The 144,179-nt window shown below is 48.1% G+C and overlaps 1 protein-coding gene, 1 long non-coding RNA gene and 1 pseudogene across 3 annotated transcripts; 1 reads left to right on the top strand and 2 right to left on the bottom strand.

Moving 5' to 3' along the window:
- Nucleotides 1-45,570: 45,570 nt before the first annotated feature.
- On the bottom strand, nt 45,571-103,973 carry LVRN (laeverin). Of its 2 annotated transcripts, none has more exons than XM_053911641.2 (20): nt 102,601-103,973; nt 89,844-89,986; nt 87,253-87,392; nt 83,689-83,815; nt 79,892-80,046; nt 78,245-78,358; nt 74,240-74,383; nt 73,633-73,698; nt 73,476-73,541; nt 72,906-73,078; nt 70,980-71,056; nt 70,514-70,653; nt 68,464-68,519; nt 65,477-65,630; nt 63,496-63,590; nt 60,673-60,780; nt 59,324-59,437; nt 58,757-58,894; nt 52,607-52,682; nt 45,571-49,066 (listed from the first exon to the last, which is right to left on the bottom strand). In XM_053911641.2, the coding sequence occupies exons 1-20, from the start codon at nt 103,293-103,295 to the stop codon at nt 48,926-48,928; spliced, it is 2,922 nt and encodes a 973-aa protein (XP_053767616.1). In that variant the 5' UTR covers nt 103,296-103,973; the 3' UTR covers nt 45,571-48,925. The 2 variants fall into 2 exon arrangements, with proteins under 2 accessions (XP_053767616.1, XP_024419104.2); XM_024563336.3 differs by having other exon boundaries at nt 45,572-49,066; nt 59,324-59,491; nt 102,601-103,972.
- Nucleotides 103,974-110,326: 6,353 nt separating this feature from the next.
- On the top strand, nt 110,327-111,728 carry LOC112307168 (small ribosomal subunit protein eS1-like; annotated as a pseudogene).
- Nucleotides 111,729-121,809: 10,081 nt separating this feature from the next.
- On the bottom strand, nt 121,810-133,064 carry LOC123480046 (uncharacterized). Its single transcript, XR_006655913.2, has 4 exons — nt 132,992-133,064; nt 132,548-132,698; nt 126,780-126,915; nt 121,810-122,059 (listed from the first exon to the last, which is right to left on the bottom strand). It is a non-coding gene; the product is annotated as an uncharacterized lncRNA (long non-coding RNA).
- Between the last annotated feature and the right edge of the window lie 11,115 nt (nt 133,065-144,179).

Raw genomic sequence — 144,179 nt, 5'->3', positions numbered from 1 at the left:
TGGCAGTCGCCAGGTCCACGTTTGCCTCCTGGGGGCAGGGGGGGGCAGTTTGAGCCAGGGCAGGACTCTTAACCGCCAGGCTGGGCTCAGGCCTGAGTCCCCCCGGGAGAACCCCTCGGTGGGTGTGGGTTCCGCCCACATGGCCCACTCCATCTGGAGCTGTACAGCGGCCGGCCCCCCTCCCCGGCCCTAGGTCCCCAGGTCTTCCCTGGGCACTCTGCCTCTGCCGGGGTTGGAGAGCTGCTGGCCAGTGGGGTCCAAGAGAAAACGCGGGGTCCTCTGGGTGGCAGGGAGGACTTCCGTTTCCCCGGACACGACCCCAGGTACCCTGTGAACCTGGCAAGATATCACAAGGGCGGGGCCCGTTGCCCGCAGACGGGCTTGTGGTGAGGGGGCCTTCCTGCGCTTGCACGCCCCGCTTCTGGGACAAAAACTAAGCAGCCGCGGCTCGGAGGAAAGCCGTCTCCTGGGGGCCTCCCCCCTGTTCTTCCATCCGTAAAGGGGGACCCCTTTACGGATGGAAGAACAGGGGGATCTTCGCAGTGGTGGGGACGTGACGGAGGGGTCTGCGGGTTTGCCGCCACGTAGGCCAGTTGCTCGCACCCCGGCCCCTTGTTTCCGAGCCCCATGGAGGCAGAGGGCCGCTTATCGCTGGATGCAGGTGTCCTGCGGGGGTCAAGGGACGGCGTGGGCACTCCCCGGGCGAGAGAGGACGCCTGGGCCCCGAGAGAACCCCGGCAAAATCCCCAGCCCTGGCCCCCGTGGCTCCAGTGGCCTCCCAGGCTCCTGCCATGGGGCATGATCTTGCTCACGGGGGCCCAGGTTAGCCGCAGGTGAATGCCTTTTGCAGACACCAAGTACCGGAGGCCAGGGATGCCTTCAAGGAGAGGGGGGTTGGTCTCTGGGGGACCGAGATCTCAGCGGTCACAGTCGCTTCTTGCGTGGTTTAGACCAGACTTTAGAGAGTGGCAGTCGCCAGGTCCAAGTTTGCCTCCTGGGGGCAGGGGGGGGCAGTTTGAGCCAGGGCAGGACTCTTAACCGCCCAGGCAGGGCTCAGGCCTGAGTCCCCCCGGGAGAACCCCTCGGTGGGTGTGGGTTCCGCCCACATGGCCCACTCCATCTGGAGCTGAACAGCGGCCGGCCCCCATCCCCGGCCCTAGGTCCCCAGGTCTTCCCTGGGCACTCTGCCTCTGCCGGGGTTGGAGAGCTGCTGGCAAGTGGGGTCCAAGAGAAAACGCGGGGTCCTCTGGGTGGCAGGGAGGACTTCCGTTTCCCCGGACACGACCCCAGGGACCCTGTGAACCTGGCAAGATATCTCAAGAGCGGGGCCCGTTGCCCACAGACAGGCTTGTGGTGAGGGGGCCTGCCTGCGCATGCGCGCCCGTCTTCTGGGCCCGAAACTAAGCAGCCGCGGCTCGGAGGAAAGCCATCTCCTGGGGGCCTCCCCCCTGTTCTTCCATCCGTAAAGGGGGACCCCTTTACGGATGGAAGAACAGGGGGATCTTCGCAGTGGTGGGGACGTGACGGAGGGGTCTGCGGGTTTGCCGCCACGTAGGCCAGTTGCTCGCACCCCGGCCCCTTGTTTACGAGCCCCATGGAGGCAGAGGGCCACTTATCGCTGGATGCAGGTGTCCTGCGGGGGTCAAGGGACGGCGTGGGCACTCCCCGGGCGAGAGAGGACGCCTGGGCCCCGAGAGAACCCCGGCAAAATCCCCAGCCCTGGCCCCAGTGCCTCCAGTGGCCTCCCCAGGCTCCAGCCATGGGGCATGGTCTTGCTCACGGGGGCCCAGGTTAGCCGCAGGTGAATGCCTTTTGCAGACACCAAGTACCGGAGGCCGGGGATGCCTTCACGGAGAGGGGGTTTGGTCTCCGGGGGACCAAGGTCTCCGCGGTAACAGTCGCTTCTTGCGTAGTTTAGACCAGACTTTAGAGGGTGGCAGTCGCCAGGTCCAAGTTTGCCTCCTCGGGGCAGGGGGGGGCAGTTTGAGCCAGGGCAGGACTCTCAACCGCCCAGGCAGGGCTCAGGCCTGAGTCCCCCCGGGAGAACCCCTCGGTGGGTGTGGGTTCCGCCCACATGGCCCACTCCATCTGGAGCTGAACAGCGGCCGGCCCCCCTCCCCGGCCCTAGGTCCCCAGGTCTTCCCTGGGCACTCTGCCTCTGCCGGGGTTGGAGAGCTGCTGGCAAGTGGGGTCCAAGAGAAAACGCGGGGTCCTCTGGGTGGCAGGGAGGACTTCCGTTTCCCCGGACACGACCCCAGGGACCCTGTGAACCTGGCAAGATATCTCAAGGGCGGGGCCCGTTGCCCGCAGACAGGCTTGTGGTGAGGGGGCCTGCCCGCGCATGCGCGCCCCGCTTCTGGGCCCCAAACTCAGCAGCCGCGGCTTGGAGGAAAGCCATCACCTGGGGGCCTCCCCCCTGTTCTTCCATCCGTAAAGGGGGACCCCTTTACGGATGGAAGAACAGGGGGATCTTCGCAGTGGTGGGGACGTGACGGAGGGGTCTGCGGGTTTGCCGCCACGTAGGCCAGTTGCTCGCACCCCGGCCCCTTGTTTCCGAGCCCCATGGAGGCAGAGGGCCGCTTATCGCTGGATGCAGGTGTCCTGCGGGGGTCAAGGGACGGCGTGGGCACTCCCCGGGCGAGAGAGGACGCCTGGGCCCCGAGAGAACCCCGGCAAAATCCCCAGCCCTGGCCCCCGTGACTCCAGTGGCCTCCCAGGCTCCTGCCATGGGGCATGGTCTTGCTCACGGGGGCCCAGGTTAGCCGCAGGTGAATGCCTTTTGCAGACACCAAGTACCGGAGGCCGGGGATGCCTTCAAGGAGAGGGGGGTTGGTCTCTGGGGGACCGAGATCTCAGCGGTCACAGTCGCTTCTTGCGTGGTTTAGACCAGACTTTAGAGAGTGGCAGTCGCCAGGTCCAAGTTTGCCTCCTGGGGGCAGGGGGGGGCAGTTTGAGCCAGGGCAGGACTCTTAACCGCCCAGGCAGGGCTCAGGCCTGAGTCCCCCCGGGAGAACCCCTCGGTGGGTGTGGGTTCCGCCCACATGGCCCACTCCATCTGGAGCTGAACAGCGGCCGGCCCCCCTCCCCGGCCCTAGGTCCCCAGGTCTTCCCTGGGCACTCTGCCTCTGCCGTGGTTGGAGAGCTGCTGGCAAGTGGGTTCCAAGAGAAAACGCGGGGTCCTCTGGGTGGCAGGGAGGAGTTCCGTTTCCCCGGACAGGACCCCAGGAACCCTGTGAACCTGGCAAGATATCTCAAGGGCGGGGCCGTTGCCCGCAGACGGGCTTGTGGTGAAGGGGCCTGCCCGCGCATGCGCGGCCCCGCTTCTGGGCCCCAAACTAAGCAGCCGCAGCTCGGAGGGAAGCCATCTCCTGGGGGCCTCCCCCCTGTTCTTCCATCCGTAAAGGGGGACCCCTTTACGGATGGAAGAACAGGGGGATCTTCGCAGTGGTGGCGACGTGACGGAGGGGTCTGCGGGTTTGCCGCCACGTAGGCCAGTTCCTCGCACCCCGGCCCCTTGTTTCCGAGCCCAATGGAGGCAGAGGGCCGCTTATCGCTGGATGCAGGTGTCCTGCGGGGGTCAAGGGACGGCGTGGGCACTCCCCGGGCGAGAGAGGACGCCTGGGCCCCGAGAGAACCCCGGCAAAATCGCCAGCCCTGGCCCCCGTGGCTCCAGTGGCCTCCCCAGGCTCCTGCCATGGGGCATGGTCTTGCTCACGGGGGCCCAGGTTGGCCACAGGTGAATGCCTTTTGCAGACACCAAGTACCGGAGGCCGGGGATGCCTTCACGGAGAGGGGGGTTGGTCTCCAAGGGACCGAGGTCTCAGCGGTCACAGTCGCTTCTTGCGTAGTTTAGACCAGACTTTAGAGGGTGGCAGTCGCCAGGTCCACGTTTGCCTCCTGGGGGCAGGGGGGGGCAGTTTGAGCCAGGGCCGGACTCTTAACCGCCAGGCTGGGCTCAGGCCTGAGTCCCCCCGGGAGAACCCCTCGGTGGGTGTGGGTTCCGCCCACATGGCCCACTCCATCTGGAGCTGAACAGCGGCCGGCCCCCCTCCCCGGCCCTAGGTCCCCAGGTCTTCCCTGGGCACTCTGCCTCTGCCCGGGTTGGAGAGCTGCTGGCCAGTGGGGTCCAAGAGAAAACGCGGGGTCCTCTGGGTAGCAGGGAGGACTTCCGTTTCCCCGGACACGACCCCAGGGACCCTGTGAACCTGGCAAGATATCTCAAGGGCGGGGCCCGTTGCCCGCAGACAGGCTTGTGGCGAGGGGGCCTGCCTGCGCATGCGCACCCGTCTTCTGGGCCCCAAACTAAGCAGCCGCGGCTCGGAGGAAAGCCATCTCCTGGGGGCCTCCCCCCTGTTCTTCCATCCGTAACGGGGGACCCCTTTACAGATGGAAGAACAGGGGGATCTTCGCAGTGGTGGGGACGTGACGGAGGGGTCTGCGTGTTTGCCGCCACGTAGGCCAGTTGCTCGCACCCCGGCCCCTTGTTTCCGAGCCCCATGGAGGCAGAGGGCCGCTTATCGCTGGATGCAGGTGTCCTGCGGGGTTCAAGGGACGGCGTGGGCACTCCCCGGGCGAGAGAGGACGCCTGGGCCCCGAGAGAACCCCGGCAAAATCCCCAGTCCTGGCCCCCGTGGCTCCAGTGGCCTCCCCAGGCTCCTGCCATGGGGCATGGTCTTCCTCAGGAGGGCCCAGGTTGGCCGCAGGTGAATGCCTTTTGCAGACACCAAGTACCGGAGGCCGGGGATGCCTTCACGGAGAGGGGGGTTGGTCTCTGGGGGACCGAGGTCTCAGTCGTCACAGTCGCTTCTTGCGTAGTTTAGACCAGACTTTAGAGAGTGGCAGTGGCCAGGTCCACGTTTGCCTCCTGGGGGCGGGGGGGGGGGCAGTTTGAGCCAGGGCAGTACTCTTAACCGCCCAGGCAGGGCTCAGGCCTGAGTCCCCCCGGGAGAACCCCTCGGTGGGTGTGGGTTCCGACCACATGGCCCACTCCATCTGGAGCTGAACAGCGGCCGGTCCCCCTCCCCGGCCCTAGGTCCCCAGGTCTTCCCTGGGCACTCTGCCTCTGCCGGGGTTGGAGAGCTGCTGGCAAGTGGGTTCCAAGAGAAAACGCGGGGTCCTCTGGGTGGCAGGGAGGACTTCCGTTTCCCCGGACACGACCCCAGGGACCCTGTGAACCTGGCAAGATATCTCAAGGGCGGGGCCCGTTGCTTGCAGACAGGCTTGTGGTGAGGGGGCCTTCCTGCGCATGCGCGCCCCGCTTCTGGGCCCCAAACTAAGCAGCCGCGGCTCAGAGGAAAGCCGTCTCCTGGGGGCCTCCCCCCTGTTCTTCCATCCGTAAAGGGGGACCCCTTTACGGATGGAAGAACAGGGGGATCTTCGCAGTGGTGGGGACGTGACGGAGGGGTCTGCGGGTTTGCCGCCACGTAGGCCAGTTGCTCGCACCCCGGCCCCTTGTTTCCGAGCCCCATGGAGGCAGAGGGCCGCTTATCGCTGGATGCAGGTGTCCTGCGGGGGTCAAGGGACGGCGTGGGCACTCCCCGGGCGAGAGAGGACGCCTGGGCCCCGAGAGAACCCCGGCAAAATCCCCAGCCCTGGCCCCCGTGGCTCCAGTGGCCTCCCAGGCTCCTGCCATGGGGCATGGTCTTGCTCACGGGGGCCCAGGTTAGCCGCAGGTGAATGCCTTTTGCAGACACCAAGAACCGGAGGCCGGGGATGCCTTCACGGAGAGGGGGGTTGGTCTCTGGGGGACCGAGATCTCAGCGGTCACAGTCGCTTCTTGCGTGGTTTAGACCAGACTTTAGAGAGTGGCAGTCGCCAGGTCCAAGTTTGCCTCCTGGGGGCAGGGGGGGGCAGTTTGAGCCAGGGCAGGACTCTTAACCGCCCAGGCAGGGCTCAGGCCTGAGTCCCCCCGGGAGAACCCCTCGGTGGGTGTGTGTCCCGCCCACATGGCCCACTCCATCTGGAGCTGTACAGCGGCCGGCCCCCCTCCCCGGCCCTAGGTCCCCAGGTCTTCCCTGGGCACTCTGCCTCTGCCGGGGTTGGAGAGCTGCTGGCAAGTGTGGTCCAAGAGAAAACGCGGGGTCGTCTGGGTGGCAGGGAGGACTTCCGTTTCCCCGGACACGACCCCAGGGACCCTGTGAACCTGGCAAGATATCTCAAGGGCGGGGCCCGTTGCCCGCAGACAGGCTTGTGGTGAGGGGGCCTGCCTGCGCATGCGCGCCCCGCTTCTGGGCCCCAAACTAAGCAGCCGCGGCTCGGAGGAAAGCCGTCTCCTGGGGGCCTCCCCCCTGTTCTTCCATCCGTAAAGGGGGACCCCTTTACCGATGGAAGAACAGGGGGATCTTCGCAGTGGTGGGGACGTGACGGAGGGGTCTGCGGATTTGCCGCCACGTAGGCCAGTTGCTCGCACCCCGGCCCCTTGTTTCCGAGCCCCATGGAGGCAGAGGGCCGCTTATCGCTGGATGCAGGTGTCTTGCGGGGGTCAAGGGACGGCGTGGGCACTCCCCGGGCGAGAGAGGACGCCTGGGCCCCGAGAGAACCCCGGCAAAATCCCCAGCCCTGCCCCCGTGGCTCCAGTGGCCTCCCCAGGCTCCTGCCATGGGGCATGGTCTTGCTCACGGGGGCCCAGGTTAGCCGCAGGTGAATGCCTTTTGCAGACACCAAGTACCGGAGGCTGGGGATGCCTTCACGGAGAGGAGGGTTGGTCTCCGGGGGACCGAGGTCTCAGCGGTCACAGTCGCTTCTTGCGTAGTTTAGACCAGACTTTAGAGGGTGGCAGTCGCCAGGTCCACGTTTGCCTCCTGGGGGCAGGGGGGGGCAGTTTGAGCCAGGGCAGGACTCTAAACCGCCAGGCTGGGCTCAGGCCTGAGTCCCACCGGGAGAACCCCTCGGTGGGTGTGGGTTCCGACCACATGGCCCACTCCATCTGGAGCTGAACAGCGGCCGGCACCCCTCCCCGGTCCTAGGTCCCCAGGTCTTCCCTGGGCACTCTGCCTCTGCCGGGGTTGGAGAGCTGCTGGCAAGTGGGTTCCAAGAGAAAACGCGGGGTCCTCTGGGTGGCAGGGAGGACTTCCGTTTCCCCGGACACGACCCCAGGGATTCTGTGAACCTGGCAAGATATCTCAAGGGCGGGGCCCGTTGCCAGCAGACAGGCTTGTGGTGAGTGGGCCTGCCCGCGCATGCGCGGCCCTGCTTCTGGGCCCCAAACTAAGCAGCCGCGGCTCGGAGGAAAGCCATCTCCTGGGGGCCTCCCCCCTGTTCTTCCATCCGTAAAGGGGGACCCCTTTAGGGATGGAAGAACAGGGGGATCTTCGCAGTGGTGGGGACGTGACGGAGGGGTCTGCGGGATTGCCGCCACGTAGGCCAGTTGCTCGCACCCCGGCCCCTTGTTTCCGAGCCCCATGGAGGCAGAGGGCCGCTTATCGCTGGATGCAGGTGTCCTGCGGGGGTCAAGGGACGGCGTGGGCACTCCCCGGGCGAGAGAGGACGCCTGGGCCCCGAGAGAACACCGGCAAAATCCCCAGGCCTGGCCCACGTGGCTCCAGTGGCCTCCCCAGGCTCCTGCCATGGGGCATGGTCTTGCTCACGGGGGCCCAGGTTAGCCGCAGGTGAATGCCTTTTGCAGACACCAAGTACCGGAGGCCGGGGATGCCTTCACGGAGAGGGGGGTTGGTCTCCGGGGGACCGAGGTCTCAGCGGTCACAGTCGCTTCTTGCGTAGTTTAGACCAGACTTTAGAGGGTGGCAGTCGCCAGGTCCAAGTTTGCCTCCTGGGGGCAGGGGGGGGCAGTTTGAGCCAGGGCAGGACTCTTAACCGCCCAGGCAGGGCTCAGGCCTGAGTCCCCCCGGGAGAACCCCTCGGTGGGTGTGGGTTCCGCCCACATGGCCCACTCCATCTGGAGCTGAACAGCGGCCGGCCCCCCTCCCCGGCCCTAGGTCCCCAGGTCTTCCCTGGGCACTCTGCCTCTGCCGGGGTTGGAGAGCTGCTGGCCAGTGGGGTCCAAGAGAAAACGCGGGGTCCTCTGGGTAGCAGGGAGGACTTCCGTTTCCCCGGACACGACCCCAGGGACCCTGTGAACCTGGCAAGATATCTCAAGGGCGGGGCCCGTTGCCCGCAGACAGGCTTGTGGTGAGGGGGCCTGCCTGCGCATGCGCGCCCGTCTTCTGGGCCCCAAACTAAGCAGCCGCGGCTCGGAGGAAAGCCATCTCCTGGGGGCCTCCCCCCTGTTCTTCCATCGGTAACGGGGGACCCCTTTACGGATGGAAGAACAGGGGGATCTTCGCAGTGGTGGGGACGTGACGGAGGGGTCTGCGTGTTTGCCGCCACGTAGGCCAGTTGCTCGCACCCCGGCCCCTTGTTTCCGAGCCCCATGGAGGCAGAGGGCCGCTTATCGCTGGATGCAGGTGTCCTGCGGGGTTCAAGGGACGGCGTGGGCACTCCCCGGGCGAGAGAGGACGCCTGGGCCCCGAGAGAACCCCGGCAAAATCCCCAGGCTTGGCCCCCGTGGCTCCAGTGGCCTCCCCAGGCTCCTGCCATGGGGCATGGTCTTGCTCACGGGGGCCCAGGTTAGCCGCAGGTGAATGCCTTTTGCAGACACCAAGTACCGGAGGCCGGGGATGCCTTCACGGAGAGGGGGGTTGGTCTCCGGGGACCAAGGTCTCAGCGGTCACAGTCGCTTCTTGCGTAGTTTAGACCAGACTTTAGAGGGTGGCAGTCGCCAGGTCCACGTTTGCCTCCTGGGGGCGGGGGGGTGCAGTTTGAGCCAGGGCAGGACTCTTAACCGCCCAGGCAGGGCTCAGGCCTGAGTCCCCCGGGAGAACCCCTCGGTGGGTGTGGGTTCCGCCCACATGGCCCACTCCATCTGGAGCTGAACAGCGGCCGGCCCCCCTCCCCGGCCCTAGGTCCCCAGGTCTTCCCTGGGCACTCTGCCTCTGCCGGGGTTGGAGAGCTGCTGGCAAGTGGGGTCCAAGAGAAAACGCGGGGTCCTCTGGGTGGCAGGGAGGACTTCAGTTTCCCCGGACACGACCCCAGGGACCCTGTGAACCTGGCAAGATATCTCAAGGGCGGGGCCCGTTGCCCGCAGACAGGTTTGTGGTGAGGGGGCGTGCCCGCGCAAGCGCGGCCCCGCTTCTGGGCCCCAAACTAAGCAGCCGCGGCTCGGAGGAAAGCCATCTCCTGGGGGCCTCCCCCCTGTTCTTCCATCCGTAAAGGGGGACCCCTTTACGGATGGAAGAACAGGGGGATCTTCGCAGTGGTGGGGACGTGACGGAGGGGTCTGCGGGTTTGCCGCCACGTAGGCCAGTTGCTCGCACCCGGGCCCCTTGTTTCCGAGCCCCATGGAGGCAGAGGGCCGCTTATCGCTGGATGCAGGTGTCCTGCGGGGGTCAAGGGACGGCGTGGGCACTCCCCGGGCAAGAGAGGACGCCTGGGCCCCGAGAGAACCCCGGCAAAATCCCCAGCCCTGGCCCCCGTGGCTCCAGTGGCCTCCCAGGCTCCTGCCATGGGGCATGGTCTTGCTCACGGGGGCCCAGGTTAGCCGCAGGTGAATGCCTTTTGCAGACACCAAGTACCGGAGGCCGGGTATGCCTTCACGGAGAGGGGGGTTGGTCTCCAAGGGACCGAGGTCTCAGCGGTCACAGTCGCTTCTTGCGTAGTTTAGACCAGACTTTAGAGGGTGGCAGTCGCCAGGTCCACGTTTGCCTCCTGGGGGCAGGGGGGGGCAGTTTGAGCCAGGGCCGGACTCTTAACCGCCAGGCTGGGCTCAGGCCTGAGTCCCCCCGGGAGAACCCCTCGGTGGGTGTGGGTTCCGCCCACATGGCCCACTCCATCTGGAGCTGAACAGCGGCCGGCCCCCCTCCCCGGCCCTAGGTCCCCAGGTCTTCCCTGGGCACTCTGCCTCTGCCGGGGTTGGAGAGCTGCTGGCCAGTGGGGTCCAAGGGAAAACGCGGGGTCCTCTGGGTAGCAGGGAGGACTTCCGTTTCCCCGGACACGACCCCAGGGACCCTGTGAACCTGGCAAGATATCTCAAGGGCGGGGCCCGTTGCCTGCAGACAGGCTTGTGGCGAGGGGGCCTGCCTGCGCATGCGCACCCGTCTTCTGGGCCCCAAACTAAGCAGCCGCGGCTCAGAGGAAAGCCATCTCCTGGGGGCCTCCCCCCTGTTCTTCCATCCGTAAAGGGGGACCCCTTTACGGATGGAAGAACAGGGGGATCTTCGCAGTGGTGGGGACGTGACGGAGGGGTCTGCGGGTTTGCCGCCACGTAGGCCAGTTGCTCGCACCCCGGCCCCTTGTTTCCGAGCCCCATGGAGGCAGAGGGCCGCTTATCGCTGGATGCAGGTGTCCTGCGGGGGTCAAGGGACGGCGTGGGCACTCCCCGGGCGAGAGAGGACGCCTGGGCCCCGAGAGAACCCCGGCAAAATCCCCAGCCCTGGCCCCCGTGGCTCCAGTGGCCTCCCAGGCTCCTGCCATGGGGCATGGTCTTGCTCACGGGGGCCCAGGTTAGCCGCAGGTGAATGCCTTTTGCAGACACCAAGAACCGGAGGCCGGGGATGCCTTCACGGAGAGGGGGGTTGGTCTCTGGGGGACCGAGATCTCAGCGGTCACAGTCGCTTCTTGCGTGGTTTAGACCAGACTTTAGAGAGTGGCAGTCGCCAGGTCCAAGTTTGCCTCCTGGGGGCAGGGGGGGGCAGTTTGAGCCAGGGCAGGACTCTTAACCGCCCAGGCAGGGCTCAGGCCTGAGTCCCCCCGGGAGAACCCCTCGGTGGGTGTGTGTCCCGCCCACATGGCCCACTCCATCTGGAGCTGTACAGCGGCCGGCCCCCCTCCCCGGCCCTAGGTCCCCAGGTCTTCCCTGGGCACTCTGCCTCTGCCGGGGTTGGAGAGCTGCTGGCAAGTGTGGTCCAAGAGAAAACGCGGGGTCGTCTGGGTGGCAGGGAGGACTTCCGTTTCCCCGGACACGACCCCAGGGACCCTGTGAACCTGGCAAGATATCTCAAGGGCGGGGCCCGTTGCCCGCAGACAGGCTTGTGGTGAGGGGGCCTGCCTGCGCATGCGCGCCCCGCTTCTGGGCCCCAAACTAAGCAGCCGCGGCTCGGAGGAAAGCCGTCTCCTGGGGGCCTCCCCCCTGTTCTTCCATCCGTAAAGGGGGACCCCTTTACCGATGGAAGAACAGGGGGATCTTCGCAGTGGTGGGGACGTGACGGAGGGGTCTGCGGATTTGCCGCCACGTAGGCCAGTTGCTCGCACCCCGGCCCCTTGTTTCCGAGCCCCATGGAGGCAGAGGGCCGCTTATCGCTGGATGCAGGTGTCTTGCGGGGGTCAAGGGACGGCGTGGGCACTCCCCGGGCGAGAGAGGACGCCTGGGCCCCGAGAGAACCCCGGCAAAATCCCCAGCCCTGCCCCCGTGGCTCCAGTGGCCTCCCCAGGCTCCTGCCATGGGGCATGGTCTTGCTCACGGGGGCCCAGGTTAGCCGCAGGTGAATGCCTTTTGCAGACACCAAGTACCGGAGGCTGGGGATGCCTTCACGGAGAGGAGGGTTGGTCTCCGGGGGACCGAGGTCTCAGCGGTCACAGTCGCTTCTTGCGTAGTTTAGACCAGACTTTAGAGGGTGGCAGTCGCCAGGTCCACGTTTGCCTCCTGGGGGCAGGGGGGGGCAGTTTGAGCCAGGGCAGGACTCTAAACCGCCAGGCTGGGCTCAGGCCTGAGTCCCACCGGGAGAACCCCTCGGTGGGTGTGGGTTCCGACCACATGGCCCACTCCATCTGGAGCTGAACAGCGGCCGGCACCCCTCCCCGGTCCTAGGTCCCCAGGTCTTCCCTGGGCACTCTGCCTCTGCCGGGGTTGGAGAGCTGCTGGCAAGTGGGTTCCAAGAGAAAACGCGGGGTCCTCTGGGTGGCAGGGAGGACTTCCGTTTCCCCGGACACGACCCCAGGGATTCTGTGAACCTGGCAAGATATCTCAAGGGCGGGGCCCGTTGCCAGCAGACAGGCTTGTGGTGAGTGGGCCTGCCCGCGCATGCGCGGCCCTGCTTCTGGGCCCCAAACTAAGCAGCCGCGGCTCGGAGGAAAGCCATCTCCTGGGGGCCTCCCCCCTGTTCTTCCATCCGTAAAGGGGGACCCCTTTAGGGATGGAAGAACAGGGGGATCTTCGCAGTGGTGGGGACGTGACGGAGGGGTCTGCGGGATTGCCGCCACGTAGGCCAGTTGCTCGCACCCCGGCCCCTTGTTTCCGAGCCCCATGGAGGCAGAGGGCCGCTTATCGCTGGATGCAGGTGTCCTGCGGGGGTCAAGGGACGGCGTGGGCACTCCCCGGGCGAGAGAGGACGCCTGGGCCCCGAGAGAACACCGGCAAAATCCCCAGGCCTGGCCCACGTGGCTCCAGTGGCCTCCCCAGGCTCCTGCCATGGGGCATGGTCTTGCTCACGGGGGCCCAGGTTAGCCGCAGGTGAATGCCTTTTGCAGACACCAAGTACCGGAGGCCGGGGATGCCTTCACGGAGAGGGGGGTTGGTCTCCGGGGGACCGAGGTCTCAGCGGTCACAGTCGCTTCTTGCGTAGTTTAGACCAGACTTTAGAGGGTGGCAGTCGCCAGGTCCAAGTTTGCCTCCTGGGGGCAGGGGGGGGCAGTTTGAGCCAGGGCAGGACTCTTAACCGCCCAGGCAGGGCTCAGGCCTGAGTCCCCCCGGGAGAACCCCTCGGTGGGTGTGGGTTCCGCCCACATGGCCCACTCCATCTGGAGCTGAACAGCGGCCGGCCCCCCTCCCCGGCCCTAGGTCCCCAGGTCTTCCCTGGGCACTCTGCCTCTGCCGGGGTTGGAGAGCTGCTGGCCAGTGGGGTCCAAGAGAAAACGCGGGGTCCTCTGGGTAGCAGGGAGGACTTCCGTTTCCCCGGACACGACCCCAGGGACCCTGTGAACCTGGCAAGATATCTCAAGGGCGGGGCCCGTTGCCCGCAGACAGGCTTGTGGTGAGGGGGCCTGCCTGCGCATGCGCGCCCGTCTTCTGGGCCCCAAACTAAGCAGCCGCGGCTCGGAGGAAAGCCATCTCCTGGGGGCCTCCCCCCTGTTCTTCCATCGGTAACGGGGGACCCCTTTACGGATGGAAGAACAGGGGGATCTTCGCAGTGGTGGGGACGTGACGGAGGGGTCTGCGTGTTTGCCGCCACGTAGGCCAGTTGCTCGCACCCCGGCCCCTTGTTTCCGAGCCCCATGGAGGCAGAGGGCCGCTTATCGCTGGATGCAGGTGTCCTGCGGGGTTCAAGGGACGGCGTGGGCACTCCCCGGGCGAGAGAGGACGCCTGGGCCCCGAGAGAACCCCGGCAAAATCCCCAGGCTTGGCCCCCGTGGCTCCAGTGGCCTCCCCAGGCTCCTGCCATGGGGCATGGTCTTGCTCACGGGGGCCCAGGTTAGCCGCAGGTGAATGCCTTTTGCAGACACCAAGTACCGGAGGCCGGGGATGCCTTCACGGAGAGGGGGGTTGGTCTCCGGGGACCAAGGTCTCAGCGGTCACAGTCGCTTCTTGCGTAGTTTAGACCAGACTTTAGAGGGTGGCAGTCGCCAGGTCCACGTTTGCCTCCTGGGGGCGGGGGGGTGCAGTTTGAGCCAGGGCAGGACTCTTAACCGCCCAGGCAGGGCTCAGGCCTGAGTCCCCCGGGAGAACCCCTCGGTGGGTGTGGGTTCCGCCCACATGGCCCACTCCATCTGGAGCTGAACAGCGGCCGGCCCCCCTCCCCGGCCCTAGGTCCCCAGGTCTTCCCTGGGCACTCTGCCTCTGCCGGGGTTGGAGAGCTGCTGGCAAGTGGGGTCCAAGAGAAAACGCGGGGTCCTCTGGGTGGCAGGGAGGACTTCAGTTTCCCCGGACACGACCCCAGGGACCCTGTGAACCTGGCAAGATATCTCAAGGGCGGGGCCCGTTGCCCGCAGACAGGTTTGTGGTGAGGGGGCGTGCCCGCGCAAGCGCGGCCCCGCTTCTGGGCCCCAAACTAAGCAGCCGCAGCTCGGAGGAAAGCCATCTCCTGGGGGCCTCCCCCCTGTTCTTCCATCCGTAAAGGGGGACCCCTTTACGGATGGAAGAACAGGGGGATCTTCGCAGTGGTGGGGACGTGACGGAGGGGTCTGCGGGTTTGCCGCCACGTAGGCCAGTTGCTCGCACCCGGGCCCCTTGTTTCCGAGCCCCATGGAGGCAGAGGGCCGCTTATCGCTGGATGCAGGTGTCCTGCGGGGGTCAAGGGACGGCGTGGGCACTCCCCGGGCAAGAGAGGACGCCTGGGCCCCGAGAGAACCCCGGCAAAATCCCCAGCCCTGGCCCCCGTGGCTCCAGTGGCCTCCCAGGCTCCTGCCATGGGGCATGGTCTTGCTCACGGGGGCCCAGGTTAGCCGCAGGTGAATGCCTTTTGCAGACACCAAGTACCGGAGGCCGGGTATGCCTTCACGGAGAGGGGGGTTGGTCTCCAAGGGACCGAGGTCTCAGCGGTCACAGTCGCTTCTTGCGTAGTTTAGACCAGACTTTAGAGGGTGGCAGTCGCCAGGTCCACGTTTGCCTCCTGGGGGCAGGGGGGGGCAGTTTGAGCCAGGGCCGGACTCTTAACCGCCAGGCTGGGCTCAGGCCTGAGTCCCCCCGGGAGAACCCCTCGGTGGGTGTGGGTTCCGCCCACATGGCCCACTCCATCTGGAGCTGAACAGCGGCCGGCCCCCCTCCCCGGCCCTAGGTCCCCAGGTCTTCCCTGGGCACTCTGCCTCTGCCGGGGTTGGAGAGCTGCTGGCCAGTGGGGTCCAAGGGAAAACGCGGGGTCCTCTGGGTAGCAGGGAGGACTTCCGTTTCCCCGGACACGACCCCAGGGACCCTGTGAACCTGGCAAGATATCTCAAGGGCGGGGCCCGTTGCCTGCAGACAGGCTTGTGGCGAGGGGGCCTGCCTGCGCATGCGCACCCGTCTTCTGGGCCCCAAACTAAGCAGCCGCGGCTCAGAGGAAAGCCATCTCCTGGGGGCCTCCCCCCTGTTCTTCCATCCGTAACGGGGGACCCCTTTACGGATGGAAGAACAGGGGGATCTTCGCAGTGGTTGGGACGTGACGGAGGGGTCTGCGTGTTTGCCGCCACGTAGGCCAGTTGCTCGCACCCCGGCCCCTTGTTTCCGAGCCCCATGGAGGCAGAGGGCCGCTTATCGCTGGATGCAGGTGTCCTGCGGGGTTCAAGGGACGGCGTGGGCACTCCCCGGGCGAGAGAGGACGCCTGGGCCCCGAGAGAACCCCGGCAAAATCCCCAGGCCTGGCCCCCGTGGCTCCAGTGGCCTCCCCAGGCTCCTGCCATGGGGCATGGTCTTGCTCACGGGGGCCCAGGTTAGCCGCAGGTGAATGCCTTTTGCAGACACCAAGTACCGGAGGCCGGGGATGCCTTCACGGAGAGGGGGGTTGGTCTCCGGGGGACCGAGGTCTCAGCGGTCACAGTCGCTTCTTGCGTAGTTTAGACCAGACTTTAGAGGGTGGCAGTCGCCAGGTCCAAGTTTGCCTCCTGGGGGCAGGGGGGGGCAGTTTGAGCCAGGGCAGGACTCTTAACCGCCCAGGCAGGGCTCAGGCCTGAGTCCCCCCGGGAGAACCCCTCGGTGGGTGTGGGTTCCGCCCACATGGCCCACTCCATCTGGAGCTGAACAGCGGCCGGCCCCCCTCCCCGGCCCTAGGTCCCCAGGTCTTCCCTGGGCACTCTGCCTCTGCCGGGGTTGGAGAGCTGCTGGCCAGTGGGTTCCAAGAGAAAACGCGGGGTCCTCTGGGTGGCAGGGAGGAGTTCCGTTTCCCCGGACAGGACCCCAGGAACCCTGTGAACCTGGCAAGATATCTCAAGGGCGGGGCCGTTGCCCGCAGACGGGCTTGTGGTGAGGGGGCCTGCGCGCGCATGCGCGGCCCCGCTTCTGGGCCCCAAACTAAGCAGCCGCAGCTCGGAGGGAAGCCATCTCCTGGGGGCCTCCCCCCTGTTCTTCCATCCGTAAAGGGGGACCCCTTTACGGATGGAAGAACAGGGGGATCTTCGCAGTGGTGGGGACGTGACGGAGGGGTCTGCGGGTTTGCCGCCACGTAGGCCAGTTGCTCGAACCCCGGCCCCTTGTTTCCGAGCCCAATGGAGGCAGAGGGCCGCTTATCGCTGGATGCAGGTGTCCTGCGGGGGTCAAGGGACGGCGTGGGCACTCCCCGGGCGAGAGAGGACGCCTGGGCCCCGAGAGAACCCCGGCAAAATCGCCAGCCCTGGCCCCCGTGGCTCCAGTGGCCTCCCCAGGCTCCTGCCATGGGGCATGGTCTTGCTCACGGGGGCCCAGGTTGGCCACAGGTGAATGCCTTTTGCAGACACCAAGTACCGGAGGCCGGGGATGCCTTCACGGAGAGGGGGGTTGGTCTCCAAGGGACCGAGGTCTCAGCGGTCACAGTCGCTTCTTGCGTAGTTTAGACCAGACTTTAGAGGGTGGCAGTCGCCAGGTCCACGTTTGCCTCCTGGGGGCAGGGGGGGGCAGTTTGAGCCAGGGCCGGACTCTTAACCGCCAGGCTGGGCTGAGGCCTGAGTCCCCCCGGGAGAACCCCTCGGTGGGTGTGGGTTCCGCCCACATGGCCCACTCCATCTGGAGCTGAACAGCGGCCGGCCCCCCTCCCCGGCCCTAGGTCCCCAGGTCTTCCCTGGGCACTCTGCCTCTGCCGGGGTTGGAGAGCTGCTGGCCAGTGGGGTCCAAGAGAAAACGCGGGGTCCTCTGGGTAGCAGGGAGGACTTCCGTTTCCCCGGACACGACCCCAGGGACCCTGTGAACCTGGCAAGATATCTCAAGGGCGGGGCCCGTTGCCCGCAGACAGGCTTGTGGCGAGGGGGCCTGCCTGCGCATGCGCGCCCGTCTTCTGGGCCCCAAACTAAGCAGCCGCGGCTCGGAGGAAAGCCATCTCCTGGGGGCCTCCCCCCTGTTCTTCCATCCGTAACGGGGGACCCCTTTACGGATGGAAGAACAGGGGGATCTTCGCAGTGGTGGGGACGTGACGGAGGGGTCTGCGTGTTTGCCGCCACGTAGGCCAGTTGCTCGCACCCCGGACCCTTGTTTCCGAGCCCCATGGAGGCAGAGGGCCGCTTATCGCTGGATGCAGGTGTCCTGCGGGGTTCAAGGGACGGCGTGGGCACTCCCCGGGCGAGAGAGGACGCCTGGGCCCCGAGAGAACCCCGGCAAAATCCCCAGGCCTGGCCCCCGTGGCTCCAGTGGCCTCCCCAGGCTCCTGCCATGGGGCATGGTCTTGCTCACGGGGGCCCAGGTTAGCCGCAGGTGAATGCCTTTTGCAGACACCAAGTACCGGAGGCCGGGGATGCCTTCACGGAGAGGGGGGTTGGTCTCTGGGGGACCGAGATCTCAGCGGTCACAGTCGCTTCTTGCGTAGTTTAGACCAGACTTTAGAGGGTGGCAGTCGCCAGGTCCACGTTTGCCTCCTGGGGGCGGGGGGGTGCAGTTTGAGCCAGGGCAGGACTCTTAACCGCCCAGGCAGGGCTCAGGCCTGAGTCCCCCGGGAGAACCCCTCCGTGGGTGTGGGTTCCGCCCACATGGCCCACTCCATCTGGAGCTGAACAGCGGCCGGCCCCCCTCCCCGGCCCTAGGTCCCCAGGTCTTCCCTGGGCACTCTGCCTCTGCCGGGGTTGGAGAGCTGCTGGCAAGTGGGTTCCAAGAGAAAACGCGGGGTCCTCTGGGTGGCAGGGAGGACTTCCGTTTCCCCGGACACGACCCCAGGGACCCTGTGAACCTGGCAAGATATCTCAAGGGCGGGGCCCGTTGCCCGCAGACAGGCTTGTGGTGAGGGGGCCTGCCCGCGCATGCGCGCCCCGCTTCTGGGCCCCAAACTCAGCAGCCGCGGCTTGGAGGAAAGCCATCTCCTGGGGGCCTCCCCCCTGTTCTTCCATCCGTAAAGGGGGACCCCTTTACGGATGGAAGAACAGGGGGATCTTCGCAGTGGTGGGGACGTGACGGAGGGGTCTGCGGGTTTGCCGCCACGTAGGCCAGTTGCTCGCACCCCGGCCCCTTGTTTCCGAGCCCCATGGAGGCAGAGGGCCGCTTATCGCTGGATGCAGGTGTCCTGCGGGGTTCAAGGGACGGCGTGGGCACTCCCCGGGCGAGAGAGGACGCCTGGGCCCCGAGAGAACCCCGGCAAAATCCCCAGTCCTGGCCCCCGTGGCTCCAGTGGCCTCCCCAGGCTCCTGCCATGGGGCATGGTCTTCCTCAGGAGGGCCCAGGTTGGCCGCAGGTGAATGCCTTTTGCAGACACCAAGTACCGGAGGCCGGGGATGCCTTCACGGAGAGGGGGGTTGGTCTCTGGGGGACCGAGGTCTCAGTGGTCACAGTCGCTTCTTGCGTAGTTTAGACCAGACTTTAGAGAGTGGCAGTGGCCAGGTCCACGTTTGCCTCCTGGGGGCGGGGGGGGGGGGCAGTTTGAGCCAGGGCAGTACTCTTAACCGCCCAGGCAGGGCTCAGGCCTGAGTCCCCCCGGGAGAACCCCTCGGTGGGTGTGGGTTCCGACCACATGGCCCACTCCATCTGGAGCTGAACAGCGGCCGGTCCCCCTCCCCGGCCCTAGGTCCCCAGGTCTTCCCTGGGCACTCTGCCTCTGCCGGGGTTGGAGAGCTGCTGGCAAGTGGGTTCCAAGAGAAAACGCGGGGTCCTCTGGGTGGCAGGGAGGACTTCCGTTTCCCCGGACACGACCCCAGGGACCCTGTGAACCTGGCAAGATATCTCAAGGGCGGGGCCCGTTGCCTGCAGACAGGCTTGTGGTGAGGGGGCCTTCCTGCGCATGCGCGCCCCGCTTCTGGGCCCCAAACTAAGCAGCCGCGGCTCAGAGGAAAGCCGTCTCCTGGGGGCCTCCCCCCTGTTCTTCCATCCGTAAAGGGGGACCCCTTTACGGATGGAAGAACAGGGGGATCTTCGCAGTGGTGGGGACGTGACGGAGGGGTCTGCGGGTTTGCCGCCACGTAGGCCAGTTGCTCGCACCCCGGCCCCTTGTTTCCGAGCCCCATGGAGGCAGAGGGCCGCTTATCGCTGGATGCAGGTGTCCTGCGGGGGTCAAGGGACGGCGTGGGCACTCCCCGGGCGAGAGAGGACGCCTGGGCCCCGAGAGAACCCCGGCAAAATCCCCAGCCCTGGCCCCCGTGGCTCCAGTGGCCTCCCAGGCTCCTGCCATGGGGCATGGTCTTGCTCACGGGGGCCCAGGTTAGCCGCAGGTGAATGCCTTTTGCAGACACCAAGAACCGGAGGCCGGGGATGCCTTCACGGAGAGGGGGGTTGGTCTCTGGGGGACCGAGATCTCAGCGGTCACAGTCGCTTCTTGCGTGGTTTAGACCAGACTTTAGAGAGTGGCAGTCGCCAGGTCCAAGTTTGCCTCCTGGGGGCAGGGGGGGGCAGTTTGAGCCAGGGCAGGACTCTTAACCGCCCAGGCAGGGCTCAGGCCTGAGTCCCCCCGGGAGAACCCCTCGGTGGGTGTGTGTCCCGCCCACATGGCCCACTCCATCTGGAGCTGTACAGCGGCCGGCCCCCCTCCCCGGCCCTAGGTCCCCAGGTCTTCCCTGGGCACTCTGCCTCTGCCGGGGTTGGAGAGCTGCTGGCAAGTGTGGTCCAAGAGAAAACGCGGGGTCGTCTGGGTGGCAGGGAGGACTTCCGTTTCCCCGGACACGACCCCAGGGACCCTGTGAACCTGGCAAGATATCTCAAGGGCGGGGCCCGTTGCCCGCAGACAGGCTTGTGGTGAGGGGGCCTGCCTGCGCATGCGCGCCCCGCTTCTGGGCCCCAAACTAAGCAGCCGCGGCTCGGAGGAAAGCCGTCTCCTGGGGGCCTCCCCCCTGTTCTTCCATCCGTAAAGGGGGACCCCTTTACCGATGGAAGAACAGGGGGATCTTCGCAGTGGTGGGGACGTGACGGAGGGGTCTGCGGATTTGCCGCCACGTAGGCCAGTTGCTCGCACCCCGGCCCCTTGTTTCCGAGCCCCATGGAGGCAGAGGGCCGCTTATCGCTGGATGCAGGTGTCTTGCGGGGGTCAAGGGACGGCGTGGGCACTCCCCGGGCGAGAGAGGACGCCTGGGCCCCGAGAGAACCCCGGCAAAATCCCCAGCCCTGCCCCCGTGGCTCCAGTGGCCTCCCCAGGCTCCTGCCATGGGGCATGGTCTTGCTCACGGGGGCCCAGGTTAGCCGCAGGTGAATGCCTTTTGCAGACACCAAGTACCGGAGGCTGGGGATGCCTTCACGGAGAGGAGGGTTGGTCTCCGGGGGACCGAGGTCTCAGCGGTCACAGTCGCTTCTTGCGTAGTTTAGACCAGACTTTAGAGGGTGGCAGTCGCCAGGTCCACGTTTGCCTCCTGGGGGCAGGGGGGGGCAGTTTGAGCCAGGGCAGGACTCTTAACCGCCAGGCTGGGCTCAGGCCTGAGTCCCACCGGGAGAACCCCTCGGTGGGTGTGGGTTCCGACCACATGGCCCACTCCATCTGGAGCTGAACAGCGGCCGGCACCCCTCCCCGGTCCTAGGTCCCCAGGTCTTCCCTGGGCACTCTGCCTCTGCCGGGGTTGGAGAGCTGCTGGCAAGTGGGTTCCAAGAGAAAACGCGGGGTCCTCTGGGTGGCAGGGAGGACTTCCGTTTCCCCGGACACGACCCCAGGGACTCTGTGAACCTGGCAAGATATCTCAAGGGCGGGGCCCGTTGCCAGCAGACAGGCTTGTGGTGAGTGGGCCTGCCCGCGCATGCGCGGCCCTGCTTCTGGGCCCCAAACTAAGCAGCCGCGGCTCGGAGGAAAGCCATCTCCTGGGGGCCTCCCCCCTGTTCTTCCATCCGTAAAGGGGGACCCCTTTAGGGATGGAAGAACAGGGGGATCTTCGCAGTGGTGGGGACGTGACGGAGGGGTCTGCGGGATTGCCGCCACGTAGGCCAGTTGCTCGCACCCCGGCCCCTTGTTTCCGAGCCCCATGGAGGCAGAGGGCCGCTTATCGCTGGATGCAGGTGTCCTGCGGGGGTCAAGGGACGGCGTGGGCACTCCCCGGGCGAGAGAGGACGCCTGGGCCCCGAAAGAACCCCGGCAAAATCCCCAGCCCTGGCCCCCGTGGCTCCAGTGGCCTCCCCAGACTCCTGCCATGGGCCATGGTCTTGCTCACGGGGGTCCAGGTTGGCCACAGGTGAATGCCTTTTGCAGACACCAAGTACCGGAGGCCAGGGATGCCTTCACGGAGAGGGGGGTTGGTCTCCAAGGGACCGAGGTCTCAGCGGTCACAGTCGCTTCTTGCGTAGTTTAGACCAGACTTCAGAGGGTGGCAGTCGCCAGGTCCATGTTTGCCTCCTGGGGGCAGGGGGGGGCAGTTTGAGCCAGGGCCGGACTCTTAAACGCCAGGCTGGGCTCAGGCCTGAGTCCCCCCTGGAGAACCCCTCGGTGGGTGTGGGTTCCGCCCACATGGCCCACTCCATCTGGAGCTGTACAGCGGCCGGCCCCCCTCCCCGGCCCTAGGTCCCCAGGTCTTCCCTGGGCACTCTGCCTCTGCCGGGGTTGGAGAGCTGCTGGCAAGTGGGGTCCAAGAGAAAACGCGGGGTCCTCTGGGTGGCAGGGAGGACTTCCGTTTCCCCGGACACGACCCCAGGGACCCTGTGAACCTGGCAAGATATCTCAAGGGCGGGGCCCGTTGCCCACAGACAGGCTTGTGGTGAGGGGGCCTGCCTGCGCATGCGCGCCCGTCTTCTGGGCCCCAAACTAAGCAGCCGCGGCTCGGAGGAAAGCCATCTCCTGGGGGCCTCCCCCCTGTTCTTCCATCCGTAAAGGGGGACCCCTTTACGGATGGAAGAACAGGGGGATCTTCGCAGTGGTGGGGACGTGACGGAGGGGTCTGCGGGTTTGCCGCCACGTAGGCCAGTTGCTCGCACCCCGGCCCCTTGTTTACGAGCCCCATGGAGGCAGAGGGCCGCTTATCGCTGGATGCAGGTGTCCTGCGTGGGTCAAGGGACGGCGTGGGCACTCCACGGGCGAGAGAGGACGCCTGGGCCCCGAGAGAACCCCGGCAAAATCCCCAGCCCTGGCCCCCGTGGCTCCAGTGGCCTCCCCAGGCTCCTGCCAAGGGGCATGGTCTTGCTCACGGGGTCCCAGGTTGGCCACAGGTGAATGCCTTTTACAGACACCAAGTACCGGAGGCCGGGTATGCCTTCACGGAGAGGGGGGTTGGTCTCCGGGGGACCGAGGTCTCAGCGGTCACAGTCGCTTCTTGCGTAGTTTAGACCAGACTTTAGAGGGTGGCAGTCGCCAGGTCCAAGTTTGCCTCCTGGGGGCAGGGGGGGGCAGTTTGAGCCAGGGCAGGACTCTTAACCGCCCAGGCAGGGCTCAGGCCTGAGTCCCCCCGGGAGAACCCCTCGGTGGGTGTGGGTTCCGCCCACATGGCCCACTCCATCTGGAGCTGAACAGCGGCCGGCCCCCCTCCCCGGCCCTAGGTCCCCAGGTCTTCCCTGGGCACTCTGCCTCTGCCGGGGTTGGAGAGCTGCTGGCCAGTGGGGTCCAAGAGAAAACGCGGGGTCCTCTGGGTAGCAGGGAGGACTTCCGTTTCCCCGGACACGACCCCAGGGACCCTGTGAACCTGGCAAGATATCTCAAGGGCGGGGCCCGTTGACCGCAGACAGGCTTGTGGTGAGGGGGCCTGCCTGCGCATGCGCGCCCGTCTTCTGGGCCCCAAACTAAGCAGCCGCGGCTCGGAGGAAAGCCATCTCCTGGGGGCCGCCCCCCTGTTCTTCCATCCGTAACGGGGGACCCCTTTACGGATGGAAGAACAGGGGGATCTTCGCAGTGGTGGGGACGTGACGGAGGGGTCTGCGTGTTTGCCGCCACGTAGGCCAGTTGCTCGCACCCCGGCCCCTTGTTTCCGAGCCCCATGGAGGCAGAGGGCCGCTTATCGCTAGATGCAGGTGTCCTGCGGGGTTCAAGGGACGGCGTGGGCACTCCCCGGGCGAGAGAAGACGCCTGGGCCCCGAGAGAACCCCGGCAAAATCCCCAGGCCTGGCCCCCGTGGCTCCAGTGGCCTCCCCAGGCTCCTGCCATGGGGTATGGTCTTGCTCACGGGGGCCCAGGTTAGCCGCAGGTGAATGCCTTTTGCAGACACCAAGTACCGGAGGCCGGGGATGCCTTCACGGAGAGGGGGGTTGGTCTCCGGGGACCAAGGTCTCAGCGGTCACAGTCGCTTCTTGCGTAGTTTAGACCAGACTTTAGAGGGTGGCAGTCGCCAGGTCCACGTTTGCCTCCTGGGGGCGGGGGGGTGCAGTTTGAGCCAGGGCAGGACTCTTAACCGCCCAGGCAGGGCTCAGGCCTGAGTCCCCCGGGAGAACCCCTCGGTGGGTGTGGGTTCCGCCCACATGGCCCACTCCATCTGGAGCTGAACAGCGGCCGGCCCCCCTCCCCGGCCCTAGGTCCCCAGGTCTTCCCTGGGCACTCTGCCTCTGCCGGGGTTGGAGAGCTGCTGGCAAGTGGGGTCCAAGAGAAAACGCGGGGTCCTCTGGGTGGCAGGGAGGACTTCAGTTTCCCCGGACACGACCCCAGGGACCCTGTGAACCTGGCAAGGTATCTCAAGGGCGGGGCCCGTTGCCCGCAGACAGGTTTGTGGTGAGGGGGCGTGCCCGCGCAAGCGCGGCCCCGCTTCTGGGCCCCAAACTAAGCAGCCGCGGCTCGGAGGAAAGCCATCTCCTGGGGGCCTCCCCCCTGTTCTTCCATCCTTAAAGGGGGACCCCTTTACGGATGGAAGAACAGGGGGATCTTCGCAGTGGTGGGGACGTGACGGAGGGGTCTGCGGGTTTGCCGCCACGTAGGCCAGTTGCTCGCACCCCGGCCCCTTGTTTCCGAGACCCATGGAGGCAGAGGGCCACTTATCGCTGGATGCAGGTGTCCTGCGGGGGTCAAGGGACGGCGTGGGCACTCCCCGGGCGAGAGAGGACGCCTGGGCCCCGAGAGAACCCCGGCAAAATCCCCAGCCCTGGCCCCCGTGCCTCCAGTGGCCTCCCCAGGCTCCAGCCATGGGGCATGGTCTTGCTCACGGGGGCCCAGGTTAGCCGCAGGTGAATGCCTTTTGCAGACACCAAGTACCGGAGGCCGGGGATGCCTTCACGGAGAGGGGGGTTGGTCTCCGGGGGACCAAGGTCTCCGCGGTAACAGTCGCTTCTTGCGTAGTTTAGACCAGACTTTAGAGGGTGGCAGTCGCCAGGTCCAAGTTTGCCTCCTCGGGGCAGGGGGGGGCAGTTTGAGCCAGGGCAGGACTCTCAACCGCCCAGGCAGGGCTCAGGCCTGAGTCCCCCCGGGAGAACCCCTCGGTGGGTGTGGGTTCCGCCCACATGGCCCACTCCATCTGGAGCTGAACAGCGGCCGGCCCCCCTCCCCGGCCCTAGGTCCCCAGGTCTTCCCTGGGCACTCTGCCTCTGCCGGGGTTGGAGAGCTGCTGGCAAGTGGGGTCCAAGAGAAAACGCGGGGTCCTCTGGGTGGCAGGGAGGACTTCCGTTTCCCCGGACACGACCCCAGGGACCCTGTGAACCTGGCAAGATATCTCAAGGGCGGGGCCCGTTGCCCGCAGACAGGCTTGTGGTGAGGGGGCCTGCCCGCGCATGCGCGCCCCGCTTCTGGGCCCCAAACTCAGCAGCCGCGGCTTGGAGGAAAGCCATCACCTGGGGGCCTCCCCCCTGTTCTTCCATCCGTAAAGGGGGACCCCTTTACGGATGGAAGAAGAGGGGGATCTTCGCAGTGGTGGCGACGTGACGGAGGGGTCTGCGGGTTTGCCGCCACGTAGGCCAGTTGCTCGCACCCCGGCCCCTTGTTTCCGAGCCCCATGGAGGCAGAGGGCCGCTTATCGCTGGATGCAGGTGTCCTGCGGGGGTCAAGGGACGGCGTGGGCACTCCCCGGGCGAGAGAGGACGCCTGGGCCCCGAGAGAACCCCGGCAAAATCCCCAGCCCTGGCCCCCGTGGCTCCAGTGGCCTCCCAGGCTCCTGCCATGGGGCATGGTCTTGCTCACGGGGGCCCAGGTTAGCCGCAGGTGAATGCCTTTTGCAGACACCAAGTACCGGAGGCCGGGGATGCCTTCACGGAGAGGGGGGTTGGTCTCCGGGGGACCGAGGTCTCAGCGGTCACAGTCGCTTCTTGCGTAGTTTAGACCAGACTTTAGAGGGTGGCAGTCGCCAGGTCCACGTTTGCCTCCTGGGGGCAGGGGGGGGCAGTTTGAGCCAGGGCCGGACTCTTAACCGCCAGGCTGGGCTCAGGCCTGAGTCCCCCCGGGAGAACCCCTCGGTGGGTGTGGGTTCCGCCCACATGGCCCACTCCATCTGGAGCTGAACAGCGGCCGGCCCCCCTCCCCGGCCCTAGGTCCCCAGGTCTTCCCTGGGCACTCTGCCTCTGCCGGGGTTGGAGAGCTGCTGGCCAGTGGGGTCCAAGGGAAAACGCGGGGTCCTCTGGGTAGCAGGGAGGACTTCCGTTTCCCCGGACACGACCCCAGGGACCCTGTGAACCTGGCAAGATATCTCAAGGGCGGGGCCCGTTGCCCGCAGACAGGCTTGTGGCGAGGGGGCCTGCCTGCGCATGCGCACCCGTCTTCTGGGCCCCAAACTAAGCAGCCGCGGCTCGGAGGAAAGCCATCTCCTGGGGGCCTCCCCCCTGTTCTTCCATCCGTAACGGGGGACCCCTTTACGGATGGAAGAACAGGGGGATCTTCGCAGTGGTTGGGACGTGACGGAGGGGTCTGCGTGTTTGCCGCCACGTAGGCCAGTTGCTCGCACCCCGGCCCCTTGTTTCCGAGCCCCATGGAGGCAGAGGGCCGCTTATCGCTGGATGCAGGTGTCCTGCGGGGTTCAAGGGACGGCGTGGGCACTCCCCGGGCGAGAGAGGACGCCTGGGCCCCGAGAGAACCCCGGCAAAATCCCCAGGCCTGGCCCCCGTGGCTCCAGTGGCCTCCCCAGGCTGCTGCCATGGGGCATGGTCTTGCTCACGGGGGCCCAGGTTAGCCGCAGGTGAATGCCTTTTGCAGACACCAAGTACCGGAGGCCGGGGATGCCTTCACGGAGAGGGGGGTTGGTCTCCGGAGGACCGAGGTCTCAGCGGTCACAGTCGCTTCTTGCGTAGTTTAGACCAGACTTTAGAGGGTGGCAGTCGCCAGGTCCAAGTTTGCCTCCTGGGGGCAGGGGGGGGCAGTTTGAGCCAGGGCAGGACTCTTAACCGCCCAGGCAGGGCTCAGGCCTGAGTCCCCCCGGGAGAACCCCTCGGTGGGTGTGGGTTCCGCCCACATGGCCCACTCCATCTGGAGCTGAACAGCGGCCGGCCCCCCTCCCCGGCCCTAGGTCCCCAGGTCTTCCCTGGGCACTCTGCCTCTGCCGGGGTTGGAGAGCTGCTGGCCAGTGGGTTCCAAGAGAAAACACGGGGTCCTCTGGGTGGCAGGGAGGAGTTCCGTTTCCCCGGACAGGACCCCAGGAACCCTGTGAACCTGGCAAGATATCTCAAGGGCGGGGCCGTTGCCCGCAGACGGGCTTGTGGTGAGGGGGCCTGCGCGCGCATGCGCGGCCCCGCTTCTGGGCCCCAAACTAAGCAGCCGCAGCTCGGAGGGAAGCCATCTCCTGGGGGCCTCCCCCCTGTTCTTCCATCCGTAAAGGGGGACCCCTTTACGGATGGAAGAACAGGGGGATCTTCGCAGTGGTGGCGACGTGACGGAGGGGTCTGCAGGTTTGCCGCCACGTAGGCCAGTTGCTCGCACCCCGGCCCCTTGTTTCCGAGCCCAATGGAGGCAGAGGGCCGCTTATCGCTGGATGCAGGTGTCCTGCGGGGGTCAAGGGACGGCGTGGGCACTCCCCGGGCGAGAGAGGACGCCTGGGCCCCGAGAGAACCCCGGCAAAATCGCCATCCCTGGCCCCCGTGGCTCCAGTCGCCTCCCCAGGCTCCTGCCATGGGGCATGGTCTTGCTCACGGGGGCCCAGGTTGGCCACAGGTGAATGCCTTTTGCAGACACCAACAACCGGAGGCCGGGGATGCCTTCACGGAGAGGGGGGTTGGTCTCCAAGGGACCGAGGTCTCAGCGGTCACAGTCGCTTCTTGCGTAGTTTAGACCAGACTTTAGAGGGTGGCAGTTGCCAGGTCCACGTTTGCCTCCTGGGGGCAGGGGGGGGCAGTTTGAGCCAGGGCGGGACTCTTAACCGCCAGGCTGGGCTCAGGCCTGAGTCCCCCCGGGAGAACCCCTCGGTGGGTGTGGGTTCCGCCCACATGGCCCACTCCATCTGGAGCTGAACAGCGGCCGGCCCCCCTCCCCGGCCCTAGGTCCCCAGGTCTTCCCTGGGCACTCTGCCTCTGCCGGGGTTGGAGAGCTGCTGGCCAGTGGGGTCCAAGAGAAAACGCGGGGTCCTCTGGGTAGCAGGGAGGACTTCCGTTTCCCCGGACACGACCCCAGGGACCCTGTGAACCTGGCAAGATATCTCAAGGGCGGGGCCGTTGCCCGCAGACGGGCTTGTGGTGAGGGGGCCTGCGCGCGCATGCGCGGCCCCGCTTCTGGGCCCCAAACTAAGCAGCCGCAGCTCGGAGGGAAGCCATCTCCTGGGGGCCTCCCCCCTGTTCTTCCATCCGTAAAGGGGGACCCCTTTAGGGATGGAAGAACAGGGGGATCTTCGCAGTGGTGGGGACGTGACGGAGGGGTCTGCGGGATTGCCGCCACGTAGGCCAGTTGCTCGCACCCCGGCCCCTTGTTTCCGAGCCCCATGGAGGCAGAGGGCCGCTTATCGCTGGATGCAGGTGTCCTGCGGGGGTCAAGGGACGGCGTGGGCACTCCCCGGGCGAGAGAGGACGCCTGGGCCCCGAGAGAACACCGGCAAAATCCCCAGCCCTGCCCCAGTGGCTCCAGTGGCCTCCCCAGGCTCCTGCCATGGGGCATGGTCTTGCTCACGGGGGCCCAGGTAGGCCACAGGTGAATGCCTTTTGCAGACACCACGTACCGGAGGCTGGGGATGCCTTCACGGAGAGGGGGGTTGGTCTCCGGGGGACCGAGGTCTCAGCGGTCACAGTCGCTTCATCGTAGTTTAGACCAGAGTTTAGAGAGTGGCAGTGGCCAGGTCCACGTTTGCCTCCTGGGGGCGGGGGGGGGGGCAGTTTGAGCCAGGGCAGTACTCTTAACCGCCCAGGCAGGGCTCAGGCCTGAGTCCCCCCGGGAGAACCCCGCGGTGGGTGTGGGTTCCGCCCACATGGCCCACTCCATCTGGAGCTGAACAGCGGCCGGCCCCCCTCCCCGGCCCTAGGTCCCCAGGTCTACCCTGGGCACTCTGCCTCTGCCGGGGTTGGAGAGCTGCTGGCAAGTGGGTTCCAAGAGAAAACGCGGGGTCCTCTGGGTGGCAGGGAGGACTTCCGTTTCCCCGGACAGTACCCCAGGGACCCTGTGAACCTGGCAAGATATCTCAAGGGCGGGGCCCGTTGACCGCAGACAGGCTTGTGGTGAGGGGGCCTGCCTGCGCATGCGCGCCCGTCTTCGGGGCCCCAAACTAAGCAGCCGCGGCTCGGAGGAAAGCCATCTCCTGGGGGCCGCCCCCCTGTTCTTCCATCCGTAACGGGGGACCCCTTTACGGATGGAAGAACAGGGGGATCTTCGCAGTGGTGGGGACGTGACGGAGGGGTCTGCGTGTTTGCCGCCACGTAGGCCAGTTGCTCGCACCCCGGCCCCTTGTTTCCGAGCCCCATGGAGGCAGAGGGCCGCTTATCGCTGGATGCAGGTGTCCTGCGGGGTTCAAGGGACGGCGTGGGCACTCCCCGGGCGAGAGAAGACGCCTGGGCCCCGAGAGAACCCCGGCAAAATCCCCAGGCCTGGCCCCCGTGGCTCCAGTGGCCTCCCCAGGCTCCTGCCATGGGGCATGGTCTTGCTCACGGGGGCCCAGGTTAGCCGCAGGTGAATGCCTTTTGCAGACACCAAGTACCGGAGGCCGGGGATGCCTTCACGGAGAGGGGGGTTGGTCTCCGGGGACCAAGGTCTCAGCGGTCACAGTCGCTTCTTGCGTAGTTTAGACCAGACTTTAGAGGGTGGCAGTCGCCAGGTCCACGTTTGCCTCCTGGGGGCGGGGGGGTGCAGTTTGAGCCAGGGCAGGACTCTTAACCGCCCAGGCAGGGCTCAGGCCTGAGTCCCCCGGGAGAACCCCTCGGTGGGTGTGGGTTCCGCCCACATGGCCCACTCCATCTGGAGCTGAACAGCGGCCGGCCCCCCTCCCCGGCCCTAGGTCCCCAGGTCTTCCCTGGGCACTCTGCCTCTGCCGGGGTTGGAGAGCTGCTGGCAAGTGGGGTCCAAGAGAAAACGCGGGGTCCTCTGGGTGGCAGGGAGGACTTCAGTTTCCCCGGACACGACCCCAGGGACCCTGTGAACCTGGCAAGATATCTCAAGGGCGGGGCCCGTTGCCCGCAGACAGGTTTGTGGTGAGGGGGCGTGCCCGCGCAAGCGCGGCCCCGCTTCTGGGCCCCAAACTAAGCAGCCGCGGCTCGGAGGAAAGCCATCTCCTGGGGGCCTCCCCCCTGTTCTTCCATCCTTAAAGGGGGACCCCTTTACGGATGGAAGAACAGGGGGATCTTCGCAGTGGTGGGGACGTGACGGAGGGGTCTGCGGGTTTGCCGCCACGTAGGCCAGTTGCTCGCACCCCGGCCCCTTGTTTCCGAGCCCCATGGAGGCAGAGGGCCGCTTATCGCTGGATGCAGGTGTCCTGCGGGGGTCAAGGGACGGCGTGGGCACTCCCCGGGCGAGAGAGGACGCCTGGGCCCCGAGAGAACCCCGGCAAAATCCCCAGCCCTGGCCCCCGTGGCTCCAGTGGCCTCCCAGGCTCCTGCCATGGGGCATGGTCTTGCTCACGGGGGCCCAGGTTAGCCGCAGGTGAATGCCTTTTGCAGACACCAAGTACCGGAGGCCGGGGATGCCTTCACGGAGAGGGGGGTTGGTCTCCGGGGGACCGAGGTCTCAGCGGTCACAGTCGCTTCTTGCGTAGTTTAGACCAGACTTTAGAGGGTGGCAGTCGCCAGGTCCACGTTTGCCTCCTGGGGGCAGGGGGGGGCAGGTTGAGCCAGGGCCGGACTCTTAACCGCCAGGCTGGGCTCAGGCCTGAGTCCCCCCGGGAGAACCCCTCGGTGGGTGTGGGTTCCGCCCACATGGCCCACTCCATCTGGAGCTGAACAGCGGCCGGCCCCCCTCCCCGGCCCTAGGTCCCCAGGTCTTCCCTGGGCACTCTGCCTCTGCCGGGGTTGGAGAGCTGCTGGCCAGTGGGGTCCAAGGGAAAACGCGGGGTCCTCTGGGTAGCAGGGAGGACTTCCGTTTCCCCGGACACGACCCCAGGGACCCTGTGAACCTGGCAAGATATCTCAAGGGCGGGGCCCGTTGCCCGCAGACAGGCTTGTGGCGAGGGGGCCTGCCTGCGCATGCGCACCCGTCTTCTGGGCCCCAAACTAAGCAGCCTCGGCTCGGAGGAAAGCCATCTCCTGGGGGCCTCCCCCCTGTTCTTCCATCCGTAACGGGGGACCCCTTTACGGATGGAAGAACAGGGGGATCTTCGCAGTGGTTGGGACGTGACGGAGGGGTCTGCGTGTTTGCCGCCACGTAGGCCAGTTGCTCGCACCCCGGCCCCTTGTTTCCGAGCCCCATGGAGGCAGAGGGCCGCTTATCGCTGGATGCAGGTGTCCTGCGGGGTTCAAGGGACGGCGTGGGCACTCCCCGGGCGAGAGAGGACGCCTGGGCCCCGAGAGAACCCCGGCAAAATCCCCAGGCCTGGCCCCCGTGGCTCCAGTGGCCTCCCCAGGCTCCTGCCATGGGGCATGGTCTTGCTCACGGGGGCCCAGGTTAGCCGCAGGTGAATGCCTTTTGCAGACACCAAGTACCGGAGGCCGGGGATGCCTTCACGGAGAGGGGGGTTGGTCTCCGGGGGACCGAGGTCTCAGCGGTCACAGTCGCTTCTTGCGTAGTTTAGACCAGACTTTAGAGGGTGGCAGTCGCCAGGTCCAAGTTTGCCTCCTGGGGGCAGGGGGGGGCAGTTTGAGCCAGGGCAGGACTCTTAACCGCCCAGGCAGGGCTCAGGCCTGAGTCCCCCCGGGAGAACCCCTCGGTGGGTGTGGGTTCCGCCCACATGGCCCACTCCATCTGGAGCTGAACAGCGGCCGGCCCCCCTCCCCGGCCCTAGGTCCCCAGGTCTTCCCTGGGCACTCTGCCTCTGCCGGGGTTGGAGAGCTGCTGGCCAGTGGGTTCCAAGAGAAAACACGGGGTCCTCTGGGTGGCAGGGAGGAGTTCCGTTTCCCCGGACAGGACCCCAGGAACCCTGTGAACCTGGCAAGATATCTCAAGGGCGGGGCCGTTGCCCGCAGACGGGCTTGTGGTGAGGGGGCCTGCGCGCGCATGCGCGGCCCCGCTTCTGGGCCCCAAACTAAGCAGCCGCAGCTCGGAGGGAAGCCATCTCCTGGGGGCCTCCCCCCTGTTCTTCCATCCGTAAAGGGGGACCCCTTTACGGATGGAAGAACAGGGGGATCTTCGCAGTGGTGGCGACGTGACGGAGGGGTCTGCGGGTTTGCCGCCACGTAGGCCAGTTGCTCGCACCCCGGCCCCTTGTTTCCGAGCCCAATGGAGGCAGAGGGCCGCTTATCGCTGGATGCAGGTGTCCTGCGGGGGTCAAGGGACGGCGTGGGCACTCCCCGGGCGAGAGAGGACGCCTGGGCCCCGAGAGAACCCCGGCAAAATCGCCATCCCTGGCCCCCGTGGCTCCAGTGGCCTCCCCAGGCTCCTGCCATGGGGCATGGTCTTGCTCACGGGGGCCCAGGTTGGCCACAGGTGAATGCCTTTTGCAGACACCAACAACCGGAGGCCGGGGATGCCTTCACGGAGAGGGGGGTTGGTCTCCAAGGGACCGAGGTCTCAGCGGTCACAGTCGCTTCTTGCGTAGTTTAGACCAGACTTTAGAGGGTGGCAGTTGCCAGGTCCACGTTTGCCTCCTGGGGGCAGGGGGGGGCAGTTTGAGCCAGGGCCAGACTCTTAACCGCCAGGCTGGGCTCAGGCCTGAGTCCCCCCGGGAGAACCCCTCGGTGGGTGTGGGTTCCGCCCACATGGCCCACTCCATCTGGAGCTGAACAGCGGCCGGCCCCCCTCCCCGGCCCTAGGTCCCCAGGTCTTCCCTGGGCACTCTGCCTCTGCCGGGGTTGGAGAGCTGCTGGCCAGTGGGGTCCAAGGGAAAACGCGGGGTCCTCTGGGTAGCAGGGAGGACTTCCGTTTCCCCGGACACGACCCCAGGGACCCTGTGAACCTGGCAAGATATCTCAAGGGCGGGGCCCGTTGCCCGCAGACAGGCTTGTGGCGAGGGGGCCTGCCTGCGCATGCGCACCCGTCTTCTGGGCCCCAAACTAAGCAGCCGCGGCTCGGAGGAAAGCCATCTCCTGGGGCCTCCCCCCTGTTCTTCCATCCGTAATGGGGGACCCCTTTACGGATGGAAGAACAGGGGGATCTTCGCAGTGGTTGGGACGTGACGGAGGGGTCTGCGTGTTTGCCGCCACGTAGGCCAGTTGCTCGCACCCCGGCCCCTTGTTTCCGAGCCCCATGGAGGCAGAGGGCCGCTTATCGCTGGATGCAGGTGTCCTGCGGGGTTCAAGGGACGGCGTGGGCACTCCCCGGGCGAGAGAGGACGCCTGGGCCCCGAGAGAACCCCGGCAAAATCCCCAGGCCTGGCCCACGTGGCTCCAGTGGCCTCCCCAGGCTCCTGCCATGGGGCATGGTCTTGCTCACGGGGGCCCAGGTTAGCCGCAGGTGAATGCCTTTTGCAGACACCAAGTACCGGAGGCCGGGGATGCCTTCACGGAGAGGGGGGTTGGTCTCCGGGGGACCGAGGTCTCAGCGGTCACAGTCGCTTCTTGCGTAGTTTAGACCAGACTTTAGAGGGTGGCAGTCGCCAGGTCCAAGTTTGCCTCCTGGGGGCAGGGGGGGGCAGTTTGAGCCAGGGCAGGACTCTTAACCGCCCAGGCAGGGCTCAGGCCTGAGTCCCCCCGGGAGAACCCCTCGGTGGGTGTGGGTTCCGCCCACATGGCCCACTCCATCTGGAGCTGAACAGCGGCCGGCCCCCCTCCCCGGCCCTAGGTCCCCAGGTCTTCCCTGGGCACTCTGCCTCTGCCGGGGTTGGAGAGCTGCTGGCCAGTGGGGTCCAAGAGAAAACGCGGGGTCCTCTGGGTAGCAGGGAGGACTTCCGTTTCCCCGGACACGACCCCAGGGACCCTGTGAACCTGGCAAGATATCTCAAGGGCGGGGCCCGTTGCCCGCAGACAGGCTTGTGGTGAGGGGGCCTGCCTGCGCATGCGCGCCCGTCTTCTGGGCCCCAAACTAAGCAGCCGCGGCTCGGAGGAAAGCCATCTCCTGGGGGCCTCCCCCCTGTTCTTCCATCCGTAACGGGGGACCCCTTTACGGATGGAAGAACAGGGGGATCTTCGCAGTGGTGGGGACGTGACGGAGGGGTCTGCGTGTTTGCCGCCACGTAGGCCAGTTGCTCGCACCCCGGCCCCTTGTTTCCGAGCCCCATGGAGGCAGAGGGCCGCTTATCGCTGGATGCAGGTGTCCTGCGGGGTTCAAGGGACGGCGTGGGCACTCCCCGGGCGAGAGAGGACGCCTGGGCCCCGAGAGAACCCCGGCAAAATCCCCAGGCTTGGCCCCCGTGGCTCCAGTGGCCTCCCCAGGCTCCTGCCATGGGGCATGGTCTTGCTCACGGGGGCCCAGGTTAGCCGCAGGTGAATGCCTTTTGCAGACACCAAGTACCGGAGGCCGGGGATGCCTTCACGGAGAGGGGGGTTGGTCTCCGGGGACCAAGGTCTCAGCGGTCACAGTCGCTTCTTGCGTAGTTTAGACCAGACTTTAGAGGGTGGCAGTCGCCAGGTCCACGTTTGCCTCCTGGGGGCGGGGGGGTGCAGTTTGAGCCAGGGCAGGACTCTTAACCGCCCAGGCAGGGCTCAGGCCTGAGTCCCCCGGGAGAACCCCTCGGTGGGTGTGGGTTCCGCCCACATGGCCCACTCCATCTGGAGCTGAACAGCGGCCGGCCCCCCTCCCCGGCCCTAGGTCCCCAGGTCTTCCCTGGGCACTCTGCCTCTGCCGGGGTTGGAGAGCTGCTGGCAAGTGGGGTCCAAGAGAAAACGCGGGGTCCTCTGGGTGGCAGGGAGGACTTCAGTTTCCCCGGACACGACCCCAGGGACCCTGTGAACCTGGCAAGATATCTCAAGGGCGGGGCCCGTTGCCCGCAGACAGGTTTGTGGTGAGGGGGCGTGCCCGCGCAAGCGCGGCCCCGCTTCTGGGCCCCAAACTAAGCAGCCGCGGCTCGGAGGAAAGCCATCTCCTGGGGGCCTCCCCCCTGTTCTTCCATCCGTAAAGGGGGACCCCTTTACGGATGGAAGAACAGGGGGATATTCGCAGTGGTGGGGACGTGACGGAGGGGTCTGCGGGTTTGCCGCCACGTAGGCCAGTTGCTCGCACCCCGGCCCCTTGTTTCCGAGCCCCATGGAGGCAGAGGGCCGCTTATCGCTGGATGCAGGTGTCCTGCGGGGTTCAAGGGACGGCGTGGGCACTCCCCGGGCGAGAGAGGACGCCTGGGCCCCGAGAGAACCCCGGCAAAATCCCCAGGCCTGGCCCCCGTGGCTCCAGTGGCCTCCCCAGGCTCCTGCCATGGGGCATGGTCTTGCTCACGGGGGCCCAGGTTAGCCGCAGGTGAATGCCTTTTGCAGACACCAAGTACCGGAGGCCGGGGATGCCTTCACGGAGAGGGGGGTTGGTCTCCGGGGGACCGAGGTCTCAGCGGTCACAGTCGCTTCTTGCGTAGTTTAGACCAGACTTTAGAGGGTGGCAGTCGCCAGGTCCACGTTTGCCTCCTGGGGGCGGGGGGGTGCAGTTTGAGCCAGGGCAGGACTCTTAACCGCCCAGGCAGGGCTCAGGCCTGAGTCCCCCGGGAGAACCCCTCGGTGGGTGTGGGTTCCGCCCACATGGCCCACTCCATCTGGAGCTGAACAGCGGCCGGCCCCCCTCCCCGGCCCTAGGTCCCCAGGTCTTCCCTGGGCACTCTGCCTCTGCCGGGGTTGGAGAGCTGCTGGCAAGTGGGGTCCAAGAGAAAACGCGGGGTCCTCTGGGTGGCAGGGAGGACTTCAGTTTCCCCGGACACGACCCCAGGGACCCTGTGAACCTGGCAAGATATCTCAAGGGCGGGGCCCGTTGCCCGCAGACAGGTTTGTGGTGAGGGGGCGTGCCCGCGCAAGCGCGGCCCCGCTTCTGGGCCCCAAACTAAGCAGCCGCGGCTCGGAGGAAAGCCATCTCCTGGGGGCCTCCCCCCTGTTCTTCCATCCGTAAAGGGGGACCCCTTTACGGATGGAAGAACAGGGGGATATTCGCAGTGGTGGGGACGTGACGGAGGGGTCTGCGGGTTTGCCGCCACGTAGGCCAGTTGCTCGCACCCCGGCCCCTTGTTTCCGAGCCCCATGGAGGCAGAGGGCCGCTTATCGCTGGATGCAGGTGTCCTGCGGGGTTCAAGGGACGGCGTGGGCACTCCCCGGGCGAGAGAGGACGCCTGGGCCCCGAGAGAACCCCGGCAAAATCCCCAGGCCTGGCCCCCGTGGCTCCAGTGGCCTCCCCAGGCTCCTGCCATGGGGCATGGTCTTGCTCACGGGGGCCCAGGTTAGCCGCAGGTGAATGCCTTTTGCAGACACCAAGTACCGGAGGCCGGGGATGCCTTCACGGAGAGGGGGGTTGGTCTCCGGGGGACCGAGGTCTCAGCGGTCACAGTCGCTTCTTGCGTAGTTTAGACCAGACTTTAGAGGGTGGCAGTCGCCAGGTCCAAGTTTGCCTCCTGGGGGCAGGGGGGGGCAGTTTGAGCCAGGGCAGGACTCTTAACCGCCCAGGCAGGGCTCAGGCCTGAGTCCCCCCGGGAGAACCCCTCGGTGGGTGTGGGTTCCGCCCACATGGCCCACTCCATCTGGAGCTGAACAGCGGCCGGCCCCCCTCCCCGGCCCTAGGTCCCCAGGTCTTCCCTGGGCACTCTGCCTCTGCCAGGGTTGGAGAGCTGCTGGCCAGTGGGTTCCAAGAGAAAACGCGGGGTCCTCTGGGTGGCAGGGAGGAGTTCCGTTTCCCCGGACAGGACCCCAGGAACCCTGTGAACCTGGCAAGATATCTCAAGGGCGGGGCCGTTGCCCGCAGACGGGCTTGTGGTGAGGGGGCCTGCGCGCGCATGCGCGGCCCCGCTTCTGGGCCCCAAACTAAGCAGCCGCAGCTCGGAGGGAAGCCATCTCCTGGGGGCCTCCCCCCTGTTCTTCCATCCGTAAAGGGGGACCCCTTTACGGATGGAAGAACAGGGGGATCTTCGCAGTGGTGGGGACGTGACGGAGGGGTCTGCGGGTTTGCCGCCACGTAGGCCAGTTGCTCGAACCCCGGCCCCTTGTTTCCGAGCCCAATGGAGGCAGAGGGCCGCTTATCGCTGGATGCAGGTGTCCTGCGGGGGTCAAGGGACGGCGTGGGCACTCCCCGGGCGAGAGAGGACGCCTGGGCCCCGAGAGAACCCCGGCAAAATCGCCAGCCCTGGCCCCCGTGGCTCCAGTGGCCTCCCCAGGCTCCTGCCATGGGGCATGGTCTTGCTCACGGGGGCCCAGGTTGGCCACAGGTGAATGCCTTTTGCAGACACCAAGTACCGGAGGCCGGGGATGCCTTCACGGAGAGGGGGGTTGGTCTCCAAGGGACCGAGGTCTCAGCGGTCACAGTCGCTTCTTGCGTAGTTTAGACCAGACTTTAGAGGGTGGCAGTCGCCAGGTCCACGTTTGCCTCCTGGGGGCAGGGGGGGGCAGTTTGAGCCAGGGCCGGACTCTTAACCGCCAGGCTGGGCTGAGGCCTGAATCCCCCCGGGAGAACCCCTCGGTGGGTGTGGGTTCCGCCCACATGGCCCACTCCATCTGGAGCTGAACAGCGGCCGGCCCCCCTCCCCGGCCCTAGGTCCCCAGGTCTTCCCTGGGCACTCTGCCTCTGCCGGGGTTGGAGAGCTGCTGGCCAGTGGGGTCCAAGAGAAAACGCGGGGTCCTCTGGGTAGCAGGGAGGACTTCCGTTTCCCCGGACACGACCCCAGGGACCCTGTGAACCTGGCAAGATATCTCAAGGGCGGGGCCCGTTGCCCGCAGACAGGCTTGTGGCGAGGGGGCCTGCCTGCGCATGCGCGCCCGTCTTCTGGGCCCCAAACTAAGCAGCCGCGGCTCGGAGGAAAGCCATCTCCTGGGGGCCTCCCCCCTGTTCTTCCATCCGTAACGGGGGACCCCTTTACGGATGGAAGAACAGGGGGATATTCGCAGTGGTGGGGACGTGACGGAGGGGTCTGCGTGTTTGCCGCCACGTAGGCCAGTTGCTCGCACCCCGGCCCCTTGTTTCCGAGCCCCATGGAGGCAGAGGGCCGCTTATCGCTGGATGCAGGTGTCCTGCGGGGTTCAAGGGACGGCGTGGGCACTCCCCGGGCGAGAGAGGACGCCTGGGCCCCGAGAGAACCCCGGCAAAATCCCCAGGCCTGGCCCCCGTGGCTCCAGTGGCCTCCCCAGGCTCCTGCCATGGGGCATGGTCTTGCTCACGGGGGCCCAGGTTAGCCGCAGGTGAATGCCTTTTGCAGACACCAAGTACCGGAGGCCGGGGATGCCTTCACGGAGAGGGGGGTTGGTCTCTGGGGGACCGAGATCTCAGCGGTCACAGTCGCTTCTTGCGTAGTTTAGACCAGACTTTAGAGGGTGGCAGTCGCCAGGTCCACGTTTGCCTCCTGGGGGCGGGGGGGTGCAGTTTGAGCCAGGGCAGGACTCTTAACCGCCCAGGCAGGGCTCAGGCCTGAGTCCCCCGGGAGAACCCCTCGGTGGGTGTGGGTTCCGCCCACATGGCCCACTCCATCTGGAGCTGAACAGCGGCCGGCCCCCCTCCCCGGCCCTAGGTCCCCAGGTCTTCCCTGGGCACTCTGCCTCTGCCGGGGTTGGAGAGCTGCTGGCAAGTGGGTTCCAAGAGAAAACGCGGGGTCCTCTGGGTGGCAGGGAGGACTTCCGTTTCCCCGGACACGACCCCAGGGACCCTGTGAACCTGGCAAGATATCTCAAGGGCGGGGCCCGTTGCCCGCAGACAGGCTTGTGGTGAGGGGGCCTGCCCGCGCATGCGCGCCCCGCTTCTGGGCCCCAAACTCAGCAGCCGCGGCTTGGAGGAAAGCCATCTCCTGGGGGCCTCCCCCCTGTTCTTCCATCCGTAAAGGGGGACCCCTTTACGGATGGAAGAACAGGGGGATCTTCGCAGTGGTGGGGACGTGACGGAGGGGTCTGCGGGTTTGCCGCCACGTAGGCCAGTTGCTCGCACCCCGGCCCCTCGTTTCCGAGCCCCATGGAGGCAGAGGGCCGCTTATCGCTGGATGCAGGTGTCCTGCGGGGTTCAAGGGACGGCGTGGGCACTCCCCGGGCGAGAGAGGACGCCTGGGCCCCGAGAGAACCCCGGCAAAATCCCCAGCCCTGGCCCCCCTGGCTCCAGTGGCCTCCCCAGGCTCCTGCCATGGGGCATGGTCTTGCTCACGGGGGCCCAGGTTAGCCGCAGGTGAATGCCTTTTGCAGACACCAAGTACCGGAGGCCGGGGATGCCTTCACGGAGAGGGGGTTTGGTCTCTGGGGGACCGAGGTCTCAGCGGTCACAGTCGCTTCTTGCGTAGTTTAGACCAGACTTTAGAGGGTGGCAGTCGCCAGGTCCAAGTTTGCCTCCTGGGGGCACGGGGGGGCAGTTTGAGCCAGGGCAGGACTCTTAACCGCCCAGGCAGGGCTCAGGCCTGAGTCCCCCCGGGAGAACCCCTCGGTGGGTGTGGGTTCCGCCCACATGGCCCACTCCATCTGGAGCTGAACAGCGGCCGGCCCCCCTCCCCGGCCCTAGGTCCCCAGGTCTTCCCTGGGCACTCTGCCTCTGCCGGGGTTGGAGAGCTGCTGGCAAGTGGGGTCCAAGAGAAAACGCGGGGTCCTCTGGGTGGCACTGAGGACTTCCGTTTCCCCGGACACGACCCCAGGGACCCTGTGAACCTGGCAAGATATCTCAAGGGCGGGGCCCGTTGCCCGCAGACAGGCTTGTGGTGAGGGGGCCTGCCTGCGCATGCGCGGCCCCGCTTCTGGGCCCCAAACTAAGCAGCCGCGGCTCGGAGGAAAGCCATCTCCTGGGGGTTTCCCCCCTGTTCTTCCATCCGTAAAGGGGGACCCCTTTATGGATGGAAGAACAGGGGGATCTTCGCAGTGGGGGAGACGGGACGGAAGCCTCTGCAGCTTTGGCGCCACCTGGGCCAGTTGCTGGCACCCCGGCACCATGTGTCCAAGCCCCAAGGTGGCAGAGGCCCGCTTATGACGGGACGCAGATGTCATGTGGGGGTCAAAGGACGTCGTAGGCACTGCCGGGCGAGAGAGGGCGCCTGGGCCCCGAGAGAGCCCACGGGAATATCCCCATCCCTGGCCCCCATGGCTCCAGTGACCCCCCCAGACTCCTCCCATGGGGCCTGGTCCCGCTCAGCCGAGCCCAGGTTCGCCGCAGGTGAATGCCTTTTGCGCACACCAAGGACGGGAGGCAGCCGATGCCTTCACGGAGAGGGGTGTTCGAGCTCTTGGGGACCAAGGTCGCAGGGGTCCCAGTCCCCTCTCACGTAGATTACCCAGACTTTAGAGAGTGGAAGCCGCTGGGTCCAAGTTTGCTGTCCCGGGGTTGGGTGAGGCACTTTGAGCCTAAGCCAGAGTCTTAGACGCCCACGCGGGACCCAGGTCCTAGTGCCCTCGGCAGAACCTGTCGTGGGCGTGGGTCGCACCCGCCCGGGCCTGCTCCACGTGGTGCTGGAACGTGTCCAGCCCCCGTCCAGGCCCCAGGTCCGCAGGTCTTCCCTGGGCACTCTGCCTGTGCGGGCGTTTGTGGGGAAGACCTGATGGGAAGTGTGGTCCACCGGAAAACTCGGGGTCCTCTGGGTGGCAGGCAGGGCTTCCAGTTCCCGGGAGACGAGCCTAGGGACCCTGTGAACCTGGCCTGAGATCTCAAGGGTGGGGCACGTTGCCTTTTGGGAGGCTTGGGGTGGGGGGGCCTGCCTGCGCCTGCGCGGCCATGCGTCTTGCCCCGAAACCAGCCAGCCGCGACTCGGACAAAAGCCGTCTCCTGGGGGCCTCCCCCCTGTTCTTCCATCCGTAAAGGGGGACTCCTTTACGGATGGAAGAACAGGGGGATCTTCGCAGTGGGGGCGACGGGACGGAGGGGCCTGCGGGTTTGCCGCAACGTGGACCAGTTGCTTGCACCCCGGCCCCTTGTGTCCGAGCCCCAAGGAGGCAGAGGCCCGCTTATTGCGCTATGCACATGTTATGTGGGGTCAAGGGACGGCGTGGGTACTGCCCGGGCGAGAAAGGGCGCCTGGGCCCCGAGAGAGCCCACGGGAATATCCCCATCCCTGGCCCCCGTGGCTCCAGTGGCCCCCCCAGACTCCTCCCATGGGGCCTGGTCCCGCTCAGCCGAGCCCAGGTTCGCCGCAGGTGAATGCCTTTTGCGCACACCAAGGACGGGAGGCAGCCGATGCCTTCACGGAGAGGGGTGTTCGGCTCTGGGGGAACGAGGTCGCAGGGGTCCCAGTCCCCTCTCGCGTAGATTACCCAGACTTTAGAGAGTGGAAGCCGCTGGGTCCACGTTTGCGGTCCCGGGTCAGGGTTGGGCAGTTTGAGCCAAAGCCAAAGTCTTACACGCCCACGCGGGACCCAGGCCGTAGGGCCCCCGGGCAGAACCCGTCGGTGGGCGTCGTCGCGCCCGCCCGTACCCGCTCCACCTGGCACCGGACTGTGTCCAGCCCCCTGTCCCAGCCCCAGGTCCCCAGGTCTTCCCTGGGCACTCTGCCTGTGCGGGCGTTTGTGGGGGGAGACCTGATGGGGAGTGTGGTCCACCGGAAAACTCGGGGTCCTCTGGGTGGCAGGCAGGGCTTCCAGTTCCCGGGAGACGAGCCCAGGGACCCTGTGAACCTGGCCTGAGATCTCAAAGGTGGGGCACGTTGCCTTTTGGGAGGCTTGGGGTGGGGGGGCCTGCCTGCGCCTGCGCGGCCATGCGTCTTGCCCCGAAACCAGCCAGCCTCGACTCGGACAAAAGCCGTCTCCTGGGGGCCTCCCCTCTATTCTTCTATCCATTAGGGGGGTTCTCCTTCCGGATGGAATAACATGGGTATATTTGCAGTGGGGAGGACGAGACGGAGCGATCTGCGGGTTTCCCGCAACTTAGGCCAGTGACTCGCACCCTGGTCCCAGGGGCCCGAGCTCCATGGAGGCAGAGGACTACTTTCTGTGGTGTTCTGGAGTTTTTCGGGGTTCCTGGGTTGTTGTGGACACTCTCTATGCCATAGAGCACCCCGGGCCTCAAGAGAGCCCGTGGGAAACCCGGAGCTATTGCTTCAGGGGCTCCTCTTTCCTCCTCAGGCTGCTACCGTGGGGCCTGGTCCTCCTTTGCTGTGGCCCAGTGTCACCACAGGTGAATCCCTTTGGCAGCCAACAAGGGCAGGAGGCAGCGATTTCTTCACGTAGATGGGGGTTCGATCTCTAGGGGGACCGAGGTTGAAGTGGTCACGCTCCCTGTTTAGCAGAGACTTTAAGGAGTTGAAGCCACTGGGCCAAAATTTGCCGCCTCTGGGTATGGTGGGGTAGTTTCAGCCAAAGCAAGACTCTTGTCCGCCCTGGCGGCCCGCAGTTGTGACTCCCCTGGCTTGAACCCATCCATGGGCATGGGTCCCGCCACCCTAGACCCGGGGAACGGTTCTCGGCATCCTGTCCCAGCCTCAGCTCCCTAGTTCTTATCTGGCACTCTGCCACTCCAGAGGTTGGAGAGGTGCTGGGAAGTGTGGTCTCAGGGAAAACACACGGTCCTCTGGATCGCAGGGAAATCATCCAGTTCCACGGACATGGTCCCAGGGACCCTGTGAACCTGGCCTGATATCTCAAGGGTGGGGCACGTTGCTTGGAAGGTGCCTTTTGGTTGCCGTACAGGCTCTGCTCCACATTCTGGCCCCAAGCGAGTTAGCTGTGGCTCTGAGGGAAGTAATCTTCTGGGGGCCTCCCCACTGTCTTTCCACTGTTAAGGAGGGGTCCCATGATGGATCCAAAGACAGGGGGATCTTTGCAGTGGGGATGCCAGGAGTGGAGGAGCCCACGCGTTTCCCGTAAATTTGGCGAGGTACGCTCATCTGGCCCCCAGGGTCCGAGCTCTGGGGAGGCTGAGGACTGTTCCCTGAGGTCTACAGGGGTCCTGCGGGTGATCAAGTGTTGGCCTGGGCACTCTCCAGGCGAGAGCGGGCACCAGGGCCCTGAGAGAGCCCACCAGGAAAGCTGAGCCCTGGCCACACAGGCTCCTGTTGCCTCTTCTGGCTGGTACCATGGGTTCTGGTCCTGCTCAACGTGGCCCAGGTTCACCGCAGGTGATTGGCTTTGGCCGACACTAAGGGGCAGGGGGCTGCCGATTCCTTCCCAGAGCAGGGTGTTAGAGCTCTCGGGGGGACCATGTTCTAAGTGGTTACAATCCCTTCTTGGGTGGTTTAGCACAGGCTTTAGGGAGTTCAGGATGCTGGATTGATGTTTTCCACCTCAGAGTATGGTTGGGGAGTTAGGGCCAAATCAAGACTCTTACCCGCCCAGGAGGAGCGCAGGCCTGACTCCCCACGGGAGAACTCGTCTGTGGGCTTGGTTCCTGTGGTCCTGTGCCCCATGGTCCAACCTGAGTAGACTGTTTTTTGGCTTGTCCCCATGGCCAAGTCTCAAAGACTACCATGCCCTCTCAGGGAGAATCTGCTTGTGAAGCGAATATGCAAGTAAGCTTTTGTAGTGCATTTTAATTTGTGGTTCCATTAAGTTATGGGAGGGGGAAACCTTAGATCCCATTGTCTTGAGCTCATATTACATATTTAAAGGCCTTTAGCTGGTGTATTCATCAGTCTTTATATTATCTCTCAAGGTAGTGTTACAGAGCAGAGGGGGATAAATTATTACAGAAAGGATTCCGCCTTTCTGTCTCTGGAGGTTCCTTCCCCCCACGCCCACCTGCTAGGTTCGCAATGCCCGCTGCCAGAGGAAAGACGTCTCTCAATGCCAGAGACTGGGGAAAAGGAAAGGAATTGTTTATTTAAAAGTTACACAAACTTAGAATAATGACCTAATGTCTTCAATAAGATACTAACGTCCTCTAGAATACCCACAGATGCACAGTCCTTCCCTCTCCCTGTGCCCAGTCTGGGGTACCGTGTCTCAGGAAAAGAAGTAGAAGTCCGTGATTCAGGCTCCCGGCACCATCAGCTGTGTAGCTGCTGCAATCTCCAGTTAATCCAAAGCCATGTGGCACCTTCTCATGGCCCAGCAGCAAGAGTCCTTTCTCCCCTTTTCTATGGCTGCAAAGTCTCTCCTGCTGCCTAAGCCGCGTGGCAAGAAGAAGCAGTCCAAAACCTCGTGGTCCTCTCTACTCTCCTTCAGAACCGCGTGGTCCTTTTCCCCACTTCAGAACCTCGTGGTTCTCCTCTACTACTATGGAGCCGCGTGATCTCTTCCTTCTCCCCCAAAACCTTGTGGTCCTCCCTACTACTTTGGAGCCGCGTGGTCTCTTCTTCCCTTCAGAGCCGCATGGTCTCTTCCCCATTTACTTTTGGAGCCGCGTGGTCTCCTCCTTCTTCCTGTTAATTTTGTGTTCAACACTGAGTATGTGGCTCCCGTATCTACAAGAAAGTCAATTGGCTTGTTCCCCACAGTCACTTGTACCCGGGGCTCCTGTGGGGAAATGGTAATAGGTCGGGAGATGTCCCATGGAGCCCCTGGGCCTCCTCATTCTTTATCATCCTCCGTTTTCTGCTTCACCATTACTCGGTATGGACTTTTACTCCTACTTTCCCTTTTGCGATTTGGGCACTCATTTCTCCAGTGACCCTCCTCCTTACAATGGGCACATTGATTGATGCCTAGTGGGCCTTTCTTCTTCTCCTTAGGGCCCCTTTTTCTACCAGCATGGTAGCGGGCACCTAAAGAGTTTCCTTTCTCTGCCCTAGGGTCCTGCTTCTTTTGGCTTCCCTGGGCCATTTCCAAAAACACTGTGGCCCGTTTTGCCTTTCCTGCTTCCCGGGCATTGTAGACTTTAAATGCTATGTCCACCATCTGGGAAGTGCTCATTCCCAGTACTCCATCTACACGCTGAAGTTTGTTCCTAATGTCCGGGGCACTCTGCCCAATAAAAGTCATGTTTACCATCCTCACGTTTTCTGGTGCCTCTGGGTCAGCATCAGTGTACTTCCTATAAGCCTGATAGATCCTTTCTAGAAATTCAGAAGGATCCTCATCTGCCTTCTGCTGGAGAGTCTGTATCAAATTCAGGCTCCTCTGTTTGGGCACTCCTTTCCTAAGCCCTTCCAATATGCACCTTCTGTAATGCTTCAAAGAGGCTAGGCCACCTCTACTATTCGGGTCCCACTTAGGGTCCACCCGAGGAATTGCCTCAGCTGGGTCAAGGATTCCCTGGGTGTCTTCATCGCGGAGACGCTGGGCCTCCTGATTAGCCCTATTTAGAACTAATCGTCTTTCGTCTGCTGTTAGCAAAATGTTCAGGAGGGCCTGTACGTCTGCCCAATTCGGGTGGTGAGTGGCAAAAATAGAGGCAATAAGATCCACCATTTTCTGAGGGTCATCTCTATATGAGGGGTTAAAATTCTTCCAATTTAGTAAGTCAGAAGTGGAGAACGGAGTATGGGCCCAGTAATAGCCAGCGGGCTGGCCTTCTTCATTTACTCCGCCTATCGGGTATTGCCTCAAAGGGTATTGGCTGGCTACACCTTTGGAGGTTCTCTGGTTGTATAAGGTGCCCTGGCGAGTTTCGGGGGGGTGAGAGATATTCCTCAACACATGGAGATGGAACAGTTGGTTTTGCAGTTCCCACTTCAAGGTCAGTTACAGGAGGAGACAGTACTGAAGTGGCTCCCGCCTGAGGAGGGGAATGTACCACTGCACTGGCAGTCCCCATCACCTCTGAGGCCAGAGGTGTAAAAACCTCCACTGACTGTGGGGGCGGGAGTGCCGCAGAAGCCCCTCCCGTCTGCAAGGGGTGAAGCACCATGGAGGTCCCTCCAGTCCGCAGAGGGAATGGGGCAGGGCTGGTCCCTCCCACCCGCGAGGGCGGAGGCACCACGGAGGCCCCTCCAGTCTGCAGAGGGAACTGAGGCAGTGTAGTCCTCTCCAGTCTGCAGAGGGAGCGAGGCAGCGCAGGCCCCTCCAGTCTGCGGAGGGAATGGGGCAGGGCCGGTCCCTCCCACCTGGGAGGGCAGCAAAGCAGCAGAGGCCCCTCCCATCTGCAAGGGGTGAGGCTCCATGGAGGCCCCTCCCGTCCGCAGAGGGGACGGAGCCAGGCCCGCCCCTCCCACCTGGGAGGGCAGCAAAGCAGCAGAGGCCCCTCCCAACTGCAGGGGATGAGGCACCACGGCGGTCCCTCCCGCCCGCGGAAAGAGCAAGGCACCGCCGCCAGCAGCTCTGGTCCACGGAGACAGCGAAGCCGAGCGCGAAGCCGAGCGCCGGCCCCTCCCACCGGCAGAGGGAATGGAGCCTCACCGGCCTCCCCCACCTGCGAGAATGGCAACTCCGTGGAGGCCCCCGCCACCCGCAGGGGGCGAGGATCAGTGCTGGAGACCTCTGTCACCTGCAGCGGGGAGGGAGCCGCGGCGGGCCCCACTCCCGGGGAAGGTAGCAACACCACCGATGTCCCTCCTCCTGGGGAGGGTTCATTCCCTGGGTTCAGAGCATTAATGAGGTTTATCTCCTCATTATCTTTCTCCTCCTGCATTCTACTATCAGGGAGGGGTTTCGAGACCACCTTCTCCTTCTGCACCATTACACGCTTCTCTGTCTCCGGCATAAGGCTATTGTGCAATATTATAAATGCATTAAGGTAGTGGAGTTCTTCTGAGAGTTCCCACCTTCGGCAGTACTGTTTCAACCTCATAATAATACAATAACTCAAGGAACCATTCACAGGCCACCTCATCTCATCACTCAAAACATAAGTAGGCCACACTGTGTTACAATAATAAATCAATAACTGCTTACTCAAGGGATTCTTAGATGTCGACTTAGAGCAGTAGTTCTCCCAATCCCTTAGAATTCTGCCCAGTGGGCTCCACTCAGGTACGGGCTCAGAACAACGTGTATAGTTCCAACAAAGCATGCAAAGATTCAAAGCAAGAAGAATACAGATGACATATAGACAGGGTATTTCCCCAGCTATTGTCCACAACTCCAACTCCATTATTCCAAAACAGTTACCAGGAAAGAAATTCTCAACCAAAACACTTTCGCGTCCCTGTTCCCTTCTCCGTTCCATTTCCTTTTCACCTTTCCGGACGTGATTAGGCGGCCGATGCCCTCAGGAGTGCAGAGAAACTCTCAGAGACTGGGAAAACTCCGAAGTCTCTCTCTCCCACACCTGAGGGGGTCGGTCTGCCACGGGCAATAAAGTCCCTTCGTGGTCGCCAAAAACTGTTACAGAGCAAGAGGGGGGGGGGTGGTTCCTTCACGATAAATTAGTACAGAAAGGATTCCCCCTTTCTGTCTCTGGAGGTTCCTTCCCCCACGCCCACCTGCTAGGTTCGCAATGCCCGCCGCCAGAGGAAAGACGTCTCTCAATGCCAGAGACTGGGGAAAAGGAAAGGAATTGTTTATTTGAAAGTTACACAAACTTAGAATAATGACCTAATGTCTTCAATAAGATACTAACGTCCTCTAGAATACCTACAGATGCACAGTCCTTCCCTCTCCCTGTGCCCAGTCCAGGGTACCGTGTCTCAGGAAAGGAAGTAGAAGTCCGTGATTCAGGCTCCCGGCACCATCAGCTGTGTGGCTGCTGCGATCTCCAGTTAATCCAAAGCCATGTGCACCTTCTCATGGCCCAGCAGCAAGAGTCCTCTCTCCCCTTTCTCTATGGCTGCAAAGTCTCTCCTGCTGCCTAAGCCGCGTGGCAAGAAGAAGCACTCCAAAACCTCGTGGTCCTCTCTACTCTCCTTCAGAACCGCGTGGTCCTTTTCCCCACTTCAGAACCACATGGACCTCTATCTATCTACTTGCTTCAGAGCCTCGTGGTTCCCCTTCCTTCAGAGCCGCATGGTCTCCTCCCTATTTACTTTGGAGCCGAGTGGTCTCTTCCTTCTCCCCCAAAACCTTGTGGTCCTCCCTACTACTTTGGAGCCGCGTGGTCTCTCCTTTACTTCAGAGCCGCATGGTCTCTTCCTTCTATGGCTGCCGGGCCTAGGTTTAAATCCCAGTTCCCATCTTCCTTTGCAGCCCCATTTCTGACTCCTCCTACAGTCAGCTACATCTGCCAGCATCCCCGTATTCTTCCAGCTTTACTGGGCTGCCATAGTAAGTCTGGGCAGGTGTGGCCCCATGGCATGGAGCCAATCATCTCCACGCTCTCACGCAGGCCCTGTAACCAGGGGGAGTTGCTTCCCAGACCCATCTTGGGTGGAAGTCACTCCCATCTCCCTGGCTCAAAGCAGGGCCACAGCTACTTAACATATCTATGAAACCAGTTAAAGGTTATAGATATGTTAAATGACTGTGCCAGGGGTTAGCTGCAAAGCTCTTGCTACCCAAAACAGCTCTGAATGGCCCTGTTCCATGTGTCCCATCCCCCTTGGCTCAGGCCTGTGGGGGTGAGGACATCCTATACACATTTTTCTAATATTTCCTGGACACCCCAAGTCCTGCACCCCATTACAAATCCCTTCTTGGGGCCCTCCTCTTGGCTGCACCCTGCTTCAGTAGGAGATCTGTAGTTTAATCCCCGTTCTACAAAAACAAATCAAAATTAAAACAAAGAATTAAATCATATATACACAAACTCTAGAGTAGAATGTTTTGCCTCAGCTGTCCTGATTGAATCACATGTGATAAGACTAAGCTAATTCTATATGTTGTGACTGACGAAAATGTTTAAAATTGTCCAAACTTACAAGTAAGTTCAATTTGGCCATATGCAACCTCATTTCAAACGTAATCCCCTGAGTGCAAAGCTGTAAAGATTATGCCTTTTAGTTCCATTTTTCTTTATTTGACCTCCTTTTATGCTGAACATTATTAGCCCATAATTGCTGCTGTCTGTTGACATTATTTTTGCTCATAAACTTTGGCCGAAAGAGTGTCCATTCCCACAGGTGAAGAGTCAAGAGCTGCAAGGCAGAGTCCCCCTCTCCAGTCTGGCGTCCACAACAGCAAGCCTAAAGGCATTTCGTGGACCCTGCACTCCTGGGTCATTTTGTGCCACCATAAATTCAGTCACCAGTCAAGTGTGGCACAAAGCCTGGGGCACTCCAGGGAGAGAGTAAGGGGCAGAAGACACACTTCTTGCCTTCAGGGCACTTCACATGGCTGATAAAATTGTCTGGTTTCTTCTTTTTAAAACTTGCTCTTCTTCAGCTTTCCTGTGGGAGTATTATTCTTCTGGTTTCTATTTCTTTTACACCAATGTGTTATCTTCTCATTATTATTTTAAATATTGAACTAAACAAACTCTAGAATATTGCAAATCTGCGCTTCCCTCAGAAAAGAATGTGCTTATTTAGCCCATGATTTACTATTCCACTGGCCTTCACAACAGAATAAGCAAGACAAGACTTTCTAAGGTAAAATTTTTACAAGGTATTTAAAGTAAATTCTGTGGTTTAATAGCCCAACTTGAAGCGAAATCTTCCACAGAAATACAGCAGTGTTGGCAAAATCCTCAGCAATCACTGAGCCTCAGAGCTACCATGACAACACGGGAGGAACAGGACTCTGAGTCATAAATGTGACTGAAACCCAAATAACAAAATATGTGGTTTTCTAGTCTCACACAGTACTGGAAGACAAAACTGTCAACAAACTACCTTATAGTACACAAGAGGAGTGCCAAAAGTGGCCACTAAATTATGTGTTTTTCCGTAGCCATGCAGCTATCCTGGCACTTTGGTTTTTGTTTTTCAGATTTTCGTTCTTTATTGTCTGTAACTTGGCATGAATTGTGAGCTTCTGGTGCTCCTCCAACATGGGACTGAAAAACTGCTGCAGCTGAAAGGACAAAGAGATGGTCAGGCAATCTGACTTCTCATTTAGACAAAACAAGACATAGTTCATGCTAAGTTGCAATATGCTTTTGCAAAAGGCTGATGGCAGTGGGAATGGGTAGAAATCTGTCGAGACCACCTACCCTGAAGAATCAGATGTAGACTGGAAGCTCCATGAAGTGAGACCTTCATCTATTTTATTCACTGTTCTATTCCCCAAGCACCGAGTAGGTGCTCAATAAAGATTTACTGAATGCATATTGAATTTTAGACAAGATTTGTGGACAGAGATCCAGTGAGATTTTTCTCATCTCAAAAGAAACTTTGCAACTTTTAAAGCTCAAAACTGACATACAACATTTATGTCTTTACAGATGTTAACATTTATTTAAGAATATTTCAATAGTGGATTTGTCCATTGGCTGAATTCCCTCATTGAGTCAAACATTCAGCTATAGGAATATATGCAATATTATGCACAAGCCAGAACTCAATTGACTTATTAGTTATATTCCAAGTTTATTTCTCCATCAAGGAATTTGAACTCTGAACATGAGAGATGACAGTGTACCATGCCAGCTCACAAAATACCACTTAGACCCTAATGCACTTGAAATTGAGTAGTAATAGGGCTATCAAGGCTCCTTACAATGTAAAAGAAGAAGAAGGTTCAAGGAAAAAGTAGGTTAAGGAACCAGAAAAACCTCCCACCGTCTCCCACACCTGTCCACACCTCCCAAGCCATGGGAGCCACATGCCCACAGCCCCATGTGATTGTGTGCCTGCAGTGGGTGGGGGGGGACTGAGGGTCATGGTGTTCTAGGTGCAGTTTCCTGTGCCCTTGAGAGCACCCACGAGACCAGGCCCCAGCAGGGCAGAGTGTAAGGAACAGAGCAGAAGCAGCAAAGGGTGTACAGAAACTGTGCTGGTAGGGAAGGAGAAGGGACTCATGTGACTTTCCTTTCATCCTCTTAATAGTAATTATTTTTGATATTATCATGTGAATTAATACATTATACTAGGACTGTATGGCATTCATAGGTTTTTGACAAGGATTTTCATAATAGCTAACTTGCTTTTAAAATTGCAAAAATTTAATCATTGCTAAATCCACTTTGCATTTTTTTATAAACTATCAGTGACTATAGACTTTTCAAACTTTGAAAACTGCTCAATTTACACATCCTTTGTTCATTCATTAAACAACGAAACTGCCTTCTGTGCAGACAAAGACAAACGGATGCACTTCAGAAGACACCCACACAAACTCAGTCTTGATTCTAGGAGCTTCCCTTCCAGCATTGCTGGGTGTGCCCTGCACTCTCTTGTCTGGGAAGTCCCCATAAATCAGGTCCTGACAGCTCAGCCTCAGGCAAGCCCAACTGAAACAAAGATAATTCCTTCAGGATGTAGCGGTTCATCCTCTTTCTCATTATAACAACTACATAACTCGCTGCTTCCCTTTTTCTTGCTCAAGATCAAATTTCCAGCCTTTACAACCTACGCATTTATTTGTTTACTTGCCAGGGAAGGGGGGTTGAATTTCCCTTCTTATTTATACAAACCCTTTCTATTTTTATTAATATAGTTTCAGGCCATGGTTAATTTACACTCTTGCTTTTTTAAAAAAAGTTAGAATCAGCTTTATTGCAATAAAATTTATATACAATAAACTCTATCCACTTGAAGTATACAAGTTGAGCTTGGCTCTTTGTATACACCTGTGAAACCACCACCACCATCGAGACACAGTCCATTGGCATCGCCCACAAAAGTTTCTTCAGGCCCTTGTCAGGCCATCCCTCCCTCCGTCCCAGGCAACCACTGATTTACCTCTTCTTACTATAGATTAGTTGCATTTCCTAGAAAGTGTCTGTGTTCTTTTACTCAGCATAATCATCTTGAGATTCACCCATGTTGCTACACAAACTTGGTTCCTTTTTAAAAAATTTCATGGTGGGGCAGTACTACGTCGTGTGGGTATATTACATTTCCCTTGTCAGTTTGCCTATTGGAGGACATTTGGATGGTTTCCAGTTTTTGGCTACTGTGAATAAAGCAGCTATGAAGGTTCGGGTACAAGTATTGTGTGAACATAGGTTTTCATTTCTCCTTAGTAAAAACCTAAAAGTGGAATTGTTGGGTCACATGTGTCTAATTAACATTTTAAAATATTGCCTGTTTTCTGAAATCTTTGAACCACGTTACATTCCCACCAGTAGGGTAAGAGAGTTCCAGTTGCTTTATATCTTTGCTTACCTCCAGTATTGTAAATCTTTCTAATTTTACCTATGCTCCTGGGTAAGTAAAGGTTGTATTTATATTTTACTCTTGTTTTATTTTGTGGGTGTGTGGCTTTTTGTAGACATTTGCTTTTGCCGCTCAGTTTACCTTGGTTATAGGATTCCCCTTTTCTTTGCAGAACTATCCCTCCCCTATCCCAGTGCCTGTGGTTTGGATGGGGCTGGTTCCAAATGTGGGCACATGACCCAAGCTAAGCCAATCAGTGTATTTCATTCCCTCTGGACCCAGTGATTGGTGCATGTGACCCAAGTAGGCCCAACCAGAGTACTGCCCTCAGGGATGGAACTTGAAGCTGGAAGAGAAAGGATTCCTCCTCCTACAACTGAGGGTGCTGAGGCGCATAAGCCTGGAGTTATGCTGGCCTCCATGTGGAGAACACCTGCCTAAGAAGAAATTCAGTCCAGAATAAAGAAGAGCAAGCCCCATATTAGGTTATAGAACACAGATAAAATTAAAATATGGTCTCAGTCCTCAGGCAGCTCATTTTAGCCTGATGGAGTAGATGTATTCACACACTGTTTACTTTATAATGTGGTAAGTACTATGATGAAAATATTGATAGGATGACTTGGGAGTATGGAGGAAGAAAGGGTATAAATCAGTTTATAAAAGTTCCTGCAATAGTTTGTGGGAGCAGGGTCCTAAAGAATGATTAGGAACTGTCCAGTCAAGGACAGGGCTGGGGAGAGCACCCCAGGTGGAAGGTGGAGTGTTCCTGAAATCTAGAAAATGTGAAATAGGATAATTTCAGAAAATCTGTTACGCAGTAGAATACAGTTGGAGGAAAAGTGTTCGTGGGTGTCTGTGTCTCTTGCTTTCTGATACTCAGTGGTGAGGTAGGCAAAAATGAAGCCATGGAATAAGGTAGTGGCCAGCTTATGAAGGACTTCATGTGCTAATGAAAAGATTTCAAATTTTCCTAAAAACTGATAAGGTACTAAAGCTTTGGGAGCAGGGCAATGTTTGGCTGCAGTGTGAAGAATGGGTGGAGCAAGAGCAGCCTGGGGCAGGGAGCCCGAGCCAGAATCGACTGCAGTAATCCCAGTGAAAAAGAATGCTATGCAACCCTCAAGAGCAAGATAGAATTAAAAAAAAATCTTGTGCACGGTTACAATAGCACCAAGGGAAGCATAGAATGTAATAATTCAGATAAGCATATTATTTTTAATTTTAGCAACTCCGAATGACACAAAAAAGTGGCCTCCAAATTATTATAATTTGCAATATCTAAAGTACTTACCTCCATGATCTGTAAATCCGTACTTATGGTTCTCCCTATTATATACATTAGAGTAACCAACGAGTGAGTTCCATACCTGCAAAGCAACAAGATGCTAATCAGGTTTGGGAAATGTGTTGCAAGACAAAGCTATATTTTATTTGCCAGAAAAATGCAGAGTATGTAGCCCCTTTTAATTTTTACCTCCAAAATCTAGGTGAAAACATTTATGAACTAGTTTACCTTCATTTTTAATAGAAAATCTATTAGCACTAAAAAGTATTTATAGTTTAATAATGGTTTGTGTAACACAGCTTATAGTTTACTTAAGTGTTAAAAGCTCTTACTAAAAATAATAACACCGACAACTGTTTTTATCTTTTTAAATGAAATGGTTAGAATAGATGTCACATACCTCAAATTACAAAAATTTGTAAGGGAGTAAATAAATATGCAAATTATGCCCCTTAAAAAACAGTAGTTAACGTGGAATCAATTTCAGAAACTGTGACTAAAATACCCTGAAATCTCATTTAAAATTTTGGGTTTGCATATGTTTTTTTGGAGAGAGGAGCCATATCATCTGAGATTCTCCAGAGGTTGGTGATCATTCAAGGCTAAGTTCCTGGCTCCACTCTACTTAGGCTCCCTCAGACAAGCAGGGTCACTGAAACTTCCTCCTTAGTTTAGTGTCCCTGAATAAGCAGGGAGAATCATCTTTTAAAAAGCCACAAAGCGTTGCTATACAGAAAGCAGATACATACCTGCCCAAAGTGGTGTGGTAGCTAATAAAGTAAATAAAGACTTTTGGATGCATTAAAAAAAAGAAAGAAAATTAAAATAGAGTCAATATGGACAGAACAAGGAATGGCTGACATGCCTTGATAGTTAATATACACAATTGATTTATTTCAAAAATGTTTACTTGAAATTAAAAATTATGAGAGTTAATGTTGGTATAATACACAAACAAAGATGAGAGAAAACAGCGCTTTTGTTCTTTTTAGGTTCCCAGCTATAATGTAAACTGTGTTTACTTGAGCAAAGTGGAGGGCAAGAGATAATCGACATATAGTTCAGACCAGCAAACTTGTTTCTGTGGGGAAAGTGGGAATATTTCTTAGTTCTTCATTTTTATTGGCCAGATATAAGAAGCCTGTGAGATGACTCAAGAAACCTGGCAAAATCTGAACTTTAAAAAAAAGTGGAAAACTATCTAGGGTGATAAATGTGTGATTTTCTACCAGATCCAGAAGAAAAATTACCCCAAGAGGCAGGGCTCAATTTAAAGTTGCCTTGGGTCACTCTTAAACTGTAGCAATGGGGAATAACATATGGTTAGAAGCACTGTTCCGGACAGTGAGTGAAACGATACATGCTGAGGCATCTCTCCGAGTCCCTGGCACACCTCATTCCTTCCTGGTCCGGCAAGCTTCAAGAGGAGACATTTCTGAGACAGAGAGGATTTCTCGCTCTTGTGGGGAGAGCAATCTTTTTGAAATACTACTGAACAAAAATATATACTTTACAAATAGTTTATCTCATGAGTAGTCTAATGCATTCTAACTACCATAAAGACAAGAGCCAGTGGGTGTCAGCAGTTACCCATTTAAACATATTGATAGCATTCAATGCCAGCATGGACACAGTGATTTGGGCACTCTAGTCTGACTCACCTTCTGCCCCTCTCCTTTCTCACATCCCCCCTCCCATCCTCTCCCTCTCTCTGGTCTGTCTGACCTCCTGTGGCAAGCATCAGGGCACCAAGGTATCTAGTCAATCCAGGGCCGGGCGATGGGAATGGGTCCACTCCAACATCTCAACTTGCCCAGTTCCCTGGTGCTCCTATTTCACCCTTTCAACTCTCTGTTCCTTAATAAAATACAACACAATGGAAGTGAAAATAAGTGCAGGTTTCGAGCTTAGGACTTTAGGCAATATAACAATATTTGGAGGAGAAGTCAAGTGTTTGGTTAAAGAAAAGGGTAAGATTCATTTCAGACACGCTGAGTTTGAAACTGATTATACCTTATATTATATATCCAAATAAAGCTAGGGTTTTCCTGTAGGCTGTGAAATCCACATTGATTTAAGAAAGCCAAAAGCCACTTAATAAGGATGATCAGGGCACAAATATAATTTCTACCACATTCAATAAAAAGTCACAAAACCCCTATTGTTCCATCTCTATGTACACATTCTCCCATCAACTCTATCCACATCCGCATGTACATACTGATTTTCCGGTAACCTGAGGGATGTCTTCGTGGTCAGTGGGGCTTCCTCCATTTAGATCAGTGCTCAGAGGACCATCTTTGGTCCAACAGTGAACTAATCATCCTTCCACAACCAGTGCAGTGCCTGCATCTGGGAGTGAGGGCAGAACCAGGCTGAAGGTGTTCTCCTCAATCAAATACTCCAAAATATATTTTCAGGTTAGGCCTCCTGAGAAGATGCCTGGGCCTGGTTGAAGGGAGCAGATGTTCCTGAACTGCTATTGGCGGTGTGCTCAACTTCACACGTGACCAGCCCTCTCTCCTCCTTAGTGCCCTAAGCTCCAGCCAGTGACTGTGACCAGTACCAAGTCAGTCTTTCAGTCCTTCCATGTGGAAGGTGACTTTTTCCAACTCTGCCTGTTCTAATCTCACTCAGTTCCCTTTCTTCCTTTTGAATCTCCAAAGCCTGCTCCATGTCCATCTCCACATTCTAATCACTTTATAACCCCAAGAACAGCTTAATTTAACTGTGCCTTGGCATAGAAAAACCAAAATATGTTATTACTAGAAAGAACTTTAGATTCATCAAATACATGTCTTTCACTTTACAGAAGAGGAAACCAAGACCTAAATGGTCATTGGCAAACAATGAACAGATGTTGTTCCAGTTCCGGTTCCAAATGAGAAGTCGGAAGGACATTCTTAAACCTGTCTTCTCAAATCTGTCCTTCTCTTGATAAAACTGACCTACTAGCAAAATGACATGTTGTTTACACCAGCCTATACAGTACGTAGCAGGACTGCAGATGTAAGATGCTAGGTAAAGTCTATGGAAAACTCTAGGTTACCATCTACAGGGCTTCTTGGAGCCTTTATGACGCTCACATACACCGTGGAAAAGTGGAGGTTAAAACAGATAGTTTCCAAACTGATTGGGCTGTTGTCTTCTTGTTAACAGAAGGCTTATCAACATCTTCCACGCATGATGCTCAGCGGAACATACTGGAGAAACACTAATTTCAGTACCAACTTGCAAGTGATCTGTTACATTTTTAGCAAATTTAAAATAAATCCTTTCTACATTATTAATATAAAACTTCATTTGTCAAAAGCATTTGTTTACTTATACTTTTATGCTATATTTATCATCATATGAAGACAGGCATCATACATATATCCATGTCAAATATAACTGTTTAATAAATGATGGTCTGGTGTACAAAGAAGTAAGCATTTTTATGCCACTTTTAGTGTATCACATTTTAATTATTAATTTTTAAATTGTTACTTATTTCCTTCTAACAATTCATAAATGTTATTGCTGCCTATTTAAGCAAAATACTTTATAAAATTCAGCAGACTGGTGAATATAAATTGAACCCTAAAAATAAATGTCTTAAATGTAGAAAACACATTTGTTTGAATTTGAAAGACCTTTTGTGCCTGACGTCAATGTTCAAGAAAAGTGCACTGAGATCAGTTTGCCATAAACCAAACGGACATCTATCTTATGAGCATAGCGTTTTTGGCTGTAAAAGAAAAATATTCCAGCAATGGTTCAAAAGCTCATGCATTTAGACTTTTAGGAAGTTCTCTGGGGATAAGGATAAGATCCATTTAAAGTTTTAAAAATTTCTTCTCTCCTCTTATTTAACACAGGTATGCAGGTCATTTAAATAAGTTGCTAGACAATGGATTTTTCAGAGAGTGCTGCCAACATGTTCCTGTTGTCTAAATGCAGACAAAGTGTTTTTCTGAGGAATAAAAATTAAAACGGTTGAAGTCCCTTAAATGAAGGGCAACCTTTCCCATGGGTTGCTCTAACCTTTTGGGGGGCTGAACTGGCATGTGTGCTGTGTGTGGTGTACAGAGGGAGGAGCAACTGAACTGAGGGTTGCTTTACCCCTGAGAGCAATGCCGCCCAGACGAGCTTTCTGCAGTGATGGAAATGTTTGATGTGTATGTACCTACGGGCCACATGGAACACTGAAACAGGGCTAGTGCAACAAAGGAACTGAATTGTAAAGTATGTTTAACTGTAATTAATTTAAACTTAAATATCCACACATTAGCTACTGGTTATCAGTCTTAGTTTTTCAATCTCATGTCATCTAGCTCCACGTTAAATCATACAGCAGTCCCCTGGAAAGCGAGGGAAAGGTACAGATTTCTGGCAGTATTTGGGCAGATTCTGATTTTAAACGCTTAGGTGGACTTGGTAGTCTTAGGTTACTTAGCCATTCCAGGTGATTCTGAAGCTCTGCCGCATTGGAAAGTGTCTGGTTTGTGCTTAGTGTGAATATGGCCTGTGGGTGACAGGTAGCATATCACCTTGAGCCACAACAACAATACATAACAGTCCTTAACACTTACGAGTGCACACCAAGTGCCAGGAACTAGTAAATACTAAGCCTGGAAGTAACTGTGAACCTGCGTCTGCCACAGGGTCCAGCAGTACTTCCAAAGGAATGGCAAACGTGACAGCCTGTGCTGATTACAAGGCCTTCAGGAACATCGTGCCATATTTCTTAAAGAGACATTTCTTAAATGTTTTCTCAACATTTTAGTTCCAGAATCACTACTAGGTTGTTCAGCAGAATGTTCTGGAAGAGAACAGTCAAGATCTGTAGCAGTAGTGAATGATCTTGGCAGCAAGAGGGCAGATGGCTTCACAGACCTGGCAAAGCCAGACATTTCAGCCCCCGAGTGAGCCTGGGGCTGGAGCTTTTGTTACAAGCTCCAGGGGAAGAGGACAGAAACTAACAGACAAGCTTGTGAGGTTGGCATCTCTGAAACCTCATGGAGCGAGGGGACCTGTGGAAAAAATTCTGACTTATATCCCAAGCCCCAAATTCCCAGTGAGAAGTAGGACCTAGGAAGGAGGGGATTATCTTTAATGATTTTTAGTGAAAATGGAGACAACATTTACCCCAAGGTCCTGGAATCCCAGGAAACTTAAGGAATTCATAAGGCCCTCTGAAACGATGAACCTAGAATGATGAATAACTTAAAACAGGAGATAAAGGCAATTTTCTCAATATGTGAGTAGCCTATGTATATTCTACTGGTAAGCCAGTAAACGGTACTATACAAATAAGCTTTTATCTATATGTTTTAAATTTCTTATTTAAAACCACATTATTTGGTGTTGTAGAGGTGATTAATAAATGACCACAAAAAAACCTATCCCATTTCGTTATTTTGTTCTTTTAGAGAACTATATTCACATTCTAAAACATTTTTATTCTAAACATACTTTCTGTTTCAAAAGAACTTATTTATAAAAAGTATCTTCCAACTTTACAGGTGTTTGGACATGAACTGTTGGCTACACTGTATCTGCTAACTCTACAGTACGTGATTATGAGGGACGTATGATTAAATAATGTTCTAGAAAGACCAGCCATCAAGGGTATAATGTCTCATATTTGCACATCAATATATATTTTACCCAATAGATAGGTTAGAAAGCAAGCAAACTAATCTTAAATTATGAGAAGTATAAAAAAGTTCAAGAATATGGAATCCAGATATATAAAGGGAATATGACAAATAAAACACACGAGCAACGTCCAGGCTGAAATAATAATGGGCATCGTTGTTTCTTAATGATACGGTGATGTACTTCACAAAACAGATGAACAGATGATATGTGTGCATACCAAAAAAACGTGACTTGCTCTGATCTGTGTTTCAAACTTCTTAGCGGGCACAATGGGGAAATTGTTGTGTAAAACTATCCCATGCAAATCTGTTTTCATACAGAGCCAAAACTGAGGATAAGTGACCTTCTCTTCCATCACACTGACAGTTTATGGTGAGACTGAACGCAGGAAAACATCATCACTTTTCTAGCCAGTGCAAGGGACTGTTGTGACCTAGCCAGACTACAGCTGTGCTTCTAGCACCAAACCTGAGACCTAAATGAAAGGGTGGTCTCACATTTCCTTCTTACCTTTCACTCACAGCTTGCCAATTGTTGACTAAAAAGTCTTTTGCGACATACCGGCCAACTTCAGATGCTGCGACAACTTCAATTATATTTGTGTCATTAAAATTGAATGGAGATGTAGAGATAGCATATTCCATAAATCTAAAAAAATACATTTGCAAAAAATAAATATGTAAAAATCATCCAATATGAAAATTTAAATAAATGGAATCAAAACCCCATATAATTCTAAGTTAATGATGCACAGTTCTCCCTTTGGTTAATTAATTGCATTCTTCCACCAGGGACTTTTTTAATCCTTAATAATCCTTAATAAAAACATATCCTTAATCTTCATCCATGGATATGTTTTTATTGATTTTAGAGAGAGAGAAGCAGAAATGTGAGAGAGAAACAGCAATCAGTTGCCTTCCGCATACGCCAGGCACCAAACCCACAACCTAGGTATGTGTCCTGACCAGGAATTGAACCCAGGATGCCCAGGACGGCTGCCCAGGATGGCTCTCCAGTCAACTGAACCCCCCTGCCAGGGCCCATCAGGAACTGTCAAGGTAAGTTGATCATAATCACCTGTTAAGTATCCATGGGTCTTTACTGCAGCTCATTGCATAAATAAGTTGAATTCTTTCTTCCTCCTTTGTGTTATTGGCGTAGATACTTAACAAAAAGTCCCATTCTTTATCACTTCCCAAGGCAATGCCATAACATAAAATCACAGTTTTAATTGGATAAGGTATTCTGTAAAGTATAACATGCAATGATATTCCTCATAGTACTTAAGTTGTATGTTTGTCTAGAACTATACATCTAGGAAAAAAGTTGAGATCTCAGATATAAAGACCAAAAGGAGGGATCTAGGAAGGCAGCTGTGGGAACTGTCATGAGTCTTATTGTCAGGAAACAAGAACATCGAATCAGTTTAGAAACTAACGGTTTTAAGGGAGAAGTAAATTAGAATAGTATAAACAGTAATATATGCTGATAATGTTTGGTCTTATATCTTATTATCACATTTCCTAAGAGTCTATCTAAGGTGCCATATTAGAGGTAATATAATAAAACCAAAAGAATAGAGTCTTAGTCTCAGTGAGACAGCAAACTCACAGAGAAAAAGGCACTGGCAATGGCAGGCACACGCCAGCAACGGCAGGCACACGCTGGCAACGGCAGGCACACACTGGCAATGGCAGGCACACACTGGTAATGGCAGGCACACGCTGGCAATGGCAGGCACACACTGGTAATGGCAGGCACACGCTGGCAATGGCAGGCACACACTGGTAATGACAGGCACACGCTGGCAATGGCAGGCACACACTGGTAATGACAGGCACACGCTGGCAATGGCAGGCACACGCTGGCAATGGCAGGCACAAGCTGGCAATGACAGGCACACACTGGTAATGACAGGCACACACTGGCAATGGCAGGCACACGCTGGCAATGACAGGCACAAGCTGGCAATGGCAGGCACACACTGGTAATGACAGGCACACACTGGTAATGACAGGCACACACCGGCAATGACAGGCACATGCTGGCAATGGCAGGCACACACTGGTAATGACAGGCACAAGCTGGCAATGGCAGGCACATGCTGGTAATGACAGGCACACGATGGCAATGGCAGGCACACACTGGTAATGACAGGCACACGCTGGCAATGGCAGGCACACACTGGTAATGACAGGCACACGCTGGCAATGGCAGGCACTGGGTGACAATCTCATTGTTATGCATAGACCTAGGCTAGACAATTTTTTTTCTAACAAAAGGATACCTGAAAAGCTAGTAGGAGGGAGGCATGAACCAAGTGAAAACAAAAATAATCACTCCCAGAGTGAGAGCATCAGAAAGGTAGAGGAATTGACGGCGTTGAAACAGGACAAAATCAAGGGCAATTACAATATCACTCTTACTCATTCTCCGGGTAGTTCATCCAGGTTTTGAAGAGTTCTCTTGAGAGCTGAAGACAGTCTTCAAGGCCCAAGAAACATACAGCGCCAAAAAAGTTTTCCAGTGATATACTTGAAGGAAAAGTCAAAGAAAAACATTTTATTTTGTGTCATTACATTATTTTTCTGCCTCCAAGAATATGTTTCATAAAACTATCGGTATTTTAAAACATCCTTCCAATAACATCAGGTTTGCTTTAAAAAAAGGCTTTGTGGATAACAAATGTGTTTAAGAGTCAGAGAAATGTTTGCTGAGAGGCTCTCAGGCACCAAAGAAGCTCCTAAGACAGTATTTTTTTTAAAGTTAGAAAGAAATCACTGCCATCCTTCATCTCCCTCAGTCACACACAGCGTACACACACTCCACATCTGTTATCAATTTATTTTTCCTCCCTTTTACAATGATTGCCTTGTGGATAAAAAATGACTTTAGGGTATTTGATCTAATACTCTCAAAAACAAAGTTCTTTATACATGGAAAGGAAAGGGAAAGGTCTGTTTCTCTCCTTTAACAATGTGCTTTTCCGTGCTTAAGCTTCTGTTTCTTCTTCAACTCCTCCTGGCTATTATATTTATCTCCAGAAAAAGAATAGAGGTTTTCGTTTTGTTTCTATAGCTGAGAAGGTATAGGGTACCTATCCGCATGGTATGGCGAATGTAGCCCAGCCCCTATTCGGAAAACTAATGGGGAGCATGTCGGCACACAGGAGCCGAGCCCACAGACAGTTTTTCCCCGGCGGGGGGGGGGGGGACCAGGCTGCTCTGTGCCTAGGCTGCCCTGAGGCTTGCTTTCTGCTAAGGCCCCCTCACCCTGCATTGAGGCAGCAGATGCTCACTGTGTATCTTTATTTATTTATTTTTTTTACCTAAGCAAAAATCAATTTTTTTTATTTGTATGCAACAGTCACATCAACAGCTGACAGGCACATATCGGGACACCCTGACATGGCCTTAAGTCCTAGTCTTGGCCAAGTTCACAGGTGTGGGTTTATCCTGCCCTTCCCAACACAGCAGATGCTCCCTTAAAAAAGCAGGGAGTGTGTAGAAAACAAGTGGCCTGTTTTATAAAACTCTAAGTTTATTCGTATCTTTAAAGTAACTTCCTAAAATCTGTTCTAAACCTCCCAAGTATGGAGTGTAACCAGTTCAACCACTTTTCCCCTTGCATTTGCAAATATCCTTTCTCTTTGAAATAATTAGCAACATTCTTTTCTTTGTTATCTGTAAAAGGTAATCACCTACAGGGAACCTGTGCATGGTACATGAGGACCATCCTAGATGTAACGTACCCAGAAAAGCAATAAAAGCCTGTCCAGGCAGGGGTCAGAGCCCTCTCTCTCACTTAGAGAGCGGCCTGCCATCCCTTTTTCTCCACAGGACTTCTGTAGTCCGTGTGAATTTGTTGGTCACAGCCACAACACACAGACCCCACAGGCCAGAGTCAGAATCAAGAAGGGGTACATATTATGGTTCAAAATGAAGTAATTTCAAAAGACTAGAGTGAAGAACAACAATAAATCCAGATAAGTGGTACCTGAGATGTGTATTCCTACACTCCCCAAGTTTGGGGTCAGATGCAAAGAAATTCAAACTGTCCATACATTTCCAGGAAATGCAAGGGCTGAACCCTTATTACTCCACCCTCTCCTTTCAACCCAGCGTGACTTGACCTTCCCATACGCAGAAGTGGAATGAATGTCCAAGGGTGGAGGCCGTCTGTGAAGCAGCTCTGAGCATTCATTTACACACACTCCCTCTCCCCACCCATCCCAAGCTGGCTGCAGCAAGATTGCTCCAAAGAGAACTGGTTTGGGGATGCTACAAAAAGCAGGTTACTTCATCCAATTAACTAGTCCAAGAATATGGCTAGTTAACAGGTGTGCTGCCTGACTGAGCACTCTTTGGCCTTCCTGTTTACTCACAAATGACACCACACTTACTACCCCAGTTAGTCTTCCCCGTCTTCCATCCGCTTGTCCATTCAACTCCGTCCTTCCAGTCACAGGCCCCAGCACTGAAATTTTCTCCTCTCTCAGAGGATACTTACAAGAGATAATCACATTTTGTGTACTCCGTATTTCTTGTTTGGTCTAATTGATTTCAGCTTGATTTGACTAGTACTGTAAATAGAATCCCTACACCATTGTTGATTATAAACTCCTTCCCTAAATCTAGAAGCCCAGCACACACAAAAAAACCTTGGGTCCCGGGGAGATCAGCAATACCACAGCTGTATTTTGACTTCCACCCCTTTCCCACACCATCACAACCACATGCTTACTCTCCTCACCAAACCAATGATGTGAAAATCATTTGTGATCACACACTTGGGATCACACACAATGACTGATATATTTCACTGGCAACCTCTCTCACCAAATTTGTACAATGGTAGGATTTCTGTCACCAATAATATATAGAAGGGATCCTTTTCCCCTGTGGCCTTCCCATGCCTTTCAATTAATTGGTACAGGCTGACTTTGCTTAGCACAACCCTTCACCAATAGTATGACACACTTACAGTTTCAACCAGTAGCCTAAGATTTGAGAATATAGAGCTATAAATTCCTGTGTATACACAAATGTGCTTTTCCAGTAAATGGAGATCGCTAACTATTATTTCCTATTAGAATACATGTAGCTCATCAATCTCAACCTACTGTTCTAAAAATATCACATGCAAAATCTCTCAATGAATCTTAGTTATTAAGATCTTATGTAAATCTGAAAGCCTATCTATTAATATGAATCATTGTTTGCAATTATCACTGTTCAAAAAATACTTACAGAGCTAAATAGTCATCTTGCAGTGCTGCCACATTTCCACGAATTATAGTTGAATAAATATTCCATATTGAGTTAAATCTCTTTAATAGATACTTCTATAAACAGAAAAGAAAATATACTGTTAGTTTTGGCTCACAACACTGAATTTGCACTGTATTTCTCCTTATCTGAAAAGACATTAATAGTGACAGATATTTCTTCAGAAATCACCTTTATGTGTTAGTAATGTGTAGCTGGTTTATTTTTTAACTTACCTAGGTTCAGTTTGCTCATACAAAAGAGATGGGATTTGCAATAATACCAATATTACAGTTTTGGGGGGACTAAAAATATATGTAAGCACACTGCCTGGCACATAAATAAATAAATATTAGCTATCATTATCATTTAATATCACCCTATCCATTTCTGGTTGTCTTCAAAAATGAGAAAAAATATAAAAATTTAAAACTAACTTCCTACTTTAAAACTTCCATGTTTAATATATATACTGCCAAGAAAATAAGGAAAATTGATTTATGCCTTAGATAAATTTAAGCTGTAAATCCGAAATAAAATTTCTTCAATTGAACTATCAGCTGGTAAATAATAGAATTATAAACATATATTTACAATATATACATCCTTGAGAATAACTAGGTATCATTCATTGAAACTCTTTGATAGGTAGTTACAGAATAGCCATGGGGATGTAAAGTACAGTATAGGAAATGGAGTAGCCAAAGAACTTATATGCATGACCCATGGACATGAACAATGGTGGGTGGATTGCCTGAGGGAGTGGGAGGTGCTGCGTGGAGGAGGGCAAAGGGGGAAAAAATCTGGACAACTGTATAGCATAATCAATAAAATTAAAAAACAAAACAGATAATTAGTTCTTACTTATTTACCCAAAACCAGTCACCAGATATTATCAATGAGCCACCTCAATCCCACAAATATTGAAGTGCCTTCTGTTGCTCACTGTGCCCTCATTCAAGTAAGTTCCCATCAGCACTTTGGACAGAAGAGAAAAGAAAGTCTAGAGCCCCGAGGTATTTGTGATCTCGCCCTCACACTGCCCAGCCACTCCCTCGGAATCTTCACCACCTGACTTACCTTCTGGTTTGTTTGTGGCCCTTAACTCTCCGGAGGGGTGCTCCCTAACTTTTGCTTTGATTTTACCAGCGCTGTCTTTTTTTACGATCACTGTTTAAAACCTAATAATGGAACTTTGCTCCTTTTATATCATTCATTATGATGGCATGTTATTTCTTCATTCATTAATTCTAATTTCCCTCTCTCTCTCTGCACCATCAATAGCAGCTTTGAAACTTTTAGTTTTTCTAGAAAACATCTCTTTGGTTTTAAGTGCTGGCCCTATAAATCAGAGTATTTCAATTATGAATACAGGATTGTTAAAAGTCATTCTGTTGACTAACACTCTTTCAGGAAAAATAGCTATTAATACATACTATTCTTTTCTGTAAGAAAAAAGGCATACTATTTCTGTCCACTTCTGGTTTCTTAGGGTTAGGGTTAGGACACATGACTTCAATAAGAATTAAGTACCTTTCCAAACTTCTTTTTTTTTTTAAGATTTTATTTTATATTTTTTAGAAAGAGGGGGAAAGAGGGAGAAAGAGAAATATCAATTGGTTGCCTCTCCACCTACCCTCAGCTGGGGACATGGCCTGCAACCCAGGCATGTGCCCTGACTGGGAACTGAACTGGCAACCTTTTGGCTTGCAGGCTGGCACTCAATCCAGTGAGCTGTACCAGCCAGGACTCCAAACTTCCATCATACTCATATCTAAGACCAGGTTTATGACTAAGGTATTTTTTTAAAAGAATAATCAGTCATTCCTAAAAAATGAATATATGTATGGAACTAATATAATAGACTATTACTTCTGAAAAGGCCTGTTTCACAGGTGCTCTTTGGAGTATAGAAAGAGGAAGAATGAGTTCTTTTAAACCACATAACAAAGAATGAAATTACCTTCAATAATGGGTATATATCATAGTTGTTCACATCAGAAACAAAATTCCTGGGTAGCAGGTTCACCAAGACTGCATGCCATACTATGATTTCATCTTCTTCAGCAAGGTACTTGGTTAAATCAAGTGCTGTTTCAATCTCAATATAATTGTTTCTGTTTGGTTTAAAAACAAAAACTAAAAAACCTTCACTTGCTAAGTGATTTGCACACATTCCATGTTTGTTCCATGCTTCAAGGCCTGACTTCGATAAGATATGTGAAATCAGGAAGCTGGAGGGTACAAGTCCCCTCTCATTGATAAGATGGGAACCAAGCAATGTTGACAGATCCTCCATTTCAATTTGGCAAAGCAGTATTTCTGCACTTAGTATGCATTCTTATGAATATAATTTCCATTCAACAAGTATTAATTAAAAATCATTCTCTAGCTCATGTTCTGTCAGCATAAACTAGAATATAGGACATTACACTTGCCTACCACTGAGGAGCTTATTTCCTCAGTGAGGAACCGAGATTTTCACATAAGCAGCTGTTAACAAAATGTCCTAAAAAAGCAATAAATAAAATAAAGTTGCAAAGAAGGAAAACATATGCATGTGATGAAAAAATCAGCAAAGGGCTCCTGAGGGAAGAATTTGAGAAGGACAATGAAGCGTGGGTAGGATTGAAGTGGGTAGCAAAAAAGGGGAAGACAGGACAAAGAAGTTAAAGTGGGAATTAATATGATGGGCAGACCAAGCTAACTGAATGAGAGGACTTATTTTGTGTATAGGTAAGAGGTGGAACTTAATTGGAAAGGTGGATTAAAACTGTGGAGAGCCATGAATGTCTGGACGAAGAGTTTACATGTGGTGGAAAGGTGTTTAGACAACTGGGTAACATCATGAAATCAATGCCTAAAAAATGTTATTGCACTTGTGCTGAAGAAGATGGGAATTCAAAGGAACTAAAGGCTAGAAGCTAATGCAATAGGCCAAGCAAAAGACCATGAAAGCTTGGCTTAGTATGGAAGCAGTGAAGGTAGTAAGAAAGGTGAGAATCCAAGACTTTCCCAAGAACAAATTGGTAAGAAGACATGGTGACTCTTTGGGAAATGTAGAGGAGTTCAGGATATCTCTGATGTTTCAAGTTTGGGCGATGGGAAGAAGAGTGGTACCTTTGATAGAGAAAAAAAATGATAGCAGGAACAATTTAGAGGCAGAAAAACATTCAGTGTCTTGGGTGCTGAATTTAAACAACCACAGGGTAAACAGAAGACATGAAGAGAGAAATAGATATGTAGATTTAGAAGTCACCACCATATCTTCCACAGTTATTGAGTGCCTTCTATCTTCTAGGCACTGTACATGTACATAATAGAATAATTGCTGAAATAAAAAATACCTGAGTCATCCAAAGGAAAGATTGAAGAAAATAACAGAACCATCACTGGTCTTGAGGATGCTCACTGCAGCAGGAAGAAGAAGTCAGATACATGAGGAGAATTGATTTTGCATATTGGAGTATCAGGAGGCCAAAAAAGCAGTTTCCAGGAGGATGTGATCAACAGTATCACTTTCATGGCAATCTTAGAGAGGAGGATCAGCAAAAGTAGTGAGCAAGGAAGTGCGCTGCAGGTCACAGAGGGAAGAAGTAGTAAGGAAATGAAGGATGAAATGAGCAGACATTCATTCAAGAAATATGACAAGCCAAAGAAAGAACATACTAGATAATTTATCATGTAGATTTTCCTTTACTTTGTTGCCTGAAAATTTAAATTCTGAACATATATCAATTTACCTGGCTAAGTACTTACCAACAGCTTATATTGAATAAATATGATATAAATAAAATCGATAATTTTATAATATGTTAAAATACAGGCCATATCTCATTAAAATTATACCTACAGCCATCACCCTTGGGTAGCATAAATCACTTCAAAATCTCAGGTCAAAGTCTATTTATTTCCAACAACTCTTTTTTTTTAATGTCAGCTACTTTATTTCCTTAACCCTCAATATTACAGAAAAATATGAACACATCCACGATCCTCCTAAATAACCCATTTTAACATTTACTAGAGTTTACAGAAGCAAGCCTGAATCACTTGCAGTTTACCTAAGTTTTTATTCCTGGCTAATACATTAAAATAATGATTCTTATACTTTTAAAAATAATCCTATAAATATTTAAACACTATTATCTTTTTTCTATTTATATCTTTTCTACTGCCTCCTTTTCAAACTTTTCCTTTAAAGGGTTCCTTTTAAAACATTGAATTGTCTTTGCTGATCTTTTAAGATCCTTTAAAAACTTTTTCCATGACCATTTTAAATGTTATTTTACCAAATCCAATTCAATTGAAAATATATAGGACTTTGATATAATTGACTGCCATGTTTGGACTTGAGAAAGAACATATTCTTCCTCTCAAATTGTTGGAGAAAGCATTGCTTTCTATTGCTCTTTCCTGATAAAACTTTTTAAATTGTGGGTTTTTTTCTTTTTTATTGTGGAAAAATACACATACAAATTTACCAGTGTAATCATTTTTAAGTGTACAGTTCATTGGTATTAAATACATTCATAATGTGGTACAACCATCACCACCATCCACCTCCTTAACTCTTCTCATTTGTAAAACTGAAACTCTGTACTCATTAAATAGCATCTCCCCCGTCCCCTTTCCCCCAGCCCCTGAGAGCCTCCATTCTACTTTCTGCTTATAATTTGAAGACTCTGATGACCTCATATAAGCAGAATCATACAGTATTTGTCTTTTTGTGACTGGCTTATTTCGCCTCGTGTAATTCCCTCAAGTTGTTGCATATTCCGGAAAGTTTTATGTAATAAAATTCCACTATAACCACAGAATTTGATCCTAATCTTGATAAGCTAGAGCCTGGATATACTAAAGAACCAGCTTCACAGTGACGTGACGAAGTTCGTAATGATGAAGTTCTCAAGGTACACTCAAAACCATGAGAGAAGAATATATACTCACTTAGACAAGGAAAAGGCATCATCAATCAGCTGTAGTCTGTGAATAACAGGAATAGCCTACAAATTAGACCCCAATATGTGCAGAAAAGATGAGAACATTTTTTAGTAAAAAAAACAATTTTCAAAAGAATAACAACATTTAAAGATCATTGCTGCTTACAAAACACTTTCACGTGAATTGTCTCGTGCAGAGAAATGATCATTACTAAGGGTATTCCCCACAATTTATTTATTATACATCTGTTTTTGATAAATGATCCCTCTAGACGTGAATCATAAGGCTTAAATAGCAGAGAGTTTTGCCAAAATACTCCCTGAAAACAGCATGTTAAAAAATAAAACAGGAAGCCAAGTTTAAAAGGCCCCTCCAAAACAGAAATTACACATTCAATTGTATTACGATGCCCAAATCATGGTCAGGGGAATTTTTTGGCATAGGAAGCCTTCAATAAATATTATTTAGCACAGCTTTGGTAATACTGAAGTACTCTTTAAATGATGTATCTCTTCTCAAGATTTTACTACTTTGACACACCACCACCAACAGAGCCCCCCTTTGAATCATGGAAAGGCAGGGGTCGATCTCCTCCCTAAGTCCTGAGGCTTCTGTTTGAGCTCCGTGGCACTGCCAGGCCACCACAGGACTCTGTCTCAGCATTAGTGTCCTAAGGATGCACGGGGCCTCCCACAGAATTCTGTCAACACCTCCCAGCAGTTTCATATATTTGGTCCTAGAAAATGTATCTTCACTACATCCTTTTCAACATCTGAGCAAGCCAAGCTTAATTCTTTCCTTGGTAGTAGTCTCATTTCTTTCCTGGCAAGTAATCACTCATTTTATACATTAATATTAATAATTGAAATATTTTTATTTTCTCACCAATTATGTTGTAGGAGTAACTGACCTCAGTGTTTAAGTAAGTAAATCTACAGTGGTTTCAAGAAATCATTGCTACAATGACATGCCCTAGTACTTCCTTAGCCAAGAGTGCCCTTAGAAATCAACAAGAATCTAGCTGCTCTGAAAAAGATGTTAGAACAAAACATTCCCATAAGTGGTTTTTGTAGCTTTATTCAAAAGTACAATAATTTTTAAAAATTACTGAATGTGTTCTGAATGCCTGAATTGTCAGTCCTTTGTTAAACATAACACATGCATCACTTTCTTTAGTCTTTGCAACAACCCTTTAAGGTTGGTCTGTTATACCCATTATTATACAGATAAAGAAACTGAGGCATGACTGGCCAAATAAGAGGCCTAAGGTCACACACCTGGTAAATGATGAACAAAAATATAAACACAAATCTACCTGACCCAAAATCCAAGGTCTGGACCAATGTTCTTTAATGCTTCTTCTGGTAGAGAGGATGCTACATGCTCATCTCAGAGAACTTTCAGAGAGACACCTAAGATTTCTTTTAGTTCAACACTCTACTTTTACAAATGGAGTCTCAATGACCTGCCCAAGGGTCCACAGCGTGGCCAACCCTGTAGACTTCTAAGCCAGCATCTGTCTCCACCAATGGATATTTGGTTTAATTTAACCAATTAAAATTTTACTGATTGGAGCTAGCCAACATTTTAATATTTACATATTGAATAATGATTTAGAGTTGTTTCACAATTTAAAGTGATATTGGATTATTATTGATATTTTGTGAATTAAAATCTCCCCTCTGAGAGATTAAGAAATAATTTTTATAAAATTAACATTTTCTAGCATATACTGCACACCTATTATGCGCTTAGAAATTTTAAGTATATGTTTACCTACATTGTCTCTAGTCCTCATGATAAATAACAAAAATATATTATTTCCATTTGAAAGTGAAGAAATGAAAGCAGAACATTTAAGTAACTTGACTAACATCAAGTGAGATTAATGTTCAAAAACACAATACATTCAACCAAAATCTCCCTTTTCTAAGAATAAGAAATGAGGGGAGGGTCTCTTCCCCACCAGGCAGGTTCATAAAAGCTCAACTCTGAAAGGCTAGAGAGTGCAATATTTACGATATTTACTTAGTAAAAGGTATAAAAATAATCTTACCTTAGGATCTTTTTCAAGCTGTTGATTTAATTTCTTCCAACCTAATTTATCATAGTTAACTCTATAATATCCAGTCATATTGACATTTAAAATCACCCAGTCATGGTCAGAATCTGAAACTTGCATTTCAGGGAATAATTCTACAAAGGAACATGTGACACGTTTGAAATGGTACATTTGAAAAATATTTCAATATATGTCTATGTGATATACTCTTAATTCTAAACATTAAACCCAATGAAACAAAAATTAAAGCAATTCTAAAATATGTATATCGATCTTACCATAAAATTATACTTTTTTTTACATTAATAGCTTTTGATTTGAAACTTTTCTTTAGATTCCTGTGCTCAGTAAGAATAATATAATACTTTAGTTTTAAACAAGATAGTTTTTCAAAGGCTAAAAATTTTAACTGTTTATAATATATATATTTATGAAGATATTTAAAAAATTTGTTACTTACTGCTGTTTTTGTCTAGCCAGACTAAAGACTGTGTAGTTCCACTTTTCATCCAAAGAATAGGTACAATCCATGTGTTACTTATTGGGAAAAAAATACTAAATATCATTAATTTTCACACATAAGAATGTAAGGGCTGAGCCAATACTAAATGAGATGATAAAATAACAGACAGAACTCGAAATCTTTGGTCATCCCTCTGGATATGTAGGACTTTACTCTTATGATTACTCACTGTTGTTTTTACGAGCCAGTTTCGCTTTAGCTGTTTGTTTACTCTCTCTGTAAATCTGTATCTTACAGATTTACTTCTTATAATTTAAGGTAGCTACTAAGGCTGTCTTGTATCTGAAACTTTAAAGGCCTGTTTATAATAAATTATAGCCACCTGGCCTTTTCACAGGTCATTCAAATGCTGCAGACAGACCCAAATCCATCCTTGTGAAGAGAGGTAAAGAGCAATTTAAGAAGAAAAAGCTTGGTGTCCTGGCTGGTGCGGCTCAGTAGGTTGAGCACTGGCCTGCAAACCAAAAGGTTGCCGGTTAGACTCCCTGTCAGAGTACCTGTCTGGGTTGCTGGCTAGGTTCCCAGTGGGGGGTGAGGGAGAAGCAATCAGTTGATGTTTCTCTCCCTCTTTCTCCCTCCTTTCCCTCTCTCTAAAAGTAAATAAATAAAATCTTTAAAATATTTAAGAAAATAAAAGGTTGGCAAACATCAAAAAATGTCTTTTGGCATCAAGCTTTCTCCCCATCTGAAAAATATTCAGCATGAATCAGCCAGATTATTCGTATTTACTGAATGCCGACATTCTCCCCAAATTGGTGATCGTGACCTGGATGAAGTAGCTGGCCACAGAGAGGACATTAGTCACCTGGAGGAACATGATACTTGGAGTTTGGGCAAAATTTCCAATCTTGCTCAAAGGCTCACAAGTCTGGGTTCTCAAAGACAATAAACTGAGGGTCTGTGTTTTCCCTGACAGCTGAGGCATACTCTTCTCAAAGACACAGAATAGCACAGGGCGAAGAGATCCTGAGGTCTCTTGTTCCTCTCCCCTGGGGTTTTGAAAAAAATAGTAGGACAACCTGAAAATTATGGTGGTGGTATTTGAAAATTAATTACTCATTTGTGGTAATATAGCAATGAGTTGTAAGGATCAAAACTTTATGAAAAACAGTTGAACATTATCTAACAAACTTAGACATAGAAGGAAAGGAGAAAATAATGAATGCTAAGCCACTTTATACTCATCATTTCATTTCATTTTTACAACAATCTCCTGGGATACATGTTATTGCATTTACTTTATTTTTAAGGCAACTGAAACACAGAGATTTTAAATATGACTTACCTAAAATTTGAATTTTGGTGAAGTCAATATTTGAATCCAGCATCTAAAGGCCATAATTCTAATAATTCAATATTATAGGTATAGCTACACATACACTTATACATACATGTGCGGACATGTGCAGAATTATTCCTCAAGGACTAGTTACCATTCAGTACTATTTCTAGGGAAGAGAAGACGACCTTGCAACGGGATCTCCTTTTTTCTTAACTAGCATGGGGTCATGCACAGGTCTATCATATTGCCTGTCACCCAGAATCCTGAGTAATTCATTATTTCTGTCTGAAGGACAAAAAGAAATACATAACACCCAAAGCTTTGGGTCACTGGTGTGGGGGAGGGGCACTGCCTTGAATCCTTACATGCAGGTCTCTGGCCTGGCTCAGGACATCAGAGGCTCCACCTCATCCTAGGACCCCAGTGACATCCTGCATGGAGTCCTACGTCACCATCCCAGAGACACGCTGCAAAAGGGTGTGTACCCAGCAGGGCTTATGCTTCCTCACCCACAGGCTGGCTTGCATTTGATCAGAACTCAGGCCCAAGGAAGGTGAAGACAGAGGAGAAAATCTACCTACTTGTGGGTTAGAAGAGTCTGATTTTGAACTTTTCCAAGGAAAAATGGCTCCTGTTTCATGACGCCAGTAGATACATTTAAGGTGATAACTGGAAAACCACTCTGGTGCGTCCAACTGTCCATTATGCTTTTTACTGTTGCTGGCAAAACAATTTTACTCTGGTCATCTATGGCCTATTTTTAAAAATCATCAGAAAAGCAGATATTTGTCATCAAAATCTTTTGAGAGAGCAATCTCCTAAAAGAAACTATATAGCTATTTTATACAGTAATTCCCAGTGGGTGATATTCTGAGCCAAATTCAGAGCTCTTTTCAATTCTATATCTGAATGGTTCCTTAGTTCATTCATTCATTCATTCACTAAACCCATGTTATCAGATCCAATACGTGCAGGCTCTGTTCTAGGCACTGGGGATATAGTGGTGAAGACTATAGAAACAGCCCTGACCTAAAGGAGTTTCACAAACAAAGCCAATTTGCCTTCCTGTGGCATTGCCACACACGCACGGCCACCCCGTCTTGTGGGACTCTATCATACGACTCAGCAGGAACACTTCAGAAAGACAATACCATTTGAAAATGCCTCCATAGATCATCTTGCTCCGCATTTGAGTAAGAAAATGTGTCCAAATATGACTGTAAAAACAGAAAAGTTATTGTTAAAATAAATCACATCCCAAAGCAATTTATGTTTACTGCCTTCCAGGTAACAGTTTTGTAAACTCACCTTAAGTGCGCTGATAAATACACTCTCGTTCAGGAAACTCGAAAGCATCCGGGCCATCGATGCTCCCTAAGACAAAAGAAACTGTCTGTGATATGGACAAAATTCAATGTCTAAATGCTGACACATTCCATTTTAATTAGTGTTATTCTGGGCTGTGGTCCTGATTGCACTGTGTACTTTAGCTGAATGTTTCAGTTATTCCAAAATATTTTAATAAAATAGTAGACTGTCATTAATTAATAGGTAAAAGGTGAGTTAACGTCCTACACATAAAGAGTTCAGGGTACACGAAATGTTTTAAATTGATATATTTCCATGGCAAGAATAAATTTGCACCAAGCAGAAGCATTTACCGTAAAAATAGCAAATGTCTAAGTCTATTTATAATAGTAAATGGTACTGAGCACCTAATATCAAGTCGATTAATATTTACTAGATTAAAAATATTTACTAGATAAGAATTGACTTAACCACATTTTCTAAAAGATATCTACTGAATAAAATTAAGGGTATTTGTACCAAAAGCTTAGTTTATGACTCTTAGAATCCATTCTATGCAACTTTCTTCAAGAGTACAGAACAAAGGGAAATATATGACTGGTTTTACCTTATTATAAGTAAATGAATCAAAGAGCTCATTTATTTCATTTGTTTCTGTGAAATTTTCCACATTCATGGATACAGCTCTAGACACCAGGGCGTGATCTTCTCTGAGAACATCATGTAAAATGTTAGAAAAAAATATCTCATTCTAAAAGGAAAAAATTGAGCCACATTAAGTTCTGAAGTGTCAAAGAAACACAAAATTCAATGTTCCCAAAATAGTTTCAGTGTCAGTTCAAAAACTGACACTGAAGAGGAGGGAAAAAACCAGTAATTGAGAAGTGCTCTGTGAGCTACAATATACCAAATAAATCAGGATTCCATGAATAATGAAACTCTAGGATTCTTTCCTTCCCATCTGTTGTCAGTTTTTATTTCAACTTTTAAAAAATCAATTACAAAGTTAATGTGATTTCCAAGAGAGCCAGCTACATTTGCCCTAAGGAGGTTCCCTTGGGAAATAGCTTGTCTCAGTGGTTTTAATCCTCTAGAATTTTATAGAAACTTTTATTAGTGACCCCTTAAAATTGATCAATCTCTCTTGCAAAAAAAAGCATGCCATATTTATACATTTGCAAGGATGCTGATGTAATAATTTGAAATTGGAAATAAATCCACAGACTGGATACAACAGTTTATATCTCATGCATTAAAAGAAGGCAGTTTGTTATATTTTAATGAAAAGTACAGAACTCTTCAAAAGTTCTCTAGATCTCTCTGACACATGACAAGGGCCATCTCTTTTTGAAGGGAAGCTAGGAGGATAACCGAAGTACAGGCAAGAGGGGCGTGGGATGGACAGGCCACTGAAGGGGCAGCAGAAACGCTGCAGGGACAGCTCACTCATACCGTGGAGAGCTGGGAGAGCCCCTGATAATCCACATTAAGCCTCTCTCAGGGGTCCCCATGTTGACTCTCTCACCCCTCCACATTGTCAAACGAACTTTAAAATTCTTCCCTGCTTCCATTAGCCAATGTTCCAATCAACCCTCTCCTACTAGCACACTGTTTTTAAATTTACTAGTACCATTGATTAGGCTATTATGAAACTCTGAGAAAGCCTGTCATTTAGGGCAATGCATCTCAATAAAGAATAACTGGGGATTTTGTCGAACTTATTCTAATTCAGCCAGTCTGCTTGGGGGCCTGTATCTTTAGTAAACTGCTGGATGATGCAGATATTGCTAGTTCAAGAATCACACTTTGTAGCAAAAATTTAGGAGAAACATCTGCATAAGGCTGGTCTTATTAAGTGCAGGTTTTATCAGTTTAACACTCCAGAGTTCTGTTTCTGCGTATGGTTCTCTGGTTTTCTTACTCATTTTAATCTCATGACTAAATTAAACGTCCATGATCTTTCAAAGATCATTGAAACAAGGACTTAAGCCTTTAAAAAACAGAGCTTGTGGTAATTTTCTCAAGTGCCAGGAGCTGATGCTCTTCCAGCAAATATTATATTCACTCAGCTTCACAAGCAATTGAGAAATGTAGACTCAGAAAAGAGTGATTAAGAAGCAATGATGAAAAAAATAACTAAATGGTACAAAAAAGGCTAATCTTACCATCTGAACTACAAAAACACCACTAATATGTTTTCATCAAGTGTTCCCAGATACGACAATATCTTAGCCATTTTAGTTGCATTTAGAGGTATTGATTGATACTAGTATATTCTCTTCAATTAAGAACATAGAGGGTAAAATTTTAAAATGAGCAGAAAACCTCAATAGACACTTCTCCAAAGAAGACATACAGATGGCCAATAGATATATGAAAAGATGCTCAATGTCACTAATCATCAGAGAAATGCAAATTAAAACCACAGTGAGATTTAAAACCACACCTGTCAGAATGACTATCATCAACAAGTTAAGTGTTGGTGAGGATGTGGAGAAGAGGGAGCCTTCATGCACTGTTGGTGGGAAGGCAGATTGGTACAGCCTCTATGGAAAATAATATGGCGGGTCCTCAAAAAATTAAAAATGGTACTGCCTTACACCCAGAAATTTCATTTCTGGGAATATATCTGAAGGAATCCAAAAAATAATTTGAAAGAATATGTGCACCCCTACGTTCATCGCGGCGTTATTTACAGCAGACAAGATATGGAAGAAACCCAAGTGCTCATTAATAAATGGGCGGATAAGAGAGTAGTACATACACACAATGGACTATTACTTGGCCACAAAAAAGAATGAAATCTTACCATTTGCAACAGCATGGATGAACCTAGGGGTCATTATGCTAAGTGAAATAAGTCAGTCAGAGAAAGACAAGCGCCAGATGGTTTCACTTACATGTGGAATTTAAGTAACAAAACAAACAGATGAACAAAATTGAAACCATCTTATAGATAAGGAGAACAGATGGATGGTTGCCAAAGGGGAGGGGAGTTGGAGGCCAGTGAAAAAGGAGAAGGGTTTAAGAAGTACAAATTGGTAATTACAAAACCGTCACAGTGATGTAAAGTACAGCATAGGGACTATAGTCAACAATATTGTAATAAATATGTATGGGGCCAGCTGGGTACTGGACGTACTGGGGGAACAATTTGTGAAGGATATGACTGTCTCACAATTATGCTGTACACCTGAAACTAATACAAATAATATTGAATGTAAACTATAACTGAAAAATTAAAAAAAGAACTTAGAGAATGAATCTAATTGTTTTTATGGGAATGGAACTTCTTTCCTTACTGACTCTTAAGTACAGAGGTACAGAATATATGGGAAGAGCTTTTGAAGAAAACTAAGATTTACTATATGTATATAAAGTTTACGTATATATGAATAGAGTCATATAATGAACACACACACACTAGCTCCTTGAGAACACACTCCCAGGTGTGTTCTCTGCAGAGCACGGTGGTTAAAGTTATGGGCTTACAGTTGCAGAAACGGGAATTGAATCTCATCTTCAATATTTAATAACTCTGAAACAATTTACCTATGATTCTATGCCTGCTTCTTCAACTATAAGACAGAAAAAAATAACAACTGCACTCAGACGATTGTTTTGAAGACTGAGTAAGATGATGTGTATAGCACTCACACTACCTAAGTGCTCAGGTAATGGTAAGTACCATACTATTACAGTTACTATCATCCTTATCCTCGTTATCAGACTAAATCCAGACAACTGGGCTGTAATCACAGTTCTGTCCAATCAGGAAAATGACCTTGGCAAGTCACTTAACCTTTCGATACTTCATTCTTCTGACCTATGTGATGACGCCCAGTCCAGGGGAGGAAGAGCAGCGGTACCACAGAGCAGCTGGACTGCGGGTGGCGGGCATTTTTTAGGACCTCTGCAAAGGGTGGGGCGGGTGGCGTGGAGCTGGGGTGTTCACAGGCTGCTATGTCAGCGCTTCCCAGAAACTGATTTCACAAACAGATAAAAAAGATGTTTTCAAGTTTCTGTGCAGCCAAGATAGGTTTGTCAACTTTTTATTCTGCCAATTTTTTAATCAACAGAAACCAAATATCATCTGTATCTATCAACATCCTTTCATTAAAGAAGAGAACAGGGGCAGTTTACTACCAAGATGATAAAACACGATCTTACAGTCTCCTTCTAAGTGGACAAAGTCAGTCTGCAAGGAAGATCTGGCCAGTGGAGGGCCGCTGCTTTAACATTTAGGCTGGGCAGGAAAAAGTGAAAATAACCTAAACTCCAAAAATACCATATAAGGTAATGCAATAAATCACCAGGAAACCGTTAAAAGTCTTGTTTTTAAAAATAATTAATGATTTCTGGAAATGTTTTTGATATCATATGAAGTAGAAAAGGTATTATTCTTTTCTGTGTAATTCCCACTTTTACAAATATTCACAAAAAGCCTGGAAAAATAAAACACATTAAAAAGATAACATTGATCATCTCCGTATTACAGGTAATGTACTATTCCTTGTATTTTTCTGTATTTTACACATTTTCAACAATGAATATGCATTGCTTTTACAAATAGGAGAAAAAAATTATAAATAAATGAAACAGACACACTTACTCCGGGGAGTCTAGGATCGAAGTGGTTAATTACTCCAAGCTCAAAATAAGATGCAAAACCTTCGTTGAGCCAGATATTGTTCCACCAACACATGGTAACTAGGTTTCCAAACCACTATTGGACATGGCAGAAAAAAAAGCTGTCTTAAATTTAATTTAAATAATATTTACTGTAATTGCACGTTAAATAAATATAGGGTCAGAGACATAATTAAACTGTATTTGCTTATCATTAAGACAGGACTCCAAAAAGCATGCTGTTTTAATATGAAGAGATATCTGTCATGTATGTCTCTGAAATAATTTTTTCACATTCAATGATAGGAAGCAATTTTCCTTTTAAAACTGTGATGTTCAAAAATAATGAAAGCTAGAGTAGCTTTCTTAAAGTGTCCACTTTGCCCATAAATAAAACATAGCAGAAGTTCTAAATGTTCACGTGATACCTAATTACAGCATCTTATACTCTAAATAGACTATGTCAGGATTTTGCCGTAAGAAGTTATGACACTTTAAAAATATGATTTGATCTGTGCCATGTACAAATCACTTGAGTAATTATGTTCTGCAAAATGGTTCATCTGTAATTATTTTCTATATGAACTTAACAGAAAGAAAGTGTCAGATGATGAATAGAATCAGGAAAGAAAAACACAATATTTTCCAAAACCAACAAATCCACACTCTGGTGTTTAACCAAATTCTTACAACAGCTGTGATGTACTCACACTTAGCAGCCTGTGTCTCCCTTAGGGGATAATAAAAACAATGTCTCCCTTAGGGTATAATAAAAAGTGATACTTGGGGCAACTGATCAAAATGGGCAGAAGAGTATGTTGACTGTGTAACACGGTGTTTGTTATTCAATCCCAGTAAGCCACTCTTTCCCCCAAATTTCTTATGGATCCATACAACAAGATGATTTCTTTCTTGACAGACTTGTATTGATGGAATCAAGGTCAAAAGGCATATGCGAGAATTTCCATCAAATCAAATAACTAAGCGTCTAAAATCACAACATGAGAGCATGTAGTTCTGCTGAAATGAGTCTTCGTTCCCCCCTCCTTTGGGGACGCAGCTCAAGGGTTCATCACCATCATTTCACTGACACTGACACAGTGCCCATACTCCTCTAACATTTCTCAGAAGAAAACGTTCGTAGCAATCTACTGATGAAATGTGGACACCTTTCAGTGACCTTTTATAATGTACCTTATTTTGAGATGGCATAAAAACAAATAATCATAGATCTCCTTGGCTTATTTTTCCTGAAGAAAACTTTGGAGGGTGTAAGACTTCGGACTAAATGGTCATGGAAAAAATACAGAAAAGATTAAATATAAATAAATAAATAAATTTTCAAAAAGAAGACCTGGTGGAGCAAAGTCGATCTCTGGCTGTAAATACCTGACTGTCCGATGGCCTGTAAACTCTCATCAGTGTGGTCCATCACCAACTGTTCAAATCCACGCGAGACCTGAGTACCCAGAGCTCCTGATTTGTCTCATTTTCCCGTTTTTTGAACAATTTTTTAAAATTTGTGTTTTTTTGTTTTTGTTTTTGGGGTTTTTTGTTTGTTTTGTTATTTTTGGTAGAGCACCTGGAGAACATCTTCATGTGAAACGAGAAAAAACATTTTGCCACATGCCTGATGTCCGATCTCGTGGGAGACAATGTGGGAAACCACCGTCTTCTTTTCTGTCAGTCGGTCCTCTGGTTGCAGCAACAATAGCGACTCATCAAATATCAACAGCCCCCAGTTTTCCATGGCACGGTTGTCAAAAGTAGGCAAGGCAATTATATCTACGTGGATTTAAGTGGAGGGAAAAATAGAAAGAAAATACAAGTGTGTATGAATAACCTGAGAGAAGGACTGTAAAGACAAATACCAAAGACAGAAGCCAGAAAATGAATTTTAACCATATAAAAATCAATAATTTTGATAAAGGACTTGCATCCAAAATATACAAAGATCTCTTAAAAGTCAACAATAAACAAACAAACAACTTCGTAAATTTGGCAAAAGACCAATCTAGACACTTCACTAAAGAAGATATATAAATGAAAAATAAGCATATGAAAAAGATGCCCTCAACACCTTATGTCACCAGGAAGTTGCAAATTCAAATAATGAAACAAAAACAACGATGAGATCCCACTACACACCTGTTAGGGTGGCTAAAATCCAAATGCTGGGGAGGATTTGGAACAGGAACTCTCACTCATGGCTAGTGGGAATGCAAGACGGTACAGCCACTTTGGAAGCAAAGTTTGGCTGTTTCTGAGGAAGCTAAACATGGGCTGACCATACAGTCTAGCACTTGACGCCAAAAGTGGGAAGCAACCAAGATGTCCTTCAGTGGGAGAATGGATAAACAAACTGTGGGACATCGTACAATAGTGAATTATTCAGTGATAAAAAGAAATGATTTGTCAAGCTATGAAAGGTCATGGAGAAACCTTAAATGTACATTACTAAGGGAAAGAAGCCAGTCTAAAACAGCTACACATGGTACAATTACAACTGCACATCATTATGGAAAAGGCAAAACTACACAGTAAAAAGAGCAGCGGTTTTCAGGGATTGGGGGAAGATGCAGGATGACTAGGTAGAGCACTATGGATTTTTACGCTAGTAAGACCATTCTGTATGATGTTACAATGGTGTATACATGTATTATATGCATTTGTCAAAACTCATAGAACTATACAATGTAAAGTGAACCCTAACGTAAACTATGGACTTAAGATAATAATAATGTACCAATAAGATGTTAATAGCAGAAACTGGAGGCAGGATGGGGGGAGGAAGAAGAGGTATATGGGAACTCTTTAGAAATAAATTATATTTAAAATTAAATATTTCAGTTTCCTAGAGAACACCATAAACAAATTTGAAAGGCAAACCATGAACTGGTATAAGTATTTATAGCATATGATGGGGGACCCAAAACCCCCCTTGGAATTATCTTCTTGAGGATGGGCACCTTGTAGTACAGGCTTCCCCTGCTAGGTGAGTATTCTAGGAATACATCTGTATCAGTGTACCAGCTGGTGTTGTTGTGAGAGGTTGTGTATGGCTTCACTAATTTTTTTTAAAGACTCTTTCAATGCATTTGCCCATTTCATTATGGCTGATTTACCAGCGCACCTGCCCACACTGTACTGAGTGTTCACAGGTTTTGACCCAAAACAGCATGTCCCCTGTGCCCCACCCTCCCTGTTCACCTGATCTTGCCCCAAGCAACTTTTTTTTTGTTTGTTTCTCCAGATAAAAAAAAGTCCACAAAGGGAAATGTTTTGTCAATGTGGAAGAGGTGAAACAAAAATCAGCAGAAACACTAAAAGGCATCAAAATCAATGATTTCAAAAACATTTTTGAACAGTGGAAAAAATGTCTTGATAGGTATATAGCATCAAATGGAGAGCACTGGAGGGTAACTGAAATTTAGACATGTAAGAATAAATACACAATTTTTATAAATAAATTCCTTTTTTATGGTCCCCCCTTCATCTATCACAACCAGACAATATTTTTTTCAGTGAAGAACACTGAGAAATCAAAAAAAAACATGAACAATTTACTACAGAAATAAAATTTAAGCATCCAAAAATCTTATTTAAAATGTTCAATTTCTTGCCCTGGCTGGTGTAGCTCAGTGGATTGAGCTTGAGCTGTGAACCGAAGTGTCACTGGTTCAATTCCTAGTCAGAGCACATGCCTGGGTTGCAGGCTAGGTCCCCAGTGGGAGCCATGGGAGAGGCAACCACACACTGATGTTTCTCTCCCTCTCTTTCTCCTTCCCTTCCCCTCTCTCTAAAAATAAATAAGTAAAATCTTTTTTAAAATATTCAATTTCTTTACTTATCAAAAACAAAACAGTGATATAACTTAATCTTTCAAATGTATAAGAAGCTTAATAATTAGTAGTGGCTAGCATTAGCATTAATAATTAGTTATAGGAAAACTGACACATGACCTGCTGGTAATGGGTATGAACTGGTACATTCTTTCTGGAGCAATCCAGCAAAATGCTTCATAATCTTTAGAAATGTCCCTACTAAATCACTCAATTTTTGGAATTTATACTAAGGCAAATAGCACAGGTATTTGTAAACATTTCCTTACAATGGTTTTCTTTAGTGTTTTAAAAGTAGCCTTCTCCCTAAAAAGTGGACGAAGCAGTCCTAATATTCAACCACTGAGGAGTAAATAAAGTGTTTTGTTAAATTGGTAGGTGTTTGCTATATTAAAAAAGACAATAAAAAAGAATATTCAGTTATCTGGACCATGTTGCTACCTACGAAAGAAGAGTGCCAACTCCATGTCTCCGTCTTTGTTAAAAACAGAGAAGCAAATACTGAGAAAGACAGACACCCCGACTGAGATGAGCATTGGGACATGCACCAAAGGCCAGCCATGCTTGTACCTGTGTAGTGGCATTGCAGGAGATTTCTCTTCTCTTTTTTGTGCTTTTCCCCATTTTTGCAAATTTTCTACAATGTAACCATTTATTACTTTTATAACTAGAACAATAAAAGTTTTAAAATTTTCTTCTGCTAATAGGAGAAATATTATAATCCATGCTACATCTGCCTGGTGAGCGTTCTATGCTGTGCTATGCTCAATAATTTAAGTTGACCTTACACATGGCCGAAGCCAACAGTGTGCGGTAAAGAGTGTACCCAGGTCCTTACCCAGCAGCCACAGGTAATGCTCTATTATCTTGGGGCAAACTTAGTTGCCATAGCCTAGATTCCCCGTTCTTCTAACCTCCCTTTTCCTCCACCCACTCCCATCCCACCCACTGACCCACGTGAGAGAAACAAAATATATTTACATGATACGCTCACGTTAGAGAGAAAAAACACTGAACAACTTTCTAAACTGAATAGCTCGCACAATTTTAAGGACATACTGCATAGATCTATAAGAGATAAATGTTTACATATTTCCTCAAGGATCATACTATACTCACACATGATTCCAATTTTATATAACAAAGATTCACAGATAGGACCCTTAAGTCCTAATCTAATGACTCACAGCTAAGGAATATTTTTTAAAAACCAACAAAACCTTACTAAAGGGAACTGGAGTCACTCACGCAGGCTTGCCACAAGGACCCAGAACACTGCATTGTACACTTGCCTGATGACGGAAAGGGCAGGATGCAAGAGAGAGTCGGGGTCTGGAGGGTATGAGGCGGCTAGTGAGGACCCGGGATCTGACACCTGAGAGCTTTCTGAGTACCTGCTGAGCACATGGCACCACACGGAGAAAGGGCAGACAGGCCTGTATGTGTTCAGAGGGGGATGCAACTAACCGCAAAATAGCAGCTAAATGGTGACAATGGGTCATTGGGGGCTGTCTGGATACACTTGACCTCAACTCAGAGCCCCCATAATAGGAAATCAACTGCATTGGAAGGGAAGATGACTTACCTGTTTTTGGAAGAGGGTAACTAATATTAAATAAGTCTTCCAGAAAAGAGAAGATGGGACCTGTGATGTTCAAAGCAAAATCCGCATTTCCATCAGCGATGGCATCCTTCCGGGCCCAGATGCGTATCTAAATCAAAACAATTAAGCGGTGAGTAGGGAAAGCAGTGATTGATATTGGAAAATAGAAGTCTGCTTGCTCCAATTCCCTAGTACTCTAAAGCCAAAGTCACACTTTTTCTAAGGAAGCTACATAATCAAATGTTTAAATGGATAGACACATTAAGAAAAACAGTATCTCCCCAGACAGTGTGTTATTTCCATCTTTTGCAATAACGTGTATAAGTATTGCAACCCAAAAGCACTGTGTCTACCCTCACAGAAAATGTAGATTCTATGTTAGAGTAACTGGGCAGCTTGGGCTTTTACTTGCCTGCTCTGGACATATGTCCAATGTTCCAAAACAGAACTGTGCAGTTAGTGAGGGTTATATAGTAAAGTACATATTAAACAATTTTGAATCATGCCAATTTAAAATGATTTGCTAATGAAAACATTAATAGTTCCATCTTATTTTCAAAATTTGGAATACAGTTAATTTGCCTAATGTTAAAAAGTTCATCAAAAGTCTTATGTTTTTATAATTGTAGAAGCAAGTACATTATAGTCTCTGTTTATGATAGAGAATATAATTTCTCTACTTCCACTTTTGCAGGTAAAAAGAAATTGCTGAAATGTTCTGTCAGTTTAACATAGCCATGTTGTTGTTTGGGCACTTGGCAGTTACTTGTGTGATTTTGGTGACTACTGTAATTTGCTGTTGTTTTAGCATTCTTTATTATTTTAATATGAAATTATTTTATACTCCCAAACACCATCCAAGCATTTTCAATGCAGTTGTTAGTGTTAATGCTAAAGAATGTGTATCAAACTCAATAACCCTGGCACGGAAGTTAGAGGGAGATGGGGGAATTAGAATAATTGTCCTGATGTGAGCACAGTCAATTTGAGAAAGAGCTCTTTGCAAAACATTACAGAAAATGCTAAGGAAATGAGAAAAACAGCACAACAATATTTGCAGACTGTTGCACTTCAAGAACACATTCACCTTACTTTGCTTTAATTTCTGCTAGAAAAATTTGTCTTGAATTATGTGAGTTTTGAATTATATGAAGTCTTCAGGAATGCTCTTCTCTCACAAAATGCAACCACCTGTTTTTGAAGCCTTCTGCCTTGATCCCTTCATTCCTTCCCACCTTCACCTTGATGCAGAGATCTCATTACCCTGGGAAAGAGGGGCTCAGCTCCCAGCCCCAGAGCAACAAGCTTACCCTCCGCAACTCGAGTTCTAATTTCTGAGGTAACAGGGAGACTGCTGAACCAAAGCCCACACTACTGAGTGGAAAGAATAGGCTCCTTTCCCCACATTCAAGATCATAAATGCATTTTAATTCATTTGATTATTTGGAAAATAAGGGCAATAACAAAGTCTGTATGTTAATTTTCAACTTATAAAGCTCCTCCCATAAACTACTGTTCTATAAGCCAAAATGCAGACAAATAATGGAGATTTCAAGCTCCAGGGTAGAAGGGGTGGGTGGCCCCTACTAGGGCAGCAAGGAGTATTTGGAGACGCAGCCATGAAGTTCCTTCAAAACCACACCCAGTCCACCAGTGCGTTCTTGTGGCCCTCCTGAGACACAGGTGACCTCAACCTCTAAAAGAGAGGAGTATCTACACACAAGCTCATGTGTGCTAAATTCTACTCAAAAAATGGTATTTCCAAACCTAGTTTTGTATTTCCTATGACTATCCTCATGCCACACATTAATGGCACTTTCACTAAATTTTCTTCTACTTAATGAGCAATTTGCATATAGTCCGGATGTTATTCCAAGAGTACTTTCTAGTTCCCCTGTAGAGTATTTGGTGGACTCCTCCATGTTGTAGAGCTGAGCCTTAGCCAAATGCAACATTCCCCTGATAAACTCACCCCAAATCTCAATTTCCTGGCTAACAACATTACTTTCTTAGGTATCTTCCATTGCGTCTTTGCGTCTATAACAGCTGGCCTTCTTTTCAGGGTGGTCTTTCACTGAGAAACATATTGGATCCTTTTATAAGAATTGTTCATGTGCAGTAGCACTGAGAGCAGCAAGCCACTTGAGAGGTGGATGCTGACAGACCACCTTGGGTCACTCATGAGCTCTGGGGCCCACACCTTCAAGCCACACACAACCCATGTGCTTTCAAACCACACCTGAGTACATTTATCAGTACACAGAGTCCGGCAAAGATAAGGCCTGCTTCAGTGTTGTTGGTGGGGTAATAATATGGGTGTAACAGTTTATAGTTTTAATTTGAACATTACACCAAAAATGTCACGTGGTATGCTTGAATGTGATATTGTTATGTTATATACTTACATGCTTATGATTTTGTAATAAAAGATTTTGTAACAAAAAGAGGGAGTTATTTGTGCTGGACCCTGTATCTGTCATGAATGTTTGACTTGGCCAGCGTTACATCTGTGAATATCAAGGATTTACTAGTGATTCTTCAATGAGGAAAAGCAGGCTGGAGCCAAGAGCCGAGGGAGATAACGAGCCACTGTTTGCATCCAGCACAGTATTTTTAATTCATCATTAGGTCAGGAATACAGGAGGAGTAACTTTGAATGATTCTCCCCGATGGCAGACTTGGCTCATCCCCAGTTTCCTTGTCTCCACAAGTAGGAGGCAAACTAGGAGCCTAGAGGGTCTTGAGATCAAGAGAGAGCCTCAGCCAGCTGTGGAGCCTAATCTTCCTCAGCCCCATGAAGTCGATCTGATTAGAAAGAACTGGGACTATAGCAGTGGCCTTACGTACCTCCACGCTCTAGCATAGGGAGTGAGCCAGTGTACAAAGTACTTGCACAATAACCTGGATATTTTCCTAAAAGATTATTATGTAATGAGGATATAATTGGGTGAAAACTAGGTATTTCAGGACAGAGCACCTACTTTATGCAACTCTGGGGAGGTGTTACATGCTCCAGGGCAGAGGAACCCAGTAGCCCTGCTTCTCAGTAGGGACAGAATATGAGCTGCACCATTTCAGCCACAGCACTTGTTCCCTGCTGGTGTCTATTTTGGTTGGTTGGTGCTCGTGCCACACTGTTTCCTAGACACTTGGAGTACCACCCAGCTTCAAGGCTACATTAATATTGTAGGCGAGGTAAACAACAGGTAGACCTGAGCTTCAAGGTACAAGTACATCAGCTTTCCCTATTCTCTCTTGTCCTCTGAAAGGCAGTAACAGCCTGGGAAGAGGGGGCTCAGAACCTGCCTTGAGTGGGCTTAATGTGTGGCCTTCCTTGGAAACCCCTCCACAAAGCTACAGCGGAAATTGTTGTATTTCATTCATCAAAGCCACACAAAGAGCTTTAAAGAGGCATGGAAAAGTTGGAGCAAGAACCAGGAGATGATGGTGGGATAGGCAGCCATAACCCCTGGATGCAGAAAGAGTAGATGAACAATCTGCGGCCAGTACAAATGTGCCCTTACCTGGAGAATCTTCCTTACTCACCTCCTTGCCCCTTTCAGTTCTGTTGACATGGTCATAGTCACATATAACAAATGCAGCTAAATAAGTAGGCATGTGGGGTGTGGTGTAAAAGGTGGTAACAGTCCATTTGTTTCCATTCACATCTTCTTTTTCAGACTGACCTGGAGAAATTAATTTGAGTCCAAATCACTATAAACCTAAGCAATAACATCTACCTGTAAATGAATTTGTCAAGTTGATTGTCACCTGGCTACTCCTTCCCAGCTACTCCCCACAGTCTAACAGTTTGGATTGCTCTGCCCTGAAGCTATCGAAACCACATGAGGAAGATCTAAAGGCAGCGTCTTCATCCTGAATTAGCATGATGAGGAATATAGTCTTGACTGAGGCCACATCCGTGAGCACTGTAAGTTAGGCCCACGAACTGCCTCCTTTCTTTGCCATCATCCACTTCCACCATTTCCTAGTCCAGCACATTTCTCAAAACGTTTAATCTAGAGCTTCCCAGGCCCATGATAGTTCAACAAGGTACAATTCTACCCATCTCAGATTTCTGTCAGGTCTTCAGTGGAGGCAGGCTGGGGTCTTTAACCTGAAATCACAAATTCGAATGCCTGCGAGGGCCAGGTAAATACCTGAGGTGAAAAGGGCCAAAGCGCACCAACAGGGCTGGCCAGATCATGGCAGCCAGGGAACACAGGCCCAGTCTGCAGGCGGCAGCTTCTTTTCAGCTGTAACTATTGCTGTCATGTAAGACCTGCAGGTCCAGTGTTGTTAGGTATTTCAACTTTTTCAAGGAAGAATTTTGATTTTTATGAGAAATCTCTGAATTTTTAGGTTAGATACTAATTCAATCAAAAGAAGAGTCATGTGGCCCAAAGAAAACACCTCTTTGCACCAGATTCAGACTAGGACCACTAGCTGATTATCACTTATGATCAGGAGTGGAAGCCCAAACTAATGCACAGACAGGCTGCCAATGTACAAGAACAGCGTAATGTCCTCAGCTTCTAATACAAAAAGAAACAGGATTCAAGCCATGGAAACAACCTAAGTGTCCTTCAATAGGCCATCGGATAAAGAAGATGAAGTACGTATCGATATGATGGAATACTACTCAGCATAAAATGTGATGAAATAGTGCCATTTGAGACAACACGGATGGATCTTGAGAGTATCATGCTAAGTGAAATAAGTCCGACAGGAAAGGACAAGAACCATATGATTTTACTCCTGTGTGGGATATAAAACAGAAAACAACAAGCAAAACCAACAAACTCCCAGACATAGGCAACAGGACGGTGGTTATGAGAGGGGAACCAGGTGTAGTTTAAGGATGAAGAGGGTAAAGGGGGTCAAATATATGGTGACAAAAGGAGAAATAGGTGATGTATTATAAAACTATATAAGTTATTGACCAATATTGCCCCACTAAATTTAATTTAAAAGAAGGAACAGGATTTATCATCTCAAAGATATGGGTACTGCCACATACGCCAGGTGACTGCTCTCCCTAATTATAAGACACTATCAACACATTGCCTAGAAGAGCTATTGATTTAAAAGCTACTACAGCCCTGCTGGCATGGCTCAGTGGATTGAGCGTTGGACTCTGCAAAGCTAAGAGCCACCCGTTCAGTTCCCAGTCAGGGCACGTGCCTGGGTTGCAGGCCAGGTCCCCAGTAGGGGGTGCACAAAAGGCAACCACACATTGATGTTTCTGTCTGTCCCTCTCTTTCTCCTTCCCTTCCTCTCTCTCTAAAAATAAATAAAATCTTTTTTTCAAATAAAGCTATTACAGAGTTAAATATAGGTCTGTCCAGAAGATATCTAGCCACGTCTTATGAAAAACAGAGACATTTATTGAAGAAGATACAAGAAACATTGTACATAGGACAATGATATCTCAGTTCCCTGCAAAGTAGGCACCTTAGGACCTCACACAGTTCTCCCAATGGCCATCAGCTGCTCCATTGTATTTGCCTGAATCTTATCAATGGTCTTGAAATCTCTTCTCTTTCAAAGGTGATTTTAATTTTGGGAAAAGCCAGAAGTCACAGGGTGCCAAATCTGGGCTGTCAGGGGGCTGAGTCACCTGGGTGATTTGATGTTTCACCAAAAAACTTTAGGTGAGACATAATGAATGAGCAGGCATGTGTCATGATGAAGCTGCCAATCACCAGTTGCCCATAGCTGCAGCCTTCCAAATCATACTAATAGTTTCCACGGAGGAATGTTCAAGCTTAATACAAAATTCAATGCAGATTTATTGCTCTACTTGCTCAGCCGTTTTGAATGTGCCAGCCACACAGTACACATGCTTACTCAACGGTGTCTACCGCCCCCACTGACTAGTACAGTGAAGTTGTCATTGTTCACACAAGCACATTCCAGTCCACTTTCCTCAGCTGCCAGGTTACGCTGATGTCATGCAAACCATTCTTGTTATATTAACTATGGCTGGCTGGAATTTTTCCGGCAGACCTTATATATATACATATGAAATTATTATTATATATACATACATAGATGTATATATGTGTGTATGTGTGTGTATATGATATATTCGTGTGTGTGTATATATAAATATGATGATAGGAAACATTACTTACCTAGCTTTGGCATGTTGGAAAGAGCCACATATCTTGGATGATGAATAATTGTAATATTAAAAGTTGCCTTCAGAGCTGGTTCATCAAAACAAGGGAAAACATTCCTGGCAAATGTTGGTTCCATCTGAGATGCTAACAGGGCCCTAAAATACATTTTTGGGAAAAATCAATTTATTTTTATCTCAAACCAATGGAAGAAAAAAATACTGAGGGATTATGGCTTATAATTATATGCAGGAAGGAGCTAGAATGGCTTCCCCTCCTCTTGCCTGCTGCCCGCCCCATAACACACGCACACTCCAATTTGCACAAGACCTAAAATACAACAGAACTATTTCATTTGCAACCGCAAAATAATATTTACTTAATCACATCATATGCCTTCAAAACCTTTTACAAACAAAATAGGAACAAATATAACCAATATGCAATACCAGGCTTTCAAAAACCATGTATTTTTAAAAATAAGACTACTACTTTGGGAATAGTCTATTGCTTTTATCTTCCATCAAAATGCAAATCAGCTGAAGAATGTCCACATTTTTATCTTTTGCTCACACATTCCCTCTTCTTCCTGGTTGAAAACTTACAAACTGTTTTAGTTTTTCACTGTTGGGGGGTAAACAAAATGGGTAAATGCCAGTGAACAAAATAACTTGTATTTTACTTCTTGAATTGCCTTATATATGATAGATTTATCAAACCTCTGCTGCTCCTTCCCCCAGCCTCCATGGGAAAATACAAAAAGTGACATTACCCCACTGCGCACTGGTGAGTTATAGGGAAAAGCTTAGGTACAAGAGTAGCCTGAGCAAACAAGGGCATGGTCAGGTTCACCCTCTGTAAAAACTGCCCGAGTCTGACAAGGGATGGGTCCTCGCAAACAACTTTTTCCTCAGAATAAATCTGCGGTCTCATTACCCCCTTTTCCAAGACTCCCTGACCTGGGAACCTGCTTTTATATGACTTTCGTGGAGGCTAAATTCCTTTCGTCTCCTCAGGTCATGAGACTTACTCTCTCTGATGTGTTTACTCTTGCTTCAGGCCCAGTTCTTAATCAAAGAAAAGGGGAATTCCACAAAGATATCTTTAGAGAGCACGGCCCATCCATTACCTATCGCTGTGGACCCCTCCTCTGCCAAGGCAGGGCCCCTGCTCACAGAGAAACTCACACAGCCTTGGGAAAGACACACAGAACGGCTGGCATGTGCAAACACTTCTGTGTCAGCTAATCTGATGCGTTCCTACCCTATGACAAAAACACAATTTTCCACAGCCTGCTTTGGCCCGTTTGCCTGTTCCCACTTTATTATACTCTTGCTTGCAGGGACTGGAGTCAGGCCTTTGGACTCTGACACCAGCAACTGTGGCTGCGAGAGTCCGCTCCACCTCCTATCAACTGAGCAGTCCTGACCAAGTCACATGCTCGTGCTGAGCCTCAGCTTCCCCATCGAAAAAGAAACGACACCACCTATCTTTTACTGTTGTTTGAGCTTTCATATTATTAATAGCTAAATGTGCCAACAAATGACCTTTGAACTATTTTATATTCCTTCCAATCTCATAAATTGTTTTTGCTATAAATGAACTACAGAAGAATTCAATGAGGAATAAGTTCTAGGGTAGAGGTGGAAGGCTGGAAGTCACTAATTGCGAATGCATTTTAAAAGGTTCCAGAGGTCACAGTTGACCACAAGCTGAATATGAACCGTGTCTGTCTTCCCAATAAATTTTAAATGACCAGAAATTATAGGCTAAATATTTTCCTTCTGTATCATTTATAATACTTGGCAAGAACATGGGTTCATGGCAATTGAATAAGTATTTTCTCAGCTTCGGAGGTACTATAAAATAAAGCAGTTTGATATTAGCATACACAAAGGCTACAAAGTATTTTTGCAGAGTCTGTTATATTGGCATTTGTGTGTTTTGTAGCAGTGGTTGCTGTCTTCAAAAGGGATAGGATAAAGTAGAGAAGATTCAAGCAACTGAAAACCTAGTGGAAAGAATATGGAGCAGGGAATTCAGCACCCTGAGTTCTTGCTCAGGGTCTGGAGTGTAACCACAGTGCTGTAACTATGGGAAAGTTGTTTAAACTCTTTGGGCATCCATTTCTATAAAATGTACAGATGGGACTAGATGGTCTCTAGCTTCAGGGAATCTCTGAAACTGTGGGACATTTTGTACCAACAGAGATATATTAGCACAGAAAGGTGTAACGTAGAGTGAAAAGCACACCCAGTGATATAATACATGCTGATGTATTTGGAAGGGCAACAAATGTCTATTGTTTGTGTAGCAGAAACTATAGAAAATAAAGCTGGATGACATTTTCTCTGCTGTAATGACTTCACAAAACATATAAATCTCAAAGAGGTTCAAGTGGGGGAGGAGGGAGAAAAATCAGACTCTTTCAGGAAATGGGAAATTTTTATGCCCATCAAAATGCGTTACAGGTTTGAAAATGCTGAGAGACACCAGCTGAGAGTCACCACTTTAACAAATCAAACATCAAGCAAGAGCCTTTCAATTTCATGATTTGGGTCTCCAGAGAAGTGAAATTAAAGAAATCCACTTGGATTTTACTCAACTATTTCCCTCCCTGGTTTTATACAAACAAACAAAATGGGAAAATTCCCTACAGTACAGAGTCTTTCTGGCTCTCAATCTCAACTGCAAAGGTCAGAGCCAACCATCAGCACAAACGATCTGGTTATGCCACATCTGGGAACCAAAGACTGGTGTTTAGTTCCCTTTCCTGGGACTCAAGCAATCCTGCAGAGATATCCTGCCCTCAGAACATAGAACCATCCACCGCCCTCTCCTCCCTTCAAACCTCACTGAAACATGCTATTATGATGCCCATGAAGTCTGGGTTTAGAGTGCTCAGCTGGTGGGGGAGTTAATTTGGGAGAATTTGTCTCCAAACAGCTCAGTATTGCAAAGCCACTCTCTTTCCTACCCTCTTGTACGGCCAGAGAATCATGGACTCACCACTTTCTTGTGCTGGAAGAGGTCTTAGTGGTCAAGACCACTTGATGCCCTTGGGGATCAAGTAAAAACATATCCACTCAGTAAGGTATTCCATTCCAAATTATTTTATGAACTCTGTATGTCTACAGGTCTAGTTTACAAGTGCCAAATAAAATAGCTGGTGAAAGATTAAATGAGACTGTTTGCAGAGGTGTCCCCAAATTTTTTTTTTTACATGACACACTCAGAAATCAAAATATTTAGTAAAGACAGATGTTATGCCACTGGACTGTGGTTCAAGAATTGGTCCATGAGTCATGTTTGTTTATTCCTTGTGTAATAAGATCTGAAAACTGAACTTTCCACCAGGCAACAAAATGTAATAGATGTAAAATTCCAAAGAAAAGTGCCAAACCATGTTATGCAGATTTTCAAAGTAAACGGTCTTAAGAACTTGTGAGCTCCTCTTAGACTTCTCAGCTACCCCAAGGACAGAAAAGAACTGGCAGAAAATGGAGACCAAAAAGATTAGAGAGATTTCCTGAGGGCCAGGTGGCCATTGTTTTGCCAAGCCTTCCTGCTTCCAGGTGGCTGAAAGGAGGGGCAGCCCTATAGCCCTGTGTCAAGGGGACAAGGTTCCTTGGAGAGATGTAGGTGTGTTTTCCGAGACTGAGACTTAGAGGCCAGTGCCCAACTGAGTCTGCCTTGGGACCCATGTCAGTCCCAGGCAAGGGATGTGTGAGTGTTCCTTGGAAGAGCTGTGGGCCCTGAGACACAGAATGACAAAATGAGCCACTATGGGAACTGTCTTGGGTTCTGTCCAATAGAGCCTCCTGGAGGAGCTTGGAGATGCACTACTCAATGTCTAGGGGCTGAGGAAGGAGTCACCAGTAGCCATCAGAGCAGAAAAGTAAGAAAAACATCAAGCAGGGGCAAGAGAATTGTAGGAGAAAGAAAACCAGTGAGAAAACTCTGAAGAGTCCAGGAAAATAACATCCCAAGGGAAAAAGGCCTCTACTGGGCCCAAGTGAGACTAAATGACAAGACTACCGGCTTAAGGAAAAGCTGCCCTGTGCGTCACCCCTCCCTGTCTCCCCCAGTCCCACTGGACCGGGTGGGGTTGAGACTGCAGCTCTCAGGATGGAAGGAGAGGACTAGAAACATGAGGTAAAAAAAATGGAAGGACGACTACCCACGACCTCACCACAGGTTTCCCTCTGAAAGCCAGCCCACCCTTGGAGAAGTGAGGGTGCACAGGCAAAGACGGAGATGTAACAGTGAATTAAGTTCAAAGTATCAGGCAGGACTGGATTTTCTAATTTCTGCACTGGACAATATTTGTGACTTAGTGACCCCAGATCATCTGCCACCTAAGAATGAGCCGGAAATTATAGGACACTAGAGTATTCACGCAGGAGCAGGAGAGATTACCCCAGACACTAATTGCAAAAGGACAGTGGAACAAACACAGCAATATTTTTTACTGATCCATGAGGTGTGCTTTTCTAATATGCTGGTCACACTGGTTTTCAAAAGATACAGGATCCAAGTCTTTGATGAGCAAAACCATCTTCCAGAGAAAACTGTTCAGCCACATGAAGTGTATAGATTCAACACCCTATAGAGAAATGAAATGACCTCTTTTCTCTGTGACACCAACAATGTCATGTGCACCTGAGTTTACTGAACGTGTTTCGAGATTTCTCAATCTTTTTCTAATATTACTCAAATTTCTCTCTTATGTGTCACAGCCCGAGGTCTGTGCCAGGTTTTCTAGCACAGACAGTGACTGGAAGGAGGTCTTTCAATTTGCTGCGTGCTCTTTCTGCAGCTGGCAAACCGATTGATTTCGACCACACCGTTCTCACCTTAGTTTGTCCAAAATAAAGACCCCAATTTTCTCCAGCCACTTCACACTAGCAAGCTGCTCCTGCTCCTCCACTCCTTAGGGGGACAGTTTTGAGGTGGGGCTCATGCTCCCTCCAGATCTCTCCTCCATGGGACTTTGACTGATCTCATACCCTGGCTTGGTATCCTTCTGCTCCCAGTCACACTTCCCCATTCTCCAGCTGGGTTTTCCTGGGAACATTTCCTAAGAAATTACTTTCACAAGAAAATTTGTCTCAGGGTCACACCCTGTAAGAAGAAGGAGAGTGAAGAGGAAAGACGATTGTTTTGTCCATTTGTTCTTTTCTTACTCTTCCCAGTCTTTCTCTCCACACTGGAAAGGCTTTATACTCCTCTCCCTTACTATAAAGCAACTGCTCTTATCAAAAACTGAGGGGACACAAAAGCTGATTCAGTACTCAAAAAGCAATTAATATAATACACCATATTAACAGACAACAGAAGAAAAATCACATGATCGTACACCAACTGATGCAAAAAAATGTTTGAAAAAAATGAATACTCATTCATCATGAAAAAAAACTTCTCAGAAATAGTATAGAGGGGAGATTCTTCAACTTGATAAAGAATATATACAAAAATTTATACCTAACATCATACATATCAGTGAAAGGCTAAAAATTTTCCTCTAAGTTTAGGAAAAAGGCAAGAGTATCCATTCTATTACACATAGTGCTGGAAGTTTTAGCCAGCACACTAAGGCAAGAAAATAAAACAAATGCCTTATGGATTGGAATGGAAGAAATAAAACTCTCTATTTTCAGATGGCACGATGTTCTCGGGACATAGAAAATCCCAAGGAATCTACACACACGCACACACACACAACCTACTAGACCTAGTAAGTGAGGTCAGCAAGTCATAGGATATAAGAGACACATATAAAATTCGGTATTTCTATTAGTAGCAACAAACACATGAAAACTAAAATTAAAAACACATTATCACTTAAAATCGTTGAAGTAGAAGCTTTTTACTTTGATGAGGTCCCATTTGTTTATTCTTTCCTTTATGTCCCTTGCTTTAGGGGATGTGTCTATGAGGATGTTGCTGCGTGGAATGTCTGAGATTTTCCTGCCAATGTTTTCCTCTAGGACTTTTGACGGTGAGGGACAAATACCATATGACCTCACCTTTAACTGGAACATAATCAACAGAAGAAAAAAGCAAACAAAATATAACCAGAGACACTGAAGTTAAGAACAATCTAACAATAGCCAGGGGGTAGTGGGGAGGGGACAGTGAGGAGACGGGATTACAGGAACTACTATAAAGGACACATGGACAAAATCAAGGGGGAGGGTGGAGCTGGGGGAGGGAGGGAGGTTCAGTTGGGGTGGGGTGGAGGGATGGGGAGAAAAGGCATACAACTATAATTGGATAACAATAAAAATTTTTTAAAAAAAGAATACTATGTAATACTCTGTGCCTACAACCTGATAGTCGAGATGAACTGAACTAATTCCTTGGAAGATGTAATTTGTCAAAATTTGCACAAGGAAAAAACAGACAATCTGAATAGGCCTGTATCTATTAAAGAAATTGAATCAGTAATTAATAATTATTATCAAATAATTACTAACAATTAATAATCTTCCAAAACAAAAAATACCAGTCCCAGATTGGTTTACTGGTGAATTCTATGAAACATTTAAGGAATAAATAATATCAATTCTCCAATGTTTTTTTCAGGGGATAGAAGTAGAGAGAATATACTTTTCCTTACTCTATGAATCCAGCATTACCTTAATGCCAAAACCAGACAAAGCTATTATAAGACAATAAAACTGTAGACCAATTTCTCTCACAAACAAAGATGTAAAAATCCTCAACAAAATATTAGCAAATTTAGTTTAGCGATATATAAAAAGAATTATGCACCACAGCCAAGAGGTATTTATCCCAGGTGTGCTAGACTGGTTCAACATTTGAAAAACAATTAATGTAATCCAACACATCAACAGACTAAATAAGAAATCACATCATCATATCAATAGGTGCAAAAAAGTTTTTACCAAAATTCAAAAACCATTTATGATAAAAAAAACCTTCAGTAAAATAAAAATAGACAAAAACAGACAAATAGACTAATGGAACAGAATAAAGAACCCAGAAATAGACCCATATAAATATAGTCAGCTGATCTTTGACAAAGGAGTGAAGGCAATACAATAGAGGAAATACAGTATCTGCAACAAATGTTGCTGGAACTATTGGATATCCACATGCAAAACAAAAGTGAATATAGACACAGACCTTACCCCCTTAACAACAATTAATTCATAATGGGTCATAGACATAAATGTAAAATGCAAAACTCTAAAACTCCTACAAGATAAGACAGAAAAGAAAACCTAAATAACCTTGGGTATGGTGATGTCTTTTTGGATACTAGACCAAAGACATGATCCATGAAAGAAACATATGATAAGGTGGACTTTGTTAAAATTATAAACTTCTGCTCTGCAAAAGACAATATAAAGAGAATGAGAAGACAAGCTACAGTCTGGGAGAAAATATTTGCAAAAGACATATCACATAAAGGACTGCCATCCAAAATATAAAAGGACTCTTAAAATGCTATAATAAGAAAACAAGCAACTCAATTAAAAATGAACCAAAGACCTCAACAGACACCTCACCAAAGAAACATGGCAAATAAGCACATGAAAAGATGTTTCACATTACACGCCGTCAGGGAAATGGAAATTAAAACAACAATGGCATACCACTGCACAACTACTAGAATGCCCCAAATCTGGACCACTTACACCAAGTGCTAGTAAGGATGTGGGGCAACAGGAACTCTCATTCATTGCTGGTGGGAATGTGAAGTGGTATAGCCACTTCGGAAGACGGTTTGGTGATTACAGTTACAAAACTTAACATACTCTTATCATATAATCCAGTAATTCTGCTCCTAGGTACTTACCTAAAGGAATTGAAAATGTACATCCACACAAAAGAATTCAGATCACTTCTTCATAATTGCCAAAAATTGGAAGCAACCAAGATACCATTTAGTAGGTGAATGAATAAACAAATTGTGGAATATTTGGCAGTGCTAAAAAGAAATGAGCTACCAAGCCATGAAAAAGATAAACATTAATTGCATATCACCAAGTGAAAGAAGCCAATCTGAAAAGCCTAAATATCAAATATATTATATATATAACTATATATAATATATATAATGGATTCCAACTATACGACATTCTAGAGAAGGCAAAACTATGGACACAATGAAAAGACCAGTGGGTGGGGAGGTGATACATAGGCAGATAACAGGATTTTTCAGGAAGTGAATACACACGGTATGCTTTTACAATAATGGACATACGTCATTATACATTTGTTTGAACTTATAGAATGTACAACACGGGCAGGAAACCCTGAGGTAAACTATGGACTTTGGGTGATTATGATGTGTCAATATAGGTTCATCTTCAGTATTAAAAAAAAAAAAACAACCCTCTGGTGAGTGATACTGATAGTGGGAGAAGCCTTGCATGTGTGGGGACAGAGGCCGTATGGGAAATCTCTACATTTCCCTCTCGATTTTGCTGTAAACCTTAAACTACTCAAAAAAAAAAAAAAGATTCCTAAAAAAAGAGTTCTTAGACATGACACTAAAAGCATGACATATAAAAAATTGATAAATTGGACTTCATTAAAATTAAAAACTTTGGTCTCTCAAAGACATTGCTCACAAACTGCAAAGGCAAACCACAGACTGAGAGAAATACTCATAAACCATATATCTCACAACAGACTCAGACATAAAATATAGAAAGAACTCTCGAAACTCAACAGTAAAAAACAATTCAATGAGAAAATGGGTAAAAGAGATAAAGAACCATTTCACTGAAGGTAAGTAATGTACAGATGGCAAATAAGCATGAAAAGATGTTCAACACCATTAGCCATTAGAGAAATACAAATTAAGATTACAACAAGATATCATCATACACTTATCAGGACAGCTAAAAAAACACAGTGGTAATACCTAACGGTGGCCATGATGGAGAGAAGCTGTCATTCACACGTTGCTGGTGGGACTGTAAAATGGCATAGATACCTTGGGAAAGAGTTCGGCATTTTCTTAAAAACAAAACATGCAACTACCATATGCCCCAGCAATTGCACTCCTGGGCCTTTATTCCAGAAATATAAAAACTCACAATCACACAAAAACTTATACACAATTGCTCATAGAAATTTTATTTATAATAGCTAAAAACTGGAAACGAAAATGTTCCTTATTAAACAACTCCCCACTCCCCCAGTGCTTAAGCAACCACAATTCTACTTCCTGTCTCTATGAATTCGACGACTCTAAGTAACTTACATAATGTCCTCAAGGTTCATCCATGTTGTAGCATATTTCACAATTTTCTTCCGTGTAAAGGCTGAATCATACACTCCATGTATGTGTACACCACATTTTGTTTAGCCATTCGTTCATCAGTGGACACTTGGGTTGCTTGCACTGTGTGTCGACACTATCAGCATGGGTGTGCTGACCTGGAAGTTTTGAGGGTGTGCTCCAGGAACCCACATGTTTAATAACTCCTCTGATGGTTCTGATGCACATACTTACCAGCATTAGTATTTGTTGTATTAGTCTGTGCTGTTACAATTGATAAATTGCAAATGGTTTCCCATTTATGACAATGATATATATAGACTTGCTTTTCAATAAATTTACTTAATATTTTTGTTTAAATCAAGTAACTTCTTTAAGCGAATAATGTGGCTAGGGATATGCAAATATGACACAACCTGAGATAATGATATGCCAATAGATGAAGTTTGGGAAATACTGCTTTGAGGAACATCAAGACTTGGATCTTGTTCTCAAGTTTCTACACAGGGAAGGAGGGAACCAGACACTGACACACAGAGCACATGTCCAAGGCATCCAGGAGGGGCTCCTACATGGCAGAAACGTGCTGGGCCCTGCCAAGGGGAAGAAGGCCAAGAACAGATGGGAAGCATACCTAGAAACCTCTGAACGTAGAAAATCATAACCTAAACATTAGAAATGGGAGACAGTGATGCCCTTTGAAAATCATTTTCTGGAATGATTTTCTTTCTTATTTCCCTTAGTGTTGAGTGAAATTATTTAAAAACATTAGCCTGTCCCCACTGTGATAAAGGGTCACCAAAGAAAAGAGGTAAATGTGTTCTGACTGCTGCATCTGAAACTATAGACATCCTAAGAAAAATGAAAAATCAGTAGGCAGTTGCTTCCCATATGAGAATCCTCTTCTTAAACTCATATCTACCAGGAATTCAGCAGATTCCAAGTTTCAATAACAGGATGGTGCTCCGAACAATAACACCCTGAGCTGGTGATAGTAGCCACCACTACACAGATTGCCAGTCAGGGCCCCTCTCTTTCTCATTTAATTCTCCCAGCACTCTACTGGCTGACACCTACTGTGTGTTTTCCATGAACAAGCTCAGAGAGGTAGAGGGACTGGCTCAAGGCACGTGGCTCAGGTTCAAACTCAGGCCCGTTGGGTATCTAAAATCTGTCTCACCACGTCATCACTTTGTCCAAGTTCTTCATGGTCTTGGCTTCAAGTAAGTCCTTTTCCTTTTCTGAATTATTTTGATTGGGTAAAAAAAGGTCTTGGTTTGGTGTTATTTATCTCAAACATCTAATTCTAATTTTCCTTTTTAACAAAGAGAGAGCCACTCAGATGTCTCTTTTCCTTGTGGCTTCAGAAGCAGAGACCCTAAAGAACAATTTTGAGGCAACAGCTCCTTTAAGAGGCCACAATTCTGGAGCTCCACCTTGCTCTATGAACATCTGCAAAACTTTATTAAGATTTCTGTCTGTTTGAATTTTAATGTTCTCAAAATATGGTTTCCGGTTACCACTAGAGTTGGCAGCACAATAGAAAAAGGGACTTTCCCATGTTTGCTGGAGCAGTTTATCTGAGTCACAGCCCCATTAAAACTTCCCCCTCAGGAAGAAGAAAGAGATACGTGAACAGATGATTTACTTGCTGACGGCGGGAACCACTATCAGATTTGTATGCACAGAGTGGGCATTTTTTTCCTCTGAACAATCTTGCACCCTGAACTACACAGTTATTTCAAAAGGTTTCCAGTGCTCACAGTCCAGTTACACATCATCCTAATGTGAAACTTTTCAGAAACAATTTTTCAAGCATTGATGCATTTTTGAAAGAGAAAAGCCAGGCATGCTGTCCTTAAAAACAAAAGTTACAGATTACACATCCACTAAGGCAGCTTATTAAACTTATTTTAAAACCCCTGAAGTTTTGAAAATAATACAGGAGATGATTTAGGGGGTAATTTAGTGGGTTTCTTTCTCATAGAGAACATCTGAGAACATTTTCTCTAATAATAAAGGGTAAAGTACATGCAATTGTGGAAACCGCAAATGCTCCACCAGTGCGTGAGTGAAGATCGCCAGTTTGAAGAAAAAAACAAAAACAAAAAACCTTTCTATGTGGAATCTAATGAACAAAATAAACTAGGAACAAAATAGAAACAGGCATGGATACACAGAACAGACTGGCAGCTGTCAGAGTGGAGTGGGATTGGGGAGACTTGGTGAAAAAAGGTGAAGGGATTAAGCAAAAAAAACAACCAAACAAACCCACATATACATAACACACAGACACAGACAGCAGTGTGGTGATGGCCAGAAAGAAGGGGGGATGTGGAGGGCCAGGTGGAGGTGGGCAAAGGGAGGAGGTGGAATGGGGATCAAAAGAGACTTTGCTTGGAGTGACAGGTGTGTGATGCAGAATGTAGATGATGTTTTATTGAGCTGTACACTTGAAACCTGTATGGTTTTGCGACCCAGTGTCACCCCGATACATTCAACTGAAAAAAGAAAAGAAAACTAAAAGACCTTTTTGGTATCTTCCACCGTCCTAAACCATTTATCCCCCAATGCTCGCAGGAGTCAAGTAATGTGGTCGCAGACCGTGGCAAGAGGCAATTCTTGAACTGGAAATATTCCGTGCGGGAGACATTAACTCAAATGAATATAAAGAGAACATATGTACACTACGTGAGCTTGCAAACTCAGAGGGGCGGCCTGTCATCACTTTTATGTATTTTTCCAGCAGAAGAATCCCAAACGCGCCGGCACGGACACTCTGCGGAGCTGTTCAAAGAGCTGGGTGGGGTAGGGGATACCGCTGCTCACCAGCAAAACCAGATGCGGGCCCCAGGCAGGGAGTGGGAGGGGATGAAATAAAGGGGATTCCGAAGAGTTGGAGAACTTTAGCACAAAGAAAAATTGCGAGAGCAAACAGCCCGGACGAGAGTCTATTTGTTGTTAGAGCAGCAGTTACAGAGCCCGGAGGAAAAAAGGAGGCAGAGTAGGGAGCTGAGTGAGGAGGGGTGGCGGGGAGGGGGGTGCAGCGGAGAGGTCGAGGGTGCGGTGGCCCCAGGCTTCTCCAACTTTGTGCCCGGAAATCACCTGCGGACCTCGTTAAAACGCAAGTTCTGATCCCTCAACCCCGCAACTATTACAGCTGTTGCTGGTCCCGGGACCAGACAATGAATACCAAGGGGTTTGTTTACTGCAGTGAAGAAATTGAGGGTTAGAGGAAACGGGGACTTTCTGACGAGAACGACAAACTTCTGAGGGGAGCAGCGACCTTAAAAGGGACAACGAGAGAAACATGGATGGACAGGGATGGGAATGAAAAGTGGCCGCGGTCTCGAAGCCTTTATTCCAAGCAGGATCTCTGGAAGCAAGGGGAGGAAGGAGGCGCTCTCCCGCAGGCTTGGGAAGGGCTGGAGACACGCGCGCTTGGAAGCAGGTGGGCAGCTAAACAGACGGACGCGGGGACCGAGGAGGACCGGGCCGGCTTGGCCTTACCTGCGCTCACCCTGGTCCGTGTAGACATTGAGGAAGAGCCCCTCCCTAGTGTTCTGGTACACGAGGCCCGAAAAGCTGAGCTGCAGCTCATAGAGGCTCCCAGGCTGCAGGGCCTCGCGGAGTTCCAGCACCATGTACTGCATGTCCAATGCGAACCACACTTTGTCCACCGGCACTTGGCCAACAGTGGCGTCTCCAGTGCCCGGGGATAGAGGACCCCGCACCTCGGCTCTGTCACAGTCCAGGTAGAGGCTATGCAGCAGCAGCAGCGCGGTAGCCACCGTGCAGCGCAGAGTGATGTTCACGCGGCCAGTGAAGTGCAGCGCTGGAGGCGAGAGCTCGTCCGGCCGCAGCCGGGGCCACAGCTCCAGCTCGTAGTGCAGTGGCACGAGCCAGGACGGCAGGCGCAGCTGGTCCCAGGGCCCCGAGGGTCGCCGGTCCGGCGTGACCGCCACCGCCGGCTCACGAGTGGGGCCGGGCTTCCGGGCGGGCGGCGACTCCCCCTGCCCGCTTGGCCGGGAAGGCCTGGGGTCCGGGGCCCCGCAGTCGTGAAGTTCCGACGGCGCGACGCGCGCGCAGTGGCCGTACAGGGCAGAGAGCACAGCCAACGCCAGCAGGAGCCCGGCTGCCAGCCCCGCCAGCAACAGGGCTACCGCGCGGCTCACGTAGAAGCCGGAGCTGGAACGGGGTCCCATGGCGGGGACCCCTGGAGGGGATGAGGTGAGACCCGGGAGACGGTGGCGACAGCTCGGAGCCCCCGGCCGAGTGCTCAGGGGTGGGACCCCCCCTTTCTTGTACCGTCCCTCCTCCTCCCGGAGGAGCTGGGAGACGGGAGAGGGCGTTTGGGACCACAGCTTCCCCCTCCCACCTAATCAGATCCAGGTTCCAGCCTTCCCACCCCTCCCGCAAGAGCCCGGGGAAGAGGCGGACCCGGCGAAGCCACGCGTGCGCCCCTTCGGGGTCGAAGGGAAAGACTTCGCAAAGAGGCTTCCAGAGTCGGCGCGAGGTGGGGACAATCTGAACAAACTCGAATTTGGACCCCTCCGGCAGTGATATTTGGATTCCTGGGATTTGTTGGGTGTGCCACGGTGCGGTCCAGGTGTTGTCGGGAGAGAGGCACAAAGCACCTTCAGCTCCTCGACAGCAGTGATGAGCTGCCGGCAGCCCACCCGTTGGCCAACATCGGATATGCGTGCGCTGGGGGCGGGGAGGCTTAAGAACCTGAACTTTTGGGGGTGCGTTCTGAAATGACCCCGCGAAGGACAGCCGCGCGGTCAGAACTTTCTTCCCCAGCCTAATCTTCGGCGCGAAATTCGCCTCCTTAATAAGCTCGGGACTCGCGCAGCACAGGCTGCGAGTGCTGGGATGGAAGCAAGGTCTGGCGTCGTGGAGCCTTTCGTAAGGCGTGCTGGAGGAGGGGCCGAAAAAACCCAAAAGCGTGGCGTCTGCTGCTCCAGGTGAAGGACAGGGGAGGGCCGCTGTACCTCCGGTCGGGACTGGGCGAGAAGCCGCCACTTGGCTCTGCAAATGCCAAGAACTGGGTGTCCAGTTCCGGAGCCCGGTCTGCTTCTCCGCTTCCCTGCCTGGGGAAAGGGGAATCCTGCTCTCAAAACCAGCCTTTTCCAAGAAAAGAGAATAAAACAACCCAGCGGCCAACTTTTCCACTCGGAAACAACCGAGCTGGAACACGTCTCCCAGGCGGTGCCCTAGTCGGTGAGGCCTTAGGCGTGGGGGCATCTGTTTGCAATTTAGCGATGCTCTGGGGAGAGTCCCGGGCCTGTGAGCGAAGTTCGGCATCTGCGTGCGCTCTCGGCTGAATTGGGAATGGGTTGCAAGTACTAACTAAGGAGGCGCTGCGGAAGAGGGAGGAGAGGGTGGTTAAAGATCCTGTTGCTGGCTGAAGATTTATTTGAGTGTATTCCGTCGTTAAACTCCTCCAGTTATTTCAGCACGAAGGGAATTTTTCCGTCACAGGCACAGAACTGTCTCCGCTTTATTTCTTGGAACTGTGTCTCTCTTTCATGAGAAAACCCTCCCACCTGAGAGGAGACAGGGTAAACCCAGGTGATTCTTTGGGAAATGTGATCTTCCCCACTCCTCATACTGAAATTAATCACATTAAAAGCAATACCAAAACACACCCGCACACAAACTTTCCAGGACAAGATGGAGAAGGGAGAGTTGGCACCAAGTTCACACAGATGGTTGTGCTATAATCTGTGGACCGGCCTCCTGATTCCAGGTTTGATTTGCTCTCTTCAGAAACAAAACAATCATGTTTTAAAATAATTATGACCACAGGCAGAAGATCCTGGGTAGAGTTTGGTAGCGATGCTCCTTCTATTTCTCTCTGCAAAACCTGTCTTAAGTCAGGCTGCCAGAATTGTGAGCTACTGAACTAGCAGGGGCCCCAGGATTTAGGCCATTGTCAGATGGGACTGTCACAGATGTGGTGCTAATTAATTATTGTCCTTATGACCCCCAGGACAATTTCTGGAAGGATTTTGAAGGATTCCAGACTCCCAAAGAAAGGTTAAAAAAAAGAAAAGGAGTTGTAACAAAATTATTTCAAATTCATGTTAGAGGTATGCCTTCCCTCAATTTTATATAAGAAATTCTATTGAAAAGTGAGTACATGGATACACGTATTTAATTCCATTTCTTTAATATCGTTAAAGAAATAAAGATTGGCTACTACACAAAAGGTCTCAAAGTAATAAAATCACACCAAATGATTCAATTTAAATATCTTATCAAAAGGGAAAATATCTCTGATGAGTCATTATTGCCACTCAAAAGAAGTTACAAAATAATATAGTGGCTTAGTTGTGCTTATGTTAATAACAAGGGAACTGGAAAATACTATATGAAATATTTTTAAATACTATTATATGAAATATTTAACATCTCAATGAAAGAGTAATTCTGGGACATAGATCAGTTGACAGAAAAAAAACCCAACTAAAATAGTTTAAAAATTTTTTAATGAGCTGCTTAGAAAACCTACCTGCTATTCACATCAGCTAAAGCAGTGATTCTCAACTGCGAGTCTTGGGAGTCCTCCTCCTCTGGACATTTGGTAATGTTTGAAGACATTTTTGTTGTCACAGCTTTGTGGGGATTGCTACTGGTATCTACTGGGTAGAGGCTAAGATTGGTGCTAAACATCCTACAGGGCATAGGATACCCACAACGACAAAGAAATATCCTGCCCAAAAAGTGACCAGTGCTGCTAATCAGAAATTTTAAGCTAAAGCCATTATTTAAGCCTTTTATATGCTCCCCAGGTGAAACTTAACCTTTGTATCTTGTGTCACTATTTACTTTTGCTGTTTATGTTTATGCTTTGACATGTCTACTGTTTTCCCATCTTTATTTCTTGGTACTTAAAATGAACCTCTGTAGTACTTTATTACTCTCTGGGGCTACATGACAATTTTTCTTCATTTACCTTGATAATATACTTTTTGAATAAGTAATATATTCATGAGTTTCAAAATCAAAACATGAAATTTTTAGGTCAAAATATGAAAATTTATGGGTTGAGTTATCCTGCATTCACCACTTACATAGTTAATAATTTGAACAATTTTTCATGTATCCTTTCAGCATTTACTTATGCAAATCAAGCAAATACAATTATATACCTTTGCATTTCTCTCCTTACAAAAAAAATAGTATACTAAAAATGCAATTCTGCACCTTACATTTTATTTATTTAACAATATATCCTGAATATCTGTCCACATGAATTCACAGATATATTTCACGTTCTTTCCTACAGCTGCACAGTACTACATTGTAGGGACATATCATTGCAAAAATTTCCCCAGCTTGATTATTTGAAAGGATTTAGCAAATTCCATAGAGTATCCATAGCCTTTTATTTAAAGGAAAAGGATATGGTGCAGCAAGAGAAAGAATATAGGCAAGTATTAGAGGACAGAAAGACATCCCATGTGCAAGCTCCCCAGGGGCCTTTGTTTACATAATTGGACCATGTTGTGTCATCAGCGTCAGTCACCAGGGTCTGTGAGAGGAATCATGTTTAGAGAAAATTCATAGGAGAAACTCTTCCAGAGGCCACCTAAATAATCAAGCCAGGGTTTGTCAGACCCATAAATCCATTGACAAATCATCAATAAAGAAACTAACCCTCGGGGGACTCCAGGGAGAATTTCAGGCTTTAATTAGCACATCATTAATTGATTTAGTGTCAAAAAACAGATATCCAGGCCTGGCTGGATGGCTCGTTTGGTTGGATTGTCATCCTATACAACAAAAGATTGCAGGTTCGATTCCCAGGCAGGGGCACATACCTAGGTTGCAGCTTGATCCCTGATCAGGGCACATATGGGAAGCAACCAATTGATGTTTCTCATTCACATCTCCATCTCTCTTTTTCTCTCTCCCTTCCTCTCTCTCTGAAATCATTGAACATATCCTTGGGTGAGGATTAAAATTAAAAAATGACATCCAGAAGAAAGGGAGAGTAAAGACCACTGAAAATCCTTTCCTCCATAAAAGCAATATGAACACTGGAAAAATTGTCAGAATTAACTACACCAGAACTCAGGAAAGTGACCAAAAGTTTACAGCAATCTGAGGAGTGTTTGTTCAAGAATAACAGCCAAATCTCAGTAAAACAAACAAACAAAACCACGTGGAGATTTATGGCTTTTAAAAAAATCCTCATTGAGGATATTTTTTAATAGATTTTAGAGAGAGAAGGGGAGAAAGAGGGAGAGGGAGAGAGAGACAGAGAGAGAGGTGGGGGGGAACATCAATTGATTGCATCATTTACCTCCAGTATGCACCCCAATGGGATCCCTGACTGGGAATGAAACACATAACCTTTTGGTGTACAGGACAGTGCTCCAACCAACTGAGCCACCCAGCCAGTACTGAGCCTTATGGCATTTTAATATGCTTTATTCTCATTGTTTTCTTTTTAGCTCTTCAATGGCCTTAAAAATCAAGAGCTTGCTAGCATGGTGAAAACAGGCAACATGGCAGCCACTGGAAAGAGCATAAAAGTGTTAAAGTCCCTTTAAAACCTCACTCTCAGATTATTGTCATCATTTGAATCATTTGGTGATTCCCAAGAACTCTACTCTCAAGGCTCTATTTATCTGACCTGATTGAGTTCACCAAGTGTGAACAGCCGTTCCCCAGCAGCATAGGTTGAAAACAATCATAGGCGGTTGTTTAATATTGCAACTGCCTGAGGTAAACAAACAATTGAGGCAATTCCTAAGCTCATCATAAAGCTTAAAATGAAAAACTCAGTAATTAGATGTCTTTAGCAGGCTTTGAAAAGCTCCAACATATTCCTGAAAATCTAGAAGGACACATGCATGCATAGGGCAATGCACTTGACTAAGACTATACATATCTCAGAAAGGACTTGAGAAAGCCCTAAGCTCTCACATCTAGTATTGCTCAAACCAAAAGATCTTGATAGGGGAATTCAAGAGTTAAAGATTTTACTCTCCAGTTTCATCCATGCTGTCATGAAAGGTAGGAGTTCCTTCTTCCTTTCTGCTGCATAGTGTTCCATTGTATAAATGTACCATAATTTTTTGATCCACTCATTTACTGATGGGCACTTAGGTTGCTTCCAGCACTTGGTTATTGTAAATAATGCTGCTATGAACATCGGGGTGCATAGGTTCCTTTGAATTGGTATTTCAGGATTCTTAGGCTATAATCCCAGCAGTGGAATCACTGAATCAAAAGGCAATTCCAATTTTAGTTTTTTGAGGAAATTCTATACCTTTTTTATGGTGGTGCACCAGTCTGCATTCCTACCAGTGGTGCACTAGGGTTCCCTTCTCTCCACATCCTCACAAGCACTTGTTTCTTGATTTGTTTATGATGGCCATTCTGATTGGTATGAAGTAGTACCTCATTGCGGTTTTAATTTGCATCTCTCTGATGGCTAGTAATGTTGAGCATCCTTTCAAATGTCTGTGGGCCTTCTGTATGTCCTCTATGGAGAATTGTCTGTTCGGGTCCTTTGCCCATCTTTTAACTGTGTTGTTTGTCCTCCTGGAGTGGAGTCATGTGAGTTCTTTATATATTTTGGAGATCAAACCCTTGTCTGAGATATCATTGGCAAATATGTTTTACCATATGGTTGTTTCCCTTTTCATTTTGCTGATGCTTTCTTTAGCCATGCAGAAGCTTTTTAATTTGATGTAGTCCCATTTGTTTATTCTTTCCTTTATTTCCCTTGCCCTAGAGGATATATTGGTGAAAATGTTGCTGTGTGGAATATCTGAAATTTTCCTGCCTATGTTTTCCTCTAAGACTTTTATGGTGTCATGGCTTATGTTTAAGTCTGTTATCCATTTTGAGTTTATTCTGGTGTATGGTATAAGTTGGTGGCCTAGTTTCATTTTTTTGCATAAACCATTCCAGTTCTCCAAACACCATTTGTTGAAGGGGCTATTTTTACTCCATTTTATGCTCCTGTCAACTTTGTCAAGTATTAATTGACCATAGAGACACAAGTTTATTCCTGAGCTCTCTATTATGTTTCATTGATCTATGTACCTATTCTTATGCCAGTACCAGACTGTTTTAATTACTGTGGCCTTATAATATAGTTTGATGCCAGGTATTGTGATCCCTCCTACTTTGTTCTTCTCAAGATTGTTGAGGGTATTTGGGGTCTTTTTGGTTCTATATAATTTTGTTAAATATTTGTTCTAAATCTGTGAAATATGTCATTGGTATTTTAATAGGGATTGCATTGAATCTATAGATTGCTTTGTGTAGTATGGACATTTTGATGATGTTAATTCTTCTGATCCATGAACACAGTATATGCTTCCATTTATTTGTATCTTCCTTAATTTCTTTCTTCAATGTTCTGTACTTTTCTGAGTTCAGGTCTTTTACCTCCTTGGTTAAGTTTATTTCTAGGTACTTTATTTTTCATGTTGCTATAGTAAATGGGATTTTTTCCTAGTTACTGTTTCTGATATTTCATTGTTGGTGTACAAAAATGCCTTTGATTTCTGAAGTAAGCCAGGCACAAAAGACAAATACCATACAATTTCACCTATAAGAGGAACCTAATAAAACAAACAAACAAACAAATGAGCAAAATAGAACCAGAGGCATGGAAACAAGGAACAGACTGACAGCAACCAGAGGGAAGTGGGGAGAGGGATAACAGGGGAAAGAAGGGGAAAGGTATGGTCAAGGAGCAGGTATAAATGATCCATGGACATGGACAACAGGGTGAGGACAACTGTGGAAACAGGGGGTGGGGTGGGGGAGCAGGGCAGGGGAGAGCAATAGAGAGAAAATTGGGACAACTGTCATAGAACAGCAATAAAAAAAAACTGTAAAAGGAGTTAAAAGATTTTTACTTCAGGTATAGATGACAGGCTTAAGTGATTAATCTATGTGGAAAGCTCTTATTCCAAGAACAGGAATGCATGACCTACAGTGAGTCCAGGTCAACAAGCAATTCAACCTTTATGCCCCAAGGCTCTGTAAGCAATTGAGATTGTATGTGAGCCATTGTGTTCTATTGTGATGAAGATAAAGAATTCTTGGTCAGCAGATAATGAAATACTAGGAAAATCACTGCTGGACTGCAATATTTATCTAATTAACCTTTTTTTTTCAACCCCCTTACACTTTTTTCCTTATAAAACAGTCTGCTTGAGGTGAAATATTAAGATAGTTCTGGGGGTACATAATCCGCTGTCTTCTCAGATTGCTGGATTCTGAATAAAGTGCCCATAGAGATTCAATCCTTCTTTCTCCTCATTGATTCAGGTACAGACAGTCAGGATGAATGCAGACTTTTCTGGTTTTAATCTCAAATCAATAACCTAACTTTACACCTTAAGAATTAGAAAAAACAAAAGCAAACTAAACTCAAAGGTAGGGAATGATAAAGATTAAGTAGAGATACACAAAATAGAAAATAGACAAACAATAGGGAAAATCAATGAAACAAAAAGTTGGTTCTTGAAAAAGAACAACAAAATTGACAATTCCTTAGGTAGAATGACAAAGAAAAAAAAGAGAAAAGACACAAATAACTCAAATCAGAAATGAAAGTGAGGCACTTTTGGCTCTCTGAGCAGCATCATGGCGGTGGGCAAGAACAAGCACCTGACAAAAGGCAGCAAAAAGGGAGCAAAGAACAAAGTAGTTGATCCATTTTCTAAGACAGATTGGTATGATGGGAAAGCCCCAGCTATGTTCAATATAAGAAACATTAGAAAAACACTAGTCATGAGAACTCAAGGAACCAAAATCACATTGGATGGTCTGAAGGGTCCGTGTATTTGAAGTGAGCCTATCTGACCAGCAGAATGATGAAGTTGCATTTAGAAAATGCAAGATAATTACTGAAGAGACAAAAACTTCTGACTAATTTCCATGGTATGGATCTTACCCATGACAAAATGTGCTCCTTGGTCAAAAAATGGCAGACCATGACTGAAGCTCATGTTGATGTGAAGACTACTGATGGTTATTTCCTTCATCTATTCTGTGTTGGTTTTAGTAAAAATTTCAGCAATCAGATTCAGAAGACCTCTTGTGCTCAGTATCAACAGGTCCACCAAATCCAGAAGATGATGATGGAAATCATGACCCAAGAGATGCAGACAAATGACTTGAAAGAAGTGGTCAATCATTGATCCCAGATATCATTGGAAAGGACATAGAAAAGGCTTGCCCATCTATTTATCTGCTTCATGATGTCTTTGTTGGAAAACTCAAAATGTTGAAGAAGCCTAAGTTTGAATTGGGAAAACTCATGGAGCTTCATGGTGAAGGTAGCGCTTCCGGAAAAGCTACTGGTGATGAGACACGTGCTGAAGTTGAATGAGCCGATAGATAGGAGCCCCCAGTCAAGATTCTGTTTAAAATTCAGACATTTAATGGTGACATATAAAAAGGCCTATTTGTAAAAAAGAGGAAAAAAAAGAAATGAAAGTGAGGACGTTACTATCAACCTTACAAAGAGAAAGGGTAATAAAACAATATAAACAGTTACATGCCAACAAATCAGTTAACCCTCCAAAATAGACAAATTCTATGAAACATGCAAATTATCTCAACTAATTCAAGAAGAAATAGAGAATCTCAACAGACCTATAAAAAAATAAAAAGATTGATTTAGTAACAAAAAAAACCTCCCTCAAAACAAAAGTCTTAGACTAGATGTCTTGATCAGTGAATTATACTAAACACTTAAATAAGAATTAAAACAAATCCTTCTTAACTCTTCCAAAACATTAGAGACCACACCAAGACACATCATAAGTAAAATGGCAAAGGTTAAAGACATGGAGAAAATCTTAAAAGCAGCAAGAGGAAGACAGTTGAGCTTCTGTAAGACTACCAGCAGATTTCTCAACAGAAACATTTCAGGCCTGAAGAGATAAGAATGAAATATTGAAAGTGATGAAAAGCAAGGACCTACAACAAAGACTCTTTTATGGCAATCATTTAAAATTGGAGGAGAGATAAAGAGCCTCTCAGATAAGAAAAAGTCGAAGAAGTTTGTTACCACCAAACCAGTATTACAAGAAATGTTAAAGGGCCTGCTTTAAGAAGGAGGAAGAAGAGGAGGAGGGACAGGAAAGAAACATAGTTAAAGGATAAAATGGCAATAAATATGTACCTATCAACAATCACTGTAAATGTAAATGGCTTAATTGATCCAATCAAAAGACTCAGGGTAGATGAGTGGAAAAACAAGTCCACATACATGCTGTCTGCAAGAGACCCATATCAGAATGAAAGATGCATACAGACTAAAAGTTAAGGAAAAGATATTTCATGCAAATGAAAATGAAAAAAAATCTGGGGTAGCAATAGACTTTAAACCAAAGACTACAGTAAGAGACAAAGAAGGACTACATAATGATAAAGGGAACAATCCAACAGAGGGATATACCACCTGTAGAGATTTTTGCACCCAACACAGGAGCACCTAAATAAATAAAGAAAATCTTAATGGACATCAGGGGAGAGATTAACTGTAATAGTCTTACTAGGAGATCTTAATACCAATGACATCAATGGACAGATATTTCAGACAGAAAATCAACAAGAAAACAACACTGATACACTAGATCAGATGTATTTAATTGATATGTTCAGAGGATGAGGATTTCACCCCCAAAACAGCAGAATATACATTCTTTTCAAGTGCATGTGGAACATTTTCTGGGATAGACCACATATTAGGACATAAAACAAGTCTCAATAAATTTAAGATTAAAATCGTACCAAACATTTTCTCTGACCATTATGGTATGAAACTAGAAATCAATCACAATAAAAATACTGAAAAACACACAAAGACATGGCTAAATAACATGTTACTAAACAATGAATGGGTTGACAATGAGATAAAGGAAGAAATCAAAACATACATTGAAACAAATGAAAATGAGAACACAACAACCCAAAATCTGTGGCACACAATGAAAGTGGTCCTAAGAGAGAAATTCAAAGCATTAGAGGCCTATCTCAAGAAACAAGAAAAAGCTCAAATAAACAATCTAACTTTAAACTTAAAAGAACTTAAAAAAGACAACAAAGAAAGACCATCGTGAGTACGAGGAAGGAAATAAGAAATATCAGAGCAAAAATAAATAAAATAGAGTCTAAAAGAAAAATACAAAAGGTAAATGAACCCAAGAGCTCATTCTTTGTAAAGATAAACAAGATTGTCAAACCTTTAACCAGACTCATCAAGGAAAAAAAGAAAGAAGACCCAAATAAATAAAATCAGAACTGAAAGAAGAGCAGTAACAACTGACACTAAAGAAATACAAAGGACAGTAAGAAAATATTACAACAGCTATATGCCAACAAATTGGACAATCTGGAAGAAATGGATATTCCTAGAAACTTACAATTGTTCAAAACCAAATCAGGAAGAATCTGAATAGAATGATTACAACTAATGAAATTGAAGCAGTAACCAGTAAACTCTCAACGAAAATAAAGTTCTAGATCAGACTGCTTCACAGGTGAATTTTACCAAACAATCAAAGAAGAACTAACACCTGTCCTTCTCAAACAATTCCCCAAAAAAATTCAAGAGGGAAGACTTCCAAGCTCATATTATGAGGCCAGCATTATCCTAATTCTTAACCCAGATAAAAACACTACAAAGAAAGAAAAATATAAGCCAATACCTCTGATGAACAGAAATGCTAATATCCTCAACCACATATTAGCAAGCCAAATCTAGCAATACATTAAAAGATCATACGTCATGATCAAGTGGATTTATTTGTGGATGCAAGTTTGGTACAATATCCACAAATCAATAAATGTGATACACCACATAAACAAAATGAAGGTTAAAAACCACCTGATCATATCAATAGATGCAGTAAAAGCATTTGTTAAAATCCAGCACCCATTTATGATAAAAACTCTCAGCAAGATGGGAATAAAGGGGACATACTTCAACATAATAAAGGCCATACATGACAAACTCACATCTAATATCACATTCAATGGGCAAAAACTAAAATCATTTTCCTTAAGAATGGGAACACAATAGGAATATCTACTTTCACCACTCTTATTAAACATAGTACTGGAAGTCCTAGCCACAGCAATAAAGAAGAACAAGAAATAAAAGGCATGCAAATTGAAAAGAAAGAAGTAAAACTCTCACTATTTGCAGATGATATGATACTGTATCGAGAGAACACTAAAGATTCAACCAAAAAAACCCTACAAGAACTGATAAACAAATTCAGTAAAGTAACAGGATACAAAATAAATATCCAGAAATCAGTTGCATTTTTACATACCAATAATGAGCTATCGTTAAGGGAAACTATCAGTAAGGGAAAATAATCCCATTTACAATTAATAAAAAAATACTTTGGAATAAATTTAATCAAGGATGTAAAAGATTTGTACTTGGAAAATTATGAGATACTAAGGAAAGGAATTGGGGAATATACAAAAAAGTGGAAGCCTATATCATGTCCAGGAATAGGAAGAATTAACGCCATTAAAATGTCCATTATACCCAAAGAAATCTATACATTCAATGCAATTCCTATCAAAATACCAGTGGTGTATTTTACAAAATTAGAAAGTTTCCAAAAAGTTTCCAAAAATCTGTATGAATACACAAGAGACCCAGAATTGCCACAGTGATCTTGAGAACAAAGTTGGAAAAAAATCATGCTACTTGACATCAAACTATACTACAAGGCCACAGTAATCAAGCAGCATGGTACTGGCTTAAAAAGAGACATATAGATCAATGGAACAGAACAGAGCCAAGAAATAAATAAATACATTTATGATCTAGTAATATTTGACAAGGGAGGCAAGAACATACAATGGGGGTAAAGAGAGTCTATTCAATAAATGTTAATGGAAAAATTGGACAGATACATACAGAAAAATGAAACTAGACTACCTTCTTCCACCATATACAAGAATAAATTCAAAATGCATTAAAGACTTAAATGTAAGACTTGAAGCCATAAAACTCCTAGAAGAAAACATAGGTAGTAAAATTTCAGATATTTGTCATAGCAATATTTTTTTTCTGATGTATCTCCTTGGACAAGGGAAACAAAAGAAAAAACAAAGAAAAGGACTACATCAAACTGAAAATTTTTGTACCGCAAAGGAAGTCACCAACAAAATGAAAAGACAACCCACTGAATGGGAGAACATATTCACTAATGATACATCTGGTAAGGAGATAGTATCCAAAATTTATTAAGAAGTTATACAAGTTGCTCTGGCTGGTGTGGCTCAGTGGATTGAGCACCAAACTGCAAAAGAAAAGGTGGCTTGTTTGATTCCCAGTCAGAGCACATGCCTGGGTTGCAGGCCAGGTCTCAGTGGCGGCATGTGAGAGACAACCAATCAATGTGTCTCTCATGTATTGTATGTATGTATCCCTCTTTTTCTCCTCATCCCCTCTCTCTAAAAATAAATAAATAAAATCTTTAAAAACACATTTATAAAACTCAACACCAAAAAGAGCAAACAATCCAATTAAAAAATGGGCAAAGAACTTGAATAGAGAGTTCTCCAAAGAGGACATACAGCTGGCCAATAGACATGAAAAAATGCTCAATGTCACTAATCATCAGAGAAATGCAAGTTAAAACCACAATGAGATACCACTTCATGCCTGTCAGAATGGCTATCATTAATTAATCAATAAACAACAAGCGGTGGTGAGGATATGGAATTCCCTTTTGCACTGCTTGTGGGAATGCAAATTAGTGCAGCCACTCTGGAAAGCACTGTAGATTTACCTCAAAATATTAAAAATGGACCTGCCTTATGACCCAATGATTCCAATTCTGGGAATATATCCAAAGAACATGAAACATTAATTTGGAAGAATATATGCAGACCTATGTTTATTGCAACATTATTTAGCCAAGAAATGAGTGGATAAAAAAGCTGTGGTACATTTACACAACAGAATACTACTCAGCCATAAAAAAGAAGTAAATGTCACCTTTTGTGACATCATGGATGGACCTGGAGAGTATTATGTTAAATGAAATAAGCCAGTCAGAGAAAGACAAGTACTATATGATTTCACTTATATGTGCAATCTAATGAACAAAATGAACTAGCAAACAAAATAGAAACCAACTCGTGATACAGAAACAGAACTAACAACTGTCAATGGGAGGCAGGTTAGAGCCTTGGTGGAAAAAGTGAGGGAAAAAAAATCTCACACACACAGACAACAGTTTGGTGGTTACCAGATGTAAAGGGGGGGGTGGGGAAGATAGAAATCGGTAAAGGGGGGATAAATGGTGACTGAAGGATACTACACTTGTGGTGTAGTGAACACACAATACAACATACAGATGATGTACAAGGTCTGTCCAGAAGGTACCCAGCCATGTGATATGAAAAAGAGAGACATTTATCAGGAAGATACCAGATACAAGAAACATTGTACACAAGATGATGACACCTCAGTCCCCTTCAAAGTAGGCACCTAGGGACCTCACACAGTTCTCCCAATGGCCATCAGCTGCCCCATCATATTTGCCTGAATCTTTTCAATGGTCTGAAATCTCTTCCCTTTCAAAGGTGATTTTAGTTTTGGGAAAAGTTAGATGTCGCAGGGCGCCAAACCTGGGCTGTTGTGGGGCTGAGTCACATGGGTGATTTGATGTCTCACCAAAAAACTCTGAATGAGACATGATGCATGAGCAGGAATGTTGTTGTAATGAAGCTGCCAATCACCAGTTGCCCACAGCTACAGCCTTCTGAATCATCCCAGTAGTTTCCACAGAGGAATGTTCAAGTTTGTCTTGCAGCCTGTCACAGCTGGGCAGGTTCACTCTGGATTTGGGCCAAAGGAAGAAAAGTTGCAGAGCTGTGGAAATGCTTGACATGCCTTCATTCAAGCATGGGTCAATCCACGCACGCTGCAGGCTGGGTGTCCCACAGTGGGAAGCTCCTACTTCCCTTATATACTAAATACACATACAGCTGGCAAGGTGCCAAAATATTGTATAACACAGCAAGATTCTGCACATGTGAGCCCATTCAAGGCTGTGAACACTGTTTATCTTAGTTGCCCAGACATCTGGGTGAGGGAGCCTGACTGCCTTCGTTTACCTACAAATCTCAACACAAAATTTGATGCAGATTTGTTGCTCTACTCACTCAGTCATTTTGAATGTGACAGCCACACAGAACACATGCTCCCTCATTGGCATCTACCACCCCCACTGACTAGTACAGTGAAGTCGTCATTGTTCATACATGCACATTCCAGTCCATTCTCCTTGGCTGCCAGGTTACATTGATGTCATACAAACCATTCTCATTATGGCTGGACTTCTCCCAAACAGACCTTGTATTATAGAATTGTACATCTGAAACATATAAAACTTTATTAATCATTTTCACTCCCATAAATTCAGTAAAAATGAAAAAATAAAAAAGTTTTTAAAAGATTTAACTCACATACAAAAAGTGCTGCTATAAATACTCTTGTATATGTGTCTTCTGGTATACGTTTTTGAATAATCTAGGAATTTTGTTAATAATCTAGGAATTAAATTATTAAGGCATAGGATATTTGTGCTCCTTTAAATTAAGTAGACGATGCAAAGCTGTTGGCAGTACCAATTTGCACTCCTAACAGCTGTGTGTGAGTTCCCACTGCTCCATAACTCTGCCAATACTCGATATTAGCAATCTGTTAAATTTTAGCCATTTTGGTATGTTTGTGGTTTTAATTTTCACTTCCTTGATTTATAATGAGGTTAAGGGCTTTTTCACATAATCACTAGATCTTTGGATTTCCTCATTTGTGAAGTGTTTATTCAAGGGTTTTGTACATTTTTTTATTGGTTGTCAGTCTTTTTATTTTTATTTTTACTTTTTTGTCTTGCATATTTTCTAGATATGAGTCCTTTGTTGGATATATATGTTGGAAATACCATTTTTTTGCTGTGTCTGATGTGAACTTTTTTGGCCACATTTTTCAGGGAAAAATAAGGATGCCCATTATACATGAATATAATGATTACACACCATGGGTATGATCATGGAGCATAATAATCCCACGTATAATGCACAAAAAAACTTGGTGCGCATTATACACAGCAAAATATGATACCTTTTCTGATATTAAAGCAGGATAGAGACAGCCTAAGAGGGAGTAATAGTAGCCTTCCAGGAAAGAAAAATTTCCTTCAAATATTTTATTTTGAAATTCCAAAATGTAGCCTTCCCTTCTAGAGCTTGGTTAGGAAAGCAGTCTCTAGACAACATTTTTTGTTTTGTTTTTTGCTGTCCTCTACTAATCATTTATCAGACGTGATACTTATCATTTATGGGACTCAAGTGTATGGGTTTGGCTGATTGCATGTGGTGACCATGAAAACGTATCATTCAGATCTCCTGCTGTAGTGAGTACCATTGAGAGCCTCTCTAAGTTCTGCTCTCAGTATACCGCCCTGTTTGTGTTGAGGCCATGCATCCCATGGGCTGCTCCCAGCCAAAGAATGACTGAGTGTGGCACAAATCTTAATCAAGGTCCTGGGAAAGGATTCCTTCCACTGATAGACAATTTGGTCTGGAAGACTTCACACTGGTCTGCCAGAAACTTTCTTAACACTGCACTGCAGGTGGATTCTTCTTACTCAGGTCCCCTCTCCACCCTCCCTCCTACATAGGGGTCAGACCAGCATCACAGTGTGACCGCGCTCCCCGCCTGCTCCAGCTCCCTGCCCCTTTCCTCCCACAGTCATTTTCCCCCAGTACATCCTTTTCACATCTAATCCCATCTCAGAGTTGCTTCCTGGAAGACCCAAACTAACATACTACAGAAAAAGTACTGTTTAAAGTTCTGTTATATTTCAGTCAGGACACATGAATAATTTTTTCTTTATCCTCATAATTCAAAAATTATTGCTAGGATATCTTTATAAGCAAGCCTCATTTATTGATTTTTTTAAGAATATATGTTCTTTTGAGATTTGTAATCAGTTTTTTTCCAGTTTAAGAAAGTTCTTTAGACTTATGTTTTTAATTATTGCTTCTTCTGTTTCAATTGTTCTTGTTCCTTCATTAGACATAGCCATAATTCTTAGACTGAAGTTCTGTCATTTGTCTTCCTTATCATGCTCATTCTCTTTATTTTTTAATTGAATTTATTGGGGTGACATATGTTAATAAAATTATATAGGTTTCAAGTATACAATTCTATAACACATCATCTGTATATTGTATTGTGTGTTCACCACCCCAAGTCAAGTCTCCTTCCATCACCATTTATCTCCTCTTTACCCTCTTCTACCTCTCCCCACCCCTTTCCCTCTAGTAATCTGTGTCTGTGAGGTTTTTTTCTTTGCTTAATCCATTCACCTTTTCACCCAGCTCCCACCCCCCTTCTCCTCAACAGCTGTCACTCTGTTCTCTGTATCTATGAATTTTATTTTTTTAATTGTATTCTTAATCAATTTTATTTTTTTACTTTTTACTTATTGATGGGGGGAGGGGAGAGAACTCAGTTTGTTTTTCCACTTATTTATGCATTCCTTGTTTGTTTCCTTGTATGAGCCCTGACTGAGGATCAAATCTGCAACCTTGGCATATATGGGATGATGCTTTAATCAACTGAGTTACTCGGCCAGAGCTCTTCATTTTTATCTTAAGTCATTTTTCTCCGTAGTTCTTGAAGAATTTATCAAGCATTTCATCCCCACAATATAGCTGCACAAAAGGAAAAATCTATTCAGTATTGTGACTTGGGCAAGGACAGTAACCAGGCTGAGTACTGACAAAAATATTTGACCAAGTAGGTAGAGAGTGAAATCAAGAGTCCTGCACACCTGTGGATGGCGAGAGTGGGTCTAATATAAGGCTGTATTCCACGAGTCCAAAATGACGTCTCTACCCCCTGTGCCCACCACCACCTGACACCGAGTAGATGGAATTTAAGGAAACTCTAATGCCCAAAGGCTCTGCTGCCTTTTATTTCCATCCTCACTTAAAATAATTTATTTAGGGGAATAATACGACCTTGGATGCAACATGTCACTCCCTGATGATACGCTCCCTCCTCTCGTCTCTTGGAGTTGTAATTATTTATTGGGTGTAATGAAAGAGGGGAAGGAAAGAAGTGAGGTACGAAGCAATAGCACTATGGCTGCACCCAAAGGCCATACTTGTAAAGCAGGAGGCACTAGCCATCTCTAGTCAGAACAATGCCCCTGTTTCTGACTAGGTAGTGGCCAGTTGGAGTTCTAAGCTGAGGAGGGGTGCATCAGGAGCTCTCGTGAGATGCTGTTTCACAGAAACCTCTACCCCGTCATTTGTAGCCTTATGTAAGATGTGCGCAAATTGCTCTCTTCCCTCCAGTATATTAAGGGTATTTGTCACAGAGACCATGGCTTCAGTTTAACGAAGAAGCACTGAGCACAGCACCCTCACAGCATGTTATGTCCAACAAATGTTTGCGGAATGAATAATGGAATTCAAATGATTAGTTCCCAAAGATTTTATTTCTTCTACTCTGCCATGTTACACATAATATTTTAGTCACTGTCACTAAGTTAATGTGTTTAAAATGAAGATCAACTGTGTGCAAATCAGCCCTCTTCCCTAAATTAGAAAACACGCTGCCTAACTTCGGCGGCTCACATTTAGTAATCGAAAGCAAACCTTAGAGAAGAGGAGGAGAGTCTTGATTTCTTCTCCATAGTTCCTTGCAGCAATCTGATGTGGGAACCGCAAGTATGGAAAACAGTATTGAAAAAGGAGAGGAAGGAAAACATGGAGAGGAGAAAACCATCCTAGACATAATGCTAAAAAATCATATAGTAAAATATGTCCTCATTTCTTTTTTCAGCTCTTCATTTAATTACATAAAGTCAAATCAAAAACCTGGTTTTCAACAAAATATGTTGTTTGGTCAGTTGTTTGGTAGGAAGTTAGGAATTATAGGAGAACCTCAGACAAATTTGCACAAAATGGTCAGTTGGCATGTTACTTCCAAATGAGCCTTGAGGTGGTAGTTAGGCTTTAGGCTTAACTGTTATAACAGAGGGATCTAAAAAAAGCAGTGGCTCCAGCAAGACAGAAGTTCATTTTTTTCACATGATAGTCCAGAGGCAAATGGAGGATCCAAGATGCACAGGTGACTCTTCAGTGACATCATCCATACCCCAAGGAGGGCATTCTTGTCCATATGCTCAACACTCACTCCCACCACATCTGCATCCCGGCCCATGCGAAAAAGTGAAAGTGGAAGGCAACAATGGGGGGGAGGGGGAGGGATAAGGGGGGAAAGAAAGGGAAGGGTCTAGTCAAGAAACAGGTATAAATGACCCATGGACGTGGACAACAGGGTGAGGATCGACTGTGGGAGCTGGGGGTGGGTGGGGTGGGAGAGAGCAATAGGGGGAACCTGGGACAACTGTAGTAGAACAATTTTTAAAAAGTGATGCATATGTGTTGCACATGTCTTTTTTTTGTCCATATTCCAATAGTAAGGAAATCATAATAGCCATATCTAGATCTAGGGAAAACATGACTTGTCTCTAAATTTCTTTTATTGTTTTTTTTATTGTTGTTCAAGTACAGTTGTCTGCCTTTTCCCCCTACCAGCCACCCCCCACCCCAGCCATCCCCACCTCCTTCCCCTGATCCCACCCCACCTTGGTTTTGTCCATGTGTCCTTTGTAGTCATTCCTGAAAACCCTTCCTCCCTTTACCTCCATTATCCCCTCCCACCTCCCCTCTGGTTACTGTCAGATTGTTCTTCATTTCAATGGCTCTGGTTATATTTTGCTTGCTTGTTTGTTTTGTTGATTAGGTTCCACTTAAAGGTGAGATCATATGGTATTTGTCTTTCACCAACTGGCTTATTTCACTTAGCATAATGCTCTCCAGTTCCATCCATGCTGTTGCAAATACAGGGGGATTTATATTACTGAAAGGAGGAAAGAACGAAAAGACATTGGAATACAATTAGCAGTCAGTCTTTGCTACCCTTGAGGAAAAAAATGTTTAGTACAGTCATTCTTTCCTCAGGATGAAAATAAGACACACACAAAGAGGAAGCTCAAAGCTAAACCTCAGGGAGAATGTGTAGTGCCAAACATTATTTTAACCTGAGAATGTAGAGAAAGGACTCTCAGTGTGGTATCATTTGTCACACAGTTTATGAGCCATAGAAAAGCAGTGAAGAGTACCCGAAAATGGAGCTCAGACCTGCCAACTGCACCTTCACTTCTCTAGTGTTTTCTCTAAAATTGCCACTCTACCCCATTTCCTATACCTTCAGGAGGTAGGAGTTTTACTGAGCACTTCCCTATAATTAGCATCTCACTCAGCCCGTTCCGAGGCCAAAAGACCTTTAGTGGGTATGGAGTGAAGCACCGGCATTTGTGTAAATCAGGATCACTATACAAAAGCAAAACAGAAACTTCTGGAGTTCAGGCAGAGAACTGAACAACAAACTAAGAGTTGAATAATTTCATTTCCCTCCGGGGTTCTCATACTAAAAGTTCTCACTGAAAAACTTCCCGTGGACTGACAGTATCAAAATGAGGTCAAGAATAATACATTTTTAAAAATTCCCATTTCCTGGGAGCATCCCATCAGTAGCCAAAGAAAACTTCATAGGTAGCAAATGCCAAGATCAACAGAGATTTCATAAAGATCTGTGTTGCTCCTATAGCAGCTTTTGAGAAAGAGATTGGTATCTTGGGCTAATTATTCTCAGTTCTCTGTCCCCTAATTCAATCTTTGCCCCTTTCTATGTATGGTCTGAGAGACTGATCCCTATTAACTCCATCAACCAGCCTCTCTTGACCTCTGAGTCCACTTGGGTTTGACCAATGGGAGGCATGGTCAAGAGAGCACAAGGCAGAGATTGGGAAAAGTTGAGGTATTTCTTCTTCCTGGCTTCATCTGGACCTCAGCAAGGGCTGAGCCTGTCTATGCCACAGCTCCCGCTGATGGCTCTCATTCATAGTGCTGCTTTCTCCAGGTTCTGCTAAAAGCATTTCCTCTTGCCCCATTCAGGTCCAAGTGTGGTAGTGATTTCTCACTGTTGCTAGTCTCCGGGTGTATAACAATTCCTTGTTGTATCCCTTAATCCTACCACCAGAAACACTCCCTTTGTTAAATTCTCTCCAGTTAAACCCATGGATTGTGTGAACTATTTTTTGTTGGGACCTGATACAGTAATTTCATTAGGAATCATCACAGGAAATAGATGCTCAAAATGTGACTATGGTTTGGGCAGCTCACATATCCGAAGAGCACGTGGATATCACCTTGCTGGAGCAGTGCCTACTCAGATTCTCACTAATGGTTGCATAGGATTGTAGGCAGAAAGCAAGGCATTGGGAGATGGGGAGGCTGTAAGACTTAGCAATTATGGTGACAATGGTAATTGTGAGCACTGTGAATTACTAGGGCATCTTCTGACTGCCAGGGAGAGAGCCAAAAAGAAAAAGATTAATTTAAGGCTTAAACTCCCATCTCAAGGTATAAGCGGACAGTCAGAAAATTTCTGTTGTCACCTTAAAAAATAAGCCCCTTTATTTACCTTCAAGTTAACATAGCTTAGATCAGGCCCAGAGTTGCACTATCAGTTAAACGTGCAGCCCACCAGGTCTGTGACGCTAAGGTGAGGGCGCTGTAGGGAAAGGAGTGGGATGCTGAGACTTGGGATGGGGATGTTGGGGGGGGGGGGGCGTGTTTGTTTGTTAGTTTGTTTGTTTAGATTTGGACTTTGATAGACTTACTTTTAAATTTTTTTTTCAATTACAGTTTACATTCAATATTATTTTGTGTTAGTCCCAGGTACACAGTACAATGGTTAGACAATCATATACTTTAAGAAGCGTTCCCCTGATATTTCCAGTACCCACCTGGCCCCGTACAGATTTACTAGGTTATTGGCTGCATTCCCTATGCTGTATTTTATATCCCCATAACTATTTTATAACTACCAACCTGTACTTTTCAATTCTTTACCCAGTCTCCCAGTGTCCCCTCTCCTCTAACAACCATCAGTCTATTCTCTATACCTACAAGTGTTTCTGTTTTGTTTGTTCATTTATATTGTTCTTTAGAGTCCACAAATAAATGAAATTATATGGTTTCATTTGTCTTTCTCTGACTGACTTATTTCACTTAGCATAGTACCCTCTGGATCCATCCATGCTGTCCCAAATGGTACGATTTTGTTCTTTTTAATGGCCAGGTAATATTCCTTTGGATACCTAGGGGGCACCACCACCTTTCATCCACTCATCTACTGCTGGCCACTTTGGTAGCTTTCACAGCTTGGCTATTGTAAATAATGTTACAGTGAACACAAAGATGCATATATTCTTTCAAAGTAGTGTTTTGGGTTTCTTTGGACATATACGTAGAAGTGGAAAAGCTGGGTCATAAGGCAGCTCCATTTTCAACTTTTTGAGAAACCCCCATACTGTTTTCCACAGTAGCTACACCAGTCTACATTCCCACCAACAGCACACAAGGGTTCCCTTTCTTCCACATCCTCACCAACACTTTCTGTTTGTCGATTTATTGATGAGAGCCATTCTAACAGGTGTGAGGTGGTATCTCATTGTGGTTTTAATTTGAATTTCTCTAATGAATAGGGACGGTGAGCATTTTTCATATGTCTATTGGCCATCTGTATGTCATCCTTGGAGAAGTATCTATTCAGGTCCTTTGTCCATTTTTTTAAAAAGATTTTTATGTATTTATTATTAGGGATAGGAGAAGGGAGGGAGAAGGAGAGGGAGAGAAATATCAATGTGAGAGAGAAACATCAATAGGTTGCCTCTCATATTTGCCCCAACTACAGGACCAAACCTGAAACCCAGGTAGGTGTCCTGATCAGGAATTGAACCAGCGACCCTTTGCTTTGTGGGAGGATGCCCAAACAAGTGAGTCATACTGGTCAGGCCCCTTGTCCATTTTTTATTTAGGTTTTTTGTTGCTGTGGTATAGAGCTGTGTTCTTTATAAATTTTGGATATTAACGCCTTATCAGATGTATCATCGGCAAATATGTTCTCTCATTTAGCGGGTTGTCTTTTCATTTTGTTGATCGTTTCCTTTGCTGTGCAAAAGCCTTTTAGTTTGATGTAGTCCCATTTATTTTTTCTTTTGTTTCCCTTACCCAAAGAGATATATCAGAAAAAAATATTGCTACAACAAATGTTCAAGACATTACTGATTGTGTTTTCTTCTATGAGTTTTATGGTTTTGAGTCATATATTTAAGTCTTCTATGTATTTTTAGTTTATTCTTGTATATGGTGTAAGAAGGTAGTCTAGTTTCATTTTTCTGCATATATCTGTCCAATTTTCCCACAAACATTTATTAAATAGACTCTCTTTAACCCATTGTATGTTCTTGCCTCCTTTGTCAAATATTGAGTACAAAGGTGCGGTTTTATTTGGGGGCTCTCTTTTCTGTTCCATTGATCTGTATGTCTGTTTTTAAGCCTGTACCATGCTGCTTGATTACTATGGCCTTGTAGTACAGTTTGATGTCAGGTAGCACGATTCCTGCAGCTTTGTTCCTCTTTCTCTAGATCGCTGTGGCAATTCTGAGTCTTTAGAGGTTTCCCATAAATTTTTGTATTATTTTTCTAGTTCTGGGACATACGTCATTGGTATTTTGATAGGAATTGCATTGAATATATAGATTGCTTTGGGTGATATGGACATTTTAACAATGTTAATTCTTCCTGTCCATGAGTGTGGTGTGGGCTTCCATTTATTTACACTTTCTTCAATTCCCTGCTTCAGGGTCTTGTAATTTTCCAAGTAAGGATGGAGATTTTAGACAGAAATAGACAAAGCTGAAAATTTCACACTATCAGCTCCCTCTGACCTTTTTTGTACCTTTGGAAGGAGCTTGCTATTCTGTTTGAGGGACACCTCTCCTTGCAGGAAAAACAACAACAACAAACAAACCTTTCTACCTCTTCTGGGGAAGTTGCCTTGAAAAGGGATACTTACTTATTTTCAGGTCTCACCCACCCACTACTCATTGCCTCTAGGCTCACAATGAGATCCCAAAATAGACCTCCAGGAAGAAAGCCTACACGCCTACGCTCTTTCAATGTTGTACCAGCAGAAGTCTGGAAAGCCTGGAGACGAATAGATTCAAGGGTGTTAGACCACATATAAGATCAAATTATGCCAAATGTCTTTATTTTGATGCTCTAATTTAAGACTCCATATTTAATATGTTAGCTTGAAGACCTGGATTGAAATTCATCAGAACCTAAACTCAGCAGTATCCTACAGTCAATAAGCCTGATATACCAGAATCAGAACCCTGGTTTCAACGCGGGCTGAGCATTAGAGTCACCTCTGTTTTCAATAGGATGATGCCGCATTCTCTCTCGGCCGCATGCATCACAGTTGACCACTCTGGGACCCCTCTCCGTGGTGTTTTCTTTTTTGGCTCATCCTTTGACACCTTTGCTCAAGGTTCTCTGCTACCTGAATATTAAGTGTAGGTATTCCTCAAGCATGGTTTTGGGCCCTGTTCTATTTTGATTCTGTGCTCCCTCTCCTCTGGGATGTCACCCTGTCCCATAGGTCCAAATACCACACATATGCTGATGAAACCTACATTTGTGTTCCCAATCTCAACCCAGGTGCTCACCTGCTCCTTGATATGCTCATTGACTGTCTCACATGTTCCTGGGCATGAACTGGACTCACTCTTTGTCCTGCCACCACATCTCTCCTCTTCTAGTGTCTTCTGTCTTGGGAAATGGCATCACCACTCCCACCTGCAGCTGCTCAAACCAGAAAGTTGGGAGTTAGCCATGTTTCCTCCCTCTTCCTCATTTCTCACATCCAATCAATCACCAAATTTGGGGAGTTACCCAGGCTTCCCCTTCTCTGCATTCCTCACATCCAATCAGTTGCCAAGTTTTATCAGTTTTGCCTCCAAAATATCTCTCTAGTTTTCTCTCTCCTCAGTGCCTGTCTATGCCCCCAGGCCAAACTAATATCATCCCTGACGTGCAGCATTGCAAAAGCCTCTTAACTGGCCTCCTGGCCTGCTATTCCTTGTTTGAAGCCTGTTTTATGGCTGAACTGATTACTCCTTGACAGCAAAGATAAGGGCTGTTTTAGTCACCAATTTTTTTTTTATAACTTCTAGCAGGCTGCTTGGCATAGTATATACCCAATAAATCTTCTATAAAACTAATGAATGTAAGATTCCTGAGTTCTAATCAACTACTATATCACTTCAAGTAAACATATCTTTCACTCACCCCAAAATCTAAAAGAAAAAAGAAAAACCAAAGCCCTTCCCAGCAGTGATGGACATAGGTGTCACAAATGCATGTGCTCTGCTCTTCATCAGCCATGTGAGGTATCTTCAGGGCAGAGGAGATGATGGGAAATATTGTGACTCTCCCCCAACACACAGCTGGTTGGTTAAACGTTAATAACCAGAAATCCAAGCTTCTGGCTCCCATTCAGGCCTCTGCTTTCCACAAACAGAAATTATTAATGCAGCATTAGACATAAAATTAATCTCACTGTCCTAACAAGTTTATTTGCCTATCCCTTGGAAACACTGGAATTTTTCGTAGGTTATAACCAGAGTTCAAGGACAGATTGTAAGAAGGTGGGAGTAGGAGTAGAAGCTAGCACACAGAGAAGTAAGGAGATTGTCGAACATTATGCTCACAAACATTCTGGGACAAAATAAGTGAGATGCAAACAGTCCAATACCTTCATAAACCATTTAACAAATGTACATGGAGCTCCTACTTAACGCCAGGCAATGTGAACATGCGGGAGACACAGTGGTGAGCAAAACAGCCAAGTCCCCGCCCTCATGAAGATGACACTCCAGTCAGCAGAAACAGACAGTACACCCACAAACAAGGCAGTAATGCTGGGCAGAAATAAATGTTTTAAAGAAATAAAAGGTCAGTAAAGAAAGAAAATGGTGCAACTGGGGCAGCTGCAATTTTAGACAGAATGGCTAAAGATCTCTCTGAAGAAGTGCCTCATTTAAACAAGTGAGGAAGCAAACCATGCAAAGATCTAGAGTGTCCCTCTAGAAGAACAAGGAGTATGCTTACTGAATTAAAGAAGCAGCAAAGAAGTGAATGTGGCTGGACAGGAGCGAGAGATGGGGGAAGGTGGAGCCGAGTGCTGAATCATCTCGAGCCAGGTGAAGATTTAGGATACTCTTGTCTTCATTGCAGGAAGCCATTGGAAGGTTGTGAGCAGGGAAAGGTATAATGAGGTTTCATTTTGAAAGGTTCACTCTGCTGTGGGTGGAGGGAGACTAGTTAGGAGACCATCTCAAGGAAACAGATGATGATATCTTGGGCTAGGGTCATATCAGTTGAAACTGTTGAGAAGTGATTGGATTTTGTGTGATAGACAATATTTTGAAAGTAGAGTCAAGAGGATCTGCTAATTGGGGACATGTAGAATGTGAGTGAAAGAGAGGAGCCAACACCGACTCCAACTCTATGACCTGAGAAACAGGATAAAAGGAATCTACCATTTACTGACATCTAGAATTCCTGGTAAGAATTAGGTATGTCAAGGAAAATCACAAGTTCTATTTAGATCATTGATTTCGATATGCCTATAGTAGGATCAGCCAAAAAATCCATTTAGTTTTTTCCATAAAATAAAAGGCATTTTTCATTTTCACCAATAACTTTATTGATTTGAATATTTTGAGTATGTTGGCTATCTCCTGCATGGTGTAACATTGATTGTCCTCAGTTAATGACTTGATTTGATCACTATCAACTTCAACAGGTCTACCCAACTATGGAGCATCATCCAGTGAGAAATCTCCAGCATGAAACTTTGCAAACCACTTTTGACACGTTAATCAGTCATAGCACCTTCTACATACACCACACAAATCTTTTTTGTGTTTCAGTTGTGTTTTTACCTTTCTTGAAATAATAAAGCATAATATGAAGTCTACCTGGAAAAAGTCCAACCGTTATTAATATAATGAGACTGGTTTGCACAAAATCTATATAACCTGGCAGCCAAGGAGAGTGGACTGGAATGCACATGCGTGAACAATGACAGCGTCACTATACTAGTCAGTGAGGGCAATAGATGCCTTTGAGTGAGCATGTGTACTGTGTGCCTGTCACATTCAAAATGACTGAGCAAGTAGAGCAACAAATCTGCATCAAATTTTGCATTAAGCTTAAACATTCCTCCATGGAAAGTATTCAGGTGATTCAGCAGGCTGCAGCTATGGGCAACTGGTGATTGGCAGCTTCATCACGACAATATGCCTGCTCATGCATCACGTCTCATGCAGATTTTTTTGGCAAAATAGCAAATCACCCAGGTGACTCAGCCCCCATACAGCCCAGATTTGGTGCCATGCAACTTCTGGCTTTTCCCAAAACTGAAATCACCTTTGAAAGGGAAGAGACTTCAGACTGTCGATGAGATTCAAGAAAATATGATGGGGAAGCTGATGGCCATTGGGAGAACTGTGTGAGGTCCCAACGTGCCTCATTTGAAGGGGACTGAGGTGTCATTATCCTATGTACAATGTTTCTAATATCTTGTATTTTCTTCAATAAATGTCTCTATTTTTCATATTACATGACTGGATACTTTCTGGACAGACTTCAGTATGCCCCCCAAATGTGTATTTTCTTCTATCTTCAATATTAAAATGGCTATACAAAAATTCACTAATTTTGATAAGTTTTTTAAAAAATACATGCTGGTATGACAGTTATCACAATACAATCTAACAAAATTGTTTCGAATGAAGTTAAAGACAACTAAGTTCTGCCAGAGCCATCTTATGGGAAAAAACAAACAAACTTTTTGGCCAACCCAACAGATACTCCAAGGGAAATGTTGAGTAGGTTGTCTGGAAAACCAGGGAGACCTTAGGACTATACATATCAATATGGGAGTTATCAACAGTTGGGATATTTTTATGGCTTTAGCCATAGAACTGAGTGAAATAAGCTAGGAAAGATGTGTGCACTCCAATATTTAGATTTTGGAAGAAGAGGAGGATTCAACAACACCAAAAATAAACACAGAAAAGGAGAAGCCAGCAATGTCAAGAGGAAAACCAGATGTGTATGGAGTCCGGAACCTACAGGAGGAAGTGTTTCCAGGGAGACAGAGTGATAAATTGGTTTAAATGCTGCTGATGGGTCAAATAAAATGAGAACATGGGTTTCACTACAGCATGAAACTTCAGAGCATAATCTCATAACTGGTCTCAGAAGTAAAGGATTTTAGTTCTTGACAGACCTTAGAAAGCAACCCCTAATTTTAAATGTGAGAAAATCAAGACCCAGATGATTAATTTGTCCAACTTTACAGAATTAGTTATTTACAACTCGATCTCCTGATCCTGTGCTTGGTCTAATGTTTCACTTCTCTACCTTTAAGATATTCAAAATGATTACTCTGAGTCATCCAGCTCAAACTCAACAAATGTAACAGATTTGCTCAATAAGTAGTTAAGTTAAAAAAAAAAACTGTTTTGGTTCTTGCCTACAAAATGTACTTAGGTGGAGCAGCTCATTCTCTGGCAACACCTGATAAACTATACAAGGGGGGACTCCCTCAAAAAACAGAATTTATTTATAAAAATTGTGTATTTATTCTTACATGTTTAAACTTGTCACCTTCAAAGTCCATTTGATACAATACACCTATTGAGATGTCTTTTCCCACTGCTCAAAACAGTTTTTGAACTTCTCAATTTTGATGCCTTTTAGTGCTTCTGCTGGGGGTTTTTTGTTTCACCTCTTCCACATCAGCAAAACATTTCCCTTTGAGGACTTTTTTTCACCAGGGGAAGTGGAAAAGAGTTGCTTGGGGCAAGATCAGGTGAATAGGGAGGGTAGGGCTTGGGGTGCATGCCATTTTTGGTCAAAAACTGCTGAACACTCAGCACGGTTTGGGCAGGTGCACTCATAAATCACCCAATGGGCAAACACATTGAAAAAGTCTTTTAAAAAAATTCACTGAAGCCAAGTGCAGCCTTTCTCAACAAGGCCAGCTGGTACACTGACACAGACGGGTTCCTAGAACACTCACCTACTAGGGGAAGCCTGTACTAGAAGGGGCCTACCCTCCAGAAGATTATTCCAGGTGTTTTGGGTCCCCCCGATAAATGATCATGTAAAAAAAGTTGCAAATTTGATAAACAATTTTAAAGAACACCACCTCTTCCTCTATATTTCATCTCTATTTATTTCCATGGAAGTTATGTTTATTAGCATAGAATCAGCTGTAAGAATGTTATTACTAAGGCCAAGAATAATTTTCAAACACTAGAGGGCTGGAGAAGATAAAATGATTGCATATAATTTAAATGTTCAAATCCAAATCAAATCTGTCTTTTAAGATAATATCAAAGGTCTATTTTTTCCTATGATTTTCGGCTCTATGTAACCAGTTTTCCAACTATTATCTAGTGGCTTCATAACTCATCTTAAGGTTGATTGTTGATTTATGTTGCAGGTTATTAAAGAGCTCTGGTTTAGATAATAAGGTTCATTTTACCCTGCCCCTTTTATTTTCAGCAGAACATAAAGTCACCATTGCTTCAAACATTCTTTTTCTTTCTGGGACTGCAGTTGGCTTTCCTAATATGAGATATCTAAAGTTAGCAAGAATTAATATTGTTAGAACTGTGCTGAGGTCATTATGTACCTACAAACTGGGCAGCCTCCATGCTTTTTGATGTATTTGGTCTGTAATTGTGTCTGAAAAGTGTATAGTTGCATCACATCCTACAAAAGAGATGTTCAGTTACTTTTGCAGTGCCATGAATACTTTACACCAGAGAAATATATTGTCTTTTAAAAAAAACGTTCTTTATCATAGACACCTTTTACCTAATCTTTTAGCTTCCTCTACCGTCTCTCTTTGCATCAGACATGGTTACCGGATCACGTTCACTTCACTAACCATGCGGGAGAGGCTGGTGACGAAGTCAGCACAGCAGTGGCAGAAGACACATATGTTGCCATCATATGTTGAGCAACTACTAAGTGCTGCTCACTGAGGGAAGTACTTCATGTACATGCATCCTATTGTCTCTTATGATAGCCCTGCAGGCAGCTGTTTTTATCTGTGTCATATAACAAGCAAAAGCAATTTGCTCAAGAACACCAAGCTAAGAAGTGGCAGAGCCAGGATTTAAATCCAGGTCTTTGTGCCCTGAAGTCCATGATATTTCTAACTCGTAGCATGCCTCTCTTAAGAACTGCTCTGCTTATATTAATGTTGGGAGAGGATTTTAAATGAACCAAAAGAACTTTGCCAGTTTATGGAATATATTCACCTTTCGAAATGAAGGATACTTCCTGCTATCTCCAATTCTTTAGTTCTCCTCACTGATCTTTAACTCATCTCAGCTTCCCTGGAAGTTACCTGATTCCATGGTCTGCCTCAGCCTTCCAACTCTGTCTCCAGTTACAGGATCGCTTCCATTTTACCATCTCTGCAGGGTTCTCGTTGGTCCTCTGTTACATAGTTAATCTCATAGGGTCATCTCAAAGCATTCCATATTCCCAGAGGGGACCTGAAACATGCACCAGGGCCTTAGAGGAAGGGGCAGAAATCCTAGATTCCTTCCCCGAAGCCTGGAGAATGAATGGTAGCAGTTGGGGATATTTAAAAGGAAAAGTTAGATTTTGCATCTTTTCTGTGGAAATTTTAAAAAATTGACTCAATGAGACAACTCACACAGTTTGTGGGAACAGGACAAGGTAATTACTGATATATTTGTGCTGGCTTGTGCCACCTGCTCAACCAGCCAGTCTGGAACCAGCCTGTGCAACTGGGATGCTCCCCTCCCTCCCTTCTTATTCTCACCAAATAGTCATTGCTTGGGGAACTGTTTCTCCTTCAGTTCTCTCCAGGATCAGTGTCAGGGTGACAAGGAGACAGGCAATTTGTTCAGCTCTGGGAGAAGCAAGATAAAAAGGAAGAAAATATATTTTTTTTAAAGGAGAAAATACCGCAGCATAGAGACCTTGGTAAGAAACAGTTTGCTCCACTGGACAATTATATAACTTGGGAGATATTTTGCCACAAGTATTTGCTAACACCTGAATTTAATTAAAATAACCTTGGTGACCAAAACAACAACCCACTATTAAAGGTTTTTGTGTAAAGTACTGGAGAGGAGATTAGTATTTTGTAATAATATGACAAACTTTTTAAAGAAAAAATTATAAATACGCTCATGGAAAATGGGTGGCCGCCCTCACCTTTGCCAGGGTGTGGTCCCTATCCTTGCTCCGCTAAAGCATTTACTACTTCAATTAAAATTGGAAATTTCACTTGGTCTTCTACAGGTGCAACTACATATTTATTTATTTATTCAGAAATATTTACTGTTTACCTCTAATATACACCAAATTCTGCGTTAAGGAAGTTAAGACATATACATACACAAATAATTATAATACAAGATAGAGTGTGATTAAGTGCCATCAGAACAATGTGAACTACCCTCACGCAATACCAAAGAACGCATACGGCACTCAGAGGAGAAGAGCCCTCACTGGCTGCCAGGCAGACAGATGCCCCAGGCAACCTAACTGCATAATAGCTTGGGGTTCATACCTGGGAACTGAGCATTGACCTATCTTCTAATGAGCTGTGTCACCTGGGGCAGGTTTCTTGCCTCCTCAGTGATACAGTTTCTTCATGCATAAAAGGGAGGCACAACACTCCTTACTGCATAGGGTGATCATGAAGAGTTTTGCACAGTACTGATCTGTAGCAAATGTTGAAGAAACTTTTCATACTAGTATCATTATGCTTGATGTATCTTTTAGGATGATTAGGTTTAATCAGCAAAGGCTGACTTTGACTCATATAAGCAAATAAATAAAAGGGAACATATAGGTAATTTAAGGGGATTGATTATAGACTCAAGAAAAGAGGTAAAGCATCAGGTCATGGAAGGGCCAGGCTTCCAAGGCAATGCTGAATCAGGGATCTGCATAAAAGAAATGAAAGAAGAGTCTTTTCAGAAGGCCACTGGTACCATTTTTCAATCCTCATGTCACTTGGCTCAGATGTTCATTCCTGGGAGAAAGTATAAGAGAGGCCTACGTCTTGGACACATGATTGGCCACACCCACCTCTGGGACAGAGGAAAGAACCAGTAAAGAGTCAGAGAAATGATCTTGGAAGCTCTGTTGGGTTTTGGTCAAGGAAGAGAGAAAAAGGGACATTCACAGTGAGAAGCCTAAGGCTGAGGAGGCAAGACTGAGCAGGCAGCAGCACTTCCAGGAAGAGAGCGAGAGCTGCCTGAGAATTTGGTCAGGGAGAGTGAGGATTGTGGTGAGGAGGGTGGGTAGGGCCAGACTTTCCACAGGTACCCGGACAGCCGACAAGAGACATTCAGATTTGGTGTGAGAGGAACAGAAGCCACTAAAGAAACCTGAGGAATATTAAGCAGAGATGAATGCACACTTCACATATAGAGTTTGGCAGGACTGGGCAGTGTGATTTGAAAAGGGGAGAAATAAAATCAGTTTAGACTCCAGAATTCTGCATGAGGTGACAAAATGCTAGACTAGGATAGCAACACTGGGAAAGAATAAAAAGGTCTAGGTAAGGGAGATGTTCTCTAGGTTAGAGAAAAAGAATACTTTGGAAGTAAACAGGATAGCCAGAATAAAAATGTCCAACAGTCACAAGTGCTGGAGAAGACGTGGGGAAAATGGGATCCTCACACACTGCTGTGGGAATGGAAAACGGCACAGCTGCTTTGGAGAGCAGTCTTGCAGCTGTGAGACCATTAAACGCAGAGTTACTACATGGCCCAGCCATCTGCCCAAGAGAAGTGAAAGTATGTGTCCACACAAACACTTGCAGGTGACTGTTTACAATAGCATTATTCCTGGCCGTGAAGAAGGAGAAACAAGCCAGGTGTCCATCAACTCATGAATGGAACAAAAGGTGGTATATTATTGGGCCATAAAAAGGAATGAAATACTGACACATGTTACAACATGAGTGAACCTTGAAAACATTAAGTTAGTTGAAAGAGGCTAGCCCCCCCAATACATATTAGATTATTTTATTCATATGAAAGTCTAGAATAAGCAACTCTACTAGACACACAGAGTAGAGTAGTGGTTGCTTAGAGCTGGAGGGCAAGGGGCGGGGTGGGGTAGATGGGGGCATGCGAGAGTACACAGGTAATAGCTAGAAAGAAACTGTTTCTTTTTGAGAGGATGAAAATGTTCTAAAGTTGGCTGTGGTGATGGTCGAACATATCTGTGGCTATCCTAAAAGCCATCAAATTGTACACCTTAAATACGCAAATTTTATATGTGAATTACATCTCAATAATTTTTTTTTAAGTCAACAGGATGTGGCCATTTAGCATCTTGGGAAATGAAGTAGAGAAATAAGTCCAAGATAGCTCTAAGGCAACCTACTTGGGTCAGGAGAGGATAGCTTAATGACAAAGAGAAGGAAGACGGAAGGAACCTGGCTGGGTAGCAGAAAGGAATATTACATTGCCTGTTACGCGTGCTGTGACTGTGAAAGAGCCAAGCACTTTAGGTAATTAAAGTAACCAAGAAACAAAGGCTGTGAGAATGGTTTGAGGCCAGCTAAGGTCCCTTTTCCTGGGCACCTGGGCTTGTTTTAGAATGACAGAGAAATGTACCAGGACCAGATGTCAAAAAGGCTGCCAACTCACACAAGCTTGGAAGTAGAAGGAAAATTTTCCTTTTCCTTACAGAGCTAGATGGCAGGTTATTCATAATATAATGCTGCCTTTATTACAAGACTTTCTTGAATTCCATTTGTTGACTGCAGGTCCTGGCTGGCTCATCTCAATGTCTGAATTCCCCACCCTCGCTTGCTCACTGTCCTGCACTTAAGGGCTGCTCAATATTTCTTATTATAATTTCCAACTTAGATTTTAACTTTCACTAGTCTACCAAGTGTTTAAAATACAAAGACAGCCCACACCATCAGCCAATACCTCCCCCTGCATAGCTCCATATGTGTGCCCCCAGAGCCGGCACAGGCCTATCGGCACATTTTACATCCTCTCTGAGAGTATTCTTGCTCATGCAGGGGTATTTGTATTTGTGGGAAAATATCACATCTTTTAGGTAACTTCGTCCCCTGTGTTTGTGGCATTTTTGGTCTCCTTATTTCTGGTTTGTCTTTTTGTATGCGACAAATATCTAAGGAAAACATGTAATTGATGATAACTAAACAAACATCAAAAAATGAAAATAAAATTTGACTAGCTTGAAAAAACAACCCGATGATCTAAGGATGCTTGTTATATCAGACCACTCACCAACCCTACACATTGTGTAACACTTGGAAGCGTACACTACATCAGATTGGGTCTGATACAGGAAATGCTACCATCATTGTTCTTGCTGTAGTGACAAAAACTCACTTTTCCCTCCATTAGGGATCAAATAACTATGCAGAGTAATGAATGTTTGAAGGTCTAAACCTGGCACTTTAGGTACATTGTCTTATTTAATGCTCATACCAAGGAGGACACAGACCTAGAAAAGCAAAGGGATTTGTTCAAGGTCACTTAGCTATGATTTAAAACCTAAGACCTTTCTGTTTACAAAGACTGGGCTGGTAACTGATACTTCAACTGTTTAAAACCTCCATTAGGGAGAACCAAGATAGAGGCACAGGTAGACGCACTGCGCCTACTCGCACAACCAGAACTGACAGAAAATTGAATGGCAAGGAAGTCCGACACCAAGGAGATAAAAAATAAACATTCATCCGGTAGGAGGGGCGGAGACGGGCAGCTGGGGTGGAGAGGACTGCGTTACCATGGTGGAATGGAGACTGGCGGAGTGTGGGACGAACAGGGCCGGCAGTCTGACCACTAGCAGACCCTGCAGCCCCACATTCGCGCACAGATAGACCTAGAGGGCCGGACTCAGAGTGGCGGAGAATAGGGCAGGCAGAGCAGTGGGTAGCACCCTGCGGCCCAACATTCGCGCACATATAAACCAGACAAACGGCAGGGAGCAAAGCAGACTGCGCAACCCAGGGCTCCAGCGCAGGGAAATGAAGCCTCAAACCTCTGATTGAAAACGCCCGTGGGGGTTGGGGTGGCAGCAGGAGAGACTCCCAGGCTCACAAGAGAGGTTGTTGGAGAGACCCACAGGGGCCTAGAGCATGCACAAGCCCACGCACTCGGGAACCAGCCCCAGAGGGGCCCAATTTGATTGTGGGTAGTGGAGGGAGTGACTGAAATCCGGTGGAGAGTAGAGCAAGCGCCATTACTCCCTCTTGGCCCCTCCCCCATGTACAGTGTCACAGAGCAGCGACCAGCGTTACCCCACCCTGGTGAACACCTAAAGCTCTACCCCTTTAAGTAACAGACTCACCAAGACAAAAAAAAAGTGGCCCAAATGACAGAACACTTCAAAGCTCCAGAAATAATTCAACTAAGCAGCAATCAGATGCACAGTTCAAAACACTGGTAATCAGGAAGCTCACAGAATTGGTTGAATTTGGTCGAAAACTAGATGAAAAAATGAAGGCTGTGCTAAGAGAGACAAAGGAAAATGTACAGGGAACCAATAGTGATGCGAAGGAAACTGGGACTCAAATCAACGGTGTGGACCAGAAGGAAGAAAGAAACATCCAACCAGAAAAGAATGAAGAAACAAGAACTCGGAAAAATGAGGAGAGGCTTAGGTACCTCCAGGACAGCTTGAAACGTTCCAACATCCGAATTATAGGGGTGCCAGAAGAAGAAGAGGAAGAACAAAAAATTGAAAACTTATTTGAACAAATAATGAAGGAGAACTTCCCTAATCTGGCAAAGGAAATAGACTTCCGGGAAGTCCAGGAAGCTCAGAGAGTCCCAAAGAAGCTGGACCCAAGGAGGAACACACCAAGGCACATCATAATTCCATTACCCCAGATGAAACAGAAGGAGAGAATCTTAGAAGCAGCAAGAGAAAAGGACACAGTTACCTACAAAGGACTTCCCATAAGACTGTCAGCTGATTTCTCCAAAGAGACCTTACAGGCAAGAAGGGGCTGGCAAGAGGTATTCCAAGTCATGAAAGGCAAGGACCTACATCCAAGATTGCTCTATCCAGCAAAGCTAACATTTAGAATGGAAGGGAAGATAAAGTGCTTCTCAGATAAGGTCAAATTAAAGAAGTTCATCATCACCAAGCCCTTATTATATGAAATGTTAAAGGGACTTATTATGAAAAAGAAGATAAAAAAACATGAACAGTAAAAATGACAGCAAACTCACAGTTATTAACAACCATACCTAAAACAAAAACAAAAGAAAACTAAGCAAACAACTAGAACAGGAATAGAACCACAGAAATGGAGATCACATGGAAGGTTATCAATAGGGGAGCAGGAGGGGGAGAGAGGGGGGAAAGGTACAGAGAATAAGTAGCATAAATGATAGGTGGAAAATAGACAGGGGGAGGGTAAGAATAGTGTAGGAAATGTAGAAGCCAAAGAACTTATAAGTATGACCCATGGACATGAACTATAGGGGGGAAATGTGGGAGGGAGGGGGTGGGCAGGATGGAGTGGAGTGAGGGGGGGGAATGGGACAACTGTAATAGCATAATCAATAAATATATTTAAAGAATAATAATAATAAAAATTCAAAAAATAAAAATAAAAATAAAACCTCCATCAGTGTTGTGTCCTGCACTTACGAACCCCGTATTTGTGAGTGTTAACTGCATCTGAGTGATGAGCCATCACTCATAATGCCTTTGGACAGTGACGGTCTGCCAGCCCATGCCAGCACTTGTGTGGCATGACAGGTCTCACGGCTGGGAAGTGGCCTTAACAGAACCATGACAGCAGCTCCTTGCTACTCAGGGATGGAAAATCCTGAAAGTAGGCCCGGTTCTCCACCTTACCTTTCAAATACTTTAATACTGACCACCTCTAAACTGGATATTGCCAAATAATTAATTCATTCCCTTCATTTTGAAGACCATGCTCATTTAAAAGGAAATGTAATCCATATGTTTCTGGTTCCCTTACACTTAAATCACCAACAATATATTCTTTGGCAATAGCTACTAGATGTCTGAATGTCTTTGGAGACAATGTTTTGTTTTGTTTTGTTTTTTTCATGAGGGCAGGAAGCTGCATTTGGAAAAGAGTAATCACTAAAAGGTTTGGGTTCACAACTTGAAAATTCAGTCCCATAAGGTTTAACTTGTAAACTTGCCCTTATTCAGAAAGGACCTCAAAGAACAATAATAACAAGGATCTGGCAAGTGGTAATATATGAACAGCTGGGAAAGGGGGGAAGGGTTCGAATGAGAGGAGAAGACAATGACTGATGTGGATGCCATCAGGAAGCCAGGCCAGGCAGGGTCCCTTGACAAATCAAGGAGACACAGTGTCCTTGGAATCCTGATGTTCTTGTTGTGGAGTTAGCGATGGTAGTAGCAGCCAGAAGAACACACCAGGAACCATGAGGGAATTCATGGATGAAAATAAAGCCAGGACTTAGATACATATTTTATATAAAACCAGAAATCTGTGGCTGGGCCCGGAAGCTCCTATTTGTTCAAATGTCATATGAAAAGGTCTCTACTTCTGCTGGGCTATGGCAGAATCTCAATCTGGGATACAAGTAAGAGTGTAGACGACTAGTTTTTCATAATCAGTGGATTAAACAACAATTTTGATGAGACCTATATTATGTAATACCTTATTATATGTTTATTTTGATCTTGACTTAGAAAAAGCTAAGGATTTTCTCAGTTGTAAAGAAACACCAGAAAAGTGAAAATGACATTTGATTAGCTTGAAAAAACAAGGGCAAATAAATTATACTTAAATTTATTGAGGTATAATATTTTCTATCATTAACTGTAGATAATGGAGGACAAAGACTTAGTACTGTATGAAATCTGACTAGATGGGCATTCCCTTGGAGAAAAATTACAATTACATGATTTCTAGTTAAAGGACGAGTTATGAAAGTAATAATCAAAAAGGCATAATGGTGTTCCTTTGTGACAGCATGGGGCTCACAGAGACACAGGCAACATAGGAGAACCTGAAATTATGTCTCAGAGACAAGTTCTATATTGACTGGTGTGTCTCTGAGTCTCACATTACTCACACATAAGTGTATCTTTTTGTCAGCTCCTACTGCTAGCCTCGTTAGCAAGGAATGACGTAATGTAAAGAATGGGGGCAGGAGGATAGGGAGACCTGAAAGCCCAAGGAGGCTCTAGGAACCAAGGAACACAGGAAGAGAAAAGATGTCTATCGTGGCTTGAGTGGTGTTTATTTTGTTACTTCACCACTTGGAAGCTGCGGTCTTCAAGTTCACTGGAGTAGAAAGAGATTATGATTGGAGGCCTATCAACTTGTAACTGACTCAACTCAGAAGTGCCATATATACCTTCTGCACATATTCTATAGGGCAGAGTTAGTCATGTGACCTAACTTGACTACACAGTTGGTGGGTCCCAGTTGTTTCTGCCATAGCACCTAACTTACCTGTGCCGGTTCTTTGACTTCCTTTGGGTCTCTTTGGCCTAGTTTCTTGTTAATTCACTGAGTTACATTGGTGATCTCCCAAAAATTCCCAACTCCAAAAAGTGAATCAACAGTTAGGGTAGGACACAGAAGGAATACACACATCACACCAGGACTGAGCTATATCACATGGAGCAAACAGGGAGCTTCCTCCCAGTGTCTCTGCATCATTTACACTAAGTCTGAATTGAGAAATACGGAAATTGAGAACAGATGGTTCCAACAAATGCTCAATTCTCAAATACCTTTTCCATTTTTCTTTAAAAAGGGATGTATTATTTTTATTGGGAGAGACTGACAAAGAGGCTTCGAGTACAACTTCATGGAAGGAAGGATCCTCCTAAGGAAGGTATGTGGAGTGTATGGGTGCTGGAGCACGTAAGCATGCCCTACATGTTCTGTGTGAGTTTCATTCATGGGAGGAGGCAGGCTGTGATGCCACACAAGGTATGCCCCTATGATGCCACCCCACAGTGTCCAATGTTGATGCAAACAGAATTATGAATCATCAGCACCAATTTTCTATTACTGTCTTTCATCTCAATGTCTTCCACAAAAGCTTCCCACTACTCCCTAAGCCACTGTAATGTTAAATGTGGCCACCCTGAGAAAGCAGAGATGGGGGAGAAAGGAAGGATATGGGGCTCTCTGCCTTTTACTTGGTCGAATAAACATGGGAGCCAGGACAGTTGTAAACAATCTAGAGAGGAAAAATGAGGGCTCAGATATTCTACAGTCACCAACTACTGAACATAATTGCACCTATATGGCCTGGCCTTTGAATATACCTAATCTTTGAATACACGTGAGGTCACATGTATGGCGATGCCTCAAAGACACTGCTTTGTGAACTTAGTAGCAGAAATGTCTGGGTTCCTCTGGCCCCACATATCTCCATGTGGTGTTACCAGTGTGAATCACAAATGCACTGCTGTCACTGACACCACTGCTCCTGGAAGAAATTCAGGACTATTTCCCTTGAGGCAACTGGGGACCAGGGTTGGGACGTAGAAGTCAAGTTGTAGATTTTTGAGTGGCTTAACTTTTCAATTTATTATACAAATTTGACACATTCTGGGCATGCAATACTGTAAGCTGATTACGGCGGGGTGGGTTCTCCAGAAACAGATGCTAAAATGACATTTGGGAAACAAAGATGTTTATTAAAATGAACACCTATGACAGAAAGGTGGGGTAAAGCATGTTAGGCAGCAGGAGAAATCAAACTGCAACACAGGTCAACCCAGTGAGGAGCTCAGGAGTATACAATGTCCTTTGGAGTTGTCCCAAAACAATTGCCTGGGACTTAATATCCCTGAAATCAATGGCCAGCCCAATTTAGTTGCAGACTGCCCGAGATGGGCATGGCTTTGGGCAAAGAGATTCTCTTCAGCTGAGGCAGATCCTGAAGGAGTTGACAGCTGGAGACTGTCTACTGGTTGTGCTTCCTACTGCTGGTCTGCAAATCTTCCCTTGAAGAGGGATCTCCATGGTGTATATCAGTGTCTACCACACTGATGGGTTAGCTCAAACCAGGGAGCAGGGAATGGAGATGAGAAGATAAAAAGATGGGAATGGGAAAGAAGTGAAGAAGGTGGAGCCACCTAGAATGTGAAGTCAAATCCCACTTTCAGCCCTGGCTGGTGTGGCTCAGTGGATTGAGCACTGACCTGCGAACCAAAGGGTCACTGGTTCAATTCCCAGTCTAGGACACATGCCTGGGTTGTGGGCCAGGTCCCCAGTAGGGGACACACAAGAGCAACCACACATTGATGTTTCTCTCCTTCTCTTTCTCCCTCCCTTCCCCTCTACCTAAAAATAAAATAAATAAAATCTTTTAAAAAAACTCATAAAAGCTAACAACAACAACAAAAACCCCACTTTTAGTCTCAGGCCTGGGAAGACACTAGAGTCGATAGTCCTTTACAGCCTCCACTACTATGACCAACTTCATGGAGTCCCTAACAACCTGACAACTTGCCTCTTTCACCTTGATTCCTCTTGGCCTGGGCCTCAACTTCCTCAATGTTGATGGGGCATAGGGCCACTCAGTGTTCACACTTACACAATCCAGAATGTGGCAGTTAAGGGTCTAGGCAGTTAATGTCCTATTTGACAACTCACTGACCAATAGGAGGCAGAATATAAATTTTGTCTTTTTTGACTTCTGGCCAAGATGAAGGTGTAGGTAGACACAATTTGCCTGCTTGCACAACCAAAAGAAAGACAACTAATTTAAAAACAAAAAACAATGAGAACTGCCAGAAAATCAAACTGTATGGAAGTCTGACAACCAAGGAGTTAAAGAAGAAACATTCATCCAGACCTGTAGGAGGGGCGGAGATGGGCAGCTGGGCAGAGAAGACTTGCAGCAAGGCAGCGGCTGGAAGACTAGGGTGGGCAAGGCAGCAGTTCACGGACTGGGCGAGGTGGCAGCTGGCGGAGCAAGCAGTCCCACATTTGCATGCAGATAAACCCAGAGGAACAACTGGGGAGCAAGACATACTATGCAACCTAGGGTTCCAGTGCTGGGAAATAAAGTCTCAAAACCTCTGACTGAAAACACCTGTGGGGGTTGCAGCGGCAGTGGGAGAAACTCCCAGCTTCACAGGAGAGTTCATTGGAGAGACCCACAGGATCCTACAACGTACACAAACTCACCCACCCGGGAATCAGCACCAGAAGGGCCCAATTTACTTGTGGGTAGCAGAGGAAGTTACTGAGAGCCAGTGGAGAGCCCAGCAAGCAGCATTGTTCCCTTTTGGACCCCCTCACTCACGTACAGCACTACAACACAGCAACTTGGGTTGCCCAGTCCTGGTGAACACCTAAGACTCTGTCCCTTACTACCTAACAGGCACGGAGACAAAAAACAAACAAAAAAAAGGCCCAAATGAAAGAACAAATCAAAGCTCCAGAAAAATACAACTAAGTGATGAAGAGATAGACAGCTTATCAGTTGCACAGTTCAAAACACTGGTAATCAGGATGCTCACAGTAATGGTTGAGTATGGTCACAAAATAGAGGAAAGAGTGAAGGCCGTGAAAAGTGAATTAAAGGAAAATGTACAGGGAACCAACAGTGATGGGAAGGAAACCAGGTCAAATCTATGGTTTGGACCAGAAAGAAGAAATAAACATTCAACCAGAACAGAATGAAGAAACGAGAATTCAGAAATATGAGGAGAGGCTTAGGAACCCTTGGGACAACTTTAAATGTTCCAACATCTGAATCATAGGGGTGCCAGAAAGAGAAGAGGAAGAGCGAGACATTGAAAACTTATTTGAAAACATAATGAAGAAGAACTGCCCCACTCTGGCAAAGGAAATAGACTTCCAGGAAGTCCAGGAAGCTCAGAGTCCCAAAGAAGTTGGACCCAAGGAAGCACACACCAAGGCACATCATAATTACATTACCCAAGATTAAAGAGAAAAAGAGAATCTTAAAAGCAGCAAGAGAAAAGGAGACAGTGACCTACAAAGG

The sequence above is a fragment of the Desmodus rotundus genome, chromosome 1, assembly GCF_022682495.2.
Source record: "Desmodus rotundus isolate HL8 chromosome 1, HLdesRot8A.1, whole genome shotgun sequence".
NCBI lineage: Eukaryota > Metazoa > Chordata > Mammalia > Chiroptera > Phyllostomidae > Desmodus > Desmodus rotundus.
This window is presented reverse-complemented; position numbering and strand designations above follow the sequence as displayed.

Excerpts from the sequence above, each read along its gene's own strand:
- LVRN (XM_024563336.3), bottom strand. The coding sequence starts at position 103,295 with ATGGGACCCCGTTCCAGCTCCGGCTTCTACGTGAGCCGCGCGGTAGCC. Across the intron at positions 74,384-78,244 it reads TCGATCCTAGACTCCCCGGA|AATGAGATATTTTTTTCTAA; the intron begins GTAAGTGTGTCT and ends TTTTCCTTTTAG. Across the intron at positions 49,067-52,606 it reads CGGATTTACAGATCATGGAG|CTGCAGCAGTTTTTCAGTCC; the intron begins GTAAGTACTTTA and ends TTGTCCTTTCAG.